The 144,179-nt window shown below is 43.8% G+C and overlaps 4 protein-coding genes across 6 annotated transcripts in view; 2 read left to right on the top strand and 2 right to left on the bottom strand.

Moving 5' to 3' along the window:
• NOL12 (nucleolar protein 12) overlaps positions 1 to 14,895 on the bottom strand; it is a 19,889-nt gene extending 4,994 nt beyond the window's left edge. Inside the window, exons 1-5 of one of the 3 annotated variants that reach the window (XM_040359511.1) lie at positions 14,824 to 14,895; positions 10,067 to 10,187; positions 8,139 to 8,244; positions 6,869 to 6,917; positions 5,540 to 5,682 (exon numbers count right to left, since the gene is read on the bottom strand). In XM_040359511.1, the coding sequence (XP_040215445.1) occupies positions 5,540 to 5,682; positions 6,869 to 6,917; positions 8,139 to 8,244; positions 10,067 to 10,131 (363 nt within the window). In that variant the 5' untranslated portion in view covers positions 10,132 to 10,187; positions 14,824 to 14,895. Of the gene's footprint in view, positions 1 to 5,539; positions 5,683 to 6,868; positions 6,918 to 8,138; positions 8,245 to 10,066; positions 10,188 to 14,694 lie in introns of all 3 variants that reach the window. The other 2 variants (XM_040359510.1, XM_040359509.1) reach the window with 2 other exon arrangements.
• Positions 14,896 to 57,576: 42,681 nt separating this feature from the next.
• Positions 57,577 to 108,078, top strand: LOC120945381 (arf-GAP with dual PH domain-containing protein 1-like). The gene is made up of 11 exons (XM_040359508.1): positions 57,577 to 57,869; positions 58,645 to 58,775; positions 79,751 to 79,842; positions 80,044 to 80,126; positions 81,733 to 81,845; positions 87,404 to 87,550; positions 89,317 to 89,400; positions 96,177 to 96,239; positions 105,110 to 105,181; positions 106,875 to 107,106; positions 107,837 to 108,078. The coding sequence occupies exons 1-11, from the start codon at positions 57,779 to 57,781 to the stop codon at positions 107,863 to 107,865; spliced, it is 1,137 nt and encodes a 378-aa protein (XP_040215442.1). The 5' UTR covers positions 57,577 to 57,778; the 3' UTR covers positions 107,866 to 108,078.
• A 472-nt stretch (positions 108,079 to 108,550) lies between these two features.
• LOC120945380 (urotensin-2 receptor-like) lies at positions 108,551 to 110,703 on the top strand. Its single transcript, XM_040359507.1, has one exon. It carries the CDS (start codon positions 109,474 to 109,476, stop codon positions 110,440 to 110,442), a length of 969 nt encoding a protein of 322 aa, XP_040215441.1. The 5' UTR covers positions 108,551 to 109,473; the 3' UTR covers positions 110,443 to 110,703.
• A 24,557-nt stretch (positions 110,704 to 135,260) lies between these two features.
• Positions 135,261 to 144,179, bottom strand: part of MIEF1 (mitochondrial elongation factor 1) — an 18,653-nt gene continuing 9,734 nt past the window's right edge. The window contains exons 4-5 of the mRNA XM_040359506.1: positions 140,777 to 141,030; positions 135,261 to 136,390 (exon numbers count right to left, since the gene is read on the bottom strand). Of these exons, the coding sequence (XP_040215440.1) occupies positions 135,578 to 136,390; positions 140,777 to 141,030 (1,067 nt within the window). The 3' untranslated portion in view covers positions 135,261 to 135,577. The remainder of the gene's footprint in view (positions 136,391 to 140,776; positions 141,031 to 144,179) is intronic.

Genomic DNA, 144,179 nt, shown 5'->3' with positions numbered 1-144,179 from the left:
AACTATTGTTTTTAGGTTTTTGTAGTTCTGGGGTACGCTGAAGTCTAAGAGATGCACATTTGCTTGAAATACATGATTTCAGATCAACTCCCGAGTAAAAATACTGTTCCACAACTATCCACTGGAGGGCACAGTTGCTCCAATATTTTACAGAAACAGCAAATGCTACAAATACAGTGATACCTCGGTTTACGAATGCTTCTGTTCACAAACAACTTAGTTTGCAAAAAATTTGCTTCGGTTCACGAACACGAGCCGCGGCCATCTTCCCTGCTTTGATACGTTCATATTGAGAAGAGCAGTGCACAATGAGAGTCTTAGGAGAACCTGTCCACTCAGATAGGGGTTTCTGCCCCTGACTACCATGATGGTGGGAATCATTGAAAAACAGTTCATATGAAATCTACAACTTTATCATGCCCTCAGATCTTTTCCTAGCCCCTAGATTAGTCATTTAAATTGGAGTTTGGGATTGTTTCAAACAAGTATTAAAAAGAGGAGCTAGAGTCATTTAACAAATTAAGTTTTAAATGGGACAAGTGAGGTATTATTAGTGCTTCCACAAAAGGCCTGAACTGCTGCCCTGCCTAATGGAACTCAAATATTGGCATTTCCATAAAGGTCCAAGTGATGAATGTTTCCTCCATTTAGCATGACTTATTGTCAAGTCCCAATGACAAAGATGTGTACTTTTTTTTAGGATAATCAGAGGGAATTTATAGGTTATAACTTCAGATTTTTTTTATTTAAACAGACAACTTATGCTTTAGTTTGTGGAAATCTATATTTTTACAGGACTCCCATCTCCCAGGATCATTGTTCTATATGCAATATCTTAAATGTTGGGTGTCCCACCCAGAAAGTGAAACACATTTCAATTGTCATACTTCTGTACTAGTATTGTTAGGAGTCAGTTTTACAACCTTTTAGTATCTAATGTAAAACATAGTTTAAAGAGGAGTTCCACCCAAATTTGGAACTTCCTCTTAACCCACTCCTCTCCCCCTTACATGCCACATTTGGCATGTAATTTTTTTTGGGGGGGGGGGGGGGAGTGGGGGCTTCAGGAGGAGTGGGACTTCCTGTCCCACTTCCTCCTTCCGGGTAGACGATTAAGCCTAATCGCCTAGGCGATTAAGCTTAATCACCTACAGGAAGGTGCTGCTGTAGGCGATCGCCCAGAACACGTCACAGGTCCTCGGCGATCGCCTGTCCAATCAGACGGCGCCTCGCCGGGCCGCGCGCGCATGCGCAGTGGGTGCCCGGCCGTGAAGCCGAAAGCTGTCACGGCCGGGTGCCCACACTGAGCATGAAGACGCCGGCCGGCGAGGGGGGGCGAGGAGCGGAGCCCCGTCCGGCGCGTCGCTGGAGCCGTGGAGCAGGTAAGTGTCGGTTTATTAAAAGCCAGCAGCTACACTTTTTGTAGCTGCTGACTTTTAATAAACTTACAAAATGGGTGGAAAACCCCTTTAATACGTTGGAACGTTATAAAAGTTAATATAATATTGTAAATATATAATGTGCCAAGTAAAACAATTACCATTTGAAAGAGGCTTCCGCTTAAAAAAATTCTATATTCACAGAATACAGTACACTTCCACTATCATATAAGTACTGTAATAATACAAGTGATGGTTATTTCTACCTTCAGCCCTGGTTCACATTGCAGGAATTTGGAATGCGATGTGACATGTTGGCGGCTATCGCTGGCAATGGCCCTGTCCGATCGGTGCGACACTGCATTTGTGGCACTGCACCGATTCCCGAAAGTAGTTTCTGCACTACTTTGGGCAACTTTGGGGTGCGATTTCAATAGAAGTCTGTGCAGAAACCCGCACAGATGTCTCCGAAATCGCCCCGAAGACAGACTGATGTGCATCACTCTACTCTAATGCTTTAAGCTGCATCACTCTACTCTGCTGGGGATTTACCTCCTACTTTCATCATGATATATTTGTCTCATCACACTGCCAAGTAGTATGAACCCTTTTTATTTTGTTTAATCAAAGCAACGTGGTTTTATGATATCGCTGCAGTAGGGCTGCTTTCACAATGATCGTTTTTTCTTCCGCTTTTTGAATTTCTGCACAGGAATACTGAAGCATACACACACTGTGTGTGTGTGTTTTTGTGTGTGTGTGTGTGTGTGTGTGTGTGTGTGTGTCTCTATTAATGGAATCCTCTGACGCTTGAACTGTAATCCTTTAGACCCCTTTCACACTGGGGCATTTTTCAGGCACTTTTGGGCTGAAAAACGCCTCCACTGCAGTCCCAGTGTGAAAGCCAGAGTGCTTTCACACTGGGCCATGCGCTGACAGGACGTTAAAGGAACACTAGAGGTTCGTTTTTTATTAGATCAATTGATTGCTGTAAGCTAGAGCATTTAAATATCACTTACCTCGTTTTTCCTTTTGACCTCCAAAATACAGTAATCCAGGTTTGAAAATGCCATTTCCTGTCTCTCCTCTTCTTGCTTTCCACCAGCATCTGAGCCGTTTTGCATGGTGGAAAGCAGAATGTGCTCACCCCCTCCCTATGACTACAGCCCTGCGTGAAGATGCTCTCTTATCCCTCACAGGCATGGAGGCTAAGCCTAATGGGAACTGTAGTTCCCATTAGGCCGTGACGTAGCAAGAATGAATGCGCACCGCAAACCAAGAGGTCAGTGAGAATAACGATTCAGGAGTGCTGGAGGTGAATAAAACAGCTCGATTTCAACAGGCATTAAACTAGTTATTAATGCAAAACATTACTTTTTACTTTATCAGCAACTGTCAGACTTTAATTTAAGAGGAAAATATGTTTGTCTTTACAACCCCTTTAAAAAAAAAAAAAAAAAATCCTGCAAGCAACATCTTTGGGGCAGTGAAGCAGTGGTGTATACATCGTTCTTGCTCATTGAAATTAATGGGGACCGATGCCGAAGCGACTGCAATGCGGTTTGGCAGCAGCGCTACATGGGCGCATTTAACCCTTTATGCGGCCGCTAGCAGGGGTTGAAAGCGCCCTGCTAGCAGCCGAATACCACAGATAAAACGACTGTAAAGCGCCACTAAAGCTAGATGTGTTTTACCGTCAACGCCCGCCCCAGTGTGAAAGCAGCCTTAACGTATATGGCTCACCATAACAGGTTTTAGCAACACCGACAGCAAACCGTTAGACTTGTGAGCTTTTAGTACAATATACACAAATCTGGGGGTTACATGAAAGTACATGAATGTGCTAAACACATGTATATACAGGGCATCCGCAAACTATTCACAGCGCTTCACTTTTTCCACATTTTGGTATGTTACAGCCTTAATCCAAAATGGATTCAATTAATTATTTTCCTCAAAATTCTACCAATACCACCCCATAATGACGACGTGAAAAAAACTGTTTGAAATCTTTGCAAAATGTATAAAAAAAAGAAGAAAAAAAAAAAAAATGGACATGTAGATGAGTATTTACAGCCTTTGCCACGACACTCAAAATTGAGCTCAGGTGCATCCTGTTTCCACTGATCATCCTTGAGATGTTTCTACAACTTGATTGGAGTCCACCTGTGGTAAATTCAGTTAATTTGACATGATTTGGAAAGGCTCACACCTGTCTATATAAAGGTCCCACAGTTAACAGTGCATGTCAGAGCACAAACCAAGCCATAAAGTCCAAGGAATTGTCTGTAGACTTTCGAGACGTATTGAGGCACAGATCTGGGGAAGGGTACAGAAATATTTCTGCAGCATTGAAGGTCCCAATGAGCACAGTGGCATCCATTATCCACAAATAGAAGAAGTTTGGAACCACCAGGACTCTTCCTTGAGTAAGCCACCAGGCCAAACTGACAGACCTCCAGCGTTTCTCTGTGGAGAGAGGAGAATCTTGCAGAAGAACAACCATTTCGGCAGCACTCCACCAATCAGGTGGACCACGCACTGCCCCGCCCCTACAGGAGATCGCGCTACTGAGCGTGACGTCACCCGCCCGACAGGACCCGGGACCGACATGCAGCAAAATTCGAAACCGTAACCACGGTGAAAACACCGCCCGGTCAGCTGAACCCAAACTTGCGGATCCTGGGCACACAGCGCAACCTTCCCACAGAGCCTTAACTCCACTGAGCAGGGAGAAGCTGGTGACTCCGGAGCACCTTTCCTCACTAGGAAGGGCTGGGATGGCCTTCCTGCACACCAAGCAGCAAACAACCCGGTAAGCTTACCCCTCCCCTTGGAGAGAGTGCAGATCCTCTGGTCCACATGCATGCACTTCCACCATGGCGGAGGAAACACAATAACTGAGGCCATGGTGGAAGAGGAGGGTTTTAAAGGATTAGCATGTGTTTCCTAATGAAGAGGCGGAGCTGCGCTCTCTCCAAGGTTGTCCTGAAAGGCGAGTTGAGAAAATTCCTTCCTGATCCCCCAAGAGGCAATTAGATTTTCCCTGGAACAACTTTACCTATTTCAGTACCCAGTTATATTATGTACATTTAGGCCATTTTTTTTTAAAAATCTACTAAGCTGGCCAGAACAACCTCTGCAGGGAGTCTATTCCACATTTTCACAGCTCTTACTGTAAAGAAACCTTTATGTATTTGGGGATGAAATCTTTTTTCCTCTAGATGTAAAGAGTGCCCATTGTCACCTTAGGGTCCTTTCACACTAGCGGACCGTTCGTCCGCTCATTACAAGTCCGTTAACGGACTTGTAATGAATCCCTATGGGATCGCGTCCGTTAGCGGATGGAGCATCCGCTAGCGTCCGCGTCAGTCGGGATCTGCTTTTCCGAACGGAAGAAGCCCTATTTTTCTTCCGTTCGGCGGAACGGATCGGATGCAGACGGACAGACGGTCCGTCTGCATCCGATCCCCCATAGGGGAGAGCGGAGCAGAGACAGGGCGGTCTCTGCACTGTGTGCGGGGACCGCCCTATCCGCCGACAGCTCAGCGGGGATCCCCGCTGAGCTTTGGCGGACACACGGAGCGGACACAGAAACGGTCCGCTCCGTGTGAAAGAGCCCTTAAAGTGAATAACTCAACACCAAGATCAATATGAACCACCTAGGTACATGTTGATCATATCCCCCTTAATCTCCTCTTCGGGTGAATAAATTCAGCTCCTCTAATATTTCCAGTCTAAAATATTTAGACAGAATTTATGAATCATAGCTTTAGGGGTAAGGAATGAGGGAGCGCCCAACTCCTTCCTTTAATAAATAAAAAAGCCAGTCTATGGTCAATATAGTATATTCATTTCCATATTGTAATTAGACTATTTCTAGTCCATTCCCATTAATCTGAGCAATCTTGAAGTTTCTAATCTCTGTTAGGATCCCCATAGATTAACTTCCTTGAAATCTGTAACAAGTATTCATCAAGCCCTTTATAGATGCACTGCTGTGTTATATATAGTTGAAGCTGGTATAGTTGCAAAGGGTGGGCCAACTCAATATTGAACCCTGCGGACTAAGACTGCGATGCCAATAAAGTTCATGTCCGTACAAAGGGAGGTGTCACAATACTTTTGACAATATAGTGTATATAAAAATTAAAGCATACCTCCATGCTGCCAGGAGGCAGAAGGCCCACTCCGGACAGGTCCAGATCACTAATAGTTGTCACGGTTACAGTGTGATTGGGATGGTCAAAGAGAAGAGACTCCGTTTTAGCAGTCACCAGCCTCTCTATTTCATCCGCTTCCTCTGAAAAAATAAATAACTCACAGATTTCCAGTACCAGCAATATTTGTTGGTGTCTAAAAGGAAAAACTGACAGAATTTCATCCTATGTGGTCAATCTTTAAGGGCACTTTCACACTGGGTGGATCCATTTGATGGAATCCGCTCGCTCGGCTGAGCAGGCAAATGACAGCTTCGTCTCCGCTCACCGTGCTGAGACTGACCTGTAAGAGTCCAACTCTCTATGGAGAGATCGGATAAAAAACGGACTGCCTGTCAGCTTTTATCCGATCCCCCAGACGGATGGCAAATAGGTCCTCCATCCGCCTGGATTTGCCAGACAAGATCAGATCGGATAGCGGTGGACATGTCACCGCTGACATCCGCCGCTCCATAGGGGAGACTGGAGGGTCCGTGTGAAAAGATGCTTGGAAATAAAAAGGTACATAGACAGCGTTCATTATAGTAGAGGCAAGAGGATGGCTGTACAAATACCAGTGGCTGACAATTTTAAATGCTTACTTGCAGTGGTTTCCTTTTCATATATTCCCCCGCCCCCCCCCCCCCGGCCCCACTTACAATATGCCTTTGAACTAAAAAAATCTGACTAAAGCCCCATACACACTATTAGATTTTCTGCAGATTTTGGTCTTTAAATTTACCAAAACCATGCAGTGCAAGGGCCTGCTTGATTTCATACAATTTGAAACTCTGAAGGTTTGACCTCATATTACATGGTTTTGGTAAAACTGAAGACAAAAATCTGCAGAAAATCTAATAGAATTACTTAGCACAGCCCTGACATGTTATCGACCTCTCCTTTTCTGAGAGTGCAATTACTCGCTGTGCTGGCCCAGCATATTAGCCCCTCCCCCTGCCTTTGAACTTGCTAGACCGGTGATATGCAATTAGCGGACCTCCAGCTGTTGCAGAACTACAAATCCCATGAGGCATAGCAAGGCTCTGACAGCCACGAGCATGACACCCAGAGGCAGAGGCATGATGGGATTTGTAGTTTTGCAACATCTGGAGGTCCGCTAATTGCATATCCCTGTGCTAGACTATGAGACTCCAAAAGAGCCATTGCCGTGGCATAGCCCCATTCATCCTTGCACATCATAGGCCTTAGTTGTTAGTCACACTTAATATAAAATTTACCAACATAAGGTCTATAGTTCTTTGAGCGATCTATAGAGAGGATTTGTCTTACCTAAAGCGTCTTCACGTTCCTTAAGCATCCTCATGTATTCTTTGTGCCTCTGTCGAGGAAGAAATATATCTGAGCAACAGTTGCAGAATAAGAAACTGGACAGTTCTGTGGATTTTCTTTTCAAAAAAATATGGGACTGCTTGAACATTTCAATTAGATTTATTGACTGTATAAATGTCAATAAAAAAGTTTTTCCTTTTTTTTTTTTTTAAACAGGTTTTTCAAACGATACATGGAATTTTTCTCCAGACCCCGTCATTTAGTAACTCAAATAAATGTTCACTCCACACTGCTCTCCTAAGTCCATCATGCCCTGGGACTGTGACGCCATGAGGTGCAACGGTCACCGGGTGACATCACCCAGTGACCACGCCCCATGCCTATATAACTCGTTGCGCGCCGCGCACACGGCAATAACAGCGCGAGAGAGCGTCGTGTCAACATCGGAAGAAAAGAAGAGGGAAGACGGAGAAGACCGGGCAAACGCTAGTAAAAGAGCTGGAAGAATATAGTGGAGGAGAGCGGAAGAAGACGACCCCCGAAAGTCGCCGAATAAATTACTTTAAAAACCTGTGTAGTGCGTTTTTTTTTCTTGACACCTTTATCCCCCAGGTGAACGGGTAGGGGTAGGATGTACCCCATACTCATTCACATAGGGTGGGGGGCCAGGGATCAGGGGGCCCCTATTAAAGGGGGCTCCCGGATTCCGATAAGCCCCCCTACCTCGCAGACCCCGACAACCAACGGCCAGGGTTGTCGGGAAGAGGCCCTTGTCCTCATCAATATGGGGACAAAGTGCTTTGGGGTGGAGAGGCCCACAGGGCACCCCCCTGCCCCAAAGCACCCACCCCCCCCATGTTGAGGGCATGTGGCCTGGAACAGTTGAGGGGGGGCGCTCGCTCGTCCCCACCCCCTTTTCTGACCGGCCGGCTGCGTGCTCGGATAAGGGTCTGGTATGGATTTTGGGGTGACCCCCATGCCGTTTTTTTGGCGTAGGGGTTCCCCTTTAAATCCATACCAGGCCCAAGGGTCTGGTATGCTCTTGGAGGGGGAACCCATGCCGTTTTTTTTATTTAAAATTTGGCGTGGAAGTCCCCCTCAAGATTCATACCAAACACAGTGCCTGGTATTGGCGGGATCCAAGTCGGATCCCCATTCATTGAAAGTCGGACGTATGTCGGTTTCAAGTCGCTTGGCAATATCGGATTCAAAGTAGGACGACTGTCGTGTCGCACCAGTGTAAATGCTGGTATGGACACACACTTCTTACCTCTTCCTTCATCCTCTTTTGCTCCTCCTTTATTTTCTGTTTGATTTCTTCCACAGCAGCCTTTCTTCTTTGTACTTTCCTTTTATGGAAACCAGTCAAATATTCTCTATAACAAGACAGAGAAACCTACATAAGACACATGGGCATGCCATACTGGGTCTGATAAATTACCCTAACCCAAAAGCAGTAATTTAGTTACATAGTTGGCTTAGGTGAAAAAAAAACCTCCATAAACACTATCCTATACCCACAGCCGATTCAGAGGAAGGCAAAAAAAAAAAATATCCCTTCTCATCCCCCATGAGGCAATCAGATATTCCCTGGATCAATAACCCCTGTCAATATTACCTCTAAGTTTCAATATCCAGGTATATTTTGTGCATTTAGGAATGCATCCAACTTTTTTTTTTTAAAAACACTGAGCTGGCCAGAAGCAGTTCTTGAGGGAGTCCATTTCGCATTTTTACCGCTCTTACTAAAATAAGGGTCAGTGCCCAACTGCAGCCTCACAGGTGCCCATCTGCAGACCCACCATTGCAAGGAATGCAGCACCCCACAATTGCCAGGAATGCACCCACGAGCGCCAAAGTTTACCTACAGGAGAATCTCCTGTTTACATGGCAGCCTCTTTAATAGAAAGTCCCGCCTCCTTTGATGGACAGAACAGTCGTCCAATTGCACCGGAGATGGGACTTCCCATTACAGAGGCCGCCCGTAAACAGGAAATTCTCCTGTGTATGTACGGCGCTCGAGCTGCGATTGGCCCGTGGGCTGGACTTTGGAAATACCTGTTCTATATGAACATTAATAATAATTAATCTCTGTATGGCTTGCGATTAACAGGTTCAGCAGAGCATAATTTCTTCTTTTTTTACTTGGTTTTATTCAAAAAGATCAAATAGAAACACGTGCAGAAGCTCCTCTTCATTCATAAACTGAAGCATCGTAAACACAGGTTACGATGCTCAGTTATGTGAATGGACAGAGTCAGTGATCACTGACTCTTCATTCGGAAAAGGTAGAAGCTGGATTTAGCGGCTCCTTCATCCACTCTCCATCCTGACAGATCGAGGAGGTGGAGGAGAACATTGATGGGGGAGAGCAGCACGAAGGGGGATACAGGAACAGTCAGCGGTGAGGCTTCGGGGGCGAGTTACAAGCACCGATCACGCTGTATAACTTTCACTAAAGCAGCTGAAAAGGGGGCAGATCAGTGCTTGCAACTCCCCTGCCACACGATCACCCTGACTGCCCAGGTATTGGGTGAAGCATCGGAGCATTTCCCTGAGTACAAGTACCTGGGAAAATGCTTGGTAAAGGTAACCGATAACGATATTAGTATCGGTATTGGGACATCCCTAATTGCAGCTGTGTCCAACTCCTGAAATTCACACAGGACAAAAAAAAATGAAAAAATTCGCAACATATCACAGTATGCAACGCAACATATCACAGTAGAAGCAGTGTGAACCAAGCCCTAGAACAAATTTGTTCCGTTTTTTTTTTTTGTCCTGTGTGAGGTGCAAATTTCAGGAGTTGGCTGCAATTGATGTTCTAGCCAATGGAATCATGTTAATGTCTAAAGTAATAAAAAAAAAAAAAAAAAAAAGGGGGAAGGTGTTAACTTCCTGTTTTTTGTGGAGAGTAGTGTGGTGGAATTCGCACATATCTGAACCAACAATGGGATTCCAGAACGATTTACATTGATGTCTATGGAGATTTGCAACGCTGTAAACTCGCTCAAGACCCTTTTTTTTTATTGTATCACATGTGAACGACCGTCATTGAAAACAATTACTTTTTGGATGATATGCGAATATATATATATTTTTTTATGTATTGCATTCTTTATCAACCCGCACAAGTGTGAACGGGGCCATAGAGATAGCGAAACAAAATTTGCTATCTAACTAAAGTTCATCACTCACTTTCTCTTCTCCTCATCAAAAACCAGCTCTCGGCGGCTAGAAGAAAACTTCTTTCTTTTCCCCATCTTTCTTAACTGGAAGCAGAAATTTCAGAACAAGACTTCCTTTCTGGTTAGGGTTTCTAAAACAAAAACAAAAAAATTACAAACATATAGAGTGAAAATACCAGTGCCAACAATTTTTCTTATGATTTGGCTAGCAGGAAGAGTAATGACTAAGGTTTTTATTGCTGTTCGGAGAAATTTATCCTGTGTCAGTTGCTTCCCTTCACTTTGGGGAAAGGCATTTTATCGGACAACAATGAAAACCTAAAATAGGTTCTAAACCCTTCCCTACTCTATAAAAAAAAATAAAAAAAAATAACCAAAATTCAGTTTAAGTGTGACTGCGTCCATGCGAAAGTTAAAGTAAGCTTAAACATCAAGAGAGTGACATTTAGTTTACTAAAGCACTGTATATTCTACAATTTAGGTTTCAGTTACTTGTTGTCTATATTGCGTTTGCAATGTTTGTTGATTGGGCTGCAAAACACACCACATGTGAAAGGGTGAAAATGCAGGAGAGCAATTGAGTGACAGTGCGTCGTGCCTTATAACAGAAGTGCTTGAAGCACTAAGCTGCCCTGGGCTGCCCACCTGGTAGTGACAACAGTGGCTCATGTCTGTGCAGTATGTGCTAGCACAGTTGTTTGTAATCTCCACCACTGGTTTATGTGACAGTGTGGCAACGCAGAAGGAACATTGGAAAATAGTTTTCACGCCAAAAAAAGAAGTGCCTGAACAAGAGCCTTCATGGCAGAAGGTGCAGAATTACTTAAGATACATTTTTTAAACATATTAAATGATAGGGTATACATCTTAACCCAGGGGTTGACAAATTTGCTTGGAATCTAGGAGCCAGGTAAAAAAGTTAGGAGCCAGAAAACGCGCCCCCCCGCCGAGCTTGCACGCAGAAGCGAACACATACGTGAGCAGCGCCCGCATATGTAAACGGTGTTCAAACCACACATGTGAGGTATCGCCGCGATTGGTAGAGCGAGAGCAATAATTCTAGCCCTAAACCTCCTCTAACTCAAAACATGCAACCTGTAGATTTTTTTTAAACGTCGCCTATGAAGATTTTAAAGGGTAAAAGTTTGTCGGCATTCCACGAGCGGACGCAATTTTGAAGCGTGACATGTTGGGTATGGATTTACTCGGCGTAACATTATCTTTCATAATATAAAAAAAAAAAAAAAAATGGGGATAACTTTACTGTTGTCTTATTTTTTAATTAAAAAAAGTGTAATTTTTTCACAAAAAAAGTGCGCTTGTAAGACCGCTGCGCAAATACGGCGTGACAGAAAGTATTGCAACGATCGCCATTTTATTCTCTAGGGTGTTAGGATAAAAAATATATATAATGTTTGGGGGTTCTAATTAGAGGGAAGAAGATGGCAGTGAAAATTGTGAAAAATAACATTAGAATTGCTGTTTAACTTGTAATGCTTAACTTGTAATACCAACGGCTTACCACCAGGTGGCGCCAGCTCACAAAAAATTTTTTTTTTTTTTTTGCCCCCCTTCCAAGCCAAGTCGCCAGGACCCTATTTCTAGTCGCCATGGTGACCTGGCGCCCGGGATTTGTCGAGCCCTGTCTTAACCCCTTCTCTCACTGTGGGAAGGCTGTAAGATTTTACAGCTGTAAATACCTTTGGTCAAATACTTGCTAATACCAAGTACTGAAACGCAGTGTGATTTGCGTTCATACAAAATTGATGGGCTCAAACCGCATTCCTGTTCAAATTGTATGCGATTCTTTGCAGTGCAATTTGAACCTTAATTTTGTATGGGCGAAAAAAGCACCGCAAAGTATCGGCTTTGTGTATCGGGAGCATTTTTACGAGTATTCGTGAAATTCTCGATATCGGTGCATTCCTAGTTACCAATCAAATCCTGTTTTTTAGTTCGAAGGGATACAACTTTTGTATGTAAATGCAGGATTAAATTAAAGTCTAAACCTTTTTCTGACACTTGTTTCTTATAAAGTTAAAATCAGAATTTTTGGCTAGAAAATTACTTAGAACCCCCAAACGTTATTTTTTCTTTTTACCAGAGACCCTAGGGAATAAAATGGCGGTTGTTGCAATATTTGAGGTCACACTGAATTTGCACAGTGGTCTTTCAAACGCAATTTTTTGGAGAAAGAAAATACACTTCAATGAATGAAAAAAAAAAAAAAAAAAAAGGAAGGTTAGAAAGGCTGCAATATGGTGCATTGTAAAAGTAATTTAGATGTATAGCCAGCAGATTGTTGGTGCAATGTGAGGCTTCTACAGACTCTCAATACACTGTCTTCCCATACCTCCGATACAAGCAGGCAGTTACTGAATTGCAAAGATCAATGAAGTACTACAGTGCTCACCAGCGCTCTCATAGCTCTTTGAAACTACAGGCCATCAGACGCAATGACAGACGGTAGTTGAAGTTCAGGCATTCACAGAACTTTGTGAATGAATGACACAGCTGTGTGGGGGGGGGGAGCCCCGCACAGACATCATGTTTTTTAATTGTAACAGCAGGTGCGGGGAAAAGATCCACTGCCCGCTTTCACAATGGGGGGGGGGGGATCAGTTCGGACTAGCAGCAGACGATTTAGTAACATGTTACACCTTAAATGTGGGTAAAACATGTTACTAAAAGAGAACCAATCCTTTAACCCTGGGAGTGCTCAGCCATTGCTAACTCCACTAACAGATGCCAAATGTCGAAGTAGATCTAGGCTCTTTGTCCTGCCTTTTCAGATAGAGACAGGGGAGACATCAGGGTTCCGAATAAATATTTTCTGTGTTGGGACCTAAATGTCAGTGTTACACCCCATCTTAAAGCGTTACTAAATTTAAAAAATAAACTGCAAACAGGCAGGCTCTTTACTGCACATGCAACGTCTCTTTTGCCCATTTTCAATCCCCTGTAGAATGTACACTGAGCTGTGCATGCGCAGCTCAGTTTACATCACAGCACACTGCCTGTGTGCCAGGATAACTACACCCCTGAGCATGCACAGGAGATACATCATCCTGTGCTGGTTAATCAAGACAGGCAAAGACCAGAACATGGAAGAGTCCTGGGGAAAGATACCACCACCAAGAAGCAGGATCTTTTTTTTTTTTTTTGAGCAAATTTCTAACTGTGAATGTGGTTTGCATTTAGAGAAATTACATTCATTTCAAAACCAAAATTAAAGGAGAAGTACAGCTTGTTTAGCTGTACTTCTCCTGTGGATCACAAGAGTGCAGTTTGTTCTGCTGAAGCCTGCCATCGGCTGACATCACAGAGCGGGTCGAGGCTAGGGCAAGATCATGACAATATGGTCAGGATCCTCCCACAACCAGCACTTGGCTTAGCCTCAGGGAGCTGCTGAGAGCCTGAGCTAGCCGCTCCCTCTGCAGCCCAACTCTCCAGAGAGCGTGGGGGCAGAGCAGAGAGACGTGACAGACAGTCACCAGTAAGGATGAGCTCCAGCGTGTTCGCATAGTACACATGCAGAACCCGGCAGGAAGTCTGCACGGCACTGCGCTAATCACAGCCAGGGAGACATTTCCCAATCTCTGCAGCCGAGCATCGAGACAATGTCTCCCTGGCTGTGATTTGCGGAGCGCCGTGCAGACTTCCTGGCAGGCTCTGCACGTGCACTATGCGAACATGCTGGAGCTCATCCTTAGTCACCAGCACGGCTTGGGTGTGTTCAGATCAAACCCACCAGGAAGACGATACTGCACACCGCCAATCATAGGCAGCGTATGTTCAGCTGCCGGTCGGGAAATGCCTCACTGCCTATGATTGGCAGTGTGCAATGACGGCTTTGATCCGAACATGCCCAAGCCCATCACTAGCTCTCTGCTCAGGGAACTCTTGGAACCAATCAGTGGTCTTTGATCACTTGGTTCTAAGTCTTAGAGCCTGTGGGGGACAGATGCTGCATTGGACTGATTAGAAATTTGGTAAAATTTGGAATATTCATTCAAAAATAAACCAGTTTATGGTCAGCTGGAGGAACTTAAAAAATGTGTTCGCCAACTGCGCAAAATTAAAGCGCGGGTGGACATTTCACACAAGTCTCCAGTAGGGATGAGCTCAGGTGTGTTCAGATACAGTCAAAACCTGCCCGAGTTATCCTGCCAGGAAGCTGTCACTGCAGAATGCCAAGCATAAGCGTCCAAGATGTTCCCCACCAACACGTAAACAATTTTTATGTGTGGCTGTTGGGACGGGGAACGCCGTGGTTGGTGGTGCAGTGACAGGTTCCTGGCAGGATAGCTCAGGTGGGTTTGGACTGTATCTGAACACACCTGAGCTCATCCCTGGTCCCCACTGCTCCATTGCAACTTTGTACAATCTAACGCATATGGTGACACATTCCTCCAATACAAGCACCTAGACTGATCACAGAGGATAAACATTATGACAGCCACGATCATTACAAGTCAATATTTCAAAGTAGACCAGGAGCTGCTGAGAATAGTAACTGCATCAGCCCTGCAAATACCTGGCATGCAATTCCATCTACTAAGTTGATACCCATGGAGGGAACCTTCTTTACAATTAAACTGGCTAACAAAATGCCCCAATCAGCTGTGTATTAGGTACCTCTGCACCCCCTATACCACCGGAGATTCTCAGGCTGGCCGGTTCTGCAAATCAGCAGCCCTCTCACCCAACACAGGTCACCACTCACTCATACACAAGGCTCCAGCTACACACGCGCCTGCTACCCACTTCCGGCTTTACGGCGATGACGTCATATGATCGCGCCGAGCAGTGAGAGAGTGAGGGGATGCCCATAGCGGCGTGGTTCATAATAGACTGGATTTTAGTTCAGCTTTGCCGATGTTATACTCAACGCCCAAAAGCTTTACTTCAACATACAACAGTCTTTCCTAAAGTAGAGCAGAGACTAATGCTGTCATTTTGCACATAACTCTTTTTCTTCAGATGTGAAGCCGCTGATATCTCGTGTGAGTTTCAACTGTTAAAGGGGTTGTAAACCTCCGAAAACAAAAAACATGCAAGACAAAGGCATAATGAGCTAGTATGCACTGCATACTAGCTCATTATGAAATACTTACCTTAGAACGATGCCCTCCCGCACTTTTCTCCCACGGCCGACATCCTTCACCAGAGTTCTTTCAGTAGGGTGACCAGACATCCCCAGTTTCAGGGAACAGTCCCCTGATTGAGGACTCTGTCCCTGGTTTTGTCCCCAGATTGGATTTAATAGGGGGCAGGGGCAATTTCAAAGACAATCAGTGCAGAATTAAATAAAAAAAAGTTGAATTACACCCCCCCGTTCCCGCCGTGCCTACTAGCATAGGGGGGTTGTATTTTTCCCATGATCTGGTGATCATGTGCTGGTCGGAGCGGAGGGAATATTCCTTCAGTTTCGGGCGCATACCCATTCAGCTTCGCTCGCATGTTCTTATGCCTTGGCTCAAATCCTGGCCAGCCACCTGCCTATCTCCTTGCCTTCCCTGGCGGAGTGATCTTCCTCCGCTCCCCATCCAGTAGTAGCCGGGAGACCAAAGAGTTAGGGCCCTTTCACACGTGCGGACCGTATGTCCGCATTTTCATCCGTCCGTTGCGGATGAAAACGGGACATACATTGGTCCCTATGTGATTACGGGTGTCAGCGGATGACCATCCGCTGACACCCGTAATCGTCCGCCTCCGCAAAGATCCGCATTTGCAGACGGAAGAAAATCCTATTTTTCTTCCGTCTGCTGGATCGGATGAACACGGACATACAGTCCGTGTTCATCCGATCCCCCATAGGGGAGAGCGGAGGAAAGAGGGCGGTCCCTGCACAGTGTGCGGGGACCGCCCTGTCAGCTGCCAGCTCAGCGGAGATTTTACGGAGGATCCCCGCTGAGCTTTTGCGGACACACAGGGCCAGATTCAGATAGCATTTACCAGGGCTGTGGAGTCGGTAGATAAATGACCGACTCCGACTCCTCAGTTTTATGTACTCCCGACTCCGACTCTCCGACTCCGACTCCTCTGTATTAATATGCAAATGTATTTTATACATTCCTTGAGGGAAAGAAACGCAACCTACCACAGGACTACTGGCTGGGAAGCCAACAGTCTACTGTATTGCACAGTTTAAGCAAAAGACAAACACAATGAAAACAATCAAGTGGCTGGATAGTAGCAGCAGGCATAAACATCAGGAACAGGATCTTTACCAGTTCAAAAATACAAACCACATTAGGCTGGGTTCACACTACGGTTTTCCCGTCCGTCAGCCGCATACGATTTCAGTATTGAAAACGTACGGGCACGGACGGGAAAACGTATAGATAGAGAATGCATTGCAAATCGTATGCACTCAGATGCATCCGGGTGCGTACGATTTGCTGGCAAAACGTTTTTTAAACGTACGCAAAACCGTGTTCAACCACGGTTTTGCGGTCGTTTTTAAAACAGTATGGCAACCGCATACGTTTTCCTTTAACATTAATGTCAATGGAAAACGTACATATGTGCGGTTCCATACGTTCCCGTCCGTTTCAGCCGCATACGGTTTTACATATAAATCGTATGCGGCTGACGGACGGGAAAACCGTAGTGTGAACCCAGCCTTATTTGGTTGTTTTAGAACAAAAACAAAGATTATCTATAATGAACCAAAAACAAAATCTGTAAAACCTAGAAATGGTTTATATTAATAGGCTTAGCAAATGCAAATCAATTCAATGTAGAGTTCTAAGGAAGAGAATTGCCTCTGCCAGATCCTCTTTCATAGAGGCTCTTAAAGGGGAGTTCCACTCACAATTTCACTTTTTAAATATAAATACCCCTGTAATACACAAGCTTAATGTATTCTAGTAAAGTTAGTCTGTAAACTAAGGTCCGTTTTGTTAGGTTGTTACAGCATTTAGATTATAGACTTATAATCTAGAAATAGACCGTGGCCATCTTAAGTGTGGACATCATGACTTCCTGGATTTCAGCTTTGCATATCTCGCACATGCTCAGTGCACAAGCAATGTAATAGGTTTCAGTCAGGTTTGCAAGGACTACTGGGAAACATGATGCCTATCCCAGAAACCCTTGCAAATAGCCTAGGCAAATAAGGAGGAGGAAGTAATGAAGGACTACAAAATAAAGGTATTTACAAGCAACAAATTAAATAAAAATTGTCCATTCTGAACACTATGAGATTAGAGCATGCAGCACAGACAAACATAAAAAAATGGGTGGAACTCCACTTTAAGTCAGACTTTATTATTTTTAGGGCTGAAAATAATCTTTCGACACTGACTTGGGTGGGTGGCATTGCAGTAACTATTCTGGCCACATCACTAACGATCTCTGGATAAACAAGGATGGCTTCTTCAACAGTAAGTTTTGATGAGCGATCATACTTTTCAACTTCTTTTAGTGCTTTATAAAACTCTTGTTGGAATTTTTTTATTTGGACACTTACTGGTTCTCTAACATGCGTTCCCTGTAAAAGCAGAACACAACACTATGGAAAGTATAAGTATTGCAGCTCCTAAGTGTGCATTGCGTGCCATATAGTGAAGCACATGAAAAGCATGCTTCTTCACGGTCACTTAACGTGTTCGTTTTGCGGTTACGTGAGGCACTGCATGCATTGGTCTTTATTCTTACAGTAGAGAAGTCATTAATTATAACTTTTTGTGAATTGGGACATTTAAACTTGCTTTTTTTTTTTTTTATTCCAATCTAAATTTAGTAGGAGTCGGAGTCGGAGTCGGTGCATTGTTTGCCGACTCCGACTCCAGGTACCCAAAATTTCCCCCGACTCCTCGACTCCGACTCCACAGCCCTGGCATTTACGCCGGCGTATCTCGAGATGTGCGGCGTAAGTGTAAATTTGCGCCATCGTATCTATGTGCCGTACCCACAGAACCAGATACGCCTCAAAATTGGCTTTCTCCTACCGGCGTAACTTTTCTACGCTGGCGCGGCGTAGGCGCATATTTACGCTGGACGGATCTGGCGCTCCCATGGATTTTGTATTCAAATATGCAAATGAGGGAGATACGCCGATTCAGAAACGTACGTTTGGCCGGCGCAGGCTACGCGCGGTGTGCGTAACTGGAAAGTCCGGCGGAAAGTTACCCCTCATGAAGCAGGGGTAACTTTGCACCAGAGTTGCACAGGTCAGCTGGAGAGCAGCTACAGCAGCACCGTTACAGACGACCTGAGAAACAACACTTGCAGGACAACACATCTGTATGCCAACATGCCAGGGGCAGCCGTGGTCATAGCACTACTGCGTCGATGGGCACGTAGGAGGGCACGGGAGAGGATATACCGCACGCGCATTGACATCTTTGGCATGGGTGATTTGGAGGTGTATCGCATCTTCAGATTTAGCCCTGAAGCCATCCTGGAATTAGCCAGAACCCTGCAGGATGACATCACCAGCAAGACACATGCATGCAGTGCAGCCACTGGTCAAGGTCCTGGCAACACTGCATTTCCTTGCCAGTGGATCTTTTCAAAGAACAAGTGGAGTCGTGGCTGATTTGTCACAATCCACCATGAGCAGATGTGTGCACCAGGTTGTCCCCGCAATCCTCAGACGCATCGTGTGTGGGCTTCAGAGCATTTTTTGGGTTCTGAAAAACTGCCAATTTTTTTTTCGAGCATGCTCTATTTTTTCACAACGTTTTAAACGTCGTTTTTCAGGTTGTAAAAAATGGTTGTGTGTGGGCTTTAACGACGTGAAAAATCCGCGCATGCTCAGAAGCAAGTTATGAGACGGGAGCGCTCATTCTAGTAAAACTAGCGTTCGTAATAGAGTAGGCACATTCATCACGCTGTAACAGACATAAAAGCACGAATCGTCTTTTACTAACACAAAATCAGCTAAAGCAGCCCAAAGGGTGGCGCCATCCGAATGGAACTTCCCCTTTATAGTGCCGTTGTACGTGTTGTACGTCACCGCGCTTTGCTAGAGCATTTTTCTTTCACAATCGTGTGTAGGCAAGGCAGTTTTAATGATCAAGTTGAAAAAAACGTTGTTTTTTCTAGAGCCTGACCCTACAATGTCGAAGCGGACTACATCAGTAGGCAACCGATTCACCAGGGGGAGTGGGAATTGAACCCCGAAGTGTTATCCGTTGTATGCCGGCACTTTGGCAGCCCAAAGATCGATCTCTTTGCCTGCAGAGGGAACAGAAGAGTGAAGAGATTCTTCTCACCCTCTCTCTGGGTTCAGAGGGGGTATACTCGCTCACCCAAGTTGGGACTTCCACTTGGCATATGCCTTTCGTTATGATGCTGAGGATTCTGCAGAAGCTGAGTCTCTCAAATCCTACTGCTACAAACACCTCCACTTTGTTTGACTGGCCTACAAGTTTTCTTCCCCACCGCCGCCGGCCTCAACACCCTACAGCGGTGAAAGACAGCTTCGCTCAGCACAAGTGCCCAGCAGAAGAAGGACCACAAGTGACAGAACTGATGACCACCTCTAAAGAAACCTGTACAATGCCTATTTTTAACTTCTTAAATGTGAGTTGCCTGTACTCTTTTACATATTAAATTACGTTAAAACATCTACACTTAGAGGCGCCTCTTCCCTTGCTTTTTTGTTACAGTCTCGGAACACGGTTTCTGTTCTCCAATGATGGCAGCCCTGAGGTTATAGTTGTGACCCTTGCAAAAAGCTCTCATCCGTCCATCCCTGGACTTTCCAAAATCCCCCCCCCCCTTTCACCTGGAGCATTGGACTCTTTCTGTACTGTGCAAATCTCATGCACACTATCTATTTATTTATTTATTTATATTTTACATATATATTTATTTATTATCACCTTCATTGTTGCATAATATTAAGGAATCGTTGTATTCAGAATTTGCGGCAGGGGTTTTAATCTCTCTGTGTTTCCTGTCAGGTGGGACCAGTCATCTCTCAGGGTGCCATCCTGCCAAACGCTGTTACCAGTAAGTGTAACTGGTCATTTTTTAAGGTCACAGCACTCCAAACACGCCCCTAAGATGCTGCTTGCAGAACTTTTTCTACCGCCCCGCAAGCGCACCGCTCCAGTGTGAAAGCACCCATTTAAATGAATGGGAGGCAGTTTTTAGGCGCTATTTTTAGCGTTAATACGCCTGAAAACTGCCTTAGTTTTAAGGGGTCTAAAGTATAGCAAGATGAAGACAGAAGATATACATGTACAACCTATGTAGAGAGATTTGTTTCATCTCTGTGTATCATATGAGACTGTTCACTTCACTGGGTGTATGTGAGGGTTTACATCCACTTTAAAGGCACATTCAATACCATATGTTTATGTGGCATTTATTCTGCATTTTTAAAGCCTCATAACTAGGGTTGTCCCGATACCGATACTAGTATCGGTATCGGGACCGATTCCGAGTTTTTTCGGCGGTAGTCAGACGCCGATACCCCGCCCTGATACACAAATAGAATACTTAACCTCCCCCGCGCCGCGCCGCCGCCGCCACCGGAGCCGCAATTCGCCGCTGCGATCCGCCGCCGTTACGCCGCTGACTGTGTAATACGGGCGGGAACATTACAGCTTTGAATAGCTGTAATGATTTGCGCCACGCATAGACACTCCCCCTTGCTCGGGTGAACTGTCCAATCCCGAGCGAGGGGGAGTGTCTATACACGCAGCGTGGCGCCAATCAAAAGCTATTCAAAGCTGTAATGTTCCTGGCCGGCCGTAGTACACAGTCGGCGGTAGCAGGTAAGCGGGCCATGGCTGCATATGGGGGGAGACACACACGGCTGGATGGGGGGAGACACACACGGCTGGATGGGGGGAGACACACACGGCTGGATGGGGGGAGACACACACGGCTGGATGGGGGGAGACACGGCTGCATGGGGGGTGACACACACGGCTGGATGGGGGGAGACACGGCTGCATGGGGGGTGACACACACGGCTGGATGGGGGGAGACACGGCTGCATGGGGGGTGACACACACGGCTGGATGGGGGGAGACACGGCTGCATGGGGGGTGACAATGGCTGCATGGGGGGTGACAATGGCTGCATGGGGGGTGACAATGGCTGCATGGGGGGATACATTGCTGGATGGGGGGTGACAATGGCTGGATGGGGGGATACATTGCTGCATGGGGGTGACAATGGCTGCATGGGGGGTGACAATGGCTGCATGGGGGGTGACAATGGCTGCATGGGGGGTGACAATGGCTGCATGGGGGGTGACAATGGCTGCATGGGGGGTGACAATGGCTGGATGGGGGGATACATTGCTGCATGGGGGGTGACAATGGCTGCATGGGGGGTGACAATGGCTGCATGGGGGGTGACAATGGCTGCATGGGGGGTGACAATGGCTGCATGGGGGGAGACAATGGCTGGATGGGGGGATACATGGCTGCATATGTGGGGGGACATCGCTGCATTTGGGGACACATTTTAAAAAAAGTATCGGTATTCGGTATCGGCGACTACTTGAAAAAAAGTATCGGTACTCGTACTCAGTCCTAAAAAAGTGGTATCGGGACAACCCTACTCATAACCATCTTTCAATGACTGCCATGTACATTACAATCGGCACCACACAGCGCTGCACACACAGGAGCGGTAGCATTGTGTTGTCTAAAAATGAAAGTGATATTAAAGTCTCTTTTTTGTTTGTTTGACCACTTGCCTACTGTGCACTTTTACCCTCTTGCTGCCCAGGCCAATATTTTCGCTTTCAGCGATGTCGCACTTTAAATGAAAATTACACAGTCATGCAATGCTGTACCCAAACAACAGTTTTATATTTTTTTTTTCACACAAATAGAGCTTTCTTTTAGTGGTATTTAATCATCACTGGGTTTTTTATTTCTTGCTAAATAAATGTAAAAAAAACTTTTTTTCATAGACACTAATGAGGAGGCACTGATTGACAGCACTGGTGGGCACAGATTGGCAGCACTGTTGGGACTTTACTGATAATCAGGACCCCGATTATCAGTGTACATGTCCCTTTTACAGAAGACGGTTATTGGTTCTCTTCTCCATTCCTCATGCTGTCAACGTAAGGAAAGGAAAGCCAATTACCTGCTTCTGTTTACATTGTGATCAGCTGTGATTCGACACAGCTGATCACATAATAAAGAGCCACTGATTGACTCTTTACCTCAATCTGTGATCAGCAGTGTCCTCCGCACACTGTGATCACATAGCGCACCACAGCGGGCACGATCACAGGAGGCTGTAATATGATGGCCTCCCAGAACTGGCCGTCCATGCTGTAGCCTTCATTTGGCTATAACACGGTCGGCAAGTGGTTAAAAATAACAAACATGGCATACTTGCCTGCTCTGTGCAGTGGTTTTGCACAGAGCAGCCCAGATCATCCTCTTCTTAGGTCCCTCGTCGGCGCTCCTGCCAAGTCCCCCCAAACCAAGCAGCTTGCTTTCGGGGCACCTGAGCCGAGCCGCTGCTCTGTGTGTCCATTCAGACACGGAACTGCGGCTCTGCCCCGCCACCTCGGTCTCCTCATTGGTTCACTGACTTGCCTTTAGAACCACTTTAACCCCTTGACGTCGGCTTATGGGGTTTGCTATGCTGGGAGGCAGGGCAGGGCTCATGGCCACATAACCATCGTGATTGGCTGTCACGACTGTCACATGATCTGAAAAGTGTCCGTGTGCCGCCGGTCACTGTGTCTGGAGCGTTTAAGGCGCACGCTCCTGGCACAGCACTGTTAGCGCTAATGCACGCAATTTTGTGGCCACTCGGCACCAAGGCCCGGATACCGAGAGGCCACAAATTTGCATGCGCTCTGTGCGAAGAGGTTAAGCAGCATGTCGTTTTCATGACCCAATCAATATTTGGCAGCTACCAATATTTGGCAATGCTCTGTAACTGCACCTTAACAGCACCTATAGCACTTATGGAATGTTAGTGAAAAGCTCGGTGCTGGGGTGGGGGCAGCGTTAATGAGTATTGCTTCATTCTTCATAATCCACACATGTGTGAACAAGCCCAAGGGCACTAATCTAGAAGAAGTTTTCAGATAAGGATATATTCCTTATTCTGACTTTCCTTGTATTCCAGAGGATCAACATAACAGCCAAGCAACCAGCATTTTCAGAATGAGGATATCAGTGGCAAAGTTATTTTTTAGGACAGATTTACTTGGTGGTGAAAGCTCTTGGACCTATTATCCTAACTTTGACTTCACTACCTATTAAGTCACTGGCCTGGAACAAGCATACAGCCAGTGAAAGTATCCCATTCTGCATGCTTGTTGAAAGTTTGCAGCTCTCTACGTTGTGAATCTATGTTCAGTATGTAATGGTCGAAGATTCCATATTTAAAATGGATGCCACAATTAGTCTGGGTTCTAACTCTTCACAAAATACCCTCTACTCCAGATTGTAAACCTCTGCCAGCCCTGATTTCCCCATTACATGTTTTAGATTGAGAATTCTGGTGACACAAGACATCTCCAATTTCCATTTGCAGTCCCAGAGTTTGATTAATGTCTCTGGAAATGTTCAGTACATTTGTACCAAAAAACATTTCTGCACGTTCGATTTAATAACTACATTTACATTTAAATATCTGTGATATGTGGCACAACCAGACCACCACAGATTACCAATGGGTCACAGACAGAGTGATTGCTACCTAATTTGAGACTAGTTATGAGGAAGATTATCTGAACTGACTATATTCTCTCTTGAGAAGAGGCATTTAACCTCCATGGCAGTAATCCTGAGTGTGGCTGGGGGTTAATTTTCAGTACCAAAAGTGGTAACCCCCGAACCACACTCAGGATTAAACCATAGTATTCCTCTAATGTAACTCACCTTGCCCTTACAATCCTCCAATATCCTCCCGCTGTGTTCTCCAGCCAATGCATCTGTCTTCTGGGTTCTGTTCCCTGCAATCGCCGCGAAACATGGGGGCGGAGCTGGTGGGAAATTCAAAATGTTCAAAACATAACATACACAAAATACATTGTTATCTGTTAGGATTACATTACTGTATTAAACCATTTCACCTAAGTTTTGTCCCTACTGCTTTGTCTAGTGCCCTGCCTGCACTTTTACCGTTCTTTCTGCCTGGAAACTTAAGAACGTCCATGGCATCCAAAAATTATCCCTTTAGGTCAAAAGCCATTTTAGCCAGCTAGAAAACAGCAATAGTGAATTAGAATCACTTAAAGACTTGAGCGATAGTGATTCGTTGGGAAATTTGTCATCAGGCACTAAAAGTGATGACAGCCACGAGTCAGCGAATGAGCTCAGTGATGTGTGAACTTGGTGCTCTATTGACTGTGGTACAGATCAGGCAGCACCCCCAAGATCGCCATTTACTGGAGCATCTGAAATAAAAGTAGACATTGAATATGACAACTCCTTGGCATACTTACAATTATTTTTGACTGATGAGGTTATTGAAAAAATTGTTACTGAGACTAACCTCTATAAAGGACAACAATTGGCTACTACGCATCAGAAATTTCCAAGAAGCAGAAAGTGGGAACCAGTGAACAAAGATGACATTTGGATGTTTCTGGGCCTAATAATACTTAAATTCGGGGGTTGAATGAATGAATGAATGAAAAACTTATATAGCGCGGCACATGCGAACTGAATCCCCTCTGGGCGCTGGTTGTTCGTGTCTCATGCCATCAGAAGAGCAGGGTTTTGATCTGCTTTCTGAAAGACAGGTGGTTTTGCTCCAACCGAATGCTGGTTGGTAAAGCATTCCATAGCCTGGGACCTTGGAAAGCAAACCTTCCTTCTCCTTTGGACTTGTATTTGGTTTTTGGAACCTTGACCAGATTTTGGTCGGTGGATCGCAGAATGCGGTTGGAATTGTGAGGTTTGATCTTGTCGCATAGATATCTTGGAGCCTTTCCATGGATGCTCTTATGTGTCAGGCAGAGTGCTTTGAATGCAATTCTGTCTTTCACTGGCAACCAGTGAAGGGATCTCAGTGAAGGTGAGATTGATTCCCATGATTTTTTCCCAGTCACAAGTATTCTGTACGACTTGTAGACGAGCGATTTTGTACTTAGGGAGCCCGAGGTAAAGGGCATTTGCATAGTCCAGTCTGGAATTCACAATTGTTCCCACCACGACTGCTACGTCTTCTTTGGGGATAAATGGAATAAGTCTGCGTAGTAGGCGCATCAAATGGTGCGATCTGCTGACTACTGACCCTATGTGTGCGTCCATTGTCATGAAGGTGTCAAAAGTGACTCCTAGACTTTTGACTTTGGAGCTAGGGGAGATGATTTGTCCCAGAATGGGCGATGGTGTCCAATTTGTTGCCAGTTGACTCTTCCGACTGGCGTGAAACATAAAAAGTTCTGTTTTAGAGCTATTGAGTTTAAGATAACTCTTAGTCATCCAGTTTTCTATTGAAGAGAGACATTTCTCTAATCTGAGATGATGATCCTTTTTGTTGCAGATGCGAAAATACAGTTGCGTGTCGTCTGCATAAGAGTGATAGAGTAGTTCTTGGCTACTGATAATATCAAAGAGAGGACAAAGATAGATGTTGAACAGCACCGGTGATAGGGGGGATCCTTGGGGGACCCCACATGGCACCGTGCGTTTTTCCGACGTGAAAGATCCCAGTTTCACTGTTTGTGATCGGTTTCCAAGAAAAGAGGAAAACCATGGTAAAGCATCTTCTGCGACACTGGCGAATTCTGCTAGTCGTCTCAGTAACAATTTATGGTCTACTGTGTCGAAGGCTGCGCTTAGGTCCAGCAGAACCAGGAGACAAGATTCTCCTTCGTCTGCGGCCTCGAGCGCATCGTCCCATATTTTCAGTAAGGCCGTTTCCGTCCCGTGTCCGGGACGGAAACCGGATTGAAATGGATCAAGTAGGTTGTGGGTATCCAGATGCTGTTGCAGCTGTTGTACCACCACTTTCTCCATTATCTTGGAGAGAACATTTAGACCTGTTATGGGACGGCGGTGAGTTGGGTCCATGGGATCCAAATTAGGTTTTTTCAAGATGGGCTGGATTGTGCCCTCTTTCAGCAGGGAAGGCACTATGCCTTCCTTAAATGACTGATTTATAAGCTGTGTGATTGGAGGCGCCAGGATGTCGGCACATTCCTTCAGTAGCTTGGTGGGAATGATGTCATTGGGTGCTGTGCTGTTCCGCAACGCACCAATGATATTTTTGGTGGTAGTGACGGAGATTGGTTCCAGAATGAACTTAGTTGATTGTAGAGGATTTCTGTCGTGTTTTGTAGTTGATTGAAGAGGGGGCTGAGCGGAGTATTGTTTTGTAGAATACTTACCCGAATTCTTTCAATTTTGTTGATGAAGAAATCCGATAGTTCATTACAGAACTCTTGGGTGTCTGAAGTGGGGACTTCAAGACATCCCGGATTCATGGTCTGGGTGACCATCCTGAAGAGTTCTCGTGGGCGATTCATGGCGCTGTTAATCACCATGGAAAAGTGATGTTTTTTGGCTTTGAAGATTTCTTTGTGATATCGTGTTGTTATTGCTTTGTAGATGTTGAGGCGGACTTCTGAAGGGCTTCTTTTCCAGGCGGCTTCCGCCCTTCTGCGCTCTTGCTTCAGTAGCGACAGCTGGTTATTGAACCAGCTGGACTTTTTTTCCCAGATGCGGACTTTGCGCTTTGGTGCTGCTAAGTCGGCTGACTGTAGCAGAGCTGCATTTATGGCGTCCAGTGTATCTGAGGCTGCTAGCTGAGGAGGAATAGCCCCAATTCGGTTTCCCAGGGTAGATTTGAAGAGTTCTGAGTGGAGCTTCTTCTGAGATCTAGCCCAGTGTATTGTCACCGGCTTGGGTGCTTTTATAACTAGTGGAATTTTGGGAATTGTGAAGCTAATTGCATGGTGGTCTGTCCATGGCAAAGGTTCATTACCCAAAATGTTTATTTTCAGATTTTGTCTGAAAATTAGGTCGAGTGTGTGACCTGAAGCATGCGTGGGTCCGCATATAAGTTGCTGTAGTCCTAACCCTTCCAGGTGGTCGATGCAGGCATCCGCGATGGGATCCTGTGAGGAGTTGGCCCACAGATTGAAATCCCCGAGCAGCAAAAGATGATTGCTGTTGAGGGAGTAAGTGGATATGAACTCCGTTAATGATGGTAACAACTGCGATTTGGGCCCAGGTGGCCTATAGCAGAGGAGAATGTGAACGGTCTCCTGGGAGTTAGTTTGAAGTTGAAGCGTAAGGGTTTCCATAAACGGTAGAGGATTTTGAAGGACCGGTTTAGTGATTGCAATATGAGACTTATGAATCACCGCAAGGCCTCCTCCTCTTTGCCCTATTCTGTTTTCCGTTAAGATGCGATAATTTACTGGCACCAGTTCTCCGAGAATGGTGTTGCAGTCGTCTGAAAGCCAACTTTCTGTAATAAAGAGGCAGTCTAGATCGTTTTGTAGTAAGAAATCGTGGATTTCTGATCGGTGTTTTACTGCCGATCTAGTGTTAATCAAAGCACATGATATGTGCTTGAGCTGTGTTGAATGGTTGAAATTTTTGATGATCGATCGACGATCGAATCTCAAAAGTTGATCTATTTTTAAGGCCTTTTTGGTGACGGCAGGTAATACTGTTGCGAATTGTCTCAGACCCCAAATAGTTTCTGCAGAGTATCGCATTTTAACCATTGTTGCCAGTCACCGTGGACGGGGGTGCAGGTGTTGCGTGAGAATGGAGAGAAGATTCTCTGAATCCTCACTCTCGGCTTTTTGGTCCAGAGGAAGGCAAAAAAAACCCTGGCCGTGCTGGCCAATGTGCTGCGGCAGGGAAAAAAATTCCTTCCTGATCCCTGAAAGGCGATCGGATCAATCCCTGGATCAAAGACTGTTGGATTGTGGAGGGGAAAAGGGGGGGATGCGGGGTGTCACTGTTGCTGGGGTGTACCAAGATGGCCGCCAGACAAAACACAGGACCCAGGCTAGGGGGGCTGTCAGCTGGGTAAAAAGATAATTTTACCGATCTGGTTGCTGAACAGGGGATGGAGGGGACCTCTAGGGGTGCGGGGGAGATAGTCCTGAGAGATCTGCACTATTTGGTGGCGAGTGCAGGGTGTACGGTCGGCGCGCCGGTAGGCCGCGGCTGAAGCCGCGGACTTTCCTGAGGCGCGGCGGCCGCGAAAAGGAGCAGGCTGGCGCGGGCGTGTAAAAACGCAGGAAAGCGCCGAAAATACACCCAGGGGGGTGGCTGGGGGCCACCACAATCGTGGGTGGCCGTGCGGGCGGCGATGCCGGGCGAAAGCGGGGCAGAGAGCCGCAGTGAGGGGTCTGTGTGACGGCTGTCCTGAGAAGGACAGTCGTCAGTGGTTCCCCAGGATGGCAGGCCCTGAGAGACAGGGTCTTACCTGTGGAGAAAGATGGAGTCCACGGGGAGAGAGGAGAGAGGAGCTGGTTCCTGGTTCCTAGGAGCTGAGGTTTTCCTTGTGCGGCACAGGTATGCAGAGCCTGCCTAGCTTCTGACTGCCAGGTCTGGGTGAGAGCAGGCTCGTAGTGGAAGGTCCGGAGCGCCCTACTCCACCGCTGACACTGACTGACTGACTGACTGACTGACTGAGAGAGATTGTGAGCTTTCTTCTTCCTGTCAATAGGGGCACAAGAGATGCTACTGAATGTAAAGGTATATTTTTTTCCCCTAAATAGCTTCCTTTACCTTAGTGCAGTCCTCCTTCACTTACCTCATCCTTCGATTTTGCTTTTAAATGTCCTTGTTTCTTCTGAGAAATCCTCACTTCTTCCGTCTGTAACTCCACACAGTAATGCAAGGCTTTCTCCCTGGTGTGTGGAGTGTCGTGCTCGCCCCCTCCCTTGGACTACAGGAGAGTCAGGACGCCCACTAACACACAGCTCCTTTCTCTATATGCAACATAAAGAGCATCCTCACTCTCCTGTAGTCCAAAAGAGGGGGCAAGCACGACACTCCACACCACGGAGAAGCCTCGCATTACTGTGTGGAGTTACAGACAGAAGAACAGGAAGTGAGGATTTCTCAGGATTTAAAAGCAAAAAGGTAAAGGAAGCTATTTAGGGGAATTTTTTTTACCTTTACAACCCCTTTATGGGAGTGGTGGGGAAACCCCCTTACGTATGTCTGCGATGCAGCTTTTGATACAGCTCCCTTGCTCTCCAGAGCCTCTGTATCTGCTGTGGTACTACGTCGCCTGATTTGGCTAAAATGCTGGTCCGCAGACCAGATTTCCAAGAAGGCTTTGGCGGATTTACCCTTTCAGGGAGAGAGGCTATTTGGAGCCTCGCTGGATGACATTATTAAGAATACCACTGGGGGGGGGGGGGGCGTGGCCTGGACATGGCTGAGTGAAGCTGCTTACTATCTGAGCTCCCGGCCTGATCCCCCAATTTCGGCCAAATAACGCCTTTAAACCGGCATGAACCCCACTAAAAGATACGGGACCAGAGCAGCAACAAAAGGACTGACATCCGGGAAGGTCACGGGCGAAATCCAAAAGTATTTCAAGACCTTACAGGAGACCCCCCCCCGATCTGGACCTACCGGAGGCACGAGACCCCGCACGTGGAGCTGCAGCAGACCCACATTTGCAGGACCCGGGTCCCAGTGGATCAGAGGACTGGTTCACATTTGCCCAGGACTCCCTGGAGGATCCCCCCCGAGCAGAGATGTCTGCTTTACAGACACCGGAGCCGTCTAACATGGACCCAGCCATCAAGGCCCCGCTTCAGGCCTTACCCACTAGAACAGACATTGAGGCTCTGATATTGAACCTGGAGGAGACGCATAGAAGGGACATACAGGAGGTGAGGGGAGAAGTCTCCACGCTTACCGACCGGGTGACCACAGGAGAAGAATCGGTGTCTTCCCTGGCGGATCGGGTGGCAGCACTGGAGCAGTCCCGGGACCAACATCGGGAGGCGGCCATCACCTTGCAGCTCCACCTGGAGGACGTGGAGGACAGAAGCCGACGCTGTAATCTGCGGCTTCGCGGTGTGCCGGAGTCGGTGGATGCGGAGGATGTAGGGGCCAAAGTGACCGGGATCTTCCGCGACGTTCTGGGCACTCCGGAGGCGGTGATTCTACTGGATAGAGCGCTCGGGCCTAAGCCTATAGATCAGGACAGGCCGCGCGACATTGTTTGCCGTCTCCACCGCTACACACAAAAAGAAGCCATCCTCCGGAGAGCATGGGACCTGGAGGTCATTGAAACAGAGGGGGCACAGATTCGGATCCTACCTGACCTCTCCAGAGCGACCCTACGCCGTAGAGCGCTGCTGCGCCCTCTTCTGGATCTCGCCAGGCAGACGGGCCACACATATCGGTGGGGATACCCACTAGCGGTCACCTTCCGGAGGGATGCAGAGGCCTTCACCCTTCAAAGCGCATCGGATCTTCCGGCCCTCTTCCGATTCCTGGGCGCTGAACCCATTCAAGTTCCAGATTGGCTCCAGTTTTTCCCACGCCAGACCGGACGTTCGGGGGCCCCGGCCCACAGAGGTCCCTTTCCACCGCGACCACAGAGAGGCAGGCGACGACGCAACTCGGCCCGAGGTGGAGCAGGTGAGTAGGCCGTAGGCTGCACTTTCAGGCCTCCCGCCCCGATCTGTTCACCACCCCTGCCTCACGATACCCCCCATTGGCCACTCACACTACCCCCTTTGACTTTGGCCTCCCTGGGACACCCGGAGGCTTCCATGGGCTGGATGGGGTCCCCTGTGCGGGAGCCCCCCCATTTCCTGTTGACGCCGTTCATGGCCGCCCCGTTGTCGGGACATTGCCTGTTATGATGCCCCTGGCGGTCCCACCTCCCCCCCTGGTGTTTCGGGGGGCGTCCCCCCCCCTTTGTTCCGGGACTACCAGGCGGAGAATGCCCCCCATGTTGGACGGGGGTCGCGAACCTCCCCCCCCTCTCACCCCTCACTGGAGGGACCCCCTGAGGCTATGACCCGACCATTTTAATAGCCCTGCAGCCATTGAGGCAGCTGATTATAGGGTCTTACTATGTGAGGGGAACCTGCTCGAGACGCGGGGAACTACAGACATGAGGCTCGGGTTTGACATTCCCTCTCATGGAGGGGACGAGGGCCCCGGCGTTGTGGGGGATTGGGACTACACTTTTATGCGGGGGGGGCATTGCCCCTGGTTGCACACCATATGGCCGGGACGGTTGAGATGACTAGCTGGGGGGGGGGTTGCCTGTCGGGGGGCGGTGGTGGGGGGATTGGGGAGTGGGATTGGCCCTTGACACCCGGGGGATGATGCCCGGGGCCCTGGGCTAGTAACACCCCTGGGTGCCGTAGTTTGCACTTTCTGCACCATGTTGCCATACTTAATTTTATATATTTAAACTGCTCCTGTTGATGCCAGTTTCACTGTTACTGTTGTTTATGATGTATCATGCCGGTTTGTGTCATATTTATATCATAATATTGCATGAGATTGCATGCCATACAGATTTTGGCCGGGGTTGGGTGGGGAGGGTCGGGAGCCCGATTCCCGTCCCTGTCTAGCCCATTTTCCCTAACTAGGGTTGCGCTCGATATCTGGGACTATCCCAGAGAGTGCGTATAGCCGATTCGGCTAGCTTAGTAGACGCCTATTGGAGGCCCCACCTGGGGCCTACCCTTTGAGCTCTTTTTTCTCTCTCTATCCTGACATAACTGTCTCCCCCTCTCTTTCTATTCCGCTGCCCCCCCCTTCTTTTTTCTCTCTCCCTGCACCCCACCCCCCCCTCCAACCGGTACACCACCCTGCGTTGCTGTAGGGTGTCGAACATCACCCAGCACTTAGACACACCCGTTCATCCTTCCCCCCCCCCACTACTGCACGAGCATGGATTCGCTTACGGTAGTCTCGTTCAATGTGAAGGGCCTTAACACCCCTGAAAAAAGGCGCATGCTACTTCAAGACATGCGTCGCACAGGAGCGGATGTGGTACTCCTTCAGGAGACACACTTTAAGAAGTCTAACCTACCGCTCCTGAAGAACAGGTTTTACCCCACGACACATCACTCTCAATATACAGAAGCGAAATCCAGGGGCGTCTCCATCCTTGTTTCGGCGGGGGTGCCCTGGACAACCCTGGACACCTTGGCAGACGAGGGGGGACGCTTCCTTTTCCTGAAAGGTAGGGTAGGGGATAGGACGGTGACGCTGGCCAATCTTTACGCCCCCAATGCCCAACAGGACGTTTTCCTTAAGAAAACCCTGACACAGCTCAGACGGTTCACGGAGGGTCATTTGATTCTAGGGGGAGACCTAAACATATCCCTGATCCCGACCGAGGACACATCCATCGGAAAGACATCCCTGACCCGAGACGCACGAAAACGCATCGACGCTGCCCTACATTCAATGCAACTGATAGACGCCTGGTGCCTCTTGCACCCTGGAGACAGGGATTACACTTTTTTTTTCTAAACCACACCAAACGTACTCGAGGCTCGACTACTTTCTTATCCCACACGGACAATTGGACGCGATCCGAGACATTACTATTAGCTCTATCACGTGGTCTGACCACGCTCCAGTTACCTTGAGGTACTCCATCTCAGATCTAAACGGGGGCCAGAGACCAATGTGGCGACTTAACAAAGGTCTTTTGCAGAACACAGACGTCATGAAAGAGGTGACCACGGAACTGGGACATTACTTCTCCACCAACAGCTCCCCTGACAGTAACGTGGGAGTGGTATGGGAGGCCCATAAGGCCGTGATCCGGGGAGTGCTTATAAAGCACGGCGCGCGGTTGAAGAAGGAGCGCTCGGCACAACTGAACTCGCTCCTTGCTAGGCTACAGGGCTTAGAAGCCACTAATAAAATAAGTCCGAACAGACAGACTGGAGCGGAACTAGACGTCATCCGCTCACAGGTCACTGACCTCTTACACTTCAAAGCCAAAGCAGCACTCCAAACCTGTCGACGCTACACATATGAATCGGGCAATAAATGCGGCAGATTACTAGCCAACACATTGCGCTCGCACAGACTGGCCTCATATATCCCGCACGTCCAATCCTCAAGAGGGCAAAAACAGTCGACTCCACAGCAGATTTCACGCAAATTTAGAAACTTTTATAGCGCCCTGTACAACTTGTCCAAACCCCCGGCCCCCAGGATTCGCTCCGGGACTATATTACTATGTCCCTTATGCCCTCCCTCTCTGCTGAGGACCGAGATAGCCTAGAGGCCCCCATCACATTGTCAGAGATCCAACTTGCATTGAAAAATGCCAAACCGGGTAAGGCCCCGGGCCCGGATGGCCTCACCGTGGCATACTACAAGGCGGTTCTGCCATCAGTGGGACAACATATGGTGAGGCTGTTTAACGAATTAGGCTCCGGGGAGTCCTTCCACACCACCACACTACAAGCTCAAATATTGGTGATTTTAAAAGCCGACAAGGACCCAGCCCTCTGCGGGAGCTACCGCCCCATTTCCCTCCTTAACACAGACCTCAAATTGTTTACTAAAACCCTGGCATCTAGACTTCAGGGGCATCTCCCACACCTGATACACCTAGATCAGGTAGGTTTCGTGCCCACTAGGGAAGCCCGAGATAACACCATTAAAGTGCTTAACCTCTTGCATATGGTTTCCTCTAGTAAGTCACCTAGTCTGTTTGTGGGGACAGACGCCGAAAAGGCGTTTGACCGGGTAGACTGGCAATTCATGATGGCTACTTTAGAGCACATAGGGCTGGGTGAAAGGATGAGGAATTGGGTGACAGCAGTTTACAACGGACCGACGGCAAGGGTGAAGGCCAATGGGGTACTGTCAGACCCATTTCCGATAACCAACGGGACGAGACAGGGTTGCCCCCTGTCACCCCTCTTGTTCGCACTGTCATTGGAGCCTTTCCTGTGCCATGTACGGCTGAACCCCGACATTAAAGGAGTACCCACCTCAAAGACCCAACACAAAGTCTCCGCATACGCAGACGACCTGCTTTTCACCCTTACGGAACCTGATTCCTCCCTTCCGGCTTATTTGAGGAATTCAGAACCTACGGTAGTCTCTCCAATCTAAAAATTAACTTAACAAAATCAGAAGCCATGGGCATAGGGATCCCACAACAACAGCTAACCCAACTTAAGGCTGGGTTCCGACTGAAGTGGACGGAAGTCGCGCTGAAATACCTAGGGACGTACATCCCCCCTACACTCACACGCCTATTCCAGTTAAATTTTCCCCCCCTGCTGACAGAGATCCGGAGACTACTGACTCAGTGGACTGGTGGTTTACACTCCTGGGTGGGCAGGTGTAATATTTTAAAGATGACAATACTCCCCAAATTTCTGTACCTCCTACAGGCCCTCCCGATTTCCATCCTGGGGAGTTATTTTAAACAGGTACACTCCACGTTCAACCATTTTCTATGGGCGGGGAAAAGGTCGCGAATATGCAGAACAGCCCTCTCCCTCCCCAAGTTACAGGGAGGCCTAGCCCTACCAGACATCCGGATATATTACCGTGCAACACACTTGGTCAGATTAATCGACTGGTGCCGACATGGACACAATAAGCTGTGGACACAAGTAGAGCAGACCCAGACCGAGATCCCCTTGCGCCGCGCTCCGTGGTGCTCTGCCTTGCTTCCTCTCACAGTTAAACGACACCCACTTGTGGGGACCACGATACGGGTATGCTCAGACCTTTTTACTCAATTCTCCCTGACCTCCAGAGATTCCCCTCTCAGACCCATTATCGGACACCCACTTTTCGGCCCGGGCTTACAAGATAGGAGGTTTTTGGACCTCGGGAAATCGGGCCTCTATCAGGCCTCACACTTTAGCTCAGGGGGACGTTGGAAGGGCACAGACCATACTCCGCTTTGCACACAAATCATCTCTTTGCGCGAAAACCCAGGAGACGAACTACAAGGTTCTTACTCGCTGGTACAGAACCCCAGACCCCTGAATAGACTGTTCCCCCACACAACTGACACCTGCTGGAGATGCCAACAGGATAAAGGTACCCTACTGCACGTGTTTTGGTCCTGCCCACGGATCAGGGGCTTCTGGGGAGAGGTACGCCGGATCACCCAAAAGTTCACAGGGTATACGGTGCCGGATGATCCGGCTTATTTCCTCCTACAGGCAACCAATATACCACCTGGAACTTATAAAAAGTCGGTGGTGCGCCATCTTTTGGACGCAGCCAGAGCCTGTGTGCCTCTCTGCTGGAAGTCCCCTCATCCTCCGACCATTGCTCTCTGGCTGAATAAGGTAGATGAGATCAGTCGAATGGAGGACCTGATCCTCTCCAGCCAACAGCGTCAGGAGACATACTCGGAGACATGGCAGCTGTACAATGTCTTCAAGTACTCAGAAGAAGGTCAGAAGCTCAGAGAGACCGACTGCCAGACGCCTGCCCAGCCACAGGTCTAATGGCCGCTCCTCCTGGCATACTATCTATCTGGGACTAGAAGAGAAATACCCTACGCCCGCATAGGGCGCTTTATAATGACCCTGCTCGTGCAGCCCCCCCCCACTACCTTCCACTACACCTCTCCCTGCTCTTTCCTATACTGCTCTCTAACCCTTAATCTATTTCTCCTTATTATGTAAATGGAAAACGGTTCTGGAAGCCAGACTGACCGGACCTCACCACTGCGACACGAGACGTTAACGGTTGCCCCGAGGGGCACACCCTCACCAAGAACTAGCCGTACTCCAACCAGCAATGATGTTATGTGTTCGGGACTATAGTTTCACATATGCTGTTACACCTGTATATGAGAGCTGTTGGCTCTACTGTTATGTTGTGTGTGTTGACGGTCCGCGAGGACTGGCTTTTTTGGTGATAAATAAAAAATTTTAATAAAAAAAAAAAAAAAAAGAATACCACTGGGGTAAAAGCATGTTACTTCCACAATCCAGAAAAGGTAAGGAGCCATGCCATAGGTCAAGGCCCTCCTTTTCTACTCAGAAGCGGTATTTTCGTCAGTCTGGGCCTGCAGGTAAGCGTTCCTAGGCTGACAAGTGGCCAGCTGAGGGACAAAAGCTGACCACCTGGATTCGCAAGCAAAACAAGCCTGCGAACAAATCTGCAACAGCATGAAGGTTTGCCCCCGCCCGACTCTCGGGTGGGGGGTCGCCTTCGCGAGTTTGCAGCTCGATGGACGTTCCTGCTTTCCGACCAGTGGGTTTACGTTTACGAAGTGGTTTTTATCACGGTACAAGATAGAGTTTCTTTCTTGTCCACCGAACAGATTCTTTCCCTCAAAAATTAATCTTCTTCCAGCTCGTCGGAACGCCCTATTGGGGGCAGTGCAAGACCTGCTGAGGTGCGGGGTAATAGTACCTGTGCCGCTGCCGCAAAGGTTTCAGGGATTCTACTGCAATCTGTTTGTAATCCCGAAAAAGGACGGGGTCCGTCCAATCCTGGATCTCAAGGCCCTCAACGTCTTTGTGAGGGTATGAAAATTCAGGATGGAATCAGTTCGCTCTGTGGTCGCTACACTCCATCCGGGGGATTTTCTGGTGTTCTTGGACATCAAGGACGCATACCTGCATGTCCCCATATATTCCAGGCATGAGAGGTTTCTGTGCTTTGCGGTCGGGGACAACCACTACCAGTTTGTGGCTCTACCGTTTGGCCTGGCATGAGCACCAAGGGTTTTCACCAAGGTGATCGCTCAGATTCTGGCCTTCCTGAGACAGCGAGGAATCGCTATCATGGGCTACTTGGATGAGCTGCTCAGAGCCGATTCGGGCTCAGAATTGGAGAAGGATGTGGCGATCGCCAATCAGACTCTTCAAGAGTTTGGTTGGGTGTTGAACCTACAGAAATCGGTGTTGGTGCCAACTCAGTGCCTGGATTACCTGGGCTTAATTCTGGACTCCTCAGAGGCGAGAGTTTACCTCCCCTTGGAGAAGTTGCAGACTCTTCGGTCGGCGGTAAAGCTGTTGGCATCCCACAGGTGGTCGACACTGCGCTTCTGCATGTGAGTCCTGTCTGCCGATCCCGATTCCGGGTGTAGAAAACTGGCAAACAGACTACCTAAGTCACCAGATGTTGGACCAAGGAGAATGGCCACTACACCCGGATGTGTTTCAGCTACTTTGCCGGAGATGTTGCACGCCAGACGTGGATCTCCTGGCTTCTTGACTCAATCGGAAGGTATTGAGGTTTGTGGCCAGGTCCAGGTCCAAAGATCCCTGGGCGGACGCGACGGACGCGTTGGGGGCTCAGTGGGGACAGTATCAGCTGATATATGCTTTCCCCCGCTAAAGCTTCTTCCTTGTCTGCTTCGCAGAGTGGAGATCGAGGTGATCCCGGTAATTTTAATGCTGCATACACACGATAGTTTTTCGGCATTAAAAAAAAACATAGTTTTTCAGCATGTCCAAAAAACAAAGTTTTTCCAACTTCATCATTAAAAACGATGTTGCCCACACACCATCGTTTTTGAAAAATGATGAACAAAGTGCGGTGACGTACAACACGTACGACGGCACTCTAAAGAGGAAGTTCTATTCGCCTTTGGGCTGCTTTTAGCTGATTCCTTGTTAGTAAAAGACGATTCGCGCTTTTTTGTCTGTTACAGCGTGATGAATGTGCTTACTCCATTATGAATGGTAGTTTTACCTGAACGAGCGCTCCCGTCTCATAACTTGCTTCTGGGCATGCGCGGGTTTAAAACGTCATTTTTGCCCACACACGATCATTTTTTACAACCCGAAAAACACATTTTTTTTCAGAAGCCGAAAAACAATGTGAAGCCCACACACGATCATTTTAAATTACGTTTTTAAAAACGTCGTTTTTTTTCATGCCGAAAAATGATCATGTGTCTGTACGCGGCATAATTGCTCCAGATTGGCCTTGGCGCCCTTGGTACGCTGAACTTGTACGCCTGGTGGCGGATGTCCCTTGGCGACTGCCAATGTGGGAAGACCTTCTTCATCCTGCTTTACAGCCGCTGGCTTTAACGGCATGGCTGTTGAAAGTCAGGTACTGAGGGACTGGGGTCTGTCTGACTCAGTAATTTCCACCATGCTGAGGGCACGGAAGTCATCTTCTCTGAAGATCTATCATCGCACATGGAAGGCCTACATCTCCATGTGTGAGGAGATGGAGTGGCGCCCATGGACTTATTCGGTTTCCAGGATCCTGCCTGCTGTTTTTACAGCGTGGGGTGGATCAAAAACTTGCCCTAAGCACCATAAAGGGGCAGATTTCAGCCTTGGCTGTTTTCTTTCAACGACCTTTGGCGGCTCATCCACTGGTGAGAACGTTTGTGCAAGGGGTTCGACATGTGGCCCCTCCGGTTCGTCCACCACTACCCCCGTGGGATATGAATCTGGTGCTCTCGGGACTTCAGAAACCTCCCTTTGAGAACATCCGGGAGATTCCCCTTTTGACACTCTCTCAGAAGGTGGCCTTTCTGGTGGCTATTACATCAGTCAGGAGGGTTTCTGAATTGGCGGCCTCGTCTTGCGGTGTTACGCCCGCAGCCTTCTTTTCTTACACAAGTTGTTTCGGCCTTTCATCTTAATGAGGACATAGTGCTTCCATCCCTGTGTCCTTGGCCGTCTCATCCCAAAGAGGTTGCTCTACATTCTTTGTATGTGGTCCGAGCGCTGCGAGTGTATCTCTCTGCTACGGCTCTGTTTCGGAGGTCAGACTCACTGTTTGTATCAGTGACTGGTCCAAAGAGGGGCCTGGCGGTCTCGTCGGTCACCATTTCTCGGCGCATCAGACAGATCGTGATTCAGGCTTATGCCCTACAGGGGCGGGCGCCTCCCTTTCCTGTCACGGCGCATTCAACCACGGGAATAGGTGCTTCCTGGGCCTTCCAACATCAAGCGTCTCTCTCACAGGTGTGTAAGGTGGCGACCTGGTCTTCTGTTCACACCATCACTAAATTTTACAATGTTGATGTGCATGCATCTGCGGATGCTTGCTTGCTTGCTTCGGCCGCAAAGTTTTGCAGGTGGCTGTTTAAGGTTGCAACTCCTCCGTTGAGGAGCACTGTTTGTTTTTGGGTGGAAGTTGGTTTGCTTGCTGTGGCCACCCCTCGTTTTTTGACACTGCTTGGGGACGTCCCTACTGTCAAGAATTTTTGGAGCGGTGTCCGTCCATGAACGAAAGAGAAAATAGTATTTTTGTACTCACTGTAAAATCCTTTTCTCTGAAGTTCATGGACGGACACAGCACCCACCCCTCCTTTTTTAAGTTGGTACTGCTATTTGACGAACTGAGCTGCTGACTGCAGGGTGAGGGGTATGACCAGAGGGGGCCCGCCTCCTGGGCAGTGCTGTTCGGCTTTGCTGTGTTACATGTTTTTTAACTGTTTAACATGTCTGCCTAGTCCTCTCCTGATAGACGGAACATAACCCTACTGTCAAGAATATTTGGAGTTGTGTCCGTCCATGAACTTCAGAGAAAAGGATTTTACTGTGAGTACAACAATTCTATTCTTAGTCCTAAAACTAAATCGAAATTTGCTGCCAAAATTAACACTGGTCAGAGTACAGATTTTCCCTGATCATGAAATATTTACATTTTGAAAACAACAAAGAATTTGATGAAACTAATCGTCCTGCACCAAAGTGAAAGAAAATTTGGGAAGTATCTCAAATGATTCTAAAGAATTTCCTACGGAGCTATGTGCCAGAAAGAGATATCAACATACCGTGTTTCCCCGAAAATACGACGTAGTCCGAAAATAAGCCGTAGGGGGATTTCGACGCAAGCTCGAAATATAAGCCATTCCCCCGAAAATAAGACGTAGTGATGGCGTGTCGAATCCCCGAAAATAAGACGTAGTGATGGCGTGTCGAATCCGAAAATAAGACGTAGTGATGGGCGTGTCGTATGCGGAGCGGTAAACAACACATGATAGGAGTACTGTACTGGTGCGGAGCTCAGGAGCTGTAAAGAAGTGAGGAGAAGGATGCTCTGTACTCAGGGGAAGAAGTAAAGCTTCTCCCCAGCACTGACCAGCAACAGTCTCTCACCCCACACAAACACCAGGGGATAGGGGGAAAAGCTGCTACTGAGCCCAAAGAGATCACCCCACCTCCACTGTGCTCCACATCAGCTTTGCTGGCCTATCTTTCTGTACAGCCAGACAAGATGAGTGCAAAAAGAAAGAGTTATGCTGTTGAGTACAAGAAAGGAATTGTGGAGGACTCCCGAGGCAAGAATCTTACGGCTTTTTGCAAAGAGAAGAAGTTGGATATCCGAATGGTCCAAAAATGGCGTGCAGAATACGATAATCTCAGTCTACAGGTGGTCAGAGGAAATGCTAAGAAGCGCAAGTGTGGTTCAGGTAGGCAACCTTTATTTTCCGAGCTGGAAGACATGATCAGTGAATGGGTTGCTGACAGGAGAGCAAAGGCTTTGGTTGTGCGCAGGGCTGATATTCAAACCCTTGCAATGGCACCACAATTCGACATATCCCCAGAATTCAAAGCATCACAACATTGGCTGGATCGCTTCCTTCAGCGATATGAACTGTCTCTCAGTAAATCAACAACACTGTTTAAGTTGGAAGATGCTGAAGTTATTAAGCGAGCACTTGCATTCAAGTCCTTTGTTGATGGCATCGACTTTTCTAAATACCAACTTTGCAACATGATTGCTATGGATGAAACTGCAGTGTTTATGGGTCAAGGAGCCCAAACAACAATTGAACAGAGGGGTGCCTCCTCAATCTACGTTCCCTCCACTGGTTATGAAAGTGCACGTGTTACCTGTATTTTGGCAATTCGTCTTGATGGGACGAAAGCCACACCTGTTATCATCAGTAAGGGCAAGAAAGATAAGTTGGAACGTGTTTCTGGCATTTATGTTCTTGAAACCGAAAAAGCCTGGTGCACACAAGCAGTTATAAGGAAGTGGCTTGATTTAATGCTGCCACTTGTTTTGCGAGGTGGCCAAAGAGGTCTGCTTGTCTGGGATTCAGCCAGCACTCACCGTGCTAAAGACATGAAGAACTTCCTTGCAGAGAGAAGAATAGATCAAATAATGATTCCTGCAGGAATGACTGCCTATCTGCAGACTCTTGATATTGCAATAAACAAGCCATTCAAAGACCATTTGCGTATGGAAATTAATGACTACATTGAAAATAGAATGACAAGAAATCAGCGAGGAAACTTTGTGAAACCTGGCCTGCAAGAGGTCGTGATTTGGGTGAAGAATTCATGGGAAAAAATCACTGACAGTGTTGTTGCCAATGCACTCCGAGCAGGTTACATGGATAAGAGCTGCTCATTTAATGAGAGCTTTATTGCTCGACATGAAAGATTGGGGCCAATGGTTCTAAAGGAACTGGAGTCGCAAGAAATTCAGGATGGAATTCCGAGTTTGGAGGGTTATGACGATGTTCCAGAAGAAGACGACTTAACTGTATTTGAATAAATGTAGATTGTTGTACCATACTGTTGTACCATACTTGCCGGTAATCAAAATAAGACATCCCCTGAAAATAAGCCATAGTGTGATTTCTTGAGGAAAAATAAATATAAGACGGTGTCTTATTTTCGGGGAAACACGGTAGATGAAAGTCTTATGACCTACAAGGGAAGGCTCAGCTGGGTACAAAACATTGCATCAAAGAGAGCACGATTTGGCATAAAATCCTACATGCTATGCAAATTGTAAACTGGCTACATTTGGAATTCAGTCATATACACTGGAAAAGGAACAAAATTAATTAAATCCAAAATATAGCAACTATGGAATGGCAACATCTTCAGTTCTTTCGCTCATTGAGCCATTGCTAAATCACGGTTATTGCGTAACAACCGACAACTTTTATACGTCTCCTGAACTTTATGAGTTTCTTCTGCAAAACAAAACCGATGCCTATGGAACCGTTAGGGCTAACTGGTGTGACATGCCGCCAATGTTTGGCAATAAGAAGCTGAAGACTGCAGAAATGGTTGCCTGGTAGAAGGGCAAAAAGATGGCACTGCTATGGCGTGACAAGAAAGATGTGTGCCTAAGGCCCCGTACACACGACCGGATCTATCCGCTGGGATTTATCCGCGGATCAGTTCCAGCGGATAGATCCGGTCGTGTGTAGGCCCGAGCAGACAATTTTCGGCGGATAAAAATCCAGCCGACGGATTCCCAGCAGATAAAAATTTTGTAGCATGCTACAAAATCTATCCGCAGGAATCCAGTCCAGCGGACTGATCCGGTCGTCTGTACAGACTCACCGGATCAGTCCATCCGCTCCCATCCCTCGCATGCGTCGTAATGATTCGACGCATGCGTGGAAGTATTTACCTTCCAGCGTCGCGCACGTTGCCGCGTCATCGTCGCGGCGACGGCGCGACACGTGACCGCGGATGTTTTCCGCGTGGATTTTGATCTGATGGTGTGTACAAGCCATCGGATCAAAATCCGGAGGAGGAATGTCCGCTGGAAACGGTCCGGTGGACCGTTTCCAGCGGATAACCCCTCGTCTGTACGAGGCCTAATGAGTACAGTTCATAATACCTCCACTGTTATGGCATGCATGAAAGGTGGGAAATCATGAAGCCACAAGTAGTGATAGACTACAATAACACCATGGGAGGTGTCGACAGAGCCGACCAAGCAATGACATTCTACCCAGCAATGAGGAAATCTTCTTGAGCAATGCTTGTGGAATGCCTACATTCTGCTCAAAAAAGAGAGTGACAAGCCTGTGATTTGGAAAGTTGCAAAAAATGTATCTTTGTGAACCACCAGACACCACCAATGGCTGTAAATAGAGCTGGACATTGTGTTGTTGGTGTTTTCAACCCAGAATGCCTGACTAGTCGTAACTTCATGAACTACATCCCACTAAGGCTGCATTCACATCTAGGCGGACGAAATCGCGGCGTTTTGTCGCCGCAAATCGCGGTAAAAATAGCAGCGTTTTGTACCGCAATTTGCGGCGACAAAACGACGGTATTGTCCGCCTAGATGTGTCCCAAGATGACCCCCTCTATGGAGATGATTCCCATCTCCTAGCCGAACGCTCGAAGACGCCTGAAAAAAAGGTCCGGGACCTTTTTTCACGCGGCAGGCGACAGGCGTTCGGCGTGGAGATGTAAACCAGCTCCATAGAGGGACATCTGTTTTCAGCCCTCTGGCGGCAGCGGCGTAGCGCTACAGGCGTAAAAACGCCTAGATGTGAATGCAGCTTAACTGAGAAAAAGCCAGCACCTACAAGGATGTGCGTAGTTTGTTGCTGAAAGCGAGATGACCGTGGAAAGAAAATCAGAAAGGAAACCAGGTTCCATTGTCCTGATTGTGACCTCGGACTTTGTGCAGTCCCATTGTTTTAAGTTTTTCATACCCAGGATGTTTACTAAACCAATATGCAGTGTCTAGTATTACAGTGACTAATAATATTGCACCCTTGTTTGGACAGATTTCAGTTTTCGGTTTGATTACATCAGGGGTGCCCAACCTTTTGAAAAGCGAGGGCCACTTAAGCAGCTTGGTAACCGGTCACGGGCCACAATGAGCGAAGCGGATGACATGTCCGTGTCTGTTCTGCTATACTCTTTTTTTTTTTTGCGGATCGGTTTGGAGGTAGGACACAAGTCAGTTTATGTCTGCCACTACTTAGAGGTGAATGAAGGGTCCAATTGGTCAGACTGTCGGACTGACCGTGTGAAAGGGGCCCAAGGTTTCTGCACAGATGTCAATGTAAATCGCGGCCCGAAATCGCAAAAAGTAGTACAGGAGCTACTTTTTTAAATCGGTGCAGCGCCGCAGATGCGGCGTCGCACCGATTAGGATAGTGTCATTGCCGACAATTGCCGCCGATTTAAGATGCAATTTGACATGTGAAATTGCATCTCAAATCATACCAAATTGTACCCAGTGTGAACCTGGGCTTAATAACAGTATTCTATTCTATCCCAGAGCAGGAGGTCGTGGGTCACATCAGAGGGCTCCGCGGGCCACTGGTCACTGCTCAGGCTGCATTGATGAGGACTGGTAAGGTTGCATTATTGATAATGGGGAAGGTAGTGCTGCGCTAATAGGTGGTGGATGGACAGGTGAATAGACAAATGAGGGAAGGAAATGGAAGATGGTATAACTGTGATTAGGAACAGTGTAACCAAAATGGCATAAACATAAAAGTAAAAGTGATCAGTGAACAATAACAATACTAGTGCAAATCATCCATCACTTTATTCATAGTGTATTTCATCACATCAAGAGGAACCTGTGGAGTTATATGATTTGCACTAGTATTGTTATTGTTCACTGATCACTTTTACTTTTATGTTTATGCCATTTTGGTTACACTGTTCCTAATCACAGTTATACCATCTTCCATTTCCTTCCCTCATTTGTCTATTCACCTGTCCATCCACCACCTATTAGCGCAGAACCTTCCCCATTATCATTACGTATGGTTTGATACACCTTTCAGTGCCGCAGCTGTACCCCCACCCCTCCTCACCTCCCTTCCCCCTCCCTCCCTCCCCCCCTGATAAGCGCGGTAATATCCACTTTTTCAAGGTTGCATTATTGGTCACTGATCAGGCTGCATTGATCTGGACTGGTGAGGCTTCATTAATGGGCACGAATTAGGCTGCATCATTGTGGGCTGGTGAGGCTGCACTATTGGTCACTGATCAGGCTGCATTAATGAGGACTGGTGAGGCTGCATTATTGGTCACTGATCAGGCTGCAATGATGTGGACTGGTGAGGCTGCATTATTGGTCACTAATCGGGCTGAATTGATGTGAACTGGTGAGGCTACATTATTGGTCACTGATCAGGCTGCGTTACTGTGGACTGGTGAAGCTGCATTGATGGGCACCTTTCAGGCTGCAATGATGTGGACTGGTGAGGCTGCATTAATGTGGACTGGCGAGGCTGCATTGATGAGGACTGGTGAGGCTGCATTATTGGTCACTGCTCAGGCTGCATTGATATGGAATGGTGAGACTGCATTATTGGTCACTGATCAGGCTGCATTGATGTGGACTGGTGAGGCTGCGCTGATGTGGACTGGTGATGCTGCATTTTTGGTCACTAAATAGGCTGCATTGATGTGGACTGGTGAGGCTGCATTGATGTGAACTGTTTGTTGATTCAAATTGTTATTCACTTTAAATATTGTATTTTTTTTAAACAAAAAAAAGCACTACAAATAAGATATGTGCAGTGTGCATGGGAATTTGTTCATAGTTTTTTTCCAAACTATAGTCCTGCCCCCAACAGTCTAAGGGACCGTGAACCACCCCCTGTTTAAAAAGTCTGAGGACCCCTGGTCTATCACATAAAATCCCAATAAAATACATTCAAGTTTTCGGTTGTAACATGACAAATGTGGAAAATTTCAAGGGGTATGACTACCTTTTCAAGTCACTTCCTGTCCCACACCTAAAACAGGAAATTCCCACAAAATAAGGCAATCCCTTGGGGAGCCCCCAGGGGTTTTCTTTTACTTTCACTTTTAACCTCCCTGGTGGTATGATTCTTTCGGATTTTTGGTGCTGAAAGAGGTACCATTATTTTGCATGGAAATTTGGCGTTTTATATTGTAGGCCTGTAATTCTTAGGCCGGGTACTTACGAGCAAACATGTACGGTGAAACCGGTCCGTCGGACCGTTTTCACCGTACATGCCTGCCAGAGGGCTTCTGTACGATGGTTGTACTAACCATCGTACAGAAGTCCGCGCGTAAACACTACGCGGGGAATGTCCGCGACGATGACGCGGCGACGTGGGCAGGCCTGCCATTTAAAGGCTTCCACGCATGCGTCGAAGTCATTCGATGCATGTGAGGGACGGCAGGCGCTCGGACATGTACGGTAGGTCTGTACTGACGACCGTACATGTCCGAGCGGGCAGGATTCCAGCGGACGGTTTTAAAACACGTCCAGGAATATTTGCCCGCTGGGAAAAGGCCCGGCGGGCAAATGTTTGCTGGAATTCGGCCCGCTCGCGCCTACACACGACCAAACATGTATGCTGAAACAGGCCTGCGGACCAGTTTCAGCATACATGTTTGGTCGTGTGTAAGGGGCCTTAGGAATAACTTACTTAAATCTGTCCAGACAAGAGTCTAGTAGACATCCTGGGTATGATAAAGTTTGAAACACAAAATCATAAATTATAATATAATAAAGAACTATAAAAAATTATAACAAATAATAATGTAATTATAAAAAAAATTATTCAATAATGTAATCATATCAAAATCACTGAAATTTGCTCAGTTGCAGAATTGTCGCTGTCATTACTTTCAGTGTTTGATGATGAATTTCCCCACAAATCACTATTTCTCAATCCTGCAGGTGATTCTAATTTATTATCGTTGTTTTCTAGCTGGTCTTTTGACGTAAAAGGATAATTTTTGGTTGCTATGGACAATCTCCAGTTTCCAGACAGAAAGAATAGTTTTTATTATATAAAACTGCATGCAGGACACTGGACAGACCACTAGGGACAAAGGGGATTTGTATTTATTTGATACAGTACTGTAATCTGTAAGATTACAGTATACTGTATCTATACTGTGTTTTTCATTTTTTGAATTTAGTGCCGAACTCCGTCCCCGTGCGCCACTCGCAGGGAACAGAGCTCGGCACTCGGCAGTCACCAGTGTGAATCGAGTGATATGACAGCTTGCACACACAGCAGGGAGACATCGCAGGATCCAGGGACAAGGTGAGCCACTTTTAGAACGCACGCAAGACACTTTCACAAAATCGGTCTGCGCCAGTGTCTATCTCCATATGCTCAAAGAGAGTTGGTCTTAAAGTATAACTATAGGCAAAACTTTTTCTTTAGTTTTGGATAGGTGGGGAGGAAATAGAACACCTGTCAATTTATTCTGCTGTCTATGCCCCCGTTAGGGAGATTCATCCTATTTGTCCTGTTTACCATTAACCACTTCCTTACCGCCTCATTGGAAAATGACGGCGGCAGGAACCCCTTTACGATCCAGGTGGACGTCATATGACGTCCACCCCTTCTCGCCGCTACTGCGGGCTCCTGGCAGCCCGCAGAGCCGAGATCGGTGACGCGGCGAGTGCCTCGGAGACAGCCCGTCACCGATCACTGCATTAGAAAAAAAAAAAAAAAAGATTTTACCCACGTGACCGGCTGTTTCCAATCACAGCCGGTCACTTCCCTATGGAGGAGGCGCGCGCGGCCCCGAGCGCGTGCTTCTCGGCGATCGGGCGCGCACACTGCGGCAATCGGGCACGAGGCTCGTCCCCTGGACATAGCCTAGTCCCGATCTGGGTAAAGAGCCAATGAAATTTGGCTCTTTACCACGTGACCGGCTGTGTCCAATCACAGCCAGTCACAATTGTAAACAAACACAGCTGTAACCGCTGTCTCTGGGCTCTCCTCCTCACACACCGATCCTGTGTGAGAAGGAGAAATCAGAAACAGTGAGTTACAGTTTACAGTCTATCTACAGTGTCAGTATAGTGTCCAGATTGCCCCCCCGAATAAAGAGTACCTGTCACCCCCCCACCAAAAGTACCCAAGTACCTGTCACCCACCATCAAGAGTACCTGTCACCCCCCCCATCAAGAGTACCTGTCACCCCCCCATCAAGAGTACCTGTCACCCCCCCCCCCCCATCAAGAGTACCTGTCACCCCCCCATCAAAAGTACCTGAGTACCTGTCAACCCCCATCAAGAGTACCTGAGTACCCATCACCCCCCATCAAGAGTACCTGAGTACCATCACCCTCATCAGGAGTACCTCAGTACCTGTCGCCCCATCAGGAGTTCTTGTCGCCTCCATCAGGAGTACCTGAGTACCCGTCGCCTCCATCAGGAGTACCCGAGTACCCGTCGCCCCCATCAAGAGTACCTGTCACCTCCATCAGGAGTACCTGAGTACCCGTCACCCCCATCAAGGGTAATTGTCACCTCCATCAGGAGTACCGGAGTACCTGTCGCCCCCATAAAAAAGGAGTACCCGTCACCCCCATCAAGAGCACCTGTCACCCCCATCAGGAGCACCTGTCACCCCCATCAGAAGTACCTGTCACCCCCATCAGAAGTACCTGAGTACCTGTCACCCCCATCAAGAGTACCTGTCACCCCATCAGGAGTACCTGTCACCTCCATCAGGAGTACCTGTCACCTCCATCAGGAGTACCTGTCCCGTGAGCTCCATCAGGAGTACCTGTCACCTCCATCAGGAGTACCTGTCCCGTGAGCCCAGCAGCCAATTTCTAGCTGACGTACAGCCAATTAGTCCCTATCGTGCAGCCCTGTCATACAGCCACCATGTCCAGAAAATTATACACCACAGCAGAGGCATTCAAAATTCTAACCCAGAGCGATGAGAGCAGCGGGGAGCTCTCACCGCCCCATAACAGTGCTGAGTCCACTTTCAATTCAGGTTCGGAATACGAGCCCCCTGAAAGCAGTACATCCGAATCGGAGGAGGAAGTAGTCCGTCCAAAAAGACCACGGTCTGAACCCCAGGCAGCTACCAGCAGCGCCGGACATCCCAGTGGCCAATCAGCAAATGCTAACGGCGCTAGACCCCAGGAGGAAAGGCCCAGTACAAGCTCTGGAATTCCACACCGAGGAAGAAGGGCCCAAACCCATCTACCGGATGGCTTGGCCAACCCATTGTGGCTGCCTTCTAGTACAGGGTCAGCCACAATCCCCCCTTTCACAGCACAGCCAGGTGTGCAGGCCAACACCGAAGGTTTCTCTGAAATCGATTTTTTTAATTTATTTTTCCCTAATGAGTTCCTTCAAACCATCATAGACCAAACAAATCTTTTTGCCAGTCAGTACATACAAAACAACCCCAACTCATACTATGCCCGCCCGTTTGAATGGAGACCCCTAACAATGGAGGAAATGAGATTGTTTTTAGGCCTTACGCTGAATATGGGGCTTTCAAAAAAAAATGAACTTCATTTGTATTGGTCTAAAAAGCTCATCATTCATATGCCAATTTTTTCAGCTACGATGTCCAGGTCCCGCTATGACAAGATCATACGGTTCCTGCATTTCTGCGACAACTTGCAGTGCCCCCCCCCGAAATCATACGGACTTTGATAGATTATATAAAATTCGCCCCCTAATAGATTTTTTCAATGAGAAGTTTGCTGAACTTTACATCCCGGAACAGAACATCTCTGTGGATGAATCCCTGGTCCATTTCACTGGCCGGCTGGGAATAAAACAGTATATTCCCAGTAAGAGAGCGAGGTACGGCTTGAAGCTAAACAAGCTCTGCGAAAGCTCCTCCGGCTATGTGAATGCCTTTCGTGTGTACGAAGGCAAAGACTCCAAAATCCAGCCCCCTGAGTGTCCATCGTATATGGGAATAAGCGGGAAAATTGTATGGGAGTTGGCATTCCCACTCTTCCAAAAGGGGTATCACATATACGTGGACAATTACTACACCAGTCTGCCCCTTTTTCGCCACCCATTCCTGAATAAAACTTTGGCCTGTGGTACTTCACGTAAAAACAGGAAAGGCTTCCCACAGAGTTTAGTCACCACATGCCTACAAAAAGGGGAATTGGTAAGCCTGAGGAACGAAGAAGTTTTGGCCTTGAAGTGGAGGGATAAGAAAGACGTTTACATGATGTCGACTATCCACAATGACACCTCAGTGGAAATCCACAGGAGACACCGTACCGTTCGAAAGCCTTGCTGTATCAATGAATATAATAAGTTCATGGGGGGGTGGATCTAAACGATCAAATGCTGCAGCCCTATCTCTCAATGCGAAAGTCAATTTTCTGGTATAAAAAAGTTGCAATATACTTCTTCCATATGGCCCTTTATAATTCATTTGTCACTTATCACAAATCAACGAAAAACCCATCCCCTTTATCAGATTTATCGAAAATGTTGTCACTGCCCTGATCTATCAGCAAGGCTCTGCCCCACAAAGAATTCGCTCCGATTCTGTCAGCAGACTGCACGAGCGCCATTATCCTGACCATATTCCACCATCAGCAACCGGAAGAAGACGCCAAAAAAGATGTCGGGTGTGCAGCAAACGTGGAATTAGAAAAGACACCAGTTGCTATTGCCCCGACTGTCCCTCCCAACCTGGCCTATGTATGGCACCATGCTTCAAGCGATATCACTCTTTCGAAAATTATTAACCCAAATTCCTAATAGACTGCCACTAGCCCCTCTTTCAATTTCTGTGCTGATTTCCCTGCTGCCTCAACCAACCAACCTAGTGCCTCAACTCAACTGACCCTGGCCTGTTTATCGACTATGCCTCTGCCTGCCGTCTGCATTGTTTATCCGCCATGTTTCTGCCTTTCACGTGAACTGACCCTGGACTGCTTCTCGACTATGCCTCTGTCTGCCGTCTGCATTGTTTATCCGCCATGTTTCTGCCTTTCACATTGAACTGACCCTGGACTGTATCGACTATGCCTCTGCCTACCGCCTATTTCTGCCTTTTACCTGCACTGACCTCGGCTTGTTGACCATGTTTTTGCCTGCCCCTTGGACTGATCTTGCACCCTGCCACACAGGGGTCTCACATATGTGAGGGGCCCCAGAATAGTGTTCGGAGTTCAGAAAACCAGTTTTTGGTTTTCTGTGTTCCCATAACAGGGTCTGGTTGCCCGGAGGCTTCAAAGCGATTTGGGTGGGAGAAGCCTCTACCCCTGTCCCCATTCTTTCCTGACCGAGGCCCTAAACTTGATGGTCCTGCCTGCTGCCTGGACCAATATTTTGGCTGCACTGACCATATCTCTGCCTGCTGCATGTACTATGGACAGTATTCCTGCCTGCTGCATTGACGATCCTTTCGCTGCTGCTGACCACATCTGCCTGCTACCCGGACCGATGCTCTACTCTGTGGACCACTGCACTACTAAGACAGCAGGTAATCTTTTTTTTACTCTTTACTCAGAAGAATGTATTTTGGTTTATAATTGGTATGTACAGTACATGCTATGGGTTAGAAATATGAAGGACCTTCAACAATGTCTTAGGTTGGCAGGAATTTGTGTGTGTAATTTATGCTCCTAGAACGCCTGGAGGTGCTACTTGGATGTTGGACTTCTGTATGTGGCCAGGCTGTGTAAAAGTCCCACACATGTGGTATTGCCATACTCAGGAGGAGCAGCAGAATGTATTTTGGGGTGTCATTGTTGCTATGTACATGCTATGTGTTAGAAATATCTTATAAATGGACAACTTTGTGTAAAAAAAATGTGTTTTTATTTTTTTTCCAAATTTTCCAAAAACTTCTGGAAAAAAATGAACTCTTCAAAAGACTAATTATGCCTCATAGATTATACGTTGGGGTGTTAGCTTTCCAAAATGGGGTCACTTTGTTGGCGTTTCCATTGTCCTGGTGCTCCAGGGCCTTCAAAAGTGTAACAGGTAGTTGAGAGATTAGAGGTGTAATTTATGCTCCTAGAACGCCTGATGGTGCTACTTCAATGTTCGGCCTCTGTATGTGGCTACGCTGTGTAAAAGTCCCACACATGTGGTATCGTCATACTCAGGAGGAGCAGCAGAATGTATTTTGTGGTGTCATTTTTTCTATGTACATGCTATGTGTTAGAAATATCTTATAAATGGACAACTTTGTGTAAAAAAAATGTGTTTTCATTTTTTTTCCACATTTTCCAAAAACTTCTGGAAAAAAATGAACTCTTCAAAAGACTAATTATGCCTCATAGATTATACGTTGGGGTGTTAGCTTTCCAAAATGGGGTCACTTTGTTGGCGTTTCAATTGTCCTGGTGCTCCAGGGCCTTCAAAAGTGTAACAGGTAGTTGAGAGATTAGAGGTGTAATTTATGCTCCTAGAACGCCTGAAGGTGCTACTTCAATGTTCGGCCTCTGTATGTGGCTACGCTGTGTAAAAGTCCCACACATGTGGTATCGTCATACTCAGGAGGAGCAGCAGAATGTATTTTGGGGTGTCATTTTTTCTATGTACATGCTATGTGTTAGAAATATCTTATAAATGGACAACTTTGTGTAAAAAAAATGTGTTTTCATTTTTTTCCCACATTTTCCAAAAACTTCTGGAAAAAAATTAACTCTTCAAAAGACTAATTATGCCTCATAGATTATACGTTGGGGTGTTAGCTTTCCAAAATGGGGTCATTTTGTGGGCGTTTCCATTGTCCTGGTGCTCCAGGGCCTTCAAAAGTGTAACAGGTAGTTGAGAGATTAGATGTGTAATTTATGCTCCTAGAACTCCTGAAGGTGCTACTTCAATGTTCGGCCTCTGTATGTGGCTACGCTGTGTAAAAGTCCCACACATGTGGTATCGTCATACTCAGGAGGAGCAGCAGAATGTATTTTGGGGTGTCATTTTTTCTATGTACATGCTATGTGTTAGAAATATCTTATAAATGGACAACTTTGTGTAAAAAAAATGTGTTTTCATTTTTTTCCCACATTTTCCAAAAACTTCTGGAAAAAAATTAACTCTTCAAAAGACTAATTATGCCTCATAGATTATACGTTGGGGTGTTAGCTTTCCAAAATGGGGTCATTTTGTGGGCTTTCCATTGTCCTGGTGCTCCAGGGCCTTCAAAAGTGTAACAGGTAGTTGAGAGATTAGATGTGTAATTTATGCTCCTAGAACTCCTGAAGGTGCTACTTCAATGTTCGGCCTCTGTATGTGGCTACGCTGTGTAAAAGTCCCACACATGTGGTATCGCCATACTCAGGAGGAGCAGCAGAATGTAATTTGGGGTGTCATTGTAAGTATGCATGTGCTGTGTGAGAGAACTAACTTGTTATTATGACAATTTTGTGTAAAAAAAAAAAAGAAAAAAAATCTTAATTTTCCCAAGAATTGTGGGAAAAAATTACAACTTGCTTTTTACTAAATACCTTGGAATGTCTACTTTCCAAAAAGGGGTAATTTGGGGGGTATTTGTACTTTCTTGGCTTGTCAGGGTCTCAAGAAATGATAGGATGTCAGTACATCAGCTGTGATCAGATGTGATAATTTTTCAATGATTTGCATCATAGCTTGTAGACTCTATAACTTTCACAGAGACCAAATAATATCCACTAATTTGGGTTATTTTTACCAAAGATATGTAGCAGTATACATTTTGGCCCAAATTTCTGAAGAAAAATGATTTCTTTGCAAAAATTTAAGATTGAAACTAAAAAAAAGTGTTTTTTTTTCAAAATTTTCTCTCTTTTTTTGCTTATATTGAAAAAAATAAAAATACCACCAAAAGAAAGCTCTGTTTGTGAGAACAAAATGATAAAAAAAATTTTGGATACAATGTAGCATGACTGAGTAATTGTCATTCAAAGTGTGAGAGCACTGAAACCTGAAAATTGGTCTGGGCAGGAAGGGTATATTAATGCCCTTTATGGAAGTGGTTAACAGTAACCTCCCTGGCGGTATTCCTGAGTCTGGCTTGGGGTGAATTTTTCATACCAATAGCAGTATTGGTTACTGGCGGATTTGATAGGACTATTCATTGCCCTCTATGGAGCGACAGATGTAAACAGACATGTGTCTGTTTACACCTGCCGACATCCGATCGCAAAGGTGAGCCGCCCTCAGCATCTCGGTGTCGGTAAGTACGTACCTGACAGATCCGTTAATGCACTATAGTATCAATAACAATTTCAGACCATGCCCCATAACTGTGACCCTTTTCCCAGTTTCTGCAGGTCACCTAGAACGAACCTGGCGGTTAAATGAATCATTATTGGATGACTATGGCGTAGTGGAGGCATTATCCCTTAAAATAAAAACATATTTTAAAATGAACATGCCTGGAGAGGTGTCAGGCTGTCTGGGAAGCCCATAAATCAGTGATTAGGGATGAATTGATAGCACACGGGTCTCGGATTAAAAAATAAAAACAAAAAGAAATAATAGATCTGTTGAAAGAGATTAATGAGATAAAGATTAAACATAAAAGATATTTAGATCCAGCAGATACTCAGCAATTGGAGACCCTGCAATGTAAGTTGGCACAATGTCTGGATCGTAGAACTAGAAATAAGTATAGATATTATACACACCGGTTCTACGAACAAGGGAATAAATGTGGTTGGCTATTAGCCAGGCAGCTTGAAAACAGCAAGACTCCAGACATATTCATAATTTAATAGTTCAAAATAAAAAGATAGTGGAAACTCAAGCCATAGCGGCAGAGTTTCATAGATTCTATGAGGCCTTATATAATATTCAACCTGCTTCGTCAAACGCTGTGGATGAGCAGCGAGTGGCGGAGATCCGAGACTATATAGAAGACTCAGCCCTGCCTTCGCTGCCATCCGCAGTGATCGAGGAAATAGACAGACCAATCACTACTGATGAACTAAAAGGAGCAATATCGACCCTGGCAATAGGTAAAAGTCCAGGGCCGGATGGCTTCACGAATTCAGACTATAAGAAATTTATTTCTAGATTAGGGGCCCCACTATGTAGCTATTTTAATTTGATTAATGCCTCCAACCCTTTACCCCGAGAAGCCCTACTGGCATATATTACGGTACTCCCTAAACCAGGGAAGGGCCCTCAACATTGTGCCAATTACAGACAAATTTCCCTGTTAAACTCTGACACTAAGCTTTTAGGTAAAATATTGGCCCTTTGATTACAGGCCCATATAGTGAAGCTATAGAAAGAAATTCCCAGATTCACAGAAAATAGTTTTGCAGTCAACACATCCCTATTGAATAAACAAAAGAGCAACCCCCTTGGAGGATGGGACTTTGAAAGTGACTGAGAAAACTAATGAAATTGAAGTAAAAACTATATATACATTTTATTGATATACATATAAAAATTTCAACTATGTGGTTGATAACAGACAAGTAAAGTATTACAAATCCATATGATGAATAAATGGATGAGGATGCCTGTCAATGCGATATGTGTAGAGGTATAGAAGGACACACTAGGTTTTTGAAGGGTGTAATTTAAGATCGGGAGGGGATAAGGGGTTGGGGGAGAGAGAGGGGATGGAGCACACAGGGGGAAGGGGTGGAAGAGGTGGACACAGAGGAGGGGGGTAGTCGGATTGTATATGGTTTATGGAAGATGAGGTATATATTCACTTTAGGTAGGTAAGAGGGCAACATGGCTCACAGAAGACTTGTACATTTTTTTTCCACTGGTGTTTAGAGTGGTATTGATATGGCTCATAGAAGCCTCATAACTTTTTAAATTTTAAATCATTTTTTTGTGTGTGTAATGATGGATCTTCTAAATGATATTTGGAATAGGGTGAAGGGGGTTCATTGATAGAAAGGGGGGTATAAGGCACAATGAACACAACGCATTTGGGAGAGGGAGGAGGGCTAGAAGTAGCCCTGGTGTTGATGTTGATAAAGCTGTTTCCATTTCTGGAGAAATTAGAATATATGTGATACGATGTTGATTTTAATGGATGTGTTTAATACTAATAACATTTTTATGATAAAAAATAAATAAACTTCTATCTCTGTATGCAGAGTACAATAACAGAGGTATTCCAGGACATTCTACATGTCAGACACAACAACCGTTGCTCATTGTCTCTAGGTTGCATGCACACATGACAGAACCAGTATACAAAAAAAAAAGAGATAACATGTGGCAGTTGTACAATACATTCATTTAAACTGACACCCATGTTCCCATCAACCAGATCGTAATTGGTTAGGGCAATTGGAAAAAATACCTAAATATTGTTCCTCCCGGTCACAGAGCCTCTGACCTACCCTGAACTCTGAAGTGAAAAGAAGCTGGCAAATCTGAAGGAGCCTTAATTAGCTGATGGGGGGGCCAATCCCGGTATATCTAACCAGCGTTGTCAGATAGTCAAGATTTTTTTGGTGGCAATACGATGTTGATAGATTACCTTCTCTCGGATTAATATAGAATTGACCTGTGCAATCCACTGTTGTATCGTGAGGGGATGAGGAGACATGCATAAGCAAACTGTTTGTTTGCAATAAAAAGTAGACGTTATATAGCTATAAGTACAGGGGGGGGGGGATTTTAAGACTTTTCTAAGTAAAAATATGGCAGTACAAAACTGTAAAGGAAAAAAAGGTGCAGTACATTTCATATGATGTTTACATTTTGTTATTCTGTCCTTTTGAAATTGCAATCACTATGCCTACAATCTTAAAATAGCCTACCATTTTTTCCATGCTACATTTTGGATATAATCATCCCTATAGAGACACAGGCAGCATAAAAACAGAAGTTCTAATTTTATCAACACTGTGACAAGATATAAGCCACATAGGAAGTGCATTGTTATCAAAGTCTTCAAACCCATGTAAACGTAAAAAAAGATTTAGGCCCAGATTCTCTAAAAAACGCCTATCTTTAGGCGGGCGTAGCGTATCTCAGATACTCTACGCCGCCGTAACTTAGAGCGGCAGGTGCCGTATTCAGAAACATTTTCCGCTCTAAGTTACGGCGGCGTAGTGTATCTGATACGGCGTAAGCCTGTGTAATTCAAACTAGGCTAGTGTGGGCGTGTTTTATGTTAATGTATCGTGACCCGACGTGATTGACGTTTTTAACGAACGGCGCATGCGCGCGCATGCTCAGTATCATGTAGATTTTTCAAATTAAATTGCGCCCGCTCAATGCCTAGTCGACGTGAACGTAACTTACGTCCAGCCCCATTCACGGACGACTTACGCAAACGACGTAAAACGTGAAAAATTTGACGCTGTTCCGACGTCCATACCTAACATTAGTACGCCTCATCTACGCCTCATAGAGCAGGGGTAACTATACGCCGAAAAAATCCTTACGCAAACGACGTAAAAAAATGCGCCGGCCGCATGTACGTTTCAGAATCGGCGTATCTAGCTCATTACCATATTCAACGCATAAATCGACAGAAGCGCCACCTAGCGGCGAGCGTAAATATGCAACTTAGATACGTCGGCGTAAGAGACTTACGCCGGTCGGATCTAAGACAAATCTATGTGTAACTGATTCTAAGAATCAGGCGCAGAGATACAACGCCTCAAACTCAGAGTTACGACGGCATATCTGGAGATACGCCGGCGTAACTCCTACGAGAATCTGGGCCATATTGTGCGAATGTGTCAATCATTCTCACATGTATAACAAATCTTCATTGTACTTTGACTAATAGGTTTATTTACTAGGATTGTCAATGCCATCTAGTAGCAATAATGCAGTGTTTTTTTCTTTTTGAGGTATTTCAAGAATAGCACCTCATTATTGCCACTAGATGGTGAGAATAATACTAGGGAAAAAAATAAGTATTATGAAAATTATAGTGAAGATTTGTTGCCCTTTTGGAATTGATTGACACTTTCGCAAAGTAATTTTTTTTATACATAAACCCCATAGACATAGTATATAGAAAGTCTTGAAAACAATATTAAAACAATATTGGTTTAATGTTTTATAGTATAAATTGTCTACATATTGTATTTATATAGGTAAATATATACTTGTATTAGTTATGGTAATTCAATTAAGTGTATTTATAAGTGAGTGTGAGTGTGCTGGTATGTACAAGTCCTGGCGAATACTCTTTAGCTTCTCTCAAGGAAGTCTTGTGAGACTAAAATGTTGAAAAACAGGTTTACTAATTAAAATTTCCCTCCCACTTTAAGGAGCATGCATACGAGTTTGCTCAGCTTTGCTTGGCAGACAGCACTACAGGCCTCGCCCTGAGAGGAGGCAGGTAAAGGTAATAGTAATAACATAGTTGTACCTTTATTCTTCCTCATTTGCTCTGCTTTTGCACGAGTGTCATATCTGTCAGAGAAGAGACTACGTATCACAAGAGTGTTAAGGTTTTTCAGAAGTATTTGTTTTATTTTATACCTCAACTGGAATGTCTGAAGATCAGGACTGGAACAAGAAATCTATCAGGATATTGACAAAAAAGGACGGAAATACAAAATGTGCAGACTGCGGAGAGCCAGGTGAGAACAGGCTGAAGAGGAAGTGAGGTTGGCAAATGTAGTTTAGTTAAGTACCGTCACACAGTAAACTATGATATCACCAACATGGGCAGTTTTCCATTCCGTTATATAAACCTACAGATTGGGTACATTTTTCCTGTAGATTAGTTTTTTCACAGATTGCGCACATACTAGCACTTACCAGAGCACTTACTAGAGCTTGCAGTAAAGGAAGGTAATTGTTGCAATAAATATTATTAAGTTAAGAAAGCCACACGACTCAAAGAGATTGTGTGCATATTCACTCCTCTCCCTAAGGTGAGGGACATGAAATAACACCATTCAACTTGTAAGTATAGGTGTGAGTGTTATGCATCAGACTGTCTTGCCAAAATGTTTGCTTAGAACATGCTATGCAACTCCTTATTGCTCCTGTTGCTTTAGGGTCAGCAATGTGTTTAGGTATTTAGGCAAAATATTAATTGGGTACCTAACAATCTGGCTGATTGGCATCACTTAATGGTCTGAGGTGGTCAACTGGTACGTACAATATACATTGGTTGCTGTGAGTTTATAAGAAGCCACTATTGCTCAACATCCTGTTCAGCTAGTAGAGAACCTTTGTGTCTGAAATGTAATTTTTCCTTATGGTTGGGTGTTATAGCTACTACATGCAATACTACGGTTAGGCATTGGCTTTGGGTTATGTTTATGGTCAGTTATCAGTTGACATGTATTTAGTTAGTATTAAGTTGTAGAAACCTTGGTTACTATAATTCATGTGTTTTCTTTTTAGACCCTCAGTGGGCATCCAGTACACTAGGTGTCTTCTTGTGTGTGACTTGTTGTGGTATACACAGAAATATTTCAGACATCAGTAAAGTGAAATCACTGAGTATGGCCAAATGGGAGGAGGACCAAATAGAGGTAACATGCCTTTTATTTCTTTTGTCTGGTCCATGTCAGAAAATACACAAATACACAAACAAACTGCATTATTTAAAGAGACTTTTCAATGGATTTATTTCTGTAGTAGATTTACGTTGGCATTTAATTGAATTTTAATTATAGCGATGAGGGAAATTAACCATCATAACGGTCCATTTAAAACAAGTTTATTTTCAGACAATATTCAACTAGCATGCATAACTTAATCTATCTCTATATCAACCTCCTGTAATCCACTAGACATGACAGGAAGATTTGGCATCATGAGCCAACTAGGTTTTTATACTTGTAAACTTATCCTTTACATTTGTGTCTTTGGAATAAAAATATTTAAAAGAGTTTAATAATTTACTGACATAGTGCCAGTATATAATATAGGACTCATTGAACCAATTGTTTAACTGGTTGCCGACCAGCCACCGTCGTTTTACGGCGGCAGGTCGGCTCCCCCTGTGCGAGAGCCCCGTAGCTATACGTCGGCTCTCGCGCAGGCCACTAGGGGCGCGTGCGCGCCTCCGGCTCGCCCCCGACTCCCGTGCGTGTGCCCGGCGGGCGCGATCGCCGCCGGGCACACGCGATCGCTCAGAACAGAGCGAGGACCGAGAGCTGTGTGTGTAAACACACAGCTCCTGGTCCTGTCAGGGAGAGAAATGCTGATCTTCTGTTCATACAATGTATGAACAGAAGATCAGTAATTTCCCCAAGTCCACCCCCCCTACAGTTAGAACACACCTAGGGAACATACTTAACCCCTTCCCCGCCCCCTAGTGTTAACCCCTTCACTGCCATTGGCATTTTTAGAATAATCCAATGCATTTTTATAGCACTGATCGCTATAAAAATGCCAATGGTCCCAAAAATGTGTCAAAGGTGTACGAAGTGTCCGCCATAATGTCGCACTACTGAAAAAAATCGCTGATCGCCGCCATTACTAGTAAAAAAAAAATATTAATAAAAATGCCATAAAAATACCCCCTATTTTGTAAACGCTATAACTTTTGCGCAAACCAATCAATAAACGCTTATTGCGATTTTTTTTTAACGAAAAATATGTAGAAGAATACGTATCGGCCTAAACTGAGGAAAAAAAATGTTTTTAATATATTTTTGGGGGATATTTATTATAGCAAAAAGTAAAAAATATTATTTTTTTTCAAAATTGTCGCTCTATTTTTGTTTAAAACGCAAAAACTAAAAACCGCAGAGGTGATCAAATACCACCAAAAGAAAGTGTGGGGAAAAAAGGACGCCAATTTTGTTTGGGAGCCACGTCGCACGACCGCGCAATTGTCAGTTAAAGCGACGCAGTGCCGAATCACAAAAAGTGCTCTGGTCTTTGACCAGCAATATGGTCCAGGGGTTAGGTGGTTAAGTGACTGCTTTTCTGTTGATGCCAACATGTGTTAGCATGCTTTTTATACAGACATACAGTAGGTGCAACAAGCATTTTGATTTTTAGTTAGGTGGTAGTGTTCTTTTTTTTTTTAAATGTGATTTTCCTTCTTGTGGAACTACATGGTTGTCACGTAATTTCCTGTCTCTCTAAATTTCTGTTGTCCCCCAATAAAAAAAGAATGGAATAACCATGTGTCCAGCAACAGAGAAAGCTCAAAGAACTACAGGTATTTGCCTGATCATAGACTAAATATATACGTGGGAAACTGCAAGAAAAATGAGCGAGGCCCTACAGAAAGAACACGAGAGAGCAAATCTTGGCAATAAAGGGCATTTGTTTACTTTTAATTTAAATTGTTTGTTTGGGCCAGCTTGGATCAAATTAATTCTTACCATTGCAGTACAGTCTGGCCACTAAGGGTATTATATTACAGCTGTGCTGTCTTCCTTCGTGACTATAAGACACTTCCTTTCTGCCCTGGAAAGTCAGTCATTCAGCATCTCCGCAATTCAGAAACAGCCTTTTATTTGTATCAAGGCAATCTCTGATTGGCTGCTGAGGTGGAGAGTCTGGCAGATGATGTCACAATCTTCACCTCAGGCCGAATAAAATATTTAAAGTGAAAGTTAACCTGGTGTTCTGCTTTAATTAGAAAGTTATACCTGACTACACTAATGAAAGACCAGCACATGCAGAAAATTAGAAATGGTAGAACTCCTGCAAGCTATTTGAGAAAAAATAAAGGACTTTCATATACTGTAGCAGCACTCTTATTCAGTGGTCTGCCAGACACCTAAGTGATACTTGTTACAGCACTTGAAGCTTGCCAAGATAAAACAGTAAAAATACTGTTACAGCAGAATCTGCTCTTAGAACCATCAACCAAAGTAATAGAAGTATGCAGTGTAAAACATATGTGTAATTAGACAGGTCACTTAAAAGCATACTGCAGAACTTAAAAAGCTAGAATGAATTAGCAAAAGAGAAAAGTTAAACAACAACATGTCAAAAGTGGCAATGAAAATATAGAAGGCTCCCCAAAGAAACTTTTTTAAGCAGGAGTTCTAGGCCCCCTTTCAATTTTTTTTAATTCAGCAGCTACAAATGCTGTAGCTGTTGACTTTTAATAAAAGGACACTTACCTGTCCAGGAAATCCAGCAATATCCTCTCTCAAGCCAATTCTTCAATCGGCTTCAGGTGCAGGTGGCAGCATCTTAGGTAAGAGAAACCAGCAGTGAAGCCTTGCAGTTTTACAGCCAGGTTCCTACTGTACATGAATGGTCCCCCTAGGGGTGCCACCTGTCTGTGATTCACCCAGACAGTCCGGGTTTTAAATCACATGTGCCGGTTTCAGTCCGCCTGAAACACGGTCACAATATTCAGACAGAAATGTGGCTCGGAACAGGGCCTGACAGGAGGGAGAGGGGGCGAACTTCTGGCTCAGATCACTGTGGCGCATCTGACGGGAAGTAAGAGCAGGTACCTGTCAAAATCAGGTATCCATTCCTCCTTCCCCTTTTGGGTGAAGTTCTACTTGAAATTTAAAACAAACTTGCCCCAGTAAACAACAACTTTGTCAAAATGCCAAAAATACAGATAAAGGCACAAGCCTCGTACACACAATCAGTTTTCCCGACGGGAAAACTGTGAGGAGAGCTTTTGGCCGGGAATCCGGCCGTGTGTATGTTCCTCTCAGTTTTTCCGATGGGATTGTAGAAAGAAATGTTTGGACAGCCGCACTCTGGAAAAACCTTCTCGGTTGCCTTTTATTGATAAAAGTTATCAAACACCATACATCACAGCAAAGACAGGGGCATACAGCTGACGTTTCGCACTACAATCAGTGCTTACTCATAGCTCTGAGTTTCTTTCTACAATTGCTTCGTGCATTGCCGGCACCTGGGTTTCTCTGAGAGGATACGGATTCATCCACATACCTAATTGGAGCGGAGACTATCTTCTCTCTTTTTCCGATGGGATGACGGAAGATGTATCCAGCTGGTCCTGAATCCACATATCAGTCGGCACCGCAAATTCACCGATAGGTGTGTGTGAATGGACACATTCACACACATCGCTCTTGCACTTTGTGATATGCCTATGATGTTCTTCCAAATGTGAGTGTTCATTTTTTAATCTTTTTAACAAATACTACCTTGTACGGTATCACACTATGTGAGTTTTTTCCCATTACGCATTTTATGTGGTTACCGTATCTCTGGCTCCAACAAGACTACGTGTATTTACACTGATATTTGCTGGAATTTGCGGTGCCGACTGATATGTGGATTCAGGACCAGCTGGATACATCTTGCTGACTGATTATATAAGCCTGTTTTGACTTGGGTGGTATAAACCTCACCAAGTCAACACCATCTGGTAAGCCTCCCCCTTACATTGGTGGTGGTGTCTCTATCCTTTCACAGAGAGGGTCACATCCATGTGGGACTCTTCATTTCAACCTTGCAGTTTTTTCTACACTTTTGGACTGTTATTTGTGTGTGGTCACAATAGAGGACTGCTTTCTTCTTTTATATACAGTGCCTTGCGAAAGTATTCGGCCCCCTTGAACTTTGCGACCTTTTGCCACATTTCAGGCTTCAAACATAAAGATATAAAACTGTAATTTTTTTTGAAGAATCAACAACAATCATGAAGTGGAACGAAATTTATTGGATATTTCAAACTTTTTTAACAAATAAAAAACTGAAAAATTGGACGTGCAAAATTATTCAACCCCCTTAAGTTAATACTTTGCAGCGCCACCTTTTGCTGCGATTACAGCTGTAAGTCGCTTGGGGTATGTCTCTATCAGTTTTGCACATCGAGAGACTGAAATGTTTGCCCATTCCTCCTTGGAATACAGCTCGAGCTCAGTGAGGTTGGATGGAGAGCGTTTGTGAATAGCAGTTTTCAGTTCCTTCCACAGATTCTCGATTGGATTCAGGTCTGGACTTTGACTTGGCCATTCTAACACCTGGATATGTTTATTTGTGAACCATTCCATTGTAGATTTTGCTTTATGTTTTGGATCATTGTCTTGTTGGAAGACAAATCTCCGTCCCAGTCTCAGGTCTTTTGCAGACTCCATCAGGTTTTCTTCCAGAATGGTCCTGTATTTGGCTCCATCCATCTTCCCATCAATTTTAGCCATCTTTCCTGTCCCTGCTGAAGAAAAGCAGGCCCAAACCATGATGCTGCCACCACCATGTTTGACAGTGGGGATGGTGTGTTCAGGGTGATGAGCTGTGTTGCTTTTACGCCAAACATAACGTTTTGCATTGTTGCCAAAAAGTTCGATTTTGGTTTCATCTAACCAGAGCACCTTCTTCCACATGTTTGGTGTGTCTCCCAGGTGGCTTGTGGCAAACTTTAAACAACACTTTTTATGGATATCTTTAAGAAATGGCTTTCTTCTTGCCACTCTTCCATAAAGGCCAGATATGTGCAGTATACGACTGATTGTTGTCCTATGGACAGAGTCTCCCACCTCAGCTGAAGATCTCTGCAGTTCATCCAGAGTGATCATGAGCCTCTTGGCTGCATCTCTGATCAGTCTTCTCCTTGTATGAGCTGAAAGTTTAGAGGGACGGCCAGGACTTCGTAGATTTGCAGTGGTCTGATACTCCTTCCATTTCAATATTATCGCTTGCACAGTGCTCCTTGGGATGTTTAAAGCTTGGGAAATCTTTTTGTATCCAAATCAAGCACTTAACTCTTGCAGTGCAGGCACAGCCTAACTGCAAAGAAGAATTTCCAGATTTCCCGGGCTTTAAATTATGTTATATGTACCATATTTATCGGCATATAACACGCACCCTAACTTTAAGAGGGAATTTTCAGGAAAAATAAACTCCACAGCCCCCTGCGTATAACACGCAGGCACAGTTTACCCTCTATTTTCAGGGTAAAAAAGTGAGTGTTATACACCAATAAATACAGTAAGTATGAGGGGGACAGAGGCTGGGGACATGACACAGGAGGGGGACAGAGGCTGGGGACATGACACAGGAGGGGGACAGAGGCTGGGGACATGACACAGGAGGGGGACAGAGGCTGGGGACATGACACAGGAGGGGGACAGAGGCTGGGGACATGACACAGGAGGGGGTCAGACGCTGGGGACATGACACAGGAGGGGGACAGAGGCTGGGGACATGACACAGGAGGGGGACAGAGGCTGGGGACATGACACAGGAGGGGGACAGACGCTAGGGACATGACACAGGAGGGGGACAGACGATGGGGACATGACACAGGAGGGGGACAGAGGCTGGGGACATGGCACAGAGGCTGCAAATAAATTATCATATCACTTCTTCACATCAGTATGCTGTGTCTTCCTCCTGTGCCCCTTTCACCTCTCCACAGATCTGACCTGTGGAGAGGTGAAAGGGGCACAGGAGGAGGACACAGCATGCTGATGATGTCTAGGTAGGATAGCACTTCACACTCTGCTGCTGGACTGAGGAGGATTCACCAGACAAGGCCAGGGCAGTGGCACTGAGGGCAGGCAGCAGGCGTCGCGAGGAGTCCTACTCCAACGAACAGAGTGGAGACCAGGGTCCACTCCAGGTCCGGACACCAGCATGGCGGCTGGCCGACTGCTACAGTCAGTCAGTCGGGCGGGCAGAGCAGGCAGGCAGGCACACTGGTCGGTCTCCGTCTGCCTTCACTCAGTCCACTCCGTCACAGTGGGGGTGCGTCTGCAGTGTGTCCACTACATCTGCTGCTGTGTGCTATCCCGCCGGTGCCGCTCTCCACAGAGTCCACACATTCTACGATGTTCCTCAGTTTCCCCGCGCTGCTCTTTTGAATAGGCTGGCAGCAGTGTTGTTAGCGCGAAAATGCGCTTTGATAATTGGCTGCACGGCGGGTGGTGGTGGGCTGGGCGGTCAGAGAGGGCGAGGCTATGCATAATGTAGGAGGACTAGACGCTGCCTGCGCTGCGGCTCACATTCGGATCTTTTTACGGGCACATTTCCCTTATTACGGACTTTTACGAACAGGGAAAAAGTGCCTTTTATTTACGTACTGTCCGTAATTCTACGGACGGTTGGCAACTAGGGTTGTCCTGATACCACTTTTTTAGGACTGAGTACAAGTACCGATACTTTTTTTTATGTACTCGCCGATACCGAATACCGATACTTTTTTTTAAATGTGTCCCCAAATGCAGCCATGTCCCCCGTATAACAGCCATGTCCCCCGTATAGCAGCCATGTCCCCCGTATAGCAGCCATGTCCCCAGTATAGCAGCCATGTCCCCCGTACAGCAGCCATGTCCCCCGTACAGCAGCCATGTCCCCCGTACAGCAGCCATGTCCCCCGTACAGCAGCCATGTCCCCAGTACAGCAGCCATGTCCCCAGTATAGCAGCCATGTCCCCCGTACAGCAGCCATGTCCCCAGTACAGCAGCCATGTCCCCAGTACAGCAGCCATGTCCCCAGTACAGCAGCCATGTCCCCAGTATCGCAGCCATGTCCCCAGTACAGCAGCCATGTCCCCAGTACAGCAGCCATGTCCCCCGTACATCAGCCATGTCCCCCTTACAGCAGCCATTGTCCCCCGTACAACAGCCATTGTCCCCCGTACAGCAGCTAATACTCGGTATCGGGACAACCCTATTGGCAACACTGCCTGGGGGCCGGATTAAAAGGTCCGCCGGGCCGTATACGGCCCGCGGGCCGTAGTTTGCCCAGGTCTGATCTAGACCATAGGTGTGCACAGCCTATTGCATTAGGGTGTGCACCCTTAAGCTCAAACACATATGCATGTGGATGTGTCTACATATATATGACCCTGGCAAATTGATCTCCCTGCCAGCATAGTGAAAGAGAAGACCATAAACACTTCTCTTATGGCAGAGCCGGTAAGAGGGAGATCTTTCCCATGTTCCTGCTGCTATACAGAGCGATAACACTAATGTGAATGGGGTGTGCTTGGGCACACCTGGCACACCCTGTGCGCATGACTATGATCTAGACTTATAAAGAGTAATATTTACAGCAGCTTTCCAAGAGAACAACACTTTTTAGCAGAATGCACTTGTTTGTGTCTTTGCACACTAGTCTTTGCACACTACAACCCTTATGTCTGTGGATGGTAGTTCAAAAGACCTTTGGTATTGGCGCTTGCAAGCACTTTCTTTTGCCACCTTTGATCGGTCACATGTTCTTGCTACATGGAGTTATACAATTCTGACATCTTGCAATAATTAATCACAGTCCCAGGACAACATTTGTAAATAATAATTTGCATACTATTGTAAATACAGAAACGATTGTATACCTACAGTATATGCACCCAGATCTTTGTGACCAACCATTTTGTCCTTACATACTATACAGTATATATATATATAATTCAGCCTCCACAAAAACATTGCAAAAAAATTTTAAGCTGTCCGATATACAGCTTGGAAGGCACACAAACCTTTGTTGGATACAATTTGAAAAGATTTTGTGGAAATTAAATGTCTGTTGCGTTTTCCCTTCAAGGAAATTTTGAGAGTGTAAAAAACAAGTATTTTCCCCAGTATTGGGAATCACACGTGACAAGGTAATGTTGTTGCTTCACATTATTATGTTATGAGGAAGTGATTCAACAACTATTTGTGATCTATATATGACTAGACGTGGTTAGCTGGTTATAGTGTGTGAAGAGTGTCTGGCTTTTTTGATTAAGTTTGAGATAATATATCGTTTACGTTTTGTACTTGTAAAGAGAAAAAGATTATTTAATCTTCATTTAAAACCACAAGTCATATTTAAAGAGAGGGTTAGAGTTAGCACCTGGTAAGAGAGATTTGTTAGTTACCCATATACTGGATTTGCTTTGGACTTTTTGACAATTTCACTACTTAACCACTCAAGCAGGGCCGCCATCAAGGGGTACAGGCAGTACACCTTTAAGGGGCCTGGTGGTCCCCAGGGGCCCGGATGGCATCCTCCTTTTTTTTTTTTTTTTTTTTCGTCAGCACCCAAAGCCCCCCCCAACCTCTAAGGGGCCCGGATAGCATCCCTTTTTTTTATTCTTTTTTTTTTGTCAGCACCCAAAGCCCCCTCCCCGACCTCTAGGGGCCAGGTGGTCCCCTTTTTTAAATATTTTTTTACTTTTTTTTTGTTCGTCAGCACCCAAAACCCCCCGACCTTAATTTGTGGTGGCTGCCCCCCCCAACTTCTCGATTTGCGGCGGCCCCCCCCATTATCCCATTATCAATTCGTGCCCCCTGCTTCTCAACTTGCGACACTCCCCCCCCTTCTCAATTTTCTCAATTTGAGGCGGACACCCCCCCCCCGGTTCTCTGCTCCAGGGGGCCCATGCCCAAGCTACTTATTCAGTTGCTGCTACGTGCTTCATGCAAAGTCCCACCCCCCTACCCCCCTCTTTTTTCTCCAAAGTTGTTGTAAAGGCAGAAGTTTTTTTATCTTAATGCATTAAGATAAAAAAAAACCTTCTATGTGCAGCAGCCCCCCTCAGCACCCATAAAACTTACCTGAGGTCCCCGATACAGCGATGTTGCACGAGAGACTTGGCTGTCCAGAACTCTCCCTCCTCATTGGCTGAGACAGCAGTGAAGCGCCATTGGCTCCCGCTGCTGTTAAGGTCAAAGTCAGTGAGCCAATGAGGAGAGAGGAGGCGGGACACTGAATAAACACTGGGAGCTGTGGCTCAGCTCGGGTGCCCCCCCATAGCAAACTGTTTGCTGTGGGGGCACTCAACAAGAGGGAGGGGCAGGGAGAGCCGAAGAGGGACCCGAGAAGAGAAGGGTCTGGGCTGCTCTGTGCAAAACCACTGCACAGAGCAGGTAATCATAACATGTTTGTTATTTTTAACAAAAAAAACAAACAAGACTTTAGTATCCCTTTAAGTAAAAAAAACTTTTTTAGTAGTAGCTTCCGCCCCCCAAAATACTCACCTGAACTCAATCTCGGTCCAGCACTGTGCATGTCTCCAGCATCTCTTCTCCCCTATCCCTGCTCTCAGAGGCTTGGCTGAGAGCAGCCAAAGTCATTGGCTCCTGCTGCTAAGTGTGTGAGCCGAGACGGATGTGTGTCTGAATAGACGCAAACAGCCTGGCTCAGGATTGAGCACGCACAACTGCCCACATGGGAAAGCAATACCTATGGCGGCACTCCCGAGGGGGGGGGGGGGCAGAAGTGCTGGCAGGGGACCCGAGAAGGATTCGGGCTGCTCTGTGCAAAATTATTGCATGGAGCAGGTAAATATGACATGTTTGTTTTTGATTTTTGTTTTTAAGTTAACCTGTGCAAAGACTTTACACATTAACCACTTAAGCCCCGGACCAAAATGCAGGTAAAGGACCAGGCCCCTTTTTGCGATTCGGCACTGCGTCGCTTTAACTGACAATTGCGCGGTCGTGCGTCATGGCTCCCAAACAAAATTAGCGTCCTTTTTTTCCCACAAATAGAGCTTTCTTTTGGTGGTATTTGATCACCTCTGCGGTTTTTATTTTTTGCGCTATAAACAAAAATAGAGCCACAATTTTGAAAAAAAATGCAATATTTTTTACTTTTTGCTATAATAAATATCCGCCATAGTTTAGGCCGATACGTATTCTTCTACATATTTTTGATAAAAAAAAATCACAATAAGCGTTTATCGGTTGGTTTGCGCAACATTTATAGCGTTTACAAAATAGGGGATAGTTTTATTGCATTTTTATAAAAAAAAAAAATTTTACTACTAATGGCGGCGATCAGTGATTTTTTTTCGTGACTGCGACATTATGGCGGACACTTTGGACAATTTTGACACATTTTTGGGACCAGTGTCATTTTCACAGCAAAAAATGCATTTAAAATGCATTCTTTATTGTGGAAATGACAGTTGCAGTTTGGGAGTGAACCACAGGGGGCGCTGAAGGGGTTATGTTTCACCTAGTGTGTGTTTACAACTGTAGGGGGGTGTGGCTGTAGGAGTGATGTCATCGATTGTGTCTCCCTATAAAGGGGATGACACGATCGATGCAGCCGCCACAGTGAAGCACGGGAAAGCCGTGTTTACACGCGGCTCTCCCCGTTCTTCAGTTCCGGGGAGCGATCGCGGGACCCCAGAGGCGATCGGATCCGCGGGTCCCGGAGCTTCGGACCAGGGCGAGCGCCCGCGACCCACGGCTGGGTAGATGTATAGGACGTGCCGGTACTTCCATCGTATATCAGCGTGCGGCGGTCCTTAAGTGGTTAAAGGATAAGTTAAACTTTTGTAACATGTTACATGTGCACTGCCCCCTGCTCTCCCCCGATCCCCCCACAGTTAGCTGTCACAGAATAAAAAAGACGTGGCTGTGTGGGGCTCCGCCCGCTTGAACGGGTCATCCATTCACAGTGTTCTGTGAATGGGAAAACTACCAGGTCCGTCTTGTAGTTCTAAAAGAAGTACCATAGCACTGTTGAGCGCTGTGGTAGTTCATCAAACTTCCTGTCTCAAGTGTAACTGCTTGCTTGTATCGGAGGTACGGGCAAACAGATACACAGACAGTATGCAGGACCGTGGCATTACACCCATGATCTTCTGATCATGGGTGCAGTGCTTTACAGAACTCTAATGCCACGTACAGACGGTCGTTTTTTGTGATGAAACAAAACAACGTTTTATGTGATGGAAAAAAAACGACGTTTTTGAAACTTCATTTTCAAAAACGACGTTGCCTACACACCATCGTTTTTCCAAATTTTCTTACCAAAGCTCGGTTACTTTCAGCACGTACGACGGCACTCTGTTCCATTGAAGCGAGCTTCATAACTTGCTTCTGAGCATGCGCGGGTTTAAAAACGTCGTTTTCATTTTAATTGACACAAAAAACGACGTTTTGAAAAACGACACAAAAAATTCGAGCATGTTCGATTTTTTATTTTTTTTGTCGTTTTTCAGAAGACATAAAACAACGTTTTCCCCACACACGGTCATTTTAAATGACGTTTTCAAAAACGTAGTTTTTTTTCATCACAAAAAACGACCGTCTGTACGTGGCATTAGAGCCAGTTCACATTGGGGCGACCTGGGATCCGACTTCAAGTCGCCCCAAGTCGCCCCAAGTCGTGCAGTCGAGAAAATGAATGGAAGTTAATGGGAGCCGTCTTAATGTACACTACAGCAGTCGCTCCGACTTCAGAAAAGGTTCCTGTACTACTTCAATCCGACTTCTAGGCGACTTGTACCCATTGATTTCAATGGAAGTTGCCTCAGAAGTCGGATCACTGTCTTAACTGAAGCAACAATACAGGAAGATAACATACATTTCTCAGGAAAACCCCTCCCTCCCCCTTCCTCCCACAGAGCTGAGTGTTGTTTGATTGGCCACTGGAAAGCCTCCTGTCCTGGAGGCGACTTGAAGTTGCCTTGTAAGTTGCCTGATGATTCATACTCAAGTCGTGAACAAGTTGCCTCCCAAAGTCGTGCTAGAAGTCGTGTTGCCCCTGTGTGAATGGGCTCTAACAAAAAAATTTATAAATGCATATTTTTTTTACCTGAAAACAAATTAGCATTTATAATTTTTTTGTAAAGGTAAACTTATTCTTTAAAATAATGGAGCGAATGGGATGTTGACGGTGCTTAAACACAAACAATATCAGAAAATTAAATTTTATAACAATTTATTTAAAACCTCAAAAATCGGTTTTTGTACATTACAAAATACATCATTTAAAAACAAATTGCCAGAGTGTCTAATTTGGGTTGCTGGAATTCCCCAATATTGAGCTACTGGTCGATTTAGAGATGTTGTTGGACCCAATATATTTTGCCGTAACCGGCTTCCTCAGGGGTTCCACAAGCGACCAGAATTTATAGAACCAGCTCTGAACAGAAAAATAGAAAATAACATATACGAAATTCATATATCGTAATTTCCATTAATTATATTTACATTACACATGTTGTATTTCCTTGAGGGGGATGCACTCTAACCTGACAGCCTGGAAAAAGTAGAAACTGACACCAATCTGCACGATGACCTGGACCCCAGGAACAGATCAGCCCCCAAAAGGGGGGAAAAAGGAATGCCTTCACCCGATGTGTCCGTGCTGCATAGAGGCATAGGCTGGACCATAGGGGAGGATAGGGACCGAACTGTAGGGAACACAACACACCTATTGAGCATAATGTTCCAATCATAAAAGAAAAAGAAATACTTCAATAAAAAATCACTGTTACTTACTAGCAAAGAGCAAGATTTTTAAGCACAAAAGACTGCCAGATAGCCTCGTCTTGTGTAATACAAGGGAAGAGGGGATGTATCCAATCCCACAGTGTTAAGAAAAACACAGAGGGCAAATAAGTTAGTATATCAGAGATAAGAAAAAAAGAAAAAAAGGAGAAAAGAAAAGAAAATTAATTTGTCATTAAAAAGTCATATATATTTAAGGTATGAGAATATATCACACCAATACCACTAGGGGTTGCTGGTTAACCAGGCACAAGAGATAGAGCAAAAGTATATGCAGAGAGTACTTAAAATAGCCAATGGGTTATTGGCCAGTGACAGAAAAAGATGAAGAAAGATAAGAGCAGCAAGCAAGTTGAGCAAGCTGTCTGGAGACAGGGGGTCATCACCTGTGTGTGGTCGCAGATCATCAAAAGCACGATGGGAAGCAGCAGAGTGGTGGAATAAGCTGGCTCCTTATAAACCCCCCCCCCCCCCCGCAAACCCGAGCGTCTGACGTCATCGGGCGTGCGCGGACAACTAACGCAAACGGCGCATGCGCCGGGTGGCCGAGATCTCCATATTGCCTACAACTCCCATGATCCCACGGGTCATCAACCCTGACAAGGATAGATGGGCGGGGATACGAATCCTTGGTGAAGTTAACCAGGAGCAGTGCAAAGCACAGGGGGAGGGCAGGGGGAGGAGGTTCGGCAGATGACACACAGCAACAGCGTCGCTGCAAACAATGGGCATTCAAAAGAAGCCCTTGTGTGTCCATACAGCCAAGCCAAAAAACGCCTCAAAGAGGCAGCAAAAGACAACATCGAGTACATTCTGACTGAGGTGTCCAGGACCAAGCGATCATGGGGACACACAGCCCAGATGGAGGGAGGGGGGGGGAAGGGGGGGGTGGGGGCAAAAAAAGGGAAAGGAAACAAAAAACAGACAAAAAAGTCTCCAAATGAACGGCTGGGTGTCATAAAGTGTCAGCTGCTAGATGGCCACAAGATGGCCAAGCAGAAATAAAACATCCCCTGTCAAGGAAAAACAACAATGACATCCAAAATGACATTTTAATTATGAACAACAGTATATACAAATTTATACAACATATATGAAGACACAATTGGTCAATATTTGTACATCAATGTTTGTAAATGTCTCGTAAAATTAGTATATTCTGACACAGAAGACTAATCTACCTCTACAGGGGAACGGCTAGAAAAAAATATAGTAGAATAAAAGAACAGAGGGGAAGGAAAGGAAAAAAAAAAAGGGAAAGAGAAAAGGGGAAAGAGAAAAGGGAAAAAAGGGGGATATTAGAATAAACAGAGGAGCAAGGAAAATTATTTTAAGGGACAAATAGGGCAAACAGATGATACGCAACTGGTCAGCTTCAAAATCCAAACTTAACAAGGCAAACTCTATACATCAGCAACAGTTTCCAGTTGGTACATCAGAATCAAGGAACATAGGGAAAGGGAAAACAGGGGAAAGAGAAAATATAAGATCTGCTAACATATATCAGGAAATGAATCACAGAAATGACTTGAAACTTATGTACTCATTGAGTCCCGGGTATCGGGTGGCATTCAAAGATTGAATCCACTTAGTTTCCAATTGTAGAAGTATACGGTCAATGCCACCGCCTCTTGCATGTTCAGGGACATGCTCAAGTGTGGTGAACTTGATCATTTCGAGCGCAAAATTGTGCTCTTTGCCCACGTGTCGACCTATGGCAGTAGTCATTAGTCGCCTACGTAGTGGGTCAACATGGTCCTTAATACGTATGAAAAACGGTCTTTTTGTCTTCCCGACATAAAAACAACCGCACAAACACTTGGCCAAGTACACCACTCCGATGGTTTGACAGGTAACCCTATGACGAATAGAGCGTGTCCCACCATTAGGGAGGGGGGTGCTTGTGCCACTCAAAATAAATTCACATATATTACACCTATTACAAGGGAAAGTTCCAAATTGAGATTTGCTTTTGTTGCCAAGAGGGTTGAAATGACTATGGACCAGTTGGTCTCTCAGAGAGGGGGCACGGCGGTACGTAATGTCTGGTCTCTTTTGGATGTATTTAACTACAGTTCCATCAGCTAGGAGAAGTGGCCAAAATTGTTCTAAGATACCTCTGAATTGGGAATAATGTTGGGAGTACTGTGTAATGACACGAGTAGGTTGCATAGTGTCCTTTGTTTTGGTGGAAAAAATAAGTTCCTGACGATTATGTTGAGCAGCTCTCTTATAGGCCTTCTTAAGAATTTTGCGGCTGTACCCTCTGTCCCTAAGGCGATGGTATAGATTTTTAGCAGCTATTTCGTAATCAGTTGTTTGTGCACAGTTCCTTTTGAGTCGTATGTACTGACTGTAGGGTATGCTATTGATAAGGGAATGGGGATGGCCACTTGAGGCGTGTAAGATGGTGTTGCCAGATGAGGGTTTTCGATAAAGAGAAGAATAAATACAGCCATCTGCATCAACGTAAATTTTAAGATCCAAAAAATTGATACTTTCTTGACTACATTCCATTGTAAATTTTAAATTATATAAGTTGTCTGCTAAGACTTTCATAAATTCTTCGAGTTCATCTTTAGTACCTGACCATAATACCAAGATGTCGTCGATGTACCTGTACCATGCGATGGCATGGGACAGGTACATCGAAAGATCATCTCTGGAAAAAAGTTCCTTCTCCCACCCCCCCAGGTATAGGTTGGCATACGATGGGGCACATTTTGTCCCCATCGCAACCCCCTGCACCTGGAGGTAGTGGGAGAGTCCAAACAAAAAAACATTACGTGTCAAAATAAATTTCAGAAATAGAAATAATTGATAAAATTACAGGATTTAATCTGGCGGATAGACCATCGGCGGTTTTACTATTAGATATTCCAATAACAATGGAAAAATATCAAAACTCGCTGTTAAGACACCTTATCACAGCTGCAAGAGCGTGTATCCCAGTCTTGTGGAAGCAGGAGATGTCTCCATCAAGAGCACAATGGCTCGCAAAAGTGTCAGAAATCCAACAAATGGAAAACCTAATTTTGACACTGAAAGATCAAGATGAGAGATATCAATCGATGTGGGCCCCATATGAGAGGTACAGGGAGGGGTTGGGGAGGGGGAGCGGGGAATAGCCAGCAGAATTTTTTTTTTTTTTTTTTATCCCGTTTTTTGATTTATTTATTTATTTATTTATTTTTTTGGGAAAGGAGTGGGGGTGGGAGAGGGTACTGATGCAAGAGAAAAAAAAAAGAAAGAGAGAAAAGAGAAAGGAAAAAGAAGGAAAAGAGAAGAAGTATTGCCGAAAAGGGATGGAAGCGAGAGGGGGAATGGTGGGGTACTTATCTTTTCCTTACCATCTCTCCAATAATTTGATGATATAGTTTATATAAGTGGTTGAACCACAATGTATAACCCTGTAAAGCAATGCTTGAAATAAATAAAGAATTAAAAAAAAAAAAAAATTTCAGGAGATCCAAGATGAAACAGTTATATGATTGAGCCAGAGTGCCCCTATCTTTCAAGATATTGCCAATAACTTCAATCCCTTTGTCATGAGGAATAGCATTATATAGACTTTCGACATCTATGGCTACTAGCCATGTGCCAGGGGGAACAGAGATCCCCTCAATGGTTTGCAGCAGGTCGATTGTGTCTTTGATGTACGAATTTAAAGATGTTACATGGGGATGAAGATAGTGATCCACCATTGCACTTGCATTTTTTTGTTTTTTTGATTTTTGAGGTTTTAAATAAATTGTTATAAAATTAAATTTTCTGATATTATTTGTGTTTAAGCACCGTCAACATCCCATTCGCTCCATTATTTTTCTCTATTATACCAGGGATGAGGTGCGATTTTTGTATCTGTGCTTGATTGGATCATAATCTTCTTCCTTCAAAATTTTATTCTTTAAAATGTTTGCCTATTCTAAAAAAGCAGTAAAAGCACTTCTAATTTAAACAAGCATCAGTTGTTATTGGGCTGTTAAAAACAGACTAAAATTCTACTTCATTGTCTTTGTGTCTTTTTTTTCAGTAGCTAAAAAAGATCAAGTATTTAGAATTAGCTAGATTTATATAGAGAATGTAAATGTCAAATTAAAGCACTCCCTGCGCTGAAAATATAGCTAATTATTTTTGGCTTTATAAGAAGTTTTCTTTTTTGGTGTATACTGTAAACTACAACATCATTTTTGTTTAGCATAGGTGGATTTGGAATTATGGTATTGATGGGGGCTGATGGGTTGGCTGGAGATGTGTTGTCTGAGTAAATTGGTCATAAAGGCACCTAGAATATAAAAGAATTCCATGATAAAGTATAATATTGGGGTTTCAGTGTTGGTTGGCACTGCAGAGAAAAATGATTTGGAGTACTAAGGCCTGGTTCACACTGATGCGGCACTGCGAGCCGCGTTTTGCGTGGGTGCGGCAGACCATGCATTTAAATGTTCTGCCATGCCTCCTGAAAAGCAGGGAAAGGTCTCTGCTCCATTTTTGGAATTGCAGCCCACCATTTCCAGTGCATGTGGCATGCCAGTAGGATTAATGGCACCCACACACATTTTCTTTTTTTTCTGTGCAGGTGGTTGCGGCTACAGAAACAGGTGCAGTCCTGCAGGGCAATCACCTGCACAGATGTGAACGTAGCCTTATGCTTGCAGAATGAGCAAACAGTGTGGCCACCCAGTGGAAAAAGCTTATTAAAAACTCTAGAATCCATCACTACAGTGGTCACCAGCTGGAGGAAGGAGGTCATCCTGATCCCCCTATATAGATCTTTAGTTATCCCTCATTTAGAATATGTGTCCAGTTCTGGAGATCTCACTTACAAAAAGCTGTTAATAAGATAGAAGGGGTTCAGAGATGGACAACAAAATTGGTGAAAGGTCTGAGGAATAAAACATATCAGGAATAAAAGTATAACTAAAGGCAAAACTTTTTTGGGGTTTTGGACAGAGTGGAGATGGATTGGAACACCTGTCAGTTCGATTACTGTCTATGCCGCTGTTAAGGCCCATACGCACGATAGGACTTTTTGACAACAAACTTCAAAATGAGCAGTTTTTTTCAAAAAATCCGACGTGTGTACGCTCCATCAGACAACCTTTTTTGGTTTTCGTCAGACAAAAGTTCGCTCTGTAAACAGACAAACTTTACGGCAACAAAACTCCTACGGTGCAAAGTCCTGCCGTGTGTACAGAAATCCATCGGACTTAAGTCCAAATTACAAACACGCATGCTCAGAACCAATGAAAAAGATCAGACAACAATACAGAAGTTGACCAAAAGATGGCGGTAAAGAGCTAAGAAACCACGTGATTTTGGGAAAGTTTGCTGAAAAAGTCCTGCCGTGTGTATGCATACCAAGTTCGCGGCCAACACCCTTCGAACAAAAATCCACGGAAAAGTTTGTTTGAAGTCCGATCGTGTGTATGAGGCTTTAGGGAGATCCTCCCTCTATTTGTCCTGTTTACTGTTATCATTAAACGTTCTAGTAAAGAAAATCTCAAACTTTGGGTTGTCCCCAGAAAAGTAATAGAGGGGAAATCTTCCAATGGGAACACTAGTTCTGGTGACCTGGGGGTCCCCAAGAGATTCCCCTAATTTGCAGAGATTTCCTCTCACTTGCTGTTTTGGTTATGGGAAAGGACGTGAAGGTAAATCTCCCCCATGGGACAAAGCTGGCAAAAATAAACCTTAGGGCCCTTTCACACGGGGCGGATCAGTAATGATCCGCCCCGTAAACTTCCGCTTGCTCAGCAGGGATCGCTCCGTTGATCCCCAATGAGCCGGGAGATGACTGGGCGGTCCCCGCACATTGTGCAGGGACTGCCCTGTCTTTTCTCCCCTTTCCCCTATGTGGGGATCGGATGAACACGGACCGTGTGTCCGTGTTCAACCGATCCGATCCGCAGACGGAAGGTAAAATAGGGTTTTCCTCCGTCTGCAGAATCGGATCATTGCGGAGGCGGGTGAGATCGGGTGTCAGCGGATATTCATCCGCTGACATCCGCAATCTCATAGGGACCAATGTATGTCTGTTTTTCATCCGCAAACGGATGGATGAAAAAGCGGACATATGGGCCCAGATTCACATACATTTGGGCGTAGCGTAGCGTAATCCATTTACACCACGCAGCCGCAAATTACTTGAGCAAGTGCCGTATTCGCAAAGCACTTGCTCCGTAATTTGCGGTGGCGTAGTGTAAATGGCCCGGAGTATGGCCGCGTAATTCAAAGGGGGCGGCTTGTATTCAAATTAAGCCCCCGCGCGGCTTGTATTCAAATTAAGCCCCCGCGTCGATTGAACTGCGCATGCGCCGGGCTGAAAAATAGCCCAGTGCGCATGCTCCAGCTCACGACGGAAAACGTCAATGACGCCGACGTGGGAATTTCGAATTACGCCGATGAGTCTGTAGATACACCGGCGTAACTCTTTTGAGAATCTGGCCCTACGTCCGCAAGTGTGAAAGGGGCCTTACAGGGGTTACAATCCTCCTTTACTCTATCCAAATTGGGAAAAAATCGTTTTGCTGAGGTTATGCAGGTTATCTCTGATCTAGCTCAAGTACCTATATCACCCATTCCATTAGTGTGCCTATTAGGCACAATTGATGCAAAAATGTATCCAATGTGTATTTACATTATGGTAACAAGGTTATTATACTTGGCTAGGAAGCTAATTGCCTGACTTTGGATGGCATCTACAGTGCCTACCAATACACCGTGGTTTGCTTATGTTAACTCCCTCTAATGCCGCGTACACACAATCAGATTTTTCATCGGAAAACTTTGGATGGATTTTCCGACGGAATTCCGCTCAAGCTTGGCTTGCATACACACGGTCACACAAAAGTTCTCTGAACTTTCGATCGTCAAGAACGTGGTGACGTACAACACTACAACGAGCCGAGAAAATTAAGTTCAATGCTTCCGAGCATGCGTTGAATTGTTTCCGAGCATGCGTTGGAATTTTGCGCGTTGGAATTGCTACAGACGATTGGAATTTTTTCCGTCTGAAAATTTGAGAACCAGCTCTCAAATTTTTGTTGGCGGAAATTCCAACAGGAAAAGTCCGATGGAGCCTACACACGGTCGGAATTTCCGACCAAAAGCTCACATCCAATTTTTTTTTTTCGAAAATTCCGACCATGTGTACAGGGCATTACTTAGAGATGAGCTAGCTTATCGCCATCAAAATTTTTCAAAGAAGTTAAATCTCATTTGGCAAAATTGGTTAGATAACCCTAGTCTTGCTCCCCCGCAGTTAGTGGTGGATAAATTGTTACAACTTTGAACCCACCAAAAGTTTTATTGGTTTTGATTTGCACTTGGGATTTTCTTTTTTCTTATATCCGAAAGTAGAAAAAAAACTGTTAACCTTTATAAAATGTTCATCAACAAGCTCTGGTTGTTTTGTTTATGTGTTTTCTTTTTGTTTGTTTTTTAAGAAAGAAAAAGAATCTCCATATGAGCTGAATATAATATGACTTATTTTATTTTTGTGGCGTTTGTGCTCTTGTTTTTGCTCTTGTTTTTATTTTTTGTATATTTTTTTGTATTTTTATTTGTATATTTTTTTGTATATTTTTCTCTTTGAAAGTGCAGTCACTGTGTGACATTATAAAAAAAAAACGCAAACAAATGGGGCCAACTTGATGGACCACTTCTTTTTCTTCTTCTTTTTCCTGCCGTCACTCTTCTGAGAACATTGTGGTGGACTGCGCAATTAGAATACATATGCTGTAATACAACTGTAGGATCTGCATCAAATGGCAGGGATCTTACTATAATGGCCCAAGCACATGTTAACACATCAATACAAGCAATGCTAGCTTAAGGATCTTCAATATACAGTGAAAACAATGGTGAACGGTGGCGTTAGATAGAAGTGATAGCATAAGATTGTATGACAACTGGAATAACTTTTAGGGTGGAACATGTAACATGTTCCCAATGTTGCAGCCACTGCCCGATCCCCCCCCCTTCCACGTGACAGCAGCACGGTTAGAAGTTCCCCATACTAGCTGTCACTTTTTGAAATCAGTGCCGCTGTGCGCGGCTCCGCCCACATGGCAGTGTCATTAATCAACACACCTCTATGTGTGAATGAACTACAATCCCCGATACCCTTTGCGGCTGTTGGTTTGTATTTCGGGATGTACAGGCACACAGATACACTGACAGATCTGTAGGAGACCCGCATGGCACCAGCAACCTGTATCCTTTTTTTTTTTAAAGTGAACTTATCATTTTAAATGTTTCAAATCATTGCTGTGTTTCCATTAGTTCAAGTAATAAACCCCAAATGTTTTGAACTTTTTTCCTTGTTTGCATTTGCTTATTTACCTGCTTCTTGCTTTCTCAGTTTCTACAAAAGCACGGAAATGATGCAGCCAAAGCAATATATGAGGCGTATGTCCCTGTGTATTTCTACAGACCCACACATTTAGACTGCCAGTAAGTAAACTGATCCTTTGACTTTACGAATGTCTCATCTGCTGTCAAGCAGAACATTCACAATATCTTATCATCCACTTATTTCCTTATCTTACTACTTTTTCTCTAGGCTTCTATTACTCTTTTAGTTTTCCCCTTATAATTCGAATGTTACATTATTGTTAATGTTTTTCTCATATGTTAACTTTTCCTCGTTTACAGCGTGTTGCGAGAGCAGTGGATACGAGCTAAATATGAACGTAAAGAATTCATGAAAAAGGACATTTCCGATGGCCTTCCCAAAGGTAAGAAGTGGTGGAGGGGTGGATGGCTGGTGGAGTTGGATAAACCCAAATACACATAGATACTAAAATGTATTGTGATTTTAAAGAACATTATGCACTTCTCCTGGAAGGTGTGATGATGAAAATATCAATAGCAAAACCAAAGAATGATATTTCAGAAATGCCATGAATTGAACATGCCATAGGATAATTTTTTTTTATTTTACTCTTATGTTTATCTAATTTTTTATTTATTTTTTCATAATAAAATGTTATTGAAAGATGTGGCACTATGACGGTAATAATAACACTTGCTAACATTTAAATGGGTAAGATATAGCCTCCACAAATTGATAGTGACAACATACAAATCTTATCCCTCAACAACTGTATAACACAAAGTTGAATAGTGGCACAATGATGAAGGGGGTTATGTACGAAAAGCAAATAAACTTTGCACTACAAGTGCAAACTACAAGTGCAAAGTGCACTTGAAATTGCACTGAAAGTGCACTTGGAAGTGCAGTCGCTATAAATCTGAGTGGTAGATCTGAAATGAGGGGAAGCTCTGCTGATTTTATCATCCAATCATGTGCAAGCTAAAATGCTGTTTTTTATTTTCCTTTCATGTCCCCCTCAGATCTACAGCGACTGCACTTCCAAGTGCACTTTCAGTTCAATTTCAAGTGCACTTTGCACTTGTAGAGCAAGGGAATTATCCCCAGAGCTGAGTTTGTATGGTGAAATTTCTCTTAGCAAACAATAACTTTGCTTGATTATGATCGAATGATAGAAGTTAGCAGATCTTCCCCCTCATTCACTAAAGTCTGGGGAAACTTCCCTTACAAAGTGAACAATGGGGTTGAGTTCCTAAAATTGGAGCACTCAGCATCTGGTGCAGCTGTGCATGGTAGCCAATCAGCTTATAACTTCAGCTTGTTCAATTAAACTTTGACAATAAAACCTGGAAACTGATTTGTTTCTATGCAGAGCTACACCAGACTTTGCACTGTCCAGTTTCAGTAAATCCCCTCCCCCATTTGCCCATAGTAAATCAAACCCTCTGTTCCCACTTCTTTTTGTTGGGTTTAAGTTTCAACTTGTTGGATTGACCTTTTATGACCCTCTGGCTTGTCTTGACTATTCACCCATCCATGTGCACTGGCTAGACTTTCAGCTTGAACTTGACTGTACTACAGGTACTACTTGATTTCCCTGGTTCTGATCTTTACATGTGTTGACTGTCCTTCCATAGCCCCTGTTGTCTTTTACCAATTAGATTTGATAATCCAGCACACAAGAACTTTGGGTTATCCGAGTATGAAATATACAAATAAGTCTTCCCCAAATACTGACAGCGATAGGTGAAGATCATTGTAACCATGGCCACCTAAACAGTGGTCAACCTTAGGATCATCTGATTGCTCCAACTTCATCTGCTTATATTAATTTTCCATCTTATGCTCAGTTTGAAATGCCCATGTTTGTGGCAGTGTTTAAGCATGGCATGTGTAAATGCTGGAACAGGATATTAGCAGAATTATGGTTTGTGTCTCTTGCAGTGGAATGTTATCAACCTAAAATAGTTGACACTTGATGTTAACAGAACTATTATGTTTCCTTGCAGGAGTAAAGGAGGGGACCTTAATGAAGCGAGGACGAGATAACGGGCAGTATTTTGCAAGAAGATTCGTCCTTACATTGCTAGATGGCACTTTAAAATACTTCATAAAAGCAGATGTGAGCAACTTCTTAACATCAGAAAAAATAGGACTAGTGATGTTTTAGCTAGTGTCTTTTAAAATGGACACTTAATGTGGTTATGAACATCAGACAATTATTTACTGACTTACTGTACCAATTAAAATAAATGACTAGTTAAAAATCTCCAATTTAGTTATTGCAGTACATTGTCAACAGTATAATTTCTCTCAATACCCACCCATTTGTAATCTCAACATTTCTCTCATCATCATGGTCACTAGCATCAGGGCCAGTGCCACCATAAGGCAGTTTGGCACTGTATGTCCTAGGGAACGCTTTGGGAGAAGTGGGGACTTGTGCTAGCAGGGGTAGAGGATATGAAATCTGACCACCAACCCCCCGCACAAGTCATCACTTCTCCCGAAATGCCCCATAGAACATACAGTATCCTCTTATTCCCCCCCAAAATCAAAGAGATGCTGGCTACTCCATAGGGAACAAACTGGCATTTAGGAACCTGGCAACCCTGATAGAGAAGCTAGGCAATCGCCCCAGGTGCCCATGTTATTGCCCCCTTGCCGGTCAAGTTAGTAAAGCTAGGTGGCTGAAGTTTTTTTGGAATTTGACTCCAGAACTCCAGGGCCAGTTCACACCACGAATCGCACAGGAACACATTGTGCGTTCCTGTGTGATTTACATGAGTTCAAGGTGCAGTGCAATTTCAGCCCATTCGCTTGAATGGGCTAAAGTTGTGTCAGACTGCACCAGTAGTTATAAAAATTACAGGAACTGGATCACATGGTACTACTGTACCATAAAACCTGCTCCAGGCAAACGTGTTACGCTTGCAACCTGTGTTCGGGGTGTCATTGATATTGACACCCACTGCAGATCGCAACTGCAGTGCGTTTTGAACTTGTGGTGCAGGAAGCGCACATGGAAAACAGGTTTTCCGCACTGTGAACTGGCGCTGGATTTGCAGACCTTTGTTATTTTGTTCCCACAAAAAGCAGGACAGTTGAGAAGTATTGATGATTGATTTGTATTAGAAGGAGGGGGAGGATTTGTGTTTGGGGGGAGGTTTTATACTGGGAAGGGGGATTTGTGTGGGAGGATTTATGACGGAACTGGGCAACGGACTTGTGCTGGCTTATGGGATTGGGGGAAAAGAGGATTTGAGCAGGAAGGGGGATTTGGGGCTGGTGTATTTGTGCTTGGATGAGGATTTGTGTTGGGAGTGGGTATTTAGGGGTTGGAAAAAGATTTGTGATGGGAAGAGGGGTTTAGGGGAGAGAATTTGTGCTAGAAATATGAAAAAGATTTACACTGGGACTGGAAGGAAGATCTGTGCTAGAAGGAGGATTTGTGCTGGGGGGATTTGGAGAGCGGGTATTGGGTGGGAGAGGATTTGTACTGGAATGGGGGGGGGGTTTGTGCTGGGAGGGAGGATTTGGGGGTTGGAAGAGGATTTATTCTGAGAGGGGAATTAGAGGGAAGGATAATTTGTGCTGGGGATGAGGATTGGGAAGGGGAATTGAGAGCTGTGAGGATAAGTGCTAGGATGAGGAAGAAGGGGGGGGGATTGTGCTGGGACTGGGGGGGGATTTGGGGAGGCTGTTTTTTTTTTATTGGGGGGTTAGTGGGTATTTTTGCTGAAAAGGTGAAGTTGGGGCACGACATGATTTTGTACTCTCCTTACCACTACATTCTGTACATTACACACTCCCGTCCTCTACATTCTGTACATTACACACTCCTGTCCCCTACATTCTGTGCATAACACTCCTGTCCCCTGCATTCTGTGCATTACACTCTCCTGTCCCCTGCATTCTGTGTATTACACACCCCTGTTCACTGCATTCTGTGCATTACACACTCCTGTCCACTGCATTCTGTGCATTACACTCCTGTCCACTGCATTCTGTGCATAACACTCCTGACCCCTCCATTCTGTGCATTACACTCCTGTCTCATGCATTCTGTGCATAACACTCTTGCCCCCTCTATTCTGTGCATTACACTCATGTCTCCTGCATTCTGTGCATTAAACCCCTGTCCCCTGCATTTTGTGCACAACGCTCCTGTATCCTGTGTGCATTACACACTCCTGTATTCTGTGCATAACACCTTTGTCCCCTGCATTCTGTGCATTACACTCCTGCATAACACTCCTGCCCCCTCCATTCTGTGCATTATACCCCTGTCTCCTGCATTCTGTGCATAACACACCAGTCCCCTGCATTCTGTGCATAACACCACTGTCCCCTGCATTCTGTGCATTACACTCTTGTCCCCTGTATTATGTGCATTACACACTCCTGTTCCCCGCATTCGGTGCATAACACTCCTGTCTCCTGCATTCTATGCATAACACATGTCCCCTGCATTCTGTGCATTACACTCCTGTCCCTGTCCCCTGCATTCTGTGCATTACACTCCTGTCCCCTGCATTCTGTGCATTACACTCCTGCCCCCTGCATTCTGTGCATTACACACTCCTGTCCACTGCATTCTGTGCATAACACTCCTGACCCCTTCATTCTGTGCAATAAACTCCTGATCCATCCATTCTGTGCATTACACTCCTGTCTCCTGCATTCTGTGCATAACACTCTTGCCTCCTCTATTCTGTGCATTACAATCATGTCTCCTGCATTCTGTGCATTAAACCCCTGTCCCCTGCATTTTGTGCACAACACTCCTGTATCCTGCATTCTGTGCATTACACACTCCTGTATTCTGTGCATAACACCATTGTCCCCTGCATTCTGTGCATTGCACTCTTGTCCCCTGCATTCTGTGCATTGCACTCTTGTCCCCTGCATTCTGTGCATTACACTCTTGTCCCCTGCATCCTGTACATTACACTCCTGTCCCCCGCATACTGTGCATTATACCCCTGTCTCCTGCATTATGTGCATAACACAACTGTCCCCTGCATTCTGTGCATTACTCTCTTTTCCTCTGAATTCTGTGCATTAGGCCCCATACACACGGGAGGATTTATCCGCGGATACGGTCCAGCGGACCGTTTCCACGGATAAATCCTCTCGAGGATTTCCGCGGATTTCTATGCGATGGAGTGTACTCACCATCGCATTGAAATCCGCGCCGAAATCCTCTGGCGATGACGTGTCGCTCCGTCGCCGCGGCGACGTGCGCGACGCTGTCATATAAGGAATTCCACGCATGCGTCGAATCATTACGACGCATGCGGGGATCCCTTCGGACGGATGGATCCGGTGAGTCTATACAGACCAGCGGATCCATCCGTTGGGATGGATTCCAGCAGATAGATTTGCTTGGCATGTCAGCAAATATTCGATCTGCTGAAATCCATCCCAGGGGAGAAATATCCGCGGAAACAGATCCGCTGGAGTGTACACACCATAGGATCTATCCGCTGAAACCCATTTGCTGGGATTTTTCAGCGGATGGATTCTATCGTGTGTATGGGGCCTTACACACTCCTGTTCCCTGCATTCTGTGCATAACACCCCTGTCCCCTGCATTCTGTGCATTACACTCTTGTCCCCTGCATTCTGTGCATTACACACTCCTGTTCCCCGCATTCGGTGCATAACACTCCTGTCTCCTGCATTCTGTGCATTACACTCCTGTCCCCTGCATTCTGTGCATTACACTCCTGTCCCCTGCATTATGTGCATTACACTCCTGTCCCCTGCATTCTGTGCATAACACTCCTGTCTCCCGCATTCTTTGAATTACACTCCTGTTCTCTGCATTCTGTGCATTACACTCCTGTCTCCTGCTTTTTGTGTTGGGAGGTATGCATTTTCCAAAGCTGCACAGCATGGAAGTTTTTGTTTGCCTCACCTGTCAGCTGCCCCATAGCCAGTGAGGGGAAGTGGGGAATACATAACTCTACCCCCTTGTTACACACTGTTGTTTCGTGCCAGCTCAGTTCAAATTTTTAATGCTGTGTGCTGTCCTTCTCAAATTATGATCACAACATAAAGAAGGTACCAGCGAGATTGCAGACCAGTGGCGGTGCGTCCTTAAGGGCACAGGAGCGCAGCCCCCCCCTCTCCTGTCACTCTCTAATTACTATAGATAGATTCATGCATTGCATGAATCTATCTATGGTCGGTGCTGACACCCCCTATTCAGGTGTCCGGACCCTTTTTGCTCACCGGGCACCTGAATTACAGTGGTGGGGTTGTATTTTGGAAGCACCTGATTAGAGCCTTTTGCTCTAATAGGCATCCAAAAAAGTGAGAAGCGGGCACAATGCTGTGTGTTGCTTCTCACTCAGCTCAATGTTATCAAAGCCAAAGGAATTCACTTTGCTAACATTGACCCGCCTATCAGCCAATCAGGTTGCCGGGTCTGTTACCGGTTGCCTGATTGGCTGAAACATCAGGCGCTGTGATTGGACGCCTATCAGGCATCAAATCATAGGAGAGGAGGATGGAGGGGAGATGACGCATAGAGAGGAGAAGACACCGCTCGCCATCACCGGCTGGCGGGATCACAGTGGCAGCATTGGATGACACAGTGGCAGCATTGGATGGCACAGTGGGAGCATTTGATGGCACAGTGGCAGCATTGGGAGCATTTGATGGCACAGTGGCAGCACTGGATGGCACAGTGGGAGCATTTGAGGGCACAGTGGCAGCTTTGGATGGCACAGTGGCAGCTTTGGATGGCACAGTGGCAGCTTTGGATGGCACAGTGGCAGCGTTTGATGAGCACGGTGACTGCGTTTGATGGCACAGTGGCGGTATTTGATGGCACAGTGGCTGCGTTTCATGGCACAGTGGCTGCGTTTCATGGTTCAGCGAGGCTGCAATTGATGTTTGCGCATTTGTTAGCGCCCCCCCCCCCAAAAAAAAAATTTTTTGAGCACCACCTGCCACTGTTGTAGACAGTGGTTGGGGGGGAACCAAAATACACCTTCGCCTGTGTAGACAAAAATCCTTGCACCGGCACTCACTAGCATTATATTAGATTGGCTGAACAAATAGAAGAATAAACACGTTTTATTAGCTACTGTTAGCTGCAGATCTACTCCATTCTGAAGTAACTTCAATTGTCACTACCCAAGATAAGTGCTTTGGCTTTGGTTTTGCAACTTGAATCAGAGGTTTCACAACATTAAAATAACAGACGTATGCTTGCTTAAATAAGCCTTAAACATCAGCTACATACTAGAAGTTCTGTATATGTCAGTGTTTATTCTGAATCTTCATTGGCATCACACAACACCCACATATAGCACACATAACATATACGTTCTTTAAAGTAAAAGGATTTGTAGAAAGGTAACTATATTCACCTACTATGTAACTATATTCCTAGTTATCATGCAAGACACCTGTATAACAAGTAACATGGATGTCAATGTTAGCCTCCTACTGAAAATGCCAGTTGGCTAGCTGTCTCTGGTATGGTTTCTACAATGCAGAATGCCCGCTGCATAAATAGGGATGCCAAACACAACTGAATGCTATTTTGCACTTTCCCCTTCTTTAGATACAATGTATAAAATGCATTAAATATAAAATAACTTGCTTAGCAAATATGAATCAATGTGCTGCATTCCTTTAACTTTCATTTGTCTTCATTTTTAGGCCAAGGAACCAAAAGCTGTAATTAAAATTGACAGTATTAATGCCACTTTTCAGCCAGAAAAAATGAAACAAAATAATGGCTTACAGATCACATACATCAAGGATAACAAGACCAGAAATATGTTTGTGTACCACAATCATGGACAGGTAAAATGTTTATTTTTGAAGATATCTAATTATCCAGTAAAGACTGGGTACATTAGCTACTGCAGAGACTTAATATCATAATTGCTTAGCAACTGTAGAGATAACATATGAGCTGTACAAAGCATGCATTGTTTTCAATAAATCATCTGACACATTGATTTGCATCATGCAAAGGACTAATGAAGCACAACTACTACATAGCTCTGCAGGAAGCAAAGCCTGTATATGTAGTGAGAAAATAAGACTGTTCCTCTGCACATACACTACAGTGCAAAGGTCTTAAAGGGTCACTAAAGGAAAACATTTTTTTAGCTAAATAGCTTTCTTTACCTTACTGCAGTCCTGGTTTCATGTCCTCATTGTTCGTTTTTGCTGTAATCCTTCTCTGTTCTGAACACTTCCTGGTTGTCTGTTTCCTGATGAAAAAAGTCACGGGAGCTTTCTCTTTGTGGTCACTAATCAAGGAGGTGTGATTACTGTGTGTCTAAAACCCCTCAACACCAATCAATTTCGTTTTTCAAACCATCACTGCCCTGTATTGGCTCATGCAAAAACTAAACTGAAACTGTAGGTACATTATATGATTGATTTTTATCTATTTTTAATCATATTTAAAAGGAATCAGTTAACTATTATTAGCTAGATTCACAGAGAGTTACGGCGGCGTATTAGTAGATACCCCGTCGTAACTTTGAATCTACGCCGTCATAAATTTAAGCGTATTCTGGAAACCAGATACGCTTAAATTAGGCTAAGATACGAGCGGCGTAAGTCTCCTACGCCTTCGTATCTTAGGGTGTATATTTACCCTGGCCGCTAGGTGGCGCTTTCGTTGTTTGCAGCTTTGAATATGCAAATGAGCAAGATACGCCAATTCACGAACGTACGTGTGCCTGTCGCAATTAGTTACGCCGTTTACGTTAGAGATACGCCGGCGTAAAGATAAAGCTGCTCCCTAGGTGGCGCAGCCCATGCAAGGAATGGACGTCGGAACAGGCCTATCTTTTTATGTCGTTTGCGTAAGTCGTACGCGAATAGGGCTGTACGTAAGTTACGTTCACGTCGTAGGCAGTGTTCGACGTATCTTAGGCATTTTATCCGACCCATGCGCACTGAGATTCTTTCACGAACGGCGCATGCGCCATTTTTAAAAAAACGTCAAATACGTGGGGTCACACTAAATTTAAATAAAACACGCCCACATCATCCACATTTGAATTAGGCAGGCTTATGCCGGAACCACATACGCTACGCCGCCGTAACTTAGGGCGCAAGTTCTTTCTGAATATGGAACTTGCGCCCTAATTTACGGCGGCGTAACGTATATGAGATACGTTACGCCCGCCGACAGATACACTCTTGTATCTGAATCTGGCTATATGTCTCTATACCCTGTAAACAGTCATTTTAGCAAAAACTTTTTTTTCCTTTACAACTCCTTTAAGCTGGGTACACACGGGTACACATGGGCTGAAAATAGTTGATTAATCAGGAACCGGCTGATTTTTTTAGCCCGTGTGTAGAGCTCCTTATCTGACAGAAGCATCTAACAAGCATGCTGGAAAACCAGCATCCGATCAGTGCTTGCAGCCAATAGCTGCAAGCTCTGATCACTGTGTGCTGGCAGGGGAGCGAGTGAACACAGTATTTCAAGGACATAGTTGAATAGACAGCTACATAAACAGGTAGGAGTCTGCTATAGGAGGGGTTTGTTTCTTTCTCAACAAAATTGGAGTTACTCTTTAAATATATTTTTGCTTTTGCAGGAAATTGTTAGCTGGTTTAATGCTATCCGCGCTGCACAGTTTCATTATATGAAAGTTGCATTTCCCATAGCTCCTGACAAAGAGGTAAGTGAGGAAAATAATGCCATTGGGTACATTGGAAATTCAAACATGCAGCTTTTTTTTGTGAAAGGGTTCTCTTATCTGATAGGATCTTGAGCATGACAGCACAGATATGGCAAGCTTTATTGTGTCTCTAATTTAAAACTAGCCATAAACAAGCTGGACCAGGTAACAATCTCACTTCTTCCTGACAATGGCAAAATAAATAAAAAATGAAAAAAATCCAGGGGCACTTGACAAAGGATTAGACCTGACATAAAGCCATCTGGAGTGGATGGTGATACAATTAGTATCACTTAAAAAACATTATTTTCTCTTCATGGTTCATGAAAAAAAAAAAAAAGTTTCAGGTAAAAAGACTGGTGATCACTTTATTTTGTTAGCGGAGGAGTCCCACTGTCAGAATACAATGTCACTGTGGGAGGGGGGGAATCATATATCCACCTGGCTTGTGTGATGGAGAAATGTTTCGCTGATCTGGCAGCCCCCCTGGCTGATTGAAAAAAAAAACTAGTCATCTATAGCCAGCTTAAGATGACGTCACCTAGAATCCTAATGAATGAATGAATGAATGAATGAATGAAAAAACGTATAAAGCGCGGCGCATGCGAACTGAATCGCCTCTGGGCGCTAGTTTTTCGTGTCTCATGACATCAAAAGAGCAGAGTTTTGATCTGTCTTCTGAAAATCAGGTGGTTTTCCTCCAACCGAATGCTGGTTGGTAAAGCGTTCCATAGTCTAGGACCCTGAAAAGCAAACCTTCTTTCTCCTTTGGACTTGTATTTGGTTTTTGGTACCCTGACCAGATTTTGGTCGGTGGATCGCAGAACGCGATTCGAATTGTGAGGTTCTATCTTGTCGCAAAGATATTGCGGAGCCTTCCCATGGATGCACTTGTGTGTTAGGCAGAGTGCTTTAAATGCAATTCTGTCTTTTACTGGCAGCCAGTGAAGGGTTCTCAACGAAGGTGAGATTGATTCCCATTTTTTTTTCCCAGTCACCAGTCTGGCGGCCGTATTCTGAACGACTTGCAGACGGGAGATTTGGTACTTTGGGAGTCCGAGGTACAGGGCGTTAGCATAGTCCAGTCTGGAATTCACGATTGTTCCCACCACGACTGCTACGTCTTCTTTGGGGATAAATGGAATAAGTCTGCGTAGTAGGCGCAACAGATGGTGCGCTCCGCTGACTACAGACCCTATTTGTGCGTCCATTGTCATGAAGGTGTCGAAGATGACCCCGAGACTTTTGACTTTGGAGCTAGGGGTGATGATTTGACCCAGAATGGGCGGGGGTGTCCAGGTTGTTGCCAGTTGACTCTTTCGGCTGGCGTGAAACATAAGGAGTTCTGTTTTTGAACTGTTGAGTTTAAGATAACTCTTTGTCATCCAGTTTTCTATCAAAGAGAGACATTTCTCTAAACTGGGATGATGATCCTTTTTGTTGCAGATGCGAAAATACAGTTGCGTATCGTCTGCATAAGAGTGATAGAGTAGTTCTTGGCTACTGATAATATCAAAGAGAGGGCGAAGATAGATGTTGAAAAGCACCGGTGACAGGGGGGATCCTTGGGGGACTCCACATCACACCGTGCGCTTTTCCGACGTGAAAGAACCCAATTTAACTGTTTGTGATCGGTTTTCAAGAAAGGAAGAAAACCATGGTAAATCACCTTCTGCGACTTCTGCTACCTTGGCTAGTCGCATCAGTAACAGTTTGTGGTCTACCGTGTCAAAGGCTGCGCTTAGGTCCAGCAGAACCAGGAGACAAGATTCTCCTTCGTCTGCGGCCTCGAGGGCATCGTCCCATATTTTGAGTAAGGCCGTTTCTGTCCCGTGTCCGGGACGGAAGCCTGATTGTAATGGATCCAGTAGATTGTGGGTATCTAGATGCTGTTGCAGCTGTTGTACCACTACTTTCTCCATTATCTTGGAGAGAACATTTAGGCCTGTTATGGGACGGCTAATGATTTGTTTACGTCCAAAGTCTTCCAATATGTGTGTTTTCATTGAAGTTATTATGTTCAGTGAAGCAAATAGAAATAGAGAAGAGTTAGATTTAAAGTAGAACTATGATTATTTTTTAACATTTTATTTTATTTCCCAGAGGACCAAATGCATTTAGCACTTAGGTCCTGTAATGACTGGTGGCCCATTGTTCCTAAAACACACCTCTTAATGCTGGCTGTAGTCCCACTTTCTTTTGAAGCCCAAATCATGGGCACCCTGCCCACTGATGAATCATCAGTGCTGCTTATTCATTCATAATAGTAAAAGATAATTTAGAACTTTGGCTTTATATAATGCAGGATTTCTCAAACAGGGTTCAATGGAGGCCTATTGAGTTCTCCAGGGGTTGCTGGGGGTTCCTTGAGCAATTTCTGCTTCTCCGATAAGTTCCTACAGACACCATTGATCTTTTTAGCTATCTGTAAGGCCCTGTACACACGACCGAACATGTCTGCTGAAACTGGTCCGCGGACCAGTTTCAGCAGACATGTTCGGTCGTGTGTACGGCCGAACGGACAGGATTCCAGCGTACATTTGGCCGCCAGACCGTTTTCGAGTGGACAAATGTTTCTAAACTTGCTTAGAAACATGCCCGCTGGAATCCTGTCCGTCGGACATGTTCGGTCGTCTGTACAGACTTACCGTACATGTCCGAGCGGCCGCCATCCCTCGCATGCGTCGAATGACTTTGACGCATGCGTGGAAGCATTGACCTTTCAGTGTCGCGCACGTCGCCGCGTCATCGTCGCGGCGACGGCGCGAACACGTCACCGCGCTGTCTGTCCGCGCGGATTGTCTCTCATTTCTGTATGATGGTGTGTACAGCCATCATACAGAAATCTCCGGGCGGCCATGTCCGCTGAAAACGGTACGGCGGACCATTTTCAGCGGACATGTTTGCCCGTGTGTACAAGGCCTAAGGGGATAATTCTTCCTAATAACCACAAGTGTAAGAAGCAGTCTTCTCAGTGACCATAACACTAGTGTATCATGAGTTGTAGATACCAATAAGTCCCTGTTCTCTGTATTGAAAAAATTGAGAAAGGCTGGTGTAACGTATCTGCCAATGCCGTTTTTGTGTACGTGTAACTGCAGATAGAGCATCAACAAAAAGCACTGATTGCCCACTCAGAACTGCAATAAAATGTTTTGTGGTGCATGCATTTCTGCATTTCAGCCTGGTGTGAACAGAACTGGATGGACAGAAATAAAAATACTTTGACAGTTCAAACAGTTTCCCTATATGTATTTCATTTGTATATTAATCTGTTTGCCTGGAGTTCAGCTTAATCAAAGCAAATACAATATTAGGAAGCATTTAATGCTATTGCTACTGTATTATAGTTCTGTATTTCTTGGTGGTCCTTTAACACTTGCCGACCTCCTACCGCACTTTTTTAGCAATAGACACTGGGGGTGCACGCGTACCACCGGATGCGTGAAGGCCCACTGATTAGACACAGGGGATGCTGATCAGCGTGTCCGGCGGACCAGGTGACCACCGGCCACCTGCGATCATTCCCCAGAGAGGCAGAACAGAGAAGAAGATAGAGATCGGTGTTCCTGCTAAGGAACACCAATCCCTGTCTTCATCCAGTCAAAGCAACCCCCACACAGTTAACAAGCACCAGCTAGGCGTACATTTAACCCTTTGAACACCCCTGATGTTAACCTCTTCACTGCCAGTGTTATTAGCACTGATCACCGTAATAATATCACTGGTTCCCAAAAAAGTGTCAGTTAGGTGTCCAATTTGTCCGCCGCAATGTCGCAGTCCTGCTAAGAATCACTGATTACTAGTAAAAACATGCCATACAATAATCCCATAGTTTGTGGCGATACATTTTGCGCAAACCAATCAATATATACTTATTGTGATTTTTTTTCTAAACAAAAATAGGTATATTGGCCTAAATTGATGAAGAAATTAGATTTTTAAAATTTCATTTATTGGATGGGTTTTATAGCAGAAGGTAAAAACGTTATTTTTATTTTTTCAAAATTGTCGCTCTTTTTTTGTTTATAACGCAAAAAATGGAAACCGCAGAGGTGATCAAATATCACCAAAACAAAGCTCTATTTGTGGGAAAAAAAGGACATCAATCTATTTGGGGGTATAGCGTTGCAAGACTGCAAAATTGTCAGTTAAATGAAAGCAGTGCCGTATCCCAAAAAAATGGCCTGGTCATTAAGGGGGTAAAACCTTCCGGGACTGAAGTGGCTAATAGTATCGATGAAATATTTTTGAAGGTTTAGTTGATGCATACTTATATAAAAACTTAAAATATTTCAAAAATGTTGTATAACCTGCAGTATGTAAAAAAATGTTTCCAAACATAAGTTCTCCCTCTGTGATCGAAAGCAGTCAAGGTGAACTACGTATACTCCTGACCTACTCTAAGGCCCCATACACACGAGAGGATTTATCCGCGAATACGGTCCAGCAGACCGTTTCCGCGGATAAATCCTCTCGAGGATTTCAGCGGATTTCCATGCGATGGAGTGTACTCGCCATCGCATTGAAATCCGCGCCGAAATCCTCTGGCGATGACGTGTCGCGCCGTCGCCGCGATTATGACGCGGCGACGTGCAGGACGCTGTCATATAAGGATTTTCCACGCATGCGTCGAATCATTACGACGCATGCGGGGGATCCCTTCGGACGGATGGATCCGGTGAGTCTATACAGACCAGCGGATCCATCCGTTGGGATGGATTCCAGCGGATAGATTTGTTTAGCATGTCAGCAAATATTTGATCTGCTGGAATCCATCCCAGGGGATAAATATCCGCGGAAACAGATCCGCTGGAGTGTACACACCATAGGATCTATCCGCTGAAACCCATTCGCTGGGATTTTTCAGCGGATGGATTCTATCGTGTGTATGGGGCCTTAGGCCGCGTACACAGTTATCCTTCGGTCAAAAAATTTAGAACTTGCTTTAAAATTGAACCGATGGACGCCTAACCGATCGGTCAAAACCAATGGTTAGTATGCAAAAGCATTGGTTAAAAATCCACGCATGCTCAGAATCAAGTCGACGCATGCTTGGAAGCATTGAACTTCGTTTTTTTCAGCACGTTGTTTTACGTCACCGCGTTCTGACACGATCGGGTTTTTAACCTATGGTGTGTAGGCACATCAGACCATCAGTCAGCTTCATCGGTTAACCAATGACAACGGTCCTTCAGACCGTTCTCATCGGATGGACTGATCGTGTGTACAGGGCTTTAGAGACACCTGATCTCTTTATATAGAGTACATAGTAATACATATATATATATATATATATATATATATATATATATATATATATATATATATATATATATTTTTTTTTTTTAAAGTGTAATTTTATTTTTTTATCAAATAAAAAAAATATATTAAAGCACCCCTGTGCTCACTCGCAAATGCACACGTTTTTAAGCAGTGATTGCCTGCACACGTGAGGTATCGTCGCAAACTTTAGGGTTAGAGCGATAGTTCTAGTGCTAGGGTTCATGTTTAACTCTAAACTGAAAGGCTTTTAAAGCATCCCATATGGATATTTTTAGGTACTGTAGTTTATCACCGTTTCACAGATGCACGAATGTAAATGTTGACATGTTTGGTATCTATTTACTTGATGCAACATTATCTTTTATATTGTTAAAAAAATGTGGTATTATATTGTGTTCATATGCACTAAAATTCACGTAAAGCGCATCTTTTCCTGAAAATTTGCATTTGATAAAAGGCTGCACAAAAACTATGCTATATAAAAATTGCAATAGCCACCATTTTTTTCCAGGGCTTTCAGAAAATATATATAGCTAGATTCACGTAGACGTGCCTAACGTTAGGCAGGCATAGCGTATCTCATATACGCTACGCCGCCGTAAGTTAGAGAGGCAAGTGCTGTATTCACAAAGCACTTGCGTCCTAAGTTACGGCGGCGTAGCGTAAATGTGCCGGCGTAAGCGCGCCTAATTCAAATTGTGAAGAGGTGGGTGTGTTTTATGTAAATAAAGCATGACCCCACGTAAATGACGTTTTAAACGAACGGCGCATGCGCCGTCCGTTGACGTATCCCAGTGCGCATGCTCCAAATTACGCCGCAAAGACTTATTGGTTTCGACGTGAACGTAAATTACGCCCAGCCCCATTCACGGACGACTTACGCAAACAACGTAAAAATTTAAAAATTTGATGTGGTTCCGACGTCCATACTTAACATTGGCTGTGCCATCTTTTTGGTGGAATATCTTTAGGCCTGAAAACGCCTTACGTAAACGGCGTATCTTTACTGCGACGGGCAAGCGTACGTTCGTGAATAGGCGTATCTCGCTGATTTACGCATTCTAGGCATAAATCAGCGTACACGCCCCTAGCGGCCGGCGTAAATAGACAGCTAAGATACGACGGCGCCGGAGGTCGTATCTTAGCTAGATTTAAGTGTATCTCAATTTGAGAATACACTTAAATTTACGACGGCGCATATTCAGAGTTACGACGGCGTATCTACTGATACGCCGGCGTAACTCTCTCTGAATCTGGCTAATAATGTTTTGAGGCTCTAAGAAATTGTCTAGTAAAAATATGCTGTTTTTAACATATATGCGAAAAATTTAGAAATCACCCAAGACAGCAAGTGGTTAAACACGTTTCAGATATGTTTGCTAGATTATACTAGATTGTTTACAGTAATTTCAATTTAGGTATTCAACTAAGTAGACTTTTTTCTCAAGGACATTTTTTTGTTCTTATTTTGTTTTTGTTCTTATTTCTAGATCCTAAGACGTTTGCCTCAGAACTTCATAAAAGAAGGCTACATGGAGAAAACAGGACCAAAGGTAATAATGAAAAAGGGAATTACCGTATTTATCGGCGTATAACACGCACAGGTGTATAACACGCACCCTAACTTTAAGAGGGAAGTTTCAGAAAAAAATCTTTCCACAGCCCCCTGTGTATAACACGCAGGCACAGTTTACCCTCTATTTTCAGGGTAAAAAGGTGAGTGTTATACGCTAATAAATGCCGTATATCAGGTGTAATAATTACAAAATTCTCTATCAGTCAAGAACATCTGGGATTTTTTAGGGCTATAAAACTTGTCAGAGGGCAACCTATTGGGTTGGTGTCACGATGAAGAATTCCAGCTTCATAACGACATGAGATGTAATGCTCTCTGTGACGATCACACATTCAGCCTCACCCCATGCAGAGATTTTCCAGCTCTGGGACAATAATCAAAGCACCAGAAAATGTTGAATGATTATCACTAGGCCAGGTTAACTGAATGGTTAAGGACCCCATTTACATCAATGTGATGTATTTTTTCCGCATCTCGTTACTATGCGTGTTTTACACACGTTTTTAGGTGCACTGCCATTAAACTCAATTGGAATGCACATTTTCATGAAAGAGCATCAAAGTCCTGCATGTTGCCTCTTTGGTGCGCCGTCATAAAACCTGCGTTCTAATAAGTTTAACAAGTTTAATGGCTGCTCATCTAGAAACGTGTGTAACATGCATAAGCACTGCACAGATGTGAACCTGGCCTAACCCTTTACATACGCATAGTAGTTGCCACCATGCGCTTCAACAGAAACATGCACACTTCACAGCATTCACTGTTGCAATTCTTACCTTTGCAAAATGCCTGCTTTAGTCTCTGCCATGCCAAGACATTATTGTGCTCATCTCAGACACCCTTTATGTCAGTAATCTTGGGCACACCTATGTGTCAATATGACAAGTTTTCACAATACAACAACCAGCATATTATTTAACAATAAGATTTTGATCTCATGCATATTTCTCTTAGGAAAATCCAATGTGTTCAATATCTAACTGACTGGTGTCTCCTTAAACATCAGTGTAACCACTTTTTAGAAAGGTGACTTTATTACAGCAGGAATTATCTCGTATGGATAGGGTTTGGCTTTGGCTGTTTCGTTTCTTGTAAAACAAACAGACTCAAAAGTGTGTATTGCTCCTAGACTGTTTACTACCAATTACAAAAAGCTATTCACAACTTGGCTTCATTAACAGTCTTTTGCAGGCCCTGCTAGTGGAGGTTCATGACATTTCTTCTTCGTTAATTGTTGTTTAGGCTGGGTCCACATATATGCAAATTGGATGGGTTTTGAACCGCATCCCAATTTACATAACATGTGAATGTGACCGGCATTCATGGGAGCCGATTCACACATGTCCGGGGAGGCCGCGGTGCAGCTTTGAAAAGGGTCCTGTGCGTTTTTGGGCTCGGATCAGGTGCGAATTTAGGGGAAAATTAGCAAATTAATCACACCTGAACCGGTGAACAGAAATGCATCGGACTCCAAACTGCAAACGACTTTTTGTCAAACGTGACACCATACATGGCTGATAAACATAGCCATGAGATTTAAATCTGACCGTTTTTGTTACCGACTTGCAAATTATGGAGAAAACGAGGGTGACATGTTGTTCAGCACCACTCCTTCACTCTCTCCACATAATTTTTTTCAGACCACACTATCATCATACCTCCTCTTTTTAGGAGGTCACATGAAGGGATTGCAAGTTCCTTTCTAAAGTAACAGACTTCTGCTGATTCTTGGACAATCTGTACACATACAGGGCATCCAGTTTCAATGGAGTATTTAACTCTTCTCCCAAACAACATGGTTTAACCAGCTGATTGGATTGTGGATAGTGATCACTGTGAAGCTGTAGCCATACAGGTAGTTATTTGTATACTAACGCTAAGACCTTCAGACAATATATCAATAAATCATAACCATATATGAAACATAAATAATCAGTGAAAACTTGTGCCTCTTGCAGAAAGTCACTAGATATAGATATAGATAAATATCTATATCTGTGTATATATATATACATATATATATGTCCAATCTTGAATAGAAATCCACAATAAAAAAAAAATATAGCGAAAAATATAGATTTAAATGTAATCCCATGATAGGATCAGCAATATAAACTCATTAATGAAAACAATAGTTTAGTGCAAAAATGTGCACAAAAAAATGGTGGTGACTTGAAAAGTGAAGAGGTGATCAAGGACAGTGCTCCAGAATGATCCACTGCACCCCTGTGAAATGGACACTCACTGCAAAAGCTGGCTGCCGTTACATCCAGATGTAGCTGTAGTAAATAAAGCGCACCGGGAGCCAGATGAAGGGGTCCTTGATGATGTTCTATTGGACAAAACGTGTCAGCGAGGAGACCCTAGTGCTGACGTCAGGCCACTGTCCGATAGCGGGTCAGCAGTGGCACCCATTGTCATATGTTTTTATGATTCATTTTATTTTGTCTTTTAACATACAAATACAATAAATACTACACTATGGAGACTTCATCTGGCTCCTGGTGAGCTTTATTTACTACAGCTACATCTGGATGGTGTGAGTTTCTGAACAGCCTTCCCCACAACAGATCGTGGATCTACACTGAGTAGGTGTTTGCTGCTGCAAAGACAGACAGCTTTTCCGGTGAGTGTCCATTTCACAGGGGTGCGGTGGATGATTCTGGAGCACTGTACTTGATCACCTCTTCACTTTTCAAGTCACCAACAATTTTTTGTGCACATCTTTGAACTTAACTACTGTGTTTTCATCAATAAGTTTATTTTGCTGGGACTGTGCATTTATCATGGGACTGTGCATTTAAATCTATATTTTTCATAATTTTTAAATTTTTTATTGTTGATTTCGATTCAAGATGCAGCCGCTGTAGATCTGAGGGGGACACGTGCAAGGAAAATAAAACTGCATTTTTGCACAGGATTGGATGAGAAAATCAGCGGAGCTTCCCCTAATTTCAGAGCCTAATTTCAGAGCTTGCAGTGCACTTGTAGTGCGAAGTGGATTTGCCTTTTGTAAATAACCCCCATTATTTATATTTCATCCCTGTTCATTTACTTTTGGCGCTACACACTTTTTCTTAAGATTATTTAAAGGCTTGGTAAATTACTTATCTGTGTCAGATGCCGCTCCACCACAGCGCAGAGATACATCTTTATTATTTCTCAAAATAATTATACGAAGAGACATCTGCAATATTCCCCTATACACACAATTGTACAACAAACTCATGTGTCCATGATTTAAAAAGTCCAGTGTATAAGAGAATGTTTATAGAGAAAATCTTTATTTTCTTTGTTATCCATCCACCTCAGTGACCAAAAACTATACACACAGAAAGATCACCAGAAATCTATGATCTTCAATTGCTAAGCAGGTCATATGCGCCAGGTGTAATATGTATATTAACCAAAAGGGGCCCCTCTTCGTAATTTATGGCTAGAATTTCAAACTCCTCCACTTATGCCAGCCACATGAACCAGGAGTACATAAAACGCCTCACCATGACGCTCTCCTCCAATAATAATGAGAAATTCCTCTGTTACTCATCAATGGGTTGAACATAAAAAAAATATATGTGTGGCTTTGTACATACATTAAAATATGAACGACAAAACCAGAGGAAGGGGATAAAAACTTTGAGGGGGGGAAGAGGAAGAGAGGGGATGAGTTTTTTGGGGGGGATTTAGAAGGGTAGAGGGAAGAAAGAAGGAATGGAGTAATGTGTGTGTGAACTGGTGTGTGGTGTTATATGATATATGATGGTCGCCAACTCTAATTCCTCATTCAACCCTCCTAGCGAGAGGGTATCCAGAGAGTGTATCCAGTAGGTCTCCCTTTCGCAAAGCCGGTGGAATCTCTCTGCCTCTGGAAGACCCCTGGGTATATTTTCCAGCACCCAAACTTCAAAGCCTGTGGTTGATTCTTTATGACAGCAAAGTGGCGAGGGATGCTATGTTTGTCCTTTCCTTACTCTACTAGGTGACAGTGTTCTCCAAAAAGTTTTTGGAGTGGGTGTACAACAAGTTACATGGGTATGTCAAACAGTAAATGACGAAATCTGATGAACAATTATAAAATTCATCAAATTTATATTTTTTTCCTTTGGCAGTGTATTCTTTTTTTACCGCGTTTTACGAAAGCACACGTTTTACATTGAGCCTTTTTGCAACGGAACGTGTCTTTGAGAGGGAAGAAACATAATTGTGTGGCGTGTATGGGTTTATCTGGTTTTAATTTACTTAAGCCAATTTTATTCCTAAGGTTGGGTGCTTTTCGGTATGTGACCCTAGGTTTTTCTGGTAAAATGATTTTTAGATGTGGATCCTCAGCCAGAATGTTCCATTGCTTGCCCAGAATATTCTCCACTGATGATGAAATTTGGTGATAAATCCGGTGGAATTGTCAAACGTCTCCTTGTCGGTGCGTGTTGGTTTGCTGTCAAGGTAGAAATTGTGTGCCTGCTCAACAAGGAACTCTGGATAACTCTAATCGAGTAGTTTTCCTTTGAGCAGGTGACTTTGTTCTATATAGTCTGTGGTGTTGGTACAGTTTTTTCTAAGTCGGCAGTACTGGCCTTTGGGGATATTTTGGGTCCACTTGGAGTAATGACAACTGTTATAGTGAAGCAGAGAGTTTCCTGCAGTGGGTTTGGTATAGTTTTTTTGTTTGTATTGCCCTCTCATGGTGGCTCAATTCCAAGTCTAGGAAAGCTAATGTGTTAGAGTCTTGGACATATGTGAAGGAGAGTCCAAATGAGTTGTTATTGGAATGTTTTACAAAATCCTTCACTTGGTCTGGGGGGCCGTCCCTGACGATGATTATGTTGTCTATGAAGCGGCTAACAAATATTAGGTTACTGGCAAATGGATTGTTGTTCCAAATGTACCTGGATTCCCATAAACCCATGGCCAGATTTGCATTAGATGGTGCAAAGTTAGCACCCATTGCAGTTCCCTGTATTTGTAGAAAGAATTCCCCATCAGCATACTTCAGCTTTGACAAGTTGCACCCTATTATCAACAATGGCATTGTTCAAATCGGTGCGGCGCTGACTTTGCGGTTCCGCATTGATTTGAAAAAGTAGCTCCTGCACTACTTTTGGGGATTTTGCGTGCGACTTGAATAGACATCTGTGCATGAAGCCGCACAGATGTCTTCAAAGTCGCACCCGAAATGGCACTGACATGCGGCTGTGAAGTCGCAGAATTTCAAAGATGCATTCAATGTGAATGAGGGCTTATTCTTTCATTTAAAACATTCCACAACTTACTAAGTATGCTACGCTACATGAGCTGAAGGCATAATCATGTTTAGCAAGTGTTCTGGAAATTGTTTCAAGGTTACTTGGGGGTTAAAAAGTTGAGAGAGGCTGTAGCAGAATGTCCCTATATTCATGTGCCCTAATTTTCCTGTAGTCCCAAGTGAAGCCTATGACTGATCTCTTGGGGTGCTAGCAGTGCTGGGACAAGGTCATTTGGTGCCCAGGGCGAAGGAGGCAAACTACGGCCCCCCCCCACAATTATCATCGGCGTTCATCGTCACTGCTGTGACTATCTGTGCCTCTCTGGAAATTTCCGCAGGTATACTTGCCCACTCAGAACCCTTCCCTTTTGCTAAAAGGTACTTCTCTCTTATAAGGGCTTTTGCAAGAATGGAACATTTTCTCTCCTGCTACCCCAAACAGTGGTAGTTACTGTATGCTTCCCCCCCCCCTGTATTTTACATGAGGGGGGGCTCTTTTTCTTACACTACTTTGAAACAAAGTACCCCAGTCCTCCTTGCTTCACTGGGGCTTTTCCTATGACCTTTTATGAGAATGTCTTCCTTATTCCCCCTTCCCTGCCCCAAAGACATGTCAACCTCTTTTTTATGTCTTATGGATGGGGTTGGAAATGTCAGCCATGACTACCTGCCATGTATTATCTTGTTTGACTCCTCTGTCAAAGCCACTGGTCACTGATGCATTAGTAATTGACCAGTAGCAGTAAATTAACCCCTTTGTGCTGCATTAGTTGCACCAGTGTCAGGGTTAATTAATGCACTAATGCAGCACAAAGGGGTTAATTTACTGCCACTGGTCAGCCACTGCCACTGGTCGGGAATGTGTACTGTGCAGTGGTGAGAAGTGCGTATCACACAAGGCACAGAAAAAAATCAGCAAAAGGGACAGTACTTCCATTCAATGCAAAGCATCCCTTGTGCTCCGGTATATGCAGCATATAGCCCTGTGTACAGAGTGCAGAGGTCAGGAAAATGTAACAGAGGGTATCACACAGCGTGCAGTGGTGAAGCATATGTAATATGCAGATCAGCATACAGAATGCAGGGCCCAGGAGTATGTAACGCAAAACCCTTTGTACAGAATACAGCATGCAGTAGTACCATCCCAAGGCCTTTAATATGTAACATACAGCCATGCATTACATACGCTTGCTCACTGAACTCTGTATGCTTTACTGTCCCCCATCCCTGGTCCTCCCCAAGCAAAAATCCCTCTTCCCTCAAGTATTCTACCTCTGTGTCCCCTCTTCCACAGCTCACCTTTGCCCCTCCCCATCAACATCTCACTTCTACACCCCCAGTCCACAACTAACCTCTGCACCCCCATTATCTCTGCACCTCAATCTAAAGCTCACCCGAATACACAGCTCTCACCTTTGCCACCCCCCATGTTTCACTTTTGCACCCCCAGCTTCCCCCATGGCTCTCGCCTCTGCACAACCTTCCCCACCCTCCACAGCTCTTACTTTGCACAACCTGCCTTCTGCAGCTCTCCCCTCTGCACAGGGCTCCCCCTTCCCAGTTCTCCTCTCCCTCTCTGCACAAATCCACCCCCCTCCACACTTTCCCAGTTCTCCTCTCTGCACACATCCACCCCAGATCCCCTCCATGTACAATCCACCCCAGATCCCCTCCATGTACAATCCACCCCAGATCCCCTCCATGTACAATCCACCCCAGATCCCCTCCATGTACAATCCACCCCAGATCCCCTCTCTGCTACACCCCCCCCCCCTTTCACTGTTCCCTCTCTCAGCACATATTCCCCCCTCCCCCACACCTTTACAGTGCACTCCTCTCTGCACCTCAGGCTTTGGCAATCCCTCACCTCTTCTGACAGGCACCAGTCTCTATGGTATGCACAGGCTTTTTTTTAATACAGCAGAGTACAGAGAGCTCTGCCTGCTGTAGCACAGAACCGAGGAGGAGTTTCAGAGCTCCTGGGTTCCATGCTGCAATGTACCAGTAGTAGCAGCAAGCAGGGACAATCTGCCTCTGCAATCAATTTCTGTAGCTTACAGTACTGGGAGCAGAATTGGGCTCGAGGGCAGCAGCAGTGAGTGCCCAGATCTAACCCAGAAAAGCCAGTAGAGGAAGTGAGCTGTGCAGAAAACTTCCTCTACTGGCTATGTGTTATGTGACAGGTCAGAGAGGAGAGGGCTGCCAGAGGTGAAAGTCCAGGCGATAATACACACACTTTGTTGCTGAACTTCTTTTGGTTCCTCCTCGGCGGCTCCTCTCACAGATTCAGCAGCAGCTCTCTTCTCTCCTCCTATCCCGCCTCCGGCTGTGAGTGATGTCACGCTGCCAGGACGGGACTACAAAGTTCCTTCATAGGGGGAGAGAAGGAGCAGCGCTGACAGGTATGGCTGGTATGGACTGTGTAGGCGGGTGCAGGAGCAGCACTCAGCACATTATAGTATAAGGTACAGATGACTACAGTACAGCTAGCGGCGCTGGCTAATGTGTACAGTGAAGCACACTGCTGGCACTTCACCTGTGCCCCCCTCCTGTCCACAAATGGTAGCGCCCAGGGCATCCGCTCCCTCCGCCCCTGCCTTGGGTGCTAGGATTACTATGGGTACAGTGTGAAAAATCTGCTGCTTCTGTAACCAGATTCATAAGGACTGTGTCTTTAGAGAAACAGAATATCTTTGACACCTGAGGTTTACTTTAGAAATTTAGAGATCCCAGATACATGTGCTGCTATGAGAAAGTACAACAATTAAATCGGAGGTCTGCCCAATAAAATTTATAATTAAAAGCCAGCAGCTACACATACTGCAGCTGCTGGCTTTATATAATAGGACACTTACCTGTCCTGGAGTCCAGCGATGTCGGCACCGCAGCTGATGTTTGCATCAGCTGTCGGGTGCTGCCGCCACCGTTGCGGGTAAGGGAACCTGGCAGTGCAGCCTTACGGCTTCAGGCCGCAAACCCTACTGTGCATGCGCGAGGCCCCGCTCCTCTCTCCTACTTACCCAGCGACAGGGGGAGGAGAAGGGAGCCCAGCAGTGACATCATGGACTGCGCCACAGACTCCCAGAAGTGGGAACAGGATACCTGTTAAAGACAGGTATCCTGTCCCCCCTCTCCCCAAAAGGTGCCAATTGTGGCACCGGAGGGGGAGAGGAGACAAAATTAGCGTAAGTTTCACTTATGGGTGGAACTCTGCTTTAAACTTATGATGATAAGGGACTAAAGGAATCAGAAAGCCCTCCAACTGAATCAATGGGTAGAACTTTTTTAGAAAAAAAGTAATTCACACTGTAGAATACTTACATTATATCTTCCCGTATTATGTTCACAAATTTCCAAATGCAAATAAAAATCTAGTTAGGTTCTAAGTTCCATAGCTGCTTTAGGCCTCACTTAACATTGAGATTATACCCTGCTGGGATCAAAGATTTTAAGAAAATAAGGAAAACCATGATAAGCTGCTTGAATAAAATCATAATAGTACTGATCATTTACCAATTATATTTGTGGGAAAAATAGCCTTTTTTACAGTTGGTACATTATATTACAAAAGCACTAAGAAGGTGTCTCATGTTTTGTTGTTGTAGCCAACTGATGCATTTAAGAAGAGGTGGTTTACTCTGGATCAACGAAGGCTCATGTACTTCAAAGACCCCCTGGTAAGATCTTCCATTGTATTATAGCTGCTAAATTAAGTAAAAAACACTGTACATTGTAAATGTTACATATATTTTAGCCCATGTCTGTTTTCAGATTTGATTGTGTCCGGTCCTCACATTCAAAAAAATATTGTGCCATTTCCTTTGGACCCTCTTTCCTGTCATTTTTTTCCTTTTTTAAATCATATCAAATGTTCCCAGCATGCCAGAACAGAAGAGCGCTCATAGGATGTGAATCACCACACTGTCTCATTGCATGATCAGCAGAGATAGCTATGAGTCATCCAAAATTTCCACCTAAATCTCTTAAGGCCAGATCTAAAAGATGAATGCTGTCGGAGCACTAAGAATAGTGAGACTACCAGAAAAGTGACTCAGAGTAGAGTTGGGCAAACAGTTTGAGCCAAGCAAAAGTTCGGCGCAACATTGCCTGTTCATTTGTTCGGGAAAACACCTGAATTTGAGGGGCGCATGGCAGGATGTTAGCCCGCCGAGTGCCCCTCAATGCACTGCAGTGCATTCTAGGGCTGACTTTGCCCAATCATGGCTCAGTGCTTATTATCCTACCCCACACTATAAAAGGTTCCTTCCCACATGAACCTTTTGCATTGTGTTGTTGGAGTGGAAATAGAGTGGGCTCAGTTTGCTACTAGAGATTTAGGCCCCTTTCACATGGACGGCTGTTCTGCCACAGTTAAAAGCATGTTTATTTTCTGTAAAAAACAAGACTCCAGGCACAGCGATCAGCTGCATTTGTACAGTGCGATTAGCTGCGGCACGATATTGAACAGGGATCCGACTTGGATACCAGGCCGCATGCCCTCAACATGCTTGCTCGTCCCCACCCCCTTTCCTGACCGGCCAGGCTACGCGCTCGGATAAGGGTCTAGATGAATTTTGGGGAGACCCCCGCGCCGTTTTTTCGGCATAGGGGTTCCCCTTTAAATCCATACCAGACCCAAGGGCCTGGTATGCTCCTGGAGGGGAACCCATGCCGTTTTTTAATTTAAAATTTGGTGTGGAGTTCCCCCTCATGATTCATACCAAATGCAGCTGACACAGTGCACTGCGATTACCTGCGGTTAAGTGCAGATAGCTCCGCCAAATCATTCCAGGACGCAGTCAATTTTATTTTTTCTATCTGCACCAAACGGCAGGTAACGAAACTGCAGCTAAACGCAGTGTGTGAATGGGGCCATAGGAAAGCATTGTGTGCTTTTAGCTGCGGTAAAATCCACAGCTAAAAGCACCATTCTATTCGTCCGTGTGAAAGGGGCCTTAGTGTGTTATTGTGACTCCGAGTGTGTAGTGTTAGTGTAGTGTGAGTATAATTAGGGCTCCGCATCTTCACAGGCCTCACGATTCGATTACGCTTATAATGTCCACGATGATATACCTGCACCAGATGAAAATTAAGGGGAAAATTTTCTAAAAAAAAAAAAATGAATTCCTACACTACATGTAAGGAATTGTAAACTGCAATATATAAAATTTTACATTTCATGTTTAGATATGCTTTAGATGTCACTTACCACAGCCAGCATTCTATGGTGACTTACACTGCCATAGCAATTTCCTGTATAATGAAGTCTTTATCCATATGTAAGGACATTTTGTTGGCTTTCTCTAGAAAATCAGGCCTACTGTGCTTCTGTATGGAATTTGACCACTGTTTGATATCTCTTTCACTTAGGATGCTTTTGCCAAAGGTGAAGTGTTTTTGGGAAGCAGTGAGAATGGATACCAAGTAAAGCCAGAAACAATTCCAGGTACACAAGGCAACTTGTGGAGTTATGGTATATCCATAAGTACCCCTGATCGTACTTACCTATTTACATGTGAGAGTGAGACAGACCGAGATAACTGGCTCAGTGCGTTCAAGAAAGTAACCAGTCTTCCTATGAATATTCGAGAATATTATGCAGGTAACATTTCTACTTTCTTTTTATTTTATTTTTAATTTTAAATTATTTGTGAAGATTATGTTTTTAAATGGTGTCTAGTTTAAAATAAAATATATATTAAGGGATAAAGAAAGACAAGGAAAGATAAAGGTAATATAATTGTAAAGTGAAATAAATATATAAAGAGCCCTACCCTGTGACAAAAAAACTTCCTTTTGCTAGACATGTGATATGTATAGAACAAAATAATTACTAGCAATCAACAGTGAATAAATAATACAGTTGTACAAGTACCTTTATGGGGACCTAAGAGAGGCAAAATGCAACCGTATAAAGCTTAAAGGGGTTGTAAAGGTTTGTTTTTAAGTTTCTAAATAGGTTCCTTAAAGCTAGTGCATTGTTGGTTCACTTACCTTTTCCTTTGATTTCCCTTCTAAATGTTTTTTTTCTTTGTCTGAATTTCTCACTTCCTGTTTCTCCTCAGTAACCTTGCCACCATCATCCGAGCCGTTCTGGCTGGGGGTTAGTCAGCCAGAACAGCTTACTGAAGGAAAAGGTAAGTGAACCAACAATATGCACTAGCTTAAAGGAACCTATTTAGAAAATTAAAAAAATTCAAAAAACCTTTACAACCCCTTTTAGGCTTTAAATATCCTACCTTTTTCCAAAATTGCTGTTTTTTTTTTACCACATTAGTGTAATTTCTTCATTGTTATAGATTGCTACTAACTCTGATTTTCTCTCTTTTTAGTCCAATCGAGGTTAAAGCATCATACATAGCATGTTCCTTATCAAAGTCCTCCAACTTTTCATTTTCTCGTGACAGCTATCAGGACATCTCATTACTGGACTTTAAAATACATTTCCTCCTTTTATAAAATTTTATGCACAAGCATATGTAATTATGACTATATTTGTATGGCAGTTTATCACCTAGATTCCAGAAATGGGACATATTTAACATTCAATTAAAGTTTAAAATGCAAAACAATATTAAGATTTGGATAGACCACTTTTTTTGTATTGTATTCTTATCTGTGATCCCATGAGGAAGATTTACTCTCTCTAAACTCCAGTGTCACTGGGAATAAAAGTACGGGTAACTCCAAAATTTTGAGTTGCCACCAAAACAGAAATAGTGGAAAAATCTTCCAGTTGGGACCCTTGTTCTCATGACAGCTGTCCAAGAGGGGATATCCTTCATATTGGATAGATACTCTCTTATTTCCTGTTGAGTCTACAGGACAGGAAGTGTGGGGAAATCTCCCTAATAAAACACAGATGGCAACAAAAATGTAATACATTTCTTAAGTTTTCCCTTCTCCTACTCAATCCAAAACATTTGCTTTAAAGTGGTTGTAAACCCTTTTTTATAACTTTATACTACAGGTAAGCATATATTAAGGCTTACCTGTAGCTACCCAGGATATCTCCTAAACCTGCAAGTTTAGGAGATATCCCCCTGTGTCTGCATGTGCCAAAGTCATCGGCACATGTACACTGGGGCAAACTGAAGCAATGGCACCTATGTGTTGTTGTTTCAGTCTTCATGCTGTTACCGGCAGCTCCCGCGCGCATGCGCAGGAGTGGTGTCATTGAGTGGGGGGGACGTGGACCCCTGCGGGGGCTTGATTGGAGTTAAGTAATACATAATGAGCTAGTATGCTATGCATACTAGCTCATTATGTCTTTGTCTTGCAGGGTGTTTTTTTTGTTGTTGTTTTTTTGATGAGGGTTTACTTCCTCTTTAAATATACTTTAAATATTTTAAGGAGAATGAAAAATTCTATGTTTTTATGTTTGAATTAAACACAATTTAAAGGTAGTAAACTGTAGAGTATAATCTTCTCTAACAGTCTTAAAAGCAAAAATATGTTATTGCTTTGTGCAATAGGTTCATATAGTCAGCAAGTGTAATGAGAGGAGTGTGGGGAGATGGTTAATAGACCACGAATTTAACAGGTTTGTCTCAGTCTGCACACTTCTTTGTGAATGGGATTTGTCGCTGTTTGTTCAGCATATCTGAAGCTGAGGTGAGGAATGAGCATGGACCAAGCAAATAGAATGCTGCAACACAGGCACAATATATCCAAATATTTCCAGTGCTAAAGCTTACCTGGATTAAGACTAGCGTTCTATCGTAATTATTTATCAAACTGAAGAAACGCTCACACTATCATTGAAAGGTAGACGTGGAATGTTTACTACACACAGGAACTTCTTCGGAGACCATGACTGAAGCCAGGCAACACAAGAGAGATGGGATTCTGATTGTAGATTGAGTTATTTTTTTTCATTGCCACCATGAATACATGAAGAATTTGTTATATTACTGATCATGACACACAATCCATCGTGCTTTTTGCGAAGTAGGTGGCAGTAAAGGAAATGGAAGGTCATTATGAGGAAAACATGTCCATGGAAACTCCAGGTATTTTTGATGGAGAGGTTCTGGTGACATCCAGCTTGAGCGCTGTACTTGCTATTATGTTTGTCTTAGGCTTGTCTGGAAACATTTATGTACTCGTGATAACTGTCTTGTCACCCAGGCCAGCTGGTTCCTTGTTTATCAATGTCATAAATCTTGCTTTGGCTGATCTACTTTACCTTTCAACGATTCCTTTTGTTCTAAGCACCTACCTGGCCCAAAACTGGTACTTTGGAGATATAGGATGCAGAGTTCTTTTAAGCATGGACTTATTCACCATGCATGCTAGCATCTACACCCTCACTGCAATGAGTCTACAGAGATATCAGGTAATTGTGCAACCTTTCAAGGCACATATTACCCAGTGTCACCGAAAGGTAACAAGTCTGGCAATCTGGCTTACATCATTTTTTCTCACTTTACCAATGATGTGTATGATACGGTTACAGGACAGTCATTATGAATCCGGCAAGAAGATTTGTTTTCCCACTTGGACACAAGATTCATTCAGAAATTACTTAACAGTCCTTTTCTGCACCAGCATACTAGGTCCTGGCTTCATCTTGGTATACATCTATAGTTGCCTAGCTAGGGCATATTGGATCTCTGGCCTAGAGGTCCACCAATCAAGGCGAAAACAAAAGCATTGTGTTGGGCTGCGTATATTTACAATTATCATTGTATATTGGGCTTGTTTTGTACCTTTCTGGGCATGGCAGCTAGCCAAATGTTATCAGAAGGAACTTTCAGCACTGGGTCATTCAGCTGAGATTTATCTAAACATTGGCGTTACCTGCTTAACATATGCTAACAGCTGTGTTAATCCTCTACTTTATACTATACTAACTCGTAACTACTGGGAATATTTAGCTGGCCGTAGCAGGAAATCCAACGGGAAAGGGATGCAGAAGAAACATCTGGAGATGTGATTGACAATGTTGGACTGTTACCGTCACAGATGAAGTTGAAGTATAAGGCATCAAGTATAAAACATCCTAACAGTAAAGCAAAGAGTAGTCTAAACTACTGAGTTTTATAATTGCTTAAAATCCTAAAATTTACTTTTTGTTGACAGATAAGAAATGTATATCCTGCTGACTTGGAAGAGATAGATATGAAGTGATGGAGCTACTAAGGCCCCGTACACACAAGAGGATCCATCCGCTGCAATTGATCCGCGGACCGGCACCAGCGGATAGATCCCCTGGTGTGTACAATCCAGCGGATCTGTTTCCGCGGATTTTTATCCCCTGGGATGGATTTCCAGCGGATAAAAATTTTAAGACATGCTTTAAAATCTATCCGCTTGAATCCATACCAACGGATTGATGCGCTGGTCTGTACAGACTCACCGGATCAATCCGTCCGAATGAATCCCCCGCATGCGTCGTAATGATTCGACACATGCGTGGAATTCCTTATATGACAGCATCGCGACACGTCATCGCGATGGGATTTCGGCGCGGATTTCGATCCGATGGTGAGTACACTCCATCGGATCAAAATCCTCTCGTGTGTACTAGGCCTAAGAGATTAAGGCCTCCTTCACATCCGCAAAATGACAAACACGGGTTAAGCTATAACATTAACCCATGTTCCAGAGACTTTTCACATGTGTTAGGTTGCAATAATAAATGTTACCCAATCACCACCTCTGGTAAACGTTTCAAAAAAACAAACTGAACATGTTTAAACCCATGTAAAAGAGGCTTTAAAGCAATATTAAACCCAAAAGTAAACATTTTATTATATCTAATTCCTCCAGTATTGTATTGTATTGTATTGTAACCATACTGTCTGCCCTCATGTTGTAAAGCGCTGCACAAACTGTTGGTGCTATATAAATCATGTATAATAATTATTAATATTGCAGTTCACCAATTCCTAGATGCCATGGCTGCATTTGTTTTCTTTTCTTTTTTATTCTTTTTTTTTTCCCACCTAGCCAGTAACTCTGTTGTTTTTCAACATAATAAGCTGTCCTGCAGATGTTTTAGTAAGGGGGTTGAGACAAACCATTTACCAGTAACAGGGGTGCTTACAATGTTCAGCTTTTATTACTTTATGTAAACCCTTTATCCCAAAAGGAACACAATTGTTGTAACTTCTGAAAAAAAATGTTAGCTAGACTTTGCTTTAATTTGTTTAGTGCATCTAAATCTGCTAGTACATACAAAGCTTCCCTACCCCCAGATAAATAATACTGCTTTTCAAAGGTGTCTCTGTCCTCTTTCTTTCAGGGAGTAGGCACCCTAACACAGGAGATATTACTGGTTTGATCACCAGGTGAAAACAGAGGGTTAAAACCTTAAAAAAAGACAAAAAAAATCTAAGGATTAGGAAGCTGCAATATAAAATACATTTTGGGTTTTAGGTTTAATATTGCTTTAAAGTCTTTGCAGTTTATAGTGGAATTAAACCTCTTTTTTTTTTTTTTTTTTTTACAGTTGAACCTACAGGTCAGCCTATAATATAGCTTGTAAATAATGGTAACAAAGATGAATCCGCCCTTTCTGTGTTCCCACCACTGTGCTTATGAACAAATAGTGATAATCAAATTGGCAAAAAAGTGAAGCAGCTACTTTTAAAAAATCAAACTGTGAAAAACATAGTCTAAAACTCCAAAATTAGTGTAATAAAATATAAGCAGCGCTGTAAACAATATAAGATGAAATATCAGTTTTCACAGGTATTCAAAAATAATGCTAATGTCCATAAACATCACCATGTGACAAAAGTGAATATGTGCACAAATTCCAAAAATATATATAAATGTGTTAAAATATTAATTAAATATAAGTCCATATATCACATCAAGTAGGTTTGTGAAAAAATAATGATAATAGCTTCCAATCTTCCACCACACCCGGTGTCAGTGAATCCTCTCCCGTTAGATGCAAAACTCACCAATAGGGATGAGCCGAACACCCCCCCTGTTCGGTTCGCACCAGAACCTTCGAACGGACTGAACGTTCGCGCAAACATTTAGAACCCCATTGAAATGGCAGTGTTTCCCAACTCCAGTCCTCAAGGCACACCAAAAGGTCATGTTTTCAGGCTTTCCATTATTTTGCACAGGTGATTTGATCAGTTTCACTGCCTTAGTAATTACCACAGCTGTTTCATCTGAGGGAAATCCTGAAAACATGACCTGTTGGTGTGCCCCGAGGACTGGAGTTGAAAAACACTGGTCTATGGGACTCAAACGTTCAAATTCAAAAGTGCTCATTTTAAAGCCAAATATGCAAGTTATTGTCCTAAAACGGGTTTGAGAACCCGGGTCTTGCCCCAGGGAACATGTATCAATGTAAAAAAAGTTTTAAAAACTGTAGTTTTTTCTGGAGCAGTGATTTTAATGATGCTTGAAGTGAAATAAATAAATAATTAAAAATTCTTTTAAATATTGTACCTGCTGGGTGTCTATAGTATGCCTGTGAAGTGGCACATGTTTAGAACTGTCCCTGCGCAAAATGAGATTACTATAAGAAAAAAGTAATTTAAAACTGCTTGCGGCTTTAATGTAATGTCTGGTCCCTGCAATATGGATGAAAATCATTGAGAAAAATAGCATGGGTTTCCCCCCTCCCCCCAGGTTATTACAAGCCCCTATATACTTTGAACAGCATTATACAGGCGGTGCAAACAAGAAAGGGACTGTAGGTTTGTTGTTAAGTAGAATCTGTTTGTAATTGTGAACTGGTACTTTTTTAAAGTGTAGCTCCAGCCATAAAATCTATTTTTAAGCTTTTCTGAAAACATAGAGAAGGGTTATCACCCCTGTAACATTTGTTTTGCTGTCTGTGTGCATCTGTTCAGAAGATTTTAATTCACTTTCTGTCCCAATGACAAATGATTTTTTGAAAATGTGGGTTTTTTAGTGAAACAAGGATTGGTGATAAAGCATCAGTGGACTGGAGACACCTCTTACAGAAGAGAATTTCCCTTCCTAGGGGTAGATTTCCTCTCACTTCCTGTTGTCTCCTTCCGTTTGCAAGTAGGAGTCATTTGTAAGTTGGATGTTTGAAAGTAGGGGCCTGCCGTCTATACGCTTGCTGGTCAAGCTGGTCAAGCATGTGGTGCCCAAGCGGGTGATGTTTTGGCCACGCGAGAAGCGCTTGAGACATATGTTGCAAATAGCAGTGGTGCAATCTGATGCACTCGTCTCAAAAAAGGCCCACACCAAAGAACTTTTGGAATAACGCTGAGAAACAGCAGCGCCCTGCACATGCGTAGCTCTGCATTGTGATGCAGTCGGTGTGCTGTCCTTAAGCTGGCCCCTGGAGGACATACTGCCTCATTGGAGATGTGCCTCCTCCTCCTCCTCTCTCCTATCAGGCATCCACGTAGAGTCAGTGACCTCATCATCCCCTTCCTCCTCATCACTGTAGAAAACCTGGCAGTATGCTGCAGCTGGGGGAACATGACTGCCAGATTGCTCTCCTTCTTGGGCACCCCCTCTCTCTGGGCTCATGTTACTGCTTTCCTCTAGCTGTGTACCATCATCGGCGCCTTCAAAACGCTGCGCATCCTCCTGCAGCATGTACCCAACACTGTGGTCAAACAGTTCGGGGGACTCCTCAGGAGGACATGGTGGGGCTAGGGAAGGAGTGACTGATGTCAATGAGCAGAGGGAAGAGGCTGCGTTGGCAGCTGCTTTGCAGACAAAGTACCCTGAGCCTGGGTGAGAGAGGATGAGGATGGCTTGGTCATCCACTCTACCAAGTCTTCAGCATGTTGCGGCTCAACACGTCCAGCTGCCGAGCGTGTGCCACGGCCACGTGCTGATTAGGATGCACCGTGTCCATGACCAGCACTGTTGCCTCTAGACGCAGAGCCTGCTCGCCCTCTTTTATCGGCTCGTGACTCTCTGCTTCTCCTTGTTGTCCTTTCAGACATACTAATGGCCTGCAGAGGACTCAGACAGTACACCACGTGAAAGTACTTGCAGCAATATCCCCAGCCTGTAGTATTAATATGAGCAGATCCCTGCCTCTAGGAGTAAATATGGGAAACACCAGCTTTACATTAGGTGCACAATCTGCAGAGGACACAGACAGTACACACTACGTAGCTTTAGGTGCACACTGCAGAGGACACGGACAGTACACCACGTGAGAATACTGCAGCTAGCACAATCACCTGCCTGCCTGTCAGTAAATTAGGAAGAGCGTATCTAGCTAAACTATTAAGTGTATAAATATATATACAACACCTGGGATGCATATATATCCTCTACACACTGTAACTCTGACTAGCCTGCCTGCCTGCTCTATCTACCTGCAAGAAATGACACTCTCTCTCGGTCTTCTCGTAACCACCGCAACACACTACACAAGGCCGACCTGCAGGCGGCCTTTTATAGTGTAGGGCGTGTACTAAACCCCCTAAGCCATAATTGGCCAAAGCCACCCTGGCTTTGGCCAATTATGGCTCTTCGTTTTTTGCAAGCTGTGATTGGCCAAGCATGCGAGTCATAGTGCATGCTTTGCCAATCATCAGCCAGCAATGCACTGCGATGCCTCATTGAATTATGGGCCGTGACACGCCATTCAAATTTGGCGCGAACGGCCCGCAACGTTCGTATTTCGAGGAACTGTCTAACATACGATGTTCGAGTCAAACGTGAGTTCGACTCGAACACGAAGCTCATCCCTACTCAAATTGCCTTACACTCTCGTGTAAATGGTAGGTATAGCAGATAATCCCAGTTCCAACCAATTCGCTGCCAGAAAGCTCCGCATGTAAATAAAATAAGTGCTCAGAATAGCGTGATACCATAAAATCAGTTTAATAACACACTTAAATCTTCAAATATAGCACTCACACGAATCTCAAAAAATAGAGAAACACACTGCACAGCAAACACTCGTTCAGAGATGAACTGAAAACCGAGTATATTGGTCACAACAGACCCAAGGTGTCAACTGATCGCTCACCACCTCCCTGCTGTTCCTTCCTGGATCTCCACTTCCTTGATCGGCCTTGATACGTCACACGTTCACTTCAGATGGTTGCCGCACAGCCACGCCCCAACATGTTTCGTCATAAAAGACTTTGTCATGGGATTAATTGACTATATATAGCTTACCTGTAGGTACTGTGAATATCTCCTAAACTTGCACTGTTCAGGAGATATTCACACTGCATGCAGCCGGTGAGGTCACGGCGCATGCGCTCTGTAGGGACAGCATGCCCGTGCCTTCCCTTCAGAACTCTGTGGCTTATGCATGCACAGTAGTGACGTAAACCGCAGCAAATCAGACAGCCGGAATTTTCAAATCCGGATGGAAGACCAGGTGAAGATAGAAGCGACCATCAGTGGTGACAGCGTGCCGCTGGAAGGCTTTGTTCTAAGGTATTTCATAATGTACTAGTATGCTATGCAATTGTCTTACAGGGTTTAAAAAATAAAATAAAATGCAGTTTACTACCGTTTTAATGCGCTTTAATCCAAATCAGACTCAAACCTAGTAAGTAAAATGTGATCTAAAGCGTAGAAGAAAAAAAATTACTTGCAGTATTATTTTTTACTACAATATTAAAACAATTAAAAAATGTAAAATGATTAGCTTTACAATCTGTGTTAGGTTTACCAACTATTAAATAGTATGAGGGCTTGCCTAAGCGTTCTATTCAATGTATATATTGTTGTGCACTCATGGAGGGTAGACCATTTCAGAGAAGACTTCTTTGACTTGATGTAAACAAATGTACGGTACACTTTATTGAAAACCTCAGTACAAGATAGCATTTAATTGGTTTCTATAAGTATTGCACTTTACTCATTTTACCTAATAAGCCTGTAAGTGTTTGGGATAGAAAAGATTGAGTTTAATAAGAATTTCACAGATTCTTCTCAAATGCCAAAAGTAAGTCTAGGATAGTTTCTGCTTGCGCAAGCTAACATAGGGAGGAAGACAGTGTATTTGACAGTGCAGTGTAAGCTGACAAGACGTAGGAAGATTTCAGGAGAACACAAACATCCATGAAAGTCATTCTGCAGTAACACAAGGTATCTAAACTAGCCATTATACACAGAATCATCATATACATTAAAACCATGTTAACAGAAGGATACCATAAGCCTATAAAAGAAGTTTAATACTTACAAAACACATTTTTAAATAAACAAAGACAGCTCTGTAACTAAGACTAGATTCACATAGTTAGGATGAAAAAAAGACACAAGTCCATCAAGTTCAAACATAACACGCCTGTGCATGTGCTTTTTATGGGCCTTCGGTGTGTTTTTTGCAGCGCATTTTTCATGTGTTTTCAAGCTCGCTCGCGTTTAATGCATTTTAATGCTTCATGTATTTTTTTTGTAGGTGGAAGACACTGGCTGTTAAACACAAAACCCTACCAAAAAATTCATGTACATTTTTCATGCATTTCCATTGAAGTCTATGGACCGAAAAATGTATCTTCCTGCATGAAAAAAAGTCCATGCACCTCTTCCAAAAATACAGTGCAGGAAACTGCATAGTTTAGAACGGGACCCATATGGAACCATCAATTAAATCAATTGTCGTGCTTTACTGTGCTTCTGAAAATGCACAAACAAAATGCACAGGAGTGATTCTAGCCTAAAGAACAACTCCTACATCCTCTATGTTGATGGTATTAGTAAGAGACTTCTCATGAGAGAAGTCTGGGTACTCATTGATGACCTCCATCTGAAAATCCTAGAAGCCCAGCCTTTTTGAGTTGCTGACCTGAAAATAAGCATACAGCAAGATGACTTGGAGAAAGGGCAGAACTTATCTTTTTATATTTATTCTGGGTCAGTCACTCACAATGAATGGACACTAAAGGGGCAGCATGGCAGTTAAGAAATTAAAGGGGTTGTAAAGGTAATTTTTTCCCCCTAAATAGCTTCCTTTCCCTTAGTGCAGTCCTCCTTCACCTCATCCTTTGATTTTGCTTTTAAGTGTCCTTATTTCTTCTGAGAAATCCTCACTTCCTGTTCTTCTGTCTGTAACTAAACACAGTAATGCGACACTTTCTCCCTGGTGTGGAAAAAGCCTCTTGAGGGGGGAGCGGGTGAGTAGGAGTGTCAGGACACTCTCTACTTTGCAGATAGAGAAAGGAGCTGTGTGTTAAAGAGCGTCCTGACACTCCTGCTCGCCCCCCTCCCCCGTCAAGAGGCTTTCTCCACACCAGGGAGAAAGCCTTGCATTACGGTGTGTAGTTACAGATAGAAGAACAGGAAGTGAGGATTTCTCAGAAGAAAAGGACATTTAAAAGCAAAATGGAAGGATGAGGTAAGTGAAGGAGGACTGCACTAAGGTAAAGGAAGCTATTAAGCTTTACAACCCCTTTAACATATAGAGAATGAGATCAGCAAGTATGTATTTCATATGGAACCCTAGCAAAACCTTTTTATTGCTTTGGGTCTTCATTGCGAGGTGCTCATTTCCTTCTGCTCAGCCTTTTTTCCAAACTCCTGAAATGTTTTTTTATTGAAAAAATTTAGAAAATATACTGACAGTGCACATTTTTACTGACAACTTCAAATATCACATGAATTAATTTCACACTGATCAGGTGTGACTCAGGAAAGAGCAACACTTGTTGAATCTCGGGCACAAAAAATCATTAAGATGGAGCACATCCTAGGCCAAAATGTTTGACTCTGGAGAGGCTGCCTCTAATGGAGATATGAAAAGATTTTAGCGTGCCTGCATTTTATATGGAAGAGACAAACGCATACACAGAAGAGGACTGCTTAGACTCAGAAAATACAGGTTTACTGTAGCGGCACCAAGCTCAGTTTTGGGGAGAACAAGAGGGTGGGGTTTTACATACAGAAATGACTGAAACACAAATTCGATGTATGACATAGATATGACTCTTATGCCACGTACACATGAGCTGTTTTCCCTTTGAAAAAAAAAAAATCCAGACGGAATTCCTCTCAAGCGTGCCTTGCATACACATGGTCAAACAAAAAACTGGTGAACTTTTGACTGCCAAGAACGCAGTGACGTAAAAGACTACGACGCATGCGTGTTTTTTTTCCATCGGAAAAGCATACAGACGAACGGTTTTCCCGCTAGAATTTTTTCCTAATGGGAAAAAAAGATATCCTGCAGGAAAAAGTCAGATAAAGCATACACACGGTCGGGATTCCCAACGAAAAGCTCTCATCGCAGTTTTTCAGACGGGAGTCAGCCTGGGGGAAAGTGTAGTAGGGTCCATGGCAGCAGGAATAAAGTTCAAGATTTCAGCCAAGAAAATTGGATGTACAAGCTTAGATGTTACCTTGGAATGTAGAACCTCAAAGGCCAAATGGAGTGCAGAGCTTCAGGAGTTTATTAAAGCAGTTGTATTGCCTGCTTGTTGATCTTTACCTATAGGTAAGCCTATAATAAGGCTTACCTGTAGGTAAAAAGAATATCCCCTATACCTTGCAGATATTGACCCTGCATTCGACCACTGACATCAGCGGCGCATATGCTCTGCTGGAACAAAGGCCAATCACAGCGCCGGAGCCAGCAATCCCAGAATAAACCAGAGATACATCAGCGGTGACCGGGCGCGCTGCAGGAATTTTGTTCTAAGGTAAGTATTTCATGATGTGTTAGTATGCAATGCATACTAACACATTATGCTATTGTCTTGCTATTGTCATAAGTCTTGATAGGAATCTTAAAAATTTAGCCTTAGACCTCATGCCCACTGACGTTTTTACAGCCACTTTTATGAGCGTTTTTTGCAGCTTAAAAACGCCTCTCCATGTTAGCCTATGGCCTCATGCCCACCATGACGTTTTTGAGCTGTAAATGGCATAGCTGTTTTTTAAGCTGCAAAAAAAAAAAAAAAAACAGGACCAGTGCATTCTGAAGCTCCAGCGTTAGAGCTGCAAAGACATCAGATGCCGGCAAAAGGTGTTAAACGCGATTTAACAAGGCTTAGCGCTGTGTTAAGCCTCGCCCGGCGTTTCTTTCTCTATTCAAAATCAATGGTTCCTTTTGGGAGACCATTGATTTGAATAGAGGTCCCACCAGAAGTTGGATCAAGAGGATCTGACTTGCGGTGTGACTTATGTGCTGAGAATCTTGAAGGGGAACCCCGCAAAAATTGGCGTGAGGTTCCCCCCCAAGACGATAATGGACCCTTCGGTCTGGTGCTTTGGGGTGGGGGGCGAAGTGCCCCACCCAAAGCACCAACCCCCCCATATTGAGGGTATGTGGCTTGGTATGGTCCAGGAGGGGGGGCACTCGCTCGCCCCCCTTTCCTGACCTGCCGGCTGCGTGCTCAGATAGGGGTCTGGTATGGATCTTGGGGAAACCTCCACGCAATTTTTTTTTTGTGTGGGGTTCCCCTTAAGATCCATGCCAGACCAAAGGATCTGTTATCGTTTTGGGGGGAAGCTCACGCAAAATATTTTTTTTTTTTTGCGTTCTCCTTCAAGATTTGTCAAAAAAACAAAGGAAAATTAGAAGTGGACAGGTGAATGGATAAAGATAGAAAGCCTTCTGCATACAGCAGCCCGACTAATACTTATCTGAGCCCCATCTCAATCCAGCGATGTCCACAAGTACTTCGGCTGTCCGGGACTCTCCCTCCTGATTGGCTGAGACACAGCAGCTGCCCCATTGGCTCCTGCTGCTGTCACTTAAAGTGAGTTAGCCAATCAGGAGAGAAAGGGACAGGGCGGGTCTAAACCATGACACCGTGTCTGAATGGACACATGAAGTTGCGGTTGGTCTCGGGTCCCCTCATAGCAATCTGCTTGCTGTGGGGGCACTCAACAGGAGCATCAAAGAGGAACCCAAGAAGAGGAGGATCGGGGCTGCTCTGTGCAAAACCACTACACAGAGCTGGTAAGTATAACATGTTTGTTATTTTTATAGAATAAAAACACAAGACTTTACAATCACTTGAAATTATAATGCAACAAGGGCCTGCATTCTGGCCAAGTGAAAAATTATTGATTGAACTAAACACAGTTTTTTCAACCTGTGTGTAGCGGTACCCTTGTAAGGGTTGCTGAGTGTTGTGGTTCGTCCGTCACCCTGCCCAGCCAGGCACACAGTTCTCAATCACCCTCAGGCAGAAAACCAGTCCTTAAACTTTGTATTTTTATTGAGGGAATTTAACTTGGATGGATCCAAGTTGGGGATTGGTCAGGGCTCATTAGAACATCCTAAACAGCACCACCTCTCTTCCTTCCTTTCCAGAAAACACCAGAACATTTTGGAAATAAGTGGGAGGTGTTGGTGATGCTGCCTGTGAGTCACCAGCTCTGCTCTGAGTTACTCCCAACCCAGATCAAAACACACCCAGGCTTGGCTGCCAGTCAAGCCTGGAAATTTACCTACTCTCAAAAAAACTAACCATTCCACTTCTAGCACACTGTTACATATGTAACAGTAATTCTTCCCTAAGACATTTTGTAGGCAAATTTAAAAAGGCACAGTTATATATTAACTTTAGTTGATTAGGCACTGGCAAAGAGAAAAAAAAGGAAGGAAACTGCAGAGAAATTTACTATCAAAACACCTTCCACTACCAGCTAGCCTGAATTTTGTAGCATGAAATAGGGAGGTAATAAAAAACATAGAGAAGGGACCCATGTCTTATACTGTACTCCAAGAAATAGATGTTATCAGTAAAAATAAAAAATCCTATTTTCTTAGTTGTATAGTACAGGGCACAAGATTCAGCAACAAACACCTTATGGCCCAAAGTGGCATCGGGGCCTGAACATTCACCTGGTAGAACTTGACAATTGTTAACAGAAGCCCAGGTAGCAAATCTTAGGAACAGCAAATTGAGAGTTCTACTAACCAAAACTTACTCCAGATACCCAAGGCCAGATACAAGTCCAAAGGAGAACGGAGATTTGCAGTCCAAGGACCTAGACTGTGGAACGTTTTACCAACCAGCATCCGAACGGAAGTGAATCACCTGGCCTTCAGAAAAAAACTCAAACCCCATCTATTCTGAAGGCAAAACATAGTAGGAAATGGATACCAAGCGCCCTGAGTCGATTCAGTTTGCATGTGTTGCGCTATACAAGTTTTTCACTCACTCAAGGCCTAAAAACCTTATTTTGTTAGGAAAAGGGTAAGCTTCACTCAGTAGAGAGAAGAGGTCCATCTCCTAGCAAAGAATTGAGGCTAACGGGGAGTGGAAGGGGTCATATAAGGGGTATGCCTACAGCTTTTTCTTTTTGCCAGTGAAGGTGGCTATACTTAACATATAATGGTTAAAGATCCTATTCCCTGTACTGTATAACTAGGAAGTACATTTACATACAAGTACATATACAGGGAGTGCAGAATTATTAGGCAAATGAGTATTTTGACCACATCATCCTCTTTATGCATGTGGTCTTACTCCAAGCTGTATAGGCTCGAAAGCCTACTACCAATTAAGCATATTAGGTGATGTGCATCTCTGTAATGAGAAGGGGTGTGGTCTAATGACATCAACACCCTATATCAGGTGTGCATAATTATTAGGCAACTTCCTTTCCTTTGGCAAAATGGGTCAAAAGAAGGACTTGACAGGCTCAGAAAAGTCAAAAATAGTGAGATATCTTGCAGAGGGATGCAGCACTCTTAAAATTGCAAAGCTTCTGAAGCGTGATCATCGAACAATCAATCGTTTCATTCAAAATAGTCAACAGGGTCGCAAGAAGCGTGTGGAAAAACCAAGGCGCAAAATAACTGCCCATGAACTGAGAAAAGTCAAGCGTGCTGCCGCCAAGATGCCACTTGCCACCAGTTTGGCCATATTTCAGAGCTGCAACATCACTGGAGTGCCCAAAAGCACAAGGTGTGCAATACTCGGAGACATGGCCAAGGTAAGAAAGGCTGAAAGACGACCACCACTGAACAAGACACACAAGCTGAAACGTCAAGACTGGGCCAAGAAATATCTCAAGACTGATTTTTCTAAGGTTTTATGGACTGATGAAATGAGAGTGAGTCTTGATCGACCAGATGGATGGGCCTGTGGCTGGATTGGTAAAGGGCAGAGAGCTCCAGTCCGACTCAGACGCCAGCAAGGTGGAGGTGGAGTACTGGTTTGGGCTGGTATCATCAAAGATGAGCTTGTGGGGCCTTTTCGGGTTGAGGATGGAGTCAAGCTCAACTCCCAGTCCTACTGCCAGTTTCTGGAAGACACCTTCTTCAAGCAGTGGTACAGGAAGAAGTCTGCATCCTTCAAGAAAAACATGATTTTCATGCAGGACAATGCTCCATCACACGCGTCCAAGTACTCCACAGCGTGGCTGGCAAGAAAGGGTATAAAAGAAGAAAAACTAATGACATGGCCTCCTTGTTCACCTGATCTGAACCCCATTGAGAACCTGTGGTCCATCATCAAATGTGAGATTTACAAGGAGGGAAAACAGTACACCTCTCTGAACAGTGTCTGGGAGGCTGTGGTTGCTGCTGCACGCAATGTTGATGGTGAACAGATCAAAACACTGACAGAATCCATGGATGGCAGGCTTTTGAGTGTCCTTGCAAAGAAAGGTGGCTATATTGGTCACTGATTTGTTTTTGTTTTGTTTTTGAATGTCAGAAATGTATATTTGTGAATGTTGAGATGTAATATTGGTTTCACTGGTAAAAATAAATAATTGAAATGGGTATATATTTGTTTTTTGTTAAGTTGCCTAATAATTATGCACAGTAATAGTCACCTGCACACACAGATATCCCCCTAAAATAGCTAAAACTAAAAAAAAACTAAAAACTACTTCCAAAAATATTCAGTTTTGATATTAATGAGTTTTTGGGGTTCATTGAGAACATGGTTGTTGTTCAATAATAAAATTAATCCTCAAAAATACAACTTGCCTAATAATTCTGCACTCCCTGTATATATACACACACACACACACACACACACACACAGGGCTCAAAATTTCAAGTCCTGAGCTACTAGCCAGGTCTCAAGGGTCACTCGCCACCAGATGCCGCACCCAACCCTTACCCTGTCCCGCCCCTAATCACGCCATCCAAAATTTTCTCATGAAATGATACTTAAATGTTTTATGCAGAATTAAGTTACAAAAATAAATATTGAATAACTATCAGTTCCCCTCAGGCTCACCGGTGCCCATCAATGCAGGCTCACCTGTGCCCATCAATACAGCGTGACCTGTACCCATCATTGCAGCCTCACCGTGCCCCACATTGCAGCCTCACTTTACCCCCATTGCAGCCTCACCATGGCCACATTGCAGCCTCACTGTGCCCCCATGGCAGCCTTACTTTGCCCCCATGGCAGCCTTACTTTGCCCCCATTGCAGCCTTGCCAGGGTGAAGGAAATGAGAGGGGTGGCCGGATTGTGACTGAAGTTAGAGGAGAGCCGCGAGATCACCGAGCGGTAAAACCCGCTTTAACAGCATTACATTGGAACTGTGAGGTTAGGAGGAGTCAGGGCTGTGTAAGATCAGTGAGCAGAGCAGAGACAGGTTCAATGTAATGCCAATACAACATGTTTGCACAGTCTTTGCACTTGTGATATTATATTGCACATACAGCTGGGGCGGACTGACAGACTACACGGTACTGTATACACACAGACACAATATATACACACAGACACAATATATACACACACACACAGTATACATACACACTTTGAGAAGGTACTGGAGAGGCGGGGCAGTTATATTCTTGGGATTTTTAGACCAAAAGGATGTCGGGAAGGGACATTTCAGGGACATACTGTCCCTGGGTTTACTAAGGCTGGCAACCGTGATGGGGCCCTCGGGCAATGCCCGAATGGTCAATCCGCCCCTGACATACAGTATGTTATGATTTATTTCATTTTAAACTGTACCCATTTTTGAACATTTGCACTTTATTATACCATATTTGGATGAATGCACATCACAACTGACATTAAGTTACACACAAGTGGACTCTATTTACTAATTAGGTGACTTCTGAAAGCAATTGGTTCCACTAGATTTGAATTATGGGTATCAGAATAAAGGGGGCTGAATACAAATGCACGCCACTCTTTTCAGATATTTGTAAAAGAAAACATTTTCCTTTCACTTCCCAATTATGTGCTACTTTGTGTTGGTCTATCATATAAAATACATTTGCGTTTTTGGTTGTAACTTGACAAAATGTGGAAATTCCAAGGGGTATAAATACTTTTTCAAGGCACTGTAAATGATGGATCTTCTAGGTATCTGCATTTAGATTATGTGGTTAGTTTACCAGTTTGGAGTGCGTTAAACAAGAACCTGTGCCCAGATCATGAACACAAGTGTGTTTACATATTCTGAACAAGCGGTATAATTTATGAAGAAGGGATCCACACCCAATTAGGTTTAGTAAAATTCCTTAAAAATGCGGCTTTCCTCTTTGTCCAACAGGTCCCAAAATGTCTTTCCCCATGGTGTGCACTTCTATTTGGAACTTGAATCAAGTCGTGTGCATCCATAGACACACACACAAAACGCCTGGCAAGTCATGCTCCCTCCTCCTACCAACAATATGATTGATGGCAGCAGGAGCCTATCGTTCAGCTGCCCTCAGGGCTTGATTCATTTGCAGCAGCCCTTGCCACCCCCCTGAGAAGGGGATCCACAGTAGATCACATTCCAGAGGGTGTTTATTAGGCAGCTGGGAGAAAATATGTTGCTTCCTCACCACTTGTTTTAACCATGTAAGCCTGCACCACTCTGGCAAAACTGCATGGCCCCATTTACCTAAATGGGTTGTGTTCAGTTGCAAGAATAACTGTTGACCATAAGTGTTGCAAGAATAACTGTTGACCATAAGTGTAAACTAGGCCTGTCAACTGTAGGACAAGGAAGTTTTGGGGAAGGATGCAGATTGTCCTGGAGCTAGCAGCAGTTAATAAGAACCATGGTTAACTGTTTGGGGTCAGAGGGTTTCAAATGTACAGGTGCGTTTTTGACTTTAATGCTGTGAACGCATGAGGGCTTATTTATATAGACGCTTAGCCCCATACAGCATTAAGAGACAATTTTTTTTATACTTTTCTGTTTTAGCGCTTATGTGCGTGCAAGGCAGCCCCCTATTAGTGAATGGACATGCATCGGCTGTACAGCTCGTCCACACAGCCAGGTTTAGCAGGTACACAGGACCCCGACGCAGTGCCATTTTTGCAGCGAAATCTGCTCTGCAACGGCTGCTGTCCTTGCTCCATTTAGAAAAACCACACAACTAGGATTTTTTTAATTTTTTTATTGATTATAATGCTTTCTGGACACACACTCCCTCAAAACAAACAAAATAAAAACATGCACATTATATCCTTTCAAACCATTTCATTGATAAATATTCAAGATACCTAGTAAAATACATAGGGGAGTAACATTTACCTCCGTACACAGTGTGAAGTGAAACCCATCACTGAAAAGTTATACAGGAAACTGAAGGAACTTACACAAAATATATTTCCAACTAATACATCTTATTACAATGATTATTACATGGAAGTGGAAATTTATTAGCTATGCTCCATAAAAAAAAGTGTGTCAAAATTATACTAAATATCATCCTTATAAGAGGCTTGCATTGAGAGTTCATCTAAAACTGGAAGCACAAGAGAAAAACCATTCAAAGATTCACATTCTATTTTTAAGTAGTAGTGCATTCTGTTTGAAATTTACTAAAACTAGAGCAGACAGAATCTGGAACAGCTGGGCGTGGAAAACAATCAGCTTCTATTTTTAGCTGGCTCAGGCAAGCTTTAAAAATGAAAGCTAGAAACTGATTGGTTACCATGCAGAGCTGCTCCAAATTCTATTTTCTCCAGTTCTTTTTTTAATTCCCCTCTACGTATTTTAGAACGAATTTGGTGTCTGAAAAAAAAAAAAAAAAAAGTATATATATATATATATATATATATATATATATATATATATATATATATATATATATATATATATATATATATATATATATATATATATATAATCACTTAGGCTCCATGCACACGGGGCTTAAAAAAACATCTGTTCTCTTTGGAGTAAAAAAATGTAAGTTTAAACGAGTGTAAGAGAGTTTTAATTTTTTTTTTCTGTCAGTGAGCTCCAATCAGAAATGCCAATCAGAAGGGTTTTTTTTCAGCCTCTAAACGTAGATCTCAAAATATGCATGTAAACATCCTAATGTGTAGGGGTTGACAAATTTGCTTGGAATCTAGGAGCCAGCTAAAAAAGTTAGGAGCCAGAAAACGCGCCCCGTCGAGAGGAGATTGCGCGCAGAAGCAAACACATACGTGAGCAGCGCCCGCACATGTAAACGGTGTTCAAACCACACATGTAAGGTATCGCCGCGATTGGTAGAGCGAGAGCAATAATTCTAGCCCTAGACCTCCTCTAACTCAAAACACGCAACCTGTAGAGTTTTTTAAACGTCGCCTATGGAGATTTTAAAGGGTAAAAGTTTGACGCCATTCCACGAGCGGACGTAATTTTGAAGCGTGACATGTTGGGTATCAATTTACTCGGCGTAACATTATCTTTCATAATATTAAAAAAAATGGGGATAATTTTACTGTTATCTTATTTTTTAATTAAAAAAAAGTGTAATTTTTTCCTCAAAAAAGTGCGCTTGCAAGACCGCTGCGCAAATACGGCATGACAGAAAGTATTGCAACGATCGCCATTTTATTCTTTAGGGTGTTGGGATAAAAAATATATATAATGTTTGGGGGTTCTAATTAGAGGGAAGAAGATGGCAGTGAAAATAGTGAAAAATTACATTAGAATTGCTGTTCAACTTGTAATGCTTAACTTGTAATACCAACGGCCACCACCAGATGGCGCCAGCTTACACATCTGGTGGTAATAACTTGTAATACCAACGGCTCACCACCAGATGGTGCCAGCTCACAAAAAAAAAAAAAAAAATTTTTTTTTTTGCACCCCCTTCCAAGCCAAGTCGCCAGGACCCTATTTCTAGTCGCCATGGCGACCTGGCGCCCGGGATTTGTCGACCCCTGCTAATGTGTATGGACACATAGGATAACATTGAGTTGCTTCTACAGGTAGAACACAAAACTCCTGTAGAGGCAACGTTTTTTTATGCCAGTGTGCATGGAGCCTTAAAAGGGGAACTACATAAGAGTTCACCTTAATGTAACTCATGTTATCAATGTCTAGTGTGCTAAAAGCCATGTTTAATTATCTAGTTTTTAATTAAGCATTTGGGGGCAGCCATTTTTGCTTATGGCATATGCAAACCTTGCTCCGTGTAATAGTACTCTGCAATGATTTCATCTTGCAGATCTTTAGGTGTATGTGAAGTCAAAACCATTTGCTTTCAGTTGTGAATTTAGTAAAATGCTTACTTTCTGGCCCAGATGCACAGCGGGAAGTAATCAGTGATCTCTCAAAAGCAAGGGGATATCCCCTCTCACCAGGACAGGTTTCCCCATTGGAAGATTTCCTTGCACCCTCTCTTCCTGTGCCTGCTTTAATTGGGCAAAGTGTGCTTTCACACACACATTTAACTAGAAATTGTGGGGTGAACAATAAGTTAGCTTAATGGCTGCCATCCTGTTTCATATACCTTTAATTCACACCCCAATGGCTTATAGAGAAAAGAAGGCAAAAATATGCAGCTTTATCTGCTGTTGGGGCAGATGGTGAGGCAGCCACCTTGGGCACTCATTAAAATGCATATGGCCAATTTCAGATGGAGCAAGAGAGTGTGAGAGAAAACTGGATTACCCATGCAAGCCCACTATATAATTAGGGTGTAAAAAAAAAAATCAATATACTACAATGATGTACTTCAGCTTAATGATCATTTCCTTAAAGCCAACCTGTGATTGGTCCATGCAGGGCAAAGCAGTAGGTTTGAGTATATGTTAGTCAAAAGCAAGAGAGTAAAGAAGCTTTTTGTGAACTCCAGCTCTCTCTAGTCGAAGCTTACACAGGGCTAAGGTCTCTCAAGCCCCCATGTGACAACAATCGGCTAATCACCAAGCCCTAAAGCTGCCACATATTCCATCATAAATAGAAGCACCAGGTATTTTCTCCACTCTTGGTGGCAGGAGAGGAGCAAATTGAAGGTATATGCTGCTGGGCCTCAAGGAAAAACAAGGTTTACTTCTTCATGTATTCTATATTCAAGGACGGCAGCATTATGTTTTTATTGTCTCAGATTCCTCAAGTTCTCATTTCAACAGAATCTAACGATAGGATAGAGCATACTGCTTTCTTGGCACTAGTGTAAGAACAGTCATTGGATCAAGTACATCGGATCAAGCTGGTAATACCCAGCCTAAAGCAAAGTCTTTCTAGCACCAGTATGACAACCTGTATAGGGCTTGGTATGGTCATATTGTCATGGCATGGTTTATCTAGCTGTTCTGTAAACTTAGAAGGCATAGTTTGCATAAAGAACAATAAATTGTGGCACGCCAAAATGTTATTTCATGCTCAATAAAATGCTAGAGGGTCATACAAGCAGTGAGGTAATCAATAAAGATTTATATAGACTGTTATCACACACAGGAAACAGATATGCACTGCACTCAACTTATAAAAAGGAAAAGCTCAACAGCCATAAAACACAATAAAAGAATCTTGTGTTAAAAAAAAAAGAAAAATAGCTGGGAGATGTAATGAAAATACCAGTTGCCCAACTGTCAAGCAAATATTTGAACACTCCTTGAGTCACTGCCATCAAACAAGCATACAAACCAGGAGTTATTACTTTACTCGGCCTTTACATGCAATACATTTGTTTTTGGTCAGTTACTCAGACAGATGTCAGAGACGAGCTGCCAAGCAAATGGCATTTTAGGAGGGCGTCAGCATGACAACTCCACAGCTTGTTTTAGCACACGTTTTCTGAAAAATACTTTATTTTTTAATTTCACTACAGGTTGGAAATGAGGTGAAATTTTACGGGGGGAACAGCGGAATGGAAAAGTGAAGGCACTCCCCACAGAAACCAGATTTTAAGACCCCTTTCACACTGGTGCTCCCCATAGCGTCGGCGGTAAAACGCTGCTATTTTACCGTCGGATATGCGGCGCATTTCAGCTATAGTGCGGTAGGGAAGTGGTTAAGGCCTCATGCACATTGGGAATAAAAAAATGCTGCTTATGCAGGTGTTTTGCAATTTCTCACAAGCGCTTTTTGAGAGGAGCTTTTGGACAGAAAAAAATGCTTGACGTGTATGAATGCGGCATGCACTGTAGGTGCATTCAACATTTTTCCAGTGTAAATTGAATATAGTGAAAAAGGAGCAGAGGGGAATGTTTTGGAAAAAAAATGTTTGATAAATGTGCAAAGACAAATAAATTGCGTGTGCATTATGAGCTATCATGAGTGGGTTTTTTTGTTTTTTGCCACTTTTTGTGGGGGGGGGGGGGAGTAGCAGTGGGACTGCTTCGCTGATCCGTCATATCGCCTACGGCAGCCCTCCCTGTAGGCGATCGCTTGGGACACGCGACACTGTAGCGGCGCATTGCCGGCGGTATTAACGATTTCTCGGCCGCTAGTGGGGGTTAAAAGCACCCTGCTAGCGGCTGAATTCAATGGGCTCCTGTTCACCGCTGCGAATGTGCTCCAAAGAAGCTGCTGGCGGGACTTTTTCTGATGCCCTGCCAGCACACTGCTCCAGTGTGAAAGCCTTTGGGCTTTCACACTGGAGTGTGAAGAGCAGCTGTTTATGAGGCAGATTGCAGGTACTATTTTTAACACCCCTCAGAGTAAAAAGGGGTCCAACTGTCATTTCTGGTGTACACATCTGATAACAAGAACTGCATTGGCTGCTATATGCAACACCTGAAATAAAGAGAACAACCTACACCTTCCTTTCCAGGATTTGTACACCAGAACTATGAACAATTTGTTAAATACTGATTTTGGCAAAAAAATAAAAATAAAAATTCAAAGTTAACATATGAACTGAAGCTTGACAATGTTGTGTTTTGTGAACGGCACCTGAAATTTGTCATGCATAGTCAATTAAAAAGAAAAACAAAAAACAAAAACTAAATCTGGATAACATTCCTGCTACCAGTAGGAAGAGAGATGTAGGCAAATATTATTTTGGTAATATCATGCATGTCACAGATATGACACGTGGGTGTCAATGATAGCAGCTGTGGAGTAACAAAGTATGCATTACAATCAATTTTCCTATTTTCAGACTCTGCCCTAGCATGTGATTCACATCAACAAAACACAAATGTTGCTTATTTGACTGTTAGCTTATACAATCTGCCTGATGTTTTCTGCTGCTCTTCTTGTAACAAAATATAGAAACACAGCACAGTAACCCGGCTTTCACAAAGTTAGCTTTTCAGAAGAAACATCCAATTATATTAAACAGTATACAAAATGTAGTTGCTAAAGATCTCAATTCAATGACTGCACACTAAAATATATTATATGTGATTGGCATAAGACATGTGCAATTCATGTCGCTCCGAATTCGTTTAACGGATTTCAACAAAATGAGTGAATTCGAAAATATCCAAATTAACGATAACCCGTTTAACGAATTGTTCCGAATATTCGAAAATCTGACATAACTTAATTATTACTATTAAATTATAGGTATTGGATTTTTTTTTTAAATTTGGCTGTTAGTGAACGTAATGAATACGAATTTATCCGAAGTTACGAATTAACCGAAATAACGAATGCCGTATCTAAACGAATGGAATGTAACAAATTATTATTAATTCTTTCCGTTGCATTAGTTTAGATGCGCCATTCGATCTTTCAGATAATTCGTATTCGTTACGTTCACCAACAGCCAAATTTTAAAGGAAATTCCAATACCTATAATTTAATAGTTAGTAATTATTAGTTAGTTATTCTTTCAAATTTTCTTTCTTATTTTCGAATTTACGAATTGCAATCATAACGAATGACCTGAAAAACTAAAAAACAAACAAACAATAAAACAAATCAAATGAAAACGAACATTTTTTTGCGGCAGTGCATATGTCTAATTGGCATCTTAGAAGACATGATTCAGTGAAACATGTATTTTTTTTTCCTACGAAAAGTGAATGTATTTTCCACTCTAGGAGAATATTTTAGAAAGCAGCTCATACAACATTTATCATATAATCACTGCAAGTGAATGTTCCTGGTGCTAGTGTTTTAAATTACAGGGAATGCTTCACCTGCAGTAATTTGGTAAACGTCACACTCCCTGCTTTATCAATATGCCCTTAAATGAAAATTGGATCTCTGCTTCAAACTGCTCCATATACAGAAACAAGTACTTACTGATGTAGCATTTCCACATCTAGTAGAACATGAGAGAAGAAAATAAGTGAATAACCTCAGATGATAAAGAGATGAAACAAATCCTCCTACATAAAAGTTTTATGTTTATCTGCGGTCTTCTCTTATTTACAACCCTTCAAAAATGCAAATATGTGATAAAATCCTTATGCATCTGTGAGGAGTACAGAGGAGGGGTGAAGAACTGCAGTTAGAGCTTTTATACACTGTGTGAGAGCTGATTGGAGGAAAGAGACACCACCCCACCCGTGACATAGGCAGAGGAAAACATCTCAGAAGTGACGTATGCTGATGACAGAGGAATGAAGCACAATGGAGAAATGACTCTGAGATTTGGAGAGAGACAAGTAAACACTACAGATATTTGTGCTTAGTTCAAAATGTCTGACTAAGTTTACAACCACTTTAATAGCTACATTTTTTTATCCTAACCATCAGATATTCAAGTAGATGCCCGCCAGCCCCCCCCCCAAAAAATCTCCCATGGTGCAAAGCTGACTCGTCAACTGATAAGTGGAACTAAACCGATCAACATAATGGTTTCCCAAAACACTTACATTCATGGCATGCCTTAATGATAACAGTCACAGTTGCTTGTGCTCTTGACTGAACTGTCCTCCATCAATTGCTGTCATAACTGGTCACATGTACAAGACCATGGCAACTGCAGATCAAACAGGGGCTAAGATGGCAGCTTCTTTGGATGCAAAAAGAATAGAAGGACTTGGCTCCGATTTAAGGTTCAACTGCACTTTCATACTTAGACTTTACCTTTTAGCCCCCCCCCCCCCCCATACCCTAATTTCTTGCCAAATCAGCACACTGGAAGTCTTGCAGCTGGTCCTTATTCTATGTATACATATACATGCAAGAATTAACGGACAAGCCAAAAGAGCTTACAGCTGTGCAGCTTCCGGCAGGGGGCATGGACAGGTGGGTACAAGACCAGAACACACTGGCCAGCACTCTCAGCCATTGGCTGAGCACACTGATAGGGTGCCAATCGACAGACCTTTTTCGTTTTTTTCCCCTTCAGAAGCCATACACGCGGCCTGAATGTCAGGCAGTTTCTATTAAACCAGCTGATACCCCCCGATATTTGGCCGGTGTGTACAGCCCTTTAGTTTCATTAGCCTTTAAAAAGATGTGGTAAGATAGAACTATATTATGGCATGAACTAACACCTGGAGGTTTTCCGCTATGCATTTAAAATATTATAAAACATGAGGCAGAAAATGACTGAAAATATTGATAAAAAAAACTTTCTAAAAGCATTTTTGGACAGAACTCAGCTAATACACTACCGACAGCATTCATACAAACAAGGACAAAAGAACAGATGTTACCCTCAACAAGCAGTCAAACTTCATCAGTTGTTTTTATAAATGCAGATTAGAACATTAAGGCCCCTTTCGCACTACTGCGGCTTCAAAGTCGCACAATTTGGCTGCGATTTTAGGGAATGCCTGTGTAACTTGCATCAAAGTCGGACCAAAGTAGTGTAGGGAATACTTTGAAGTCGGCACGACTTGAAGTCATACCAATATGAATGTAGGGCCGAAACAACTAATCGATTATGAAGTTAATCGATTACAATTTTCATAATCGATTAATCGGCCAGTAACATAATGGGGTTAAAACAAAAATTAGCCCTTTATAGTACAAAAAAGCAAATCGCTACTGTAAATATTACTTTCACTGTCCCACAGTAAAAAAATGAACCCCTCACAGTAGCGATTATTTGCTCTTTTTGTACTTATTTTTATTTTTTTTAACCCCATTATGTTACTAAACATCTCAGGCCGGGGGTCACACCTCTGTTTTTTGGTGCTTTTTGCAGAAACGCACTACAGTTCATTTACATGTTTTCCTATGGGACACGTTCACATCCATGATTTTTTTCAGCTGCTGCGTATTTGGAAAGAGCAAGAACTTTTTAATGCAAAATGGTGCGATTTCGTTTTTTTTGGTTCAATAAACTTCAATGGAGAAGCTGTAGAAAAGCATGTAATGTGTTTTTGTGGCAATTTGTGTTTTGTAACCTACCCAACAAGAAATTGGCCCAAAAAAATGTAAACATTTTTTTTTTTTTTTAAGGCTATTATCCGATTAATCGAAACAATAATCGGCCAACTAATCGGCTGAAAATAATCGTTAGTTGCAGCCCTATATGAATGGTTGTCATTGGAAATCATGGAGAACGACTTGTCGTATGACTTTGCAGTCCCAAGTCGTAGGACAAGTCATACAAGTGTGAAAGGGGCCTAAAGCAGTCAATAGAACGCTTGTTATGGACAACTACACTGTTTTTCTTTACACCGGATTTTATAGAAGAGCCCCAACCATTTAGTATGACTGAATAATATGGATGCATACAAGAGTAAACAACATTTGGCATTTATGTGAGAAGTCCATAAAACACTGAAGTGATGGTCAAGTAGCTTTTCATGAACTTCATAGATAATCAATTATTAAAAAAAAATAAAAAATATCCAAACACAACATTTTTACGATGCGTGTAAAATATCCACAACTGGTGCCTCCATTGCCTGCATCAATTACAGGTATTTATATAGTGCCAACAATTTACTCAGCTCTTTACCTATTGTACATTCAAATCAGGCCCTGCACTTGAGATTAAAAATCGAAGGTCCCCACTCTCAGGCTGGGTTCACACTATACTACATGACAGTAGTACGACTTTCATCCTACTTTGCTCTGCGACATCGATCCTACATCCATCTGACTTTCATGAACAGGATACTACTTTGATTCGACTTTGTGATTGTTTTGATTGGTCAAAGAACAAGTCAGACTATCACAGAGTGAGATAAATTCCTTTTACTGCTGCTGTAATCACAATTTCGGATGTCAAAAGTCAGATGGTAAGGACAAGGGTCCTACTTTGATCCGACTTCAATGATATTCAATGGGCTGAGGTAGGATCAAAGTCGGACCAAAGTAGTACAGGGAGCATTTTCAAAGTCGGACCAGTTAAGACGGCTCCCATAGGGAAACATTGATTTTTCACGCGTCATGCGACACGAGCTCCCAATGTCGGAGCGTTTGTCGTACCAGTGTGAACCCGGCCTCAAGGATACATACACATTCTAGAGCCAAAAATAACCTACCAGAATGTCTTTGACATGTGGGAGGTAACTAGAGTACCTAAAGAAATACACGCAAAACAATTGCAAACTCAATGCAGGTAGTGTCTCAGTTGGTATTCAAACTGCAAGGTAAGCTACTGTGCTGCCCTTCGAAATTTTCTTGTGGAGCTAGGGGTGATGCTAGTATCTTCACCATTCAACAGGACAGAAGCCCGCTTCTCCCAGCTGTGGCTTCTTTACCCAGCTGTTACAAAGCTTCAGGGACACACTAGTGAAATAGTGGTTTGGGGATGGAACCACAGTGGGCAAAATGCAGAAATTCAACACAAAGTGTTGGATGCTTTAGATGCTAGCTAAACATCCACCTCAACAAGAACAAAAACTGGAGTCAATGGAGACACTAATGGGGAATATTTTATATGCAGTTGACAATGATGTATTTGGTTACTTTTTTTTTTGTTACCGGTAATAACAGTGCAGAATTCTGTTTACTATCATGCAACGCTTGAACAAAAGAAACTTCCTACCTGAGAGCAGCAGTGAGCAAACTGAAAAGAGCAAAGCCAAGTTACTAGCAAATAACATATGAAAGTATTTTTGCATTGTGTAATAACAGTAATGTTAGCTGGATTTTTGACGTGTCCTTCAAAGTTTATCAATGTATTAACCCTGTATTGTCTACTCCCCATTACCACCTTCCCCACCACACATTCTCATTCTCCTGTCCTCAGCAGCACCTCTGGCTCTGATAAGGAGCAATAGAGAAAGTAGCCCATCTCATCCACCTCATCTGGTGTGAGTTCTGAAAACAAGTTCACCTTCGGGTCCAAGGCTGAAGGTAATTCTCCTTTTTCTAAGTAGCCAACGGTCTCTCGAAGTGCTTGAAGGAATCGATCTGCTAAAGACCCCTGTGTCCAGTCGTTGTCTGTTTCACAAATATGTAAGAGTATGTTGGTGAGGTGGGAAGCTGTGAGATGGGAAAGAGGCAGATTGTATCGACAGAGGGACTTTAATATTTTTAGGCAGAGGCATCGACATCCTGAATCCTGTTGGTCCCGCCCAATTAATGCAGCAGTTTCTGCTCCACGTTGACTTAATCTCCACATGTTTCCATAACGTTCTAGTCGATGGGATTTAGCAACTGCTAGGTGCTCCCCGAGCACAACTAATGGCAAAAAGTCTATGAAGAGCTTTCTGTCATCCTCATACTGAACTTCCAAGATAAGGCTTTCAGATGGCACTACTGGCCGAATCACATATCCCAACATGCTGCCGATGGCTGGCCAGTTGATTGAACCAGCTACAACTTTCTCAAATGTGGCTATCACCGCCTTTGGACATAGGTAACCCCCTACAACACAACGATCCCAGTAACTGGTCCCACGAGGAAAGTACTCAACGTTTTCTCTACGCAAAAAGCAAAACCCTGGTAAGCTGAGGATAGTCTCTTCTCCAGGGACACATGACCATAAATTATTTTCCACTAAGAGTGGTACTATAAGCTGAATGTGATCTGCTCTCACCACCTGAAATATGAAAAGAGCACAAAGTAAATATTTTAAAGCATGCAAATGGATAGATGTAAACTGCTTAATTTGTCATTTTTAATTTGTGTACAATTCAACCAATATGCTTATAATTAAATTACTGCAATTCAAAACACAGGATTGGCCCCCCTATAATGTGTCTCATATAGGTTGACTGTTTGGGATATACAGAGAGCAAGGAAACAATCTCACTCTCCTCATATTCCTCTTGCTCCCTTACTAAATAATCCAGAATTTTTTCTCTGGAGCTACTCCCACACCTTTTTTGATAATGTGAAAACAAAGGCTTCATACGGATTGGTGACTTTGACCCCTTTCACACTGGAGGCGTTTTTTAGTCGCTAAAGGGCTAAATATAGCGCCTGTAATGTGCATGAAAAATGGCTCCTCTGCAGCCCCAGTGTAAAAGCCTGAGTGCTTTCACACTGGAGCGGTGCGCTTGCAGGACGTTAGAAAAAGTTCTGCAAGCAGAATCTTTGGAGCGGGTTGCAGAACTGCCCGTTAAAATGAATGGCCACCACTGCTGAAGTGCCTGCAAAGCGCTTCAGCAGACGCGCTTTTTAGGCGCATTTAACCCTTTCTTCGGCCGCTAGTGGGGGTTAAAAACGCCCAGCTAGCGGCCGAAAAACGCCACCAAAACTACAGTAAAGTGTCTAGAATACTTAAAAAACAAAACAAACAATCTACAATTACCCTCCTCTGAAGTGTTTCGACACCATCAAATCACATCCTAAGTTCAAACAAGCCACCCAACCATTGTCATTGACGAAAATTTTAAGCTTTCTTATAAAACAATTGGTTTCACAAAGAGCAGTATTTCTATACTATATAATCTTTTAGTGGATCTGACCCATAAAAATCTACAATGGAACAATGGGAGCTCGATCTTAATATAACAGAGGACTTAAAGGGTCACTAAAGGAAAACATTTTTTTTGCTGAAATGACTGTTTACAGGGTATAGAGACATAAAAGTTAACTGATTCCTTTTAAAAATGATTAAAAATAGATTAAATTCTATCATATAATGTGCCTCTAGTTTCACTTTCGGTTTTAAACTGGTTTCATGTTTATGTGAAGTAAGGAGACCCACAGAACAAAAACAAAACAAATCCAGGGCAGTGTTTTGTTTTTAAAATGAATCTGATTGGTTCTGAGGAGTTTTAGACACACAGCTTAGACCACAGTGAGAAGCTCCCATGAGTTTTTTCATAAGGAGCCAGACAAGCAGGAAGTGTGGAGATCACAGCAGAATTACAGCAACTTCAAAGCAAAAACGATGCGGACATGAAACCAGTACTGCAGTAAGGTAAAGGAAGCTATTTAGCTAAAAAAAAAAAATTCCTTTAGTGATCCTTTAACTGAATGGCAGGATAAAACAATTTATATGAAATATCCATTTTAAGATACTGGGACCAGCTTTTTAAAACTACTCTCCCTCTGGACCCGCTCCACTATCATTTGAGCTTGTCGTTCCCTGATATCCCCAAACATGCCCAAAGGCTGATCACCTTTTTTCTCCTGGCAGCAAAAAGGGCTATACCTCTGAGATGGTTGTCCCCTTCCCCACCCACACTTGCACAGGTTTTGCAAATATTGGAAAAATACGCAGGATGGAACACCTGACTGCAACGGTCTATGATACTCTCCCTCAATTTTCCAAAACTTGGGACTTGTGGGATCAGTCGAAGCTTAACCGAAGTGCCATTTCACTACCCCTCCAGTAGTGCAGTACACTTTTAAGCATAGGTTTAGTTAGTCCTGTTAGCCTGCTCTTTTTGTGACTCCATGGTGCTCCCTCCCTTTCCTCCCATTCTTCCTACTTCCCTAGGTGGGTCCTCCTTGGGGCATCCTAGTTCCTCAGTTTGGGTGCCCTGGGACCCCACTGACATTGGATCCAGAGTGCAATAATTCCTTTTATGTGAAATATTGTTTTTGTTTGTACCGCCTGCTCCCTGCCCCCCCCCTTTTTTTTCCCAACCTTCCTGGTCTATACAGTTGAATTATTTTGCTTTTACAAATTTATCTATGGTTTTAACACCTGTTATATACCTTTTCAATTAGCATTCTTATAAGCTGTACTACATGTTTATTTTTTTTAATATATTTTGTTTGTTTTGTTTTTTGATAACATTTAATAAAAATACAATTTATAAAAAATAAAGATACTGGGACCAATTCGGTTTAATTTATACATAAATGATATAATGGCATTCTCCCCAGTTATCTGCACATATTATAATTATACAGGATTTATATAGCGCCAAGAGTTTGTGCAGCGACTTACAACATCAGGGAAGACAGTACAGTTACAATACAATTCAATACAGGAGGGCCCTGCTCGTTAGAGCTTACATAAGTTCTCTGTCCCAACTCGCCTATCTTTCTCTCCCCAGCATTCTTCCCCATCACCTATTTTTCCAAAGAGAATTGCCTAGCTGGCATCCTGCACGCTACTGAGCATGCACTCATTTTGGCGTCACATTGTGGGAGACTAGATGGTGGCAGCTTTGCATTTGTGGAAAATGGCAGCATGCTAGGGGAGATACACTGTAGTCACTTGAGAAAAAACAGTGGAGGAATGTGAAAACAGTAAAATTTGCATCGTGTTCATTTATCATGCGACTCCATCTTTCCACTATTGCTACAGAAAACCTTAATAGGGAATGCGCAAATAAAGAATATAAGATACAGTGGGCGTGCATGAGAAACAAGGCGGATCCCCGTTCTGACAGGGGACAACATTGAGATCTGCTGTTCCTAGTGATCAGGAACAGCGATCTCTGTGTTGTCCTAGTAAGCCCATACAGTTAGAACACACCCAGGGAACACAGTTAACTCCTTGATCGCCCCCTGGTGTTAACCTCTTCCCTGCCAGTGTCATTTATACATTGATCAGTTCATTTTGTTAGCACCGATCACTGTAATAATGTCACTGGTCCCCAAAAAGTGTCACTTGGGGTCAGATTTGTCCACCGCAATGTCGTAGTCCTGCTAAAAATGGCAGATCGCTGCCGCCATTACCAGTATAAAACGATATAAAAAATATAAATTAAAAGTCCATAAACCGATCCCCTATTTTATAGACGCTATAACTTATGCATAAACCAATCAACATACGCTTATTGCAAAAAAAAATGTTACCAAGAAATACATAGAATACATATTGGCCTAAACTGATGAATACATATTTTTTTGGAATATGCATTATAGTAGAAAGTAAAGAATATAGGGCCAGATTCACAAAAGATACGCCGGAGTATCTACTGATACTCCGGCGTATTTTCAAATTTCCCGCGTCGTTAATTTGTAATTCACAAACAAGATACGACGGCTTTTGGCTAAGATCCGACAGGCTTACGGCTTCGTACGCCTTTGGATCTTAGGCTGCAATACTTCGGCCGCTGCTGGGTGGAGTTCGCGTCGTTTTCCAGCGTTGGGTATGCAAACTAGCTTTTACTGCGATCCACGAAGCTACTCGCGTGCGTTACGTCGTTTTTTCCCCGTCGCAAAGTTAAGCTATCTTTTTCATGGCTTAACTTTACACAAGCCATGTTAAAGTATGGCCATCGTTCCCGCGTCAAATAAAAAAAAAAAAAATTCGGCGTAAGTACGTTACGCACGTCGCCTTTCACAAACACGTCGGGGCGCCGTAATTTCGCGCAAAGCACGTCGGGAAATTTACTAACGGAGCATGCGCAGAACGTTCGGCGCGGGAGCGCGCCCAATTTAAAAATGGTACACGCCACATTTGAATTAGGCGGGCTTGCACCGGACGTCTTTACGTTACACCGCCGCAAGTTTACAGGTAAGTGCTTTGTGAATCAGGCACTTACGCTGAAAACTTGCGGCGGTGTAACGTAAAGACGATACGTTACGCCGCCGCGATTCTTTCTGAATCTGGCCCATAGCTTTTTTCCCCCCCAAAGGTCTTCTTTTGTTTATAGCGCAAAATACCAAAACTAAAGTCTTACTTTTACATTTGTCTTTTACAATCACGCAAAGAAGTTTGACACAATGGCTTCATCTAGCACCTACAAACTAATAGAAATGGCTAGGGTTGGAATACGCTTTGCACATTACTGCCAGTTTGTAGTGAAGCCTGGGATGCGGTGAACCTACTAATGCCCTGAGGGCATATTGTTACTTGGAGCAGCTGCCAGGGCACAGCAAAAATGCTGGGAAGAACTATAAAATATCCATTCTGCAGCTTAGATGTTTAATACTTGCTTCAGTGCAAACTGATAAATGTAACCTGTAGGTTATAAAGTCTAAAAGGTTAACATGGGTTCAAAAACAGCGTTTCAGAATAGCAATAACTATTTTGACTGCATAAATGAAAATTAAGCAAATCCAAGAATGTTACCTGCAGATCATCATACAGGCTTCCGCTAAGGTGCATGTCTTTCAATGGCATGTCTGGAAACTTGTTGTGGATAAAGTTGCGCAGTTCAGCACAGATGTCTATCGCAGCTTGCTTAGCACAGCTCTGCTCTGCAGGTGGAATAGCAACATGTTTCTTGTAATAGCTGAATAGCTTCTCCTGAAGAGAAAGCTTCAACCGTGTTTTTTTCATATCTGACTGGGACTTGCGACCAGGGGGTTTGGGGCGAAAAGACTCTGAAAAATAAAATGTAAAAAATCAGAACAGGATTAGTAAATGGATATATATATAAAAAAAAAAAATTCTATGAACATTTAATCTGGAGTAAAACAGGAACCAAAGAGTAAGGGACACATTTTAAAATACAATGGAGTATTAGGAGGTAGCCATTTTGCAAATATTCTCAGGATACTAGAGTGAAAACCAGTCCTAAAGATATGATTTGTTTCAGCTCAGCTCTCTGTATAATAGAGGACTTTGGCTCCCCCTGCTGCATTATTTTGTTGCCAACTGTATTACTCATCCTTGCTTTTATCATGAACTTTATACAGAGCACAGGGGGTGTTGGTGCCAATATATATATATATATATATATATATATATATATATATATATATATATATATATTATATATATATATATATATATATTATATATATATATATACACCCCCCCCATTAGTAGTAGTAATAACAACAACAACAACACAGTGGTGTGCATTTCTGCTTTAGTGAAAGGCTATAGCACCGACAACCTTTTCTTAGGCATTTTTTATATCTTTGGATACCAAGAGTATCCTACTGTTTACATAATTGTAGGATATGTAGGGACATAACCTATAATAGGAAAAGCTGTTTCCCCCATGCATGCCAAAGATAAAGTATAATAGTCAAAAACTACATAAAACTTAAAAATAAAAAAAAATAAAAAACACAACACACACACACAAAATCTGTAGTGAAAAGAAAGAAAAATGCAGGCTGTCATTGTTGGGCTACTGAAAATGCTAAGTTGATTGTCTGTGGCTTCAATACTCTAGATTAGGGGTCTCAAACTGGCGGCCCTCCAGCTGTTGCAGAACTACAAGTCCCATCATGCCTCTGCCTATGGGAGTCACGCTTGTAACTGTCAGACTTGCAATACGTCAAGGGAATTGTACTTCTGCAACAGCTAGAGGGCCGCCAGTTTGAGACCCCTGTTCTAGATCAATAGTCTCCAAACTGCGGCCTGGGGGCCAGATGTGGCCCTTTGCTTGCTTTAATCCGGCCCTTGGGGCACTATGTTTCTCCTACTGACAGCAACAATGGGGCATAGTTTCACCTACTGACACCAACAATAGGGCCCAATGACGCCAACAAAGGGGCCCAATGTCATCAATGATGGGTCACAATTCTTCCCAATGACACCAATGATGGGGCACAATTCCTTATGACGACACCAATGATAGGGGACAATTCCTCACAAGGATACCAACAATAGGACACAGTTTTTCACAATGACACCAGCAAAGGGACCCAATGATGGGGAACAATTACCCCCACTGAAACAAACAATGGGGCGTTAATTCTTCCCATTGACCACTGTCCGGCCCTCGTAAACTCTGAAGGACAGTAAACTGGCCCTTTGCTTAGAAATTTAGATCATTAAAAGTAGTTGTAAAAAGAGAATATATATATATATATATATATATATATATATATATATATATATATATATATATATATATTATTATTATTTTTTTCAGTTAAAATAATTAGTTTTGCACAGATGCAAAATGCTCTGATGTCCGGAAATTTGCAGTGCAATTTGAACCCATACAAAATGAATGGGTACAAATCGCACTGCAAAGTGATTTGAAAAAGGAATGAGGTGCGATGCCTGTCCGAATCGCATGCGGTTTCCCGTACCACTCCTGTGTGAACCCAGGCTTGTCAGAGATTTCAGTATGGGTTCACACAGGAGCGGTGCGCAAAACCGCTTGCCATTCGGACAGTAATAGTACTGCATTCCTGTTTAAATTGCAAGCGATTTGAGCCCATTCATTTTGTATGGGCTCAAATCGATCCGCAAAAGGTATCAGCACTTGGTACCTGCAGGCACCAAACCCAAAATATTGGTACTCGCTGGTTAAATACACACACAAATATTTATTTGATCCCCTGCAGATTTTGTAAGTTTGTCCATGTCCATATATATATATATATATATATATAAAAAAGGGGGGGGGGTCTATAAATTGTTATCATAGGTGCATTTTAAATGATAGAGACAGAATATCAACCAAAATCCAAATACATGATACAAATATTATAAATTGAGTTGCAGTTCAGTGAGTAAAATAAGTATTTATTTGATCCCCTACCAACCAACAATAATTCTGGCTCCCACAGACTGGCTACAGTATGTGCTCATGTGGTACACTGATAACTTCTGTCCACAGAATCTTTTATTTAAACCCATAACCATAATGGGCAAGACCAAAGAGCTTTCAAAGGACATCAGGGACAAGATTGTAGACCTACACAAGGCTGGGATGGGGTAAAAGACCAGCAGCAAGAAGCTTGGTGAGAAGGAGACAATTTGCAAATGAAAGAAGAAAAAAAAAAAAAAAAAAACCCAATCGCCCTCGGTCTGGTACATGTGGTAAGGATGATCATGAGAAAAGTGAAGGGATCAGCCCATAACTACACAGAAGACGCTTGTGAATGATCTCAAGGCAGTTGGGACCAGTCACCAAACAAACCATTGGTGACACAATACACCGCCATAGGTGGAAATCCTGCAGCGCCCGCAAGGTACCCCTCCTCAAGAACGTACAGGCCCATCTGAAGTTTGCCAATGAACATCTAAACGATTCAGAGAAGGATTGGGAGAAAGTGCTGTGGTCAGAAGATACCAAAATTGAGACTCTTGCATTAACTCAACTCGCCATGCTTGGAAGAAGAAAAATGCAGACTATGACCCCAAGAACACCATCCCTAGTCAAGCAGGTGTAGACATTATGCTTTGGGATGGTTTCTCTGCTAAACTTAAAGGCCGAACTTGCTGCATTGAGGGGCCAATAGACAGGGCCATGTATTGTAAAATCTTGGACGAGAACCATCATCCTTTAGCCAGAACACTGAACATAAGTCTTCCAGCATGACAATGAACCAAAACATACCACCAAGACAACAAAAGTGTGGCTCAAGAAGAAGCACATAAGGTCTTCAGACCTTAATCCTATAGAAGTAAATAAAAAAAAAGCTGCGCTAGTAATATTATATGTATATAGAAGTGACCTGTATATAAAAAATGAAGCCGTGACCCCGTGACAAATAATAAACTTATAATCTGACACTCTCAATATATGAACAGAGAGTGATTATGCCGACATATATAAATG

The sequence above is a fragment of the Rana temporaria genome, chromosome 7 (genome assembly GCF_905171775.1).
Source record: "Rana temporaria chromosome 7, aRanTem1.1, whole genome shotgun sequence".
Lineage (NCBI taxonomy): Eukaryota > Metazoa > Chordata > Amphibia > Anura > Ranidae > Rana > Rana temporaria.
Note: the sequence above shows the minus strand (reverse complement) of the source record. Positions and strands in the feature narration are given on the sequence as shown.

Coding starts and splice junctions, on each gene's coding strand:
- LOC120945381 (XM_040359508.1), top strand. CDS start 57,779: ATGTCTGAAGATCAGGACTGGAACAAGAAATCTATCAGGATATTGACA. Junction 96,240..105,109: donor TGGAGAAAACAGGACCAAAG/GTAATAATGAAA, acceptor TTGTTGTTGTAG/CCAACTGATGCATTTAAGAA. Junction 107,107..107,836: donor TATTCGAGAATATTATGCAG/GTAACATTTCTA, acceptor CTCTCTTTTTAG/TCCAATCGAGGTTAAAGCAT.
- LOC120945380 (XM_040359507.1), top strand. CDS start 109,474: ATGGAAGGTCATTATGAGGAAAACATGTCCATGGAAACTCCAGGTATT.